Source organism: Gorilla gorilla, chromosome 1, assembly GCF_029281585.2.
Source record: "Gorilla gorilla gorilla isolate KB3781 chromosome 1, NHGRI_mGorGor1-v2.1_pri, whole genome shotgun sequence".
Classification (NCBI taxonomy): Eukaryota; Metazoa; Chordata; class Mammalia; order Primates; family Hominidae; genus Gorilla; species Gorilla gorilla.
Window position 1 is genome coordinate 97,004,451 of NC_073224.2, and position 144,179 is coordinate 97,148,629.

The window sequence follows — 144,179 nt, forward strand, 5'->3', positions numbered from 1 at the left end:
CTGGGGATAAGTAGAGGGAGTGGAGTCTTGGATGAACTAGAGGCATGTTGCACACAGCTGGAGAGGGAGAAACCAAGGAGGGAAAAGAGAAGAGAAAGTGAGTGGGATGGAACAGCCTGCAGGAGTCTGGTAGGAAGGGGTCTTTGGTTTAGGTTGGTCTGCTTTTGAGGCAAAGACACACATTCCCAGAGATTTGAAGGAAGCCTGCATAAAACAGACACAAAACCACACTGCGCTCTCCTGAGGTAGAGAGGGGGAAACTGGAAGCTCATGCAGGCATTCCCTCACTCATCGAACACCTGGTTCCCATCTTGTGCGCACTAATGCATCCAACAAACACTAAAGAGCATCGAGCATGTGTAAGCCTCATGCGGTTAAGAACTCAGGCTGATGGTCCCAGTAATCATGATACTCCTGAGAGTTTCAGTCACAATATGAATCTGTGCCCCATATGGGAAAGAATTCCAGAATAAGTACAACCTGGGTTCTTCTTCCAAAGAACCTGAGAGAAGGGCCCCTCTGAGCAAAGGCACAGCAAGTGATGAATGCTGAAGGAGCAGACGTGCTGTCGGCTGCAGGTCCTGCCAACTGTAGCCTGTTCAGCAGTGCAGAGGGAGATGTGAACCGGTGGCCGGACACAAAAGATCCCAGTACTGGAGGGAAAAGCCTGGGTCCTTCTCATCTTGTACACTCTGTCAGTAGTCACTGTTATCACGGTCGATATGAAGATGACGGACACAGAGCTATTTGGTGGATGGATGCTTATTTAAATAAAGCCTTACTTCTTAGCCAAATCTAAAAGAACAAACCTGGAATTGAAAGAAATCCCAATGTGTTCAACCTTCCAGGTTTAGAGAAGGGCCACGTTTCAATGTTATTGCTTGTATCTAGATTGTGTATTCACATACAAAACAAGGACCGGTGTCTAATCATATCTTACACTGAAGATGTCCAGTGAATGGGTCAGATCACAGTCTAAGCAAGCGCAAGACCTCAAATACCTGAGAGCGCCACCAGAGGGCAGCCACAAGGCTCCCTCCCAGATGGAGGCTTCTTTCCTGCCCTCTCCCTTAAGGAGCAGCTCCAGGTTGCCTCTCCACTCTCCCCAGCTAGAGTTCTTTTCTCTCTCTTTACCCTGTAAGTAATCTGACCCCATAGAACCCAGGTCCTTAAGAGGAGGCACAGACAAGTCACTCTGGCTGAATAAGTGTTTGCATTTAGCTTTGACTTGAATCAAGAAGCAATGTTTCACAGGGCAGAGCCTTGAGACTGTGAGGAGGCTACTGGCGGGGAGTCCCGTGGCTAGTGTGGCCAGTGCCTGTGGCAGGCCAGGAGGGCCATGGAAAAGGGGAAGTAGGGAAGCAGCTCTCTGGTCTCCCCAGGAACCTCTCCTCAGTGTCTGCAGGGTCTGTCTCTGGAGAACGGTGGAAGTCCCCATTCTTTCTTGGAGATGGCCCCAGCCCACCAGTGTCCTGCAGAGCAGAAGCAGGTTCCTGCTGTGACAACTGAGGACTGGAAATGGGGCTTTGGGACTCCATGGGCTGACATCAGGGAAACCAGTGAATCTGGGCTGAAGGGCAGGGCCTCCTTTGAAATCTCTACTTATGTTATTTTTTGAGATTTTATTTTTCTTCAATTTTCTTAGTAATTGGTCATTTGGAAAAATCCCAGCTAATTCTTTTCTAAACAAAGGGAAAAGGATGTTTTCAGCTGTGCAAATAGAGCTGGGTGGAGAGAAGAGGTGCTCTAGGCAGAGAGAAAAGTGCCTGAGAGGCCAGGCCAGTAGTGTGTGTGTGTGTGTGTGTGTGTGTGTGTGTGTGTCTGTGTGTAGGATACGACTTCTCATGTATCTGTCTTTTTAATTTCCAATTCATTGCAGGCCTATACTTTTGTAGAGACAATAGAATAAAACCACTAGAAAAATGAAATTAAGAAGACATATAAAATACAAGCCCTGATTTTTATGATTGTATTAAACAAACATAAAATTACTTTGTCAGATTGCTCTAAAAGTTTCTAAATTCTTGCTTCAATTTTTCTACTTAACTTGTCATGGACTAGTAAAAATCATTTCACAGGCTGGCACGAAGCTGTGGACCACGCGTTGAGTATCACTGGTGTGGGGCAGGGAGGGGGAAAGATAGGAAAACTCAAGAAGGAGGTGGACTATGGGGACATCTGGAAGGGCTGGTTCCTCCCAAGTCTCCATCATCAGTTTTCCTTCATGAGCTGTCTTGTCTATGTTTTCACTTTTTACAAGGGGGCATTATTTTATAGAGGGAGTGGCAAGGCCTTGGGTTCTGCTGGTACACCCTGAGTGACCAGTGAGAACGTTGAGCTTCTAGATTACCTGGCTTGTTCTTCTCAGTCCTCCCAGGGAGTTCTCTGATTATTGACAAATGGGAGGGGCCCTGGGGTATTCTGGACATGGACTGGACATCTATGAGAGAGATGAAGAGGAGGATGAGGAAGAGAAAGATGAGGATGCGGAGGGGTTGGATGTACTTCGATGAAGTTTGTATCTTGTAGGTAGACCAGTGCTTTTTAAACTTTAAACTTTAATGGGTATACACATTGCCTGGAAACGTTATTGAGATGCAGGTTCTGATGCGGCAGGTCTGGAGTTGAGTTTGAGCGTCTGTGTTTCTAACATGCTCCAAGGTGATGTCAACACAGCTGGTCCAGGGGAGATGCTAGATGCCTGCAGCTGCATGGTGCCAGGAGATCCCTGGTAACACTAATGTCTCCTTCGTCAGCCAGGTGGGTGCGGTCTGATGCACTCCAGCATCTGTAAGCTGAACCTTACGTTCTCTGCTTCCAGAGCAGGGACCTATGAAGCTGGAGCCAGGGCCTCATAGGAACAAGTATAACCAATCCTTTATTGACCACCCTTAGTCATCAAGGAGTATGAACTCTTTGAACAAACCAAATCAAACTATCAGGTACTGCAAATCATTGATATTGATGAACAATATGAAACCAATTGATAGACCTCTATTAACAAAAAACTAGATGCTACAATCATATATCTGTTTAAACAAGTAAGAGGTAACTAAGTTTTCTGATGTACTCCACAAACAAGGGCTTTGGGCAAGCCTCAGTTCTGTCTTTGGTAAACTGGAAGAAATTTGAACAGGAATGGGGCTGTGTGGAAAGGCAGAGCTCTCAGTGCCTGTGGGGCTCTGGCTCTGGTGTCAAGGATTCTATGACATTGTCTGGGCCAGGCGCTTTTCTGGCTGACCTTGGTCTTGCTGAACCTCTGAGATGCTCCTCAGCCCTGCGGTCACTCATGGGCTCGCCAGCAGCTTGGAAGCTGGAAATGCATTCAGAGCTGCCCTGGGCTTAGCCCTCTGGGATGTGGAGTGATGCTCTTTCTTTTCTTTTTTTAGTTTGAGAGGTGGGGCATATCCATTATATAAAACCCTTAATTAAAAAAATTTTTTACTATCGTATCATTTTTTCCTAAGAAGAACAAATTATTCATTTAGTATTTCAAACACATGTAAGAAGGAAATGACAGGTTTCTTCCACCCACATGGGGGCTTTCACTGATAAGCTCACGGACAGTCCTGGCAGTACCATGGGCTGTTATTGTCATTGGACCATACTGTATTTAGCACTCACTAGAAATAGCATGCAGGCGATAGTTTCAACAGCTATAGCACTACAGGTAAATGTTAAAAAAAAATATATATATATATAAAACAGAAACAAAACCAATCTATAAACTTCAGGTTCACCTGGACTGTAACTTCTCTTGTGACTTTCACAGGAAAGGACAACAGCAACAACAACCAGACCTCTAGGGTGTTTAAAAAACTCAAATGATGCTGCATAGCCAGGCTCTGCTCAAAGATGCCAGTGCCATCTTGAACACACCACCATACAGTGTAACCACCTTCAATCACTGGAATTGTGTCTTATGTAACCAACTAGCATGCGGCATTGCAATTTTACAATGATCATGTGGACAGTGAACAGTGGTCAATGTTGTCTTAAAAAAACACCCCCCTCGAAGACCACACAATCCTGAAAATCTCCCCACAGCACCTCTCAGATGGTAGTCGTCAATATCCCAAGAACCAACCTTTAAGAACAAAATAGAAAGAGATTCAAAATGTTTTCCTATTCCTCTGAGAGAACAATGTTTTGGGGTAAACCTGGTTCCTGCTGGCATAACCACTTGACAACAGTGACGCTTTCATTCATTTCTTTTCCCTCTCCACCAGCTGGCATTTGGACTGAGAAAGGGGCCAGCAATGAGAAATAACAGACAGTAAGGCAAAATTACAATGTGAGAAAATATACTTGGCTTTCTTTTTTTCTTTCTTTCTCTTTTTTTTTTTTTTTTTGAGACGGAGTCTCGCTCTGTCGCCCAGGCTGGAGTGCAGTGGTGTGATCTCGGCTCACTGAAAGCTCCGCCTCCCGGGTTCACGCCATTTTCCTGCCTCAGCCTCTGAGTAGCTGGGACTACAGGTGCCCGTCACCAAGCCCGGCTAATTTTTGTATTTTTAGTAGAGACAGGGTTTCACAGTGTTAGCCAGGATGGTCTCGATCTCCTGACCTTGTGATCCGCCCTCCTAGGCCTCCCAAAGTGCTGGGATTACAGGCGTGAGCCACCGCGCCCAGCCTTTTTTTTTTTTTTTTTCTTTTTAAAATAAGTGCATGCAAATACATCTGGAAGCATTTCTGACTTGCCAAGTGCTCTGAAAGGGCAGCAGATGCTCTTTCTTTTCAGGGTCAAGGTAACCATATTCAAAGGGACTGAGGACCATAATAGAAGCACACGGGCACACACACACATACAAAGTCACGCATGAGTCACTTAATGACAGGGACGCATTCTGAGAAATGCGTTGTCAGGAAATTTCATCACTGTACAAACATCATAGTGTGTACTTACACGAAGCCAGATGGTATAGCCTATTACACACCTAGGTTACATGGTATAGCCTATTCTTTTCATTTCTTTTCTTTTTTTTTTTCATTTTCTTTTTTTGGTATAGCCTATCGCTCCTAGGCTACAAACCTTAATATAGTAGGCAGCTATGGCACAATGGTATTTTTGTAGTCAACATATCTAAACACAGAAAAGGTAAAATGCAGTAAAAAACAATATAAAGATGAAAAAATATACTTGTATAGGACATTTACTATGAATGGAGCTTGCAGGGCTGGGGTTGCTCTGGGTGAGTCAGTGAGTGAGTGGTGAGTGAATGTGAAGGCCTAGGACATTATTGTACACTACTGCAGGCTTTATCAACACTGTATGCTTAGACTACACTAAATTCATGAAAGTATTTTCTTCAGGTCGGGCGCAGTGGCTCATGGCTGTAATCATAGTACTTTTGGGAGGCTGAGGAGGGCGGATCAGTTGAGGTCTGGGGTTCGAGACCAGCCTGGCCAACATGGCGAAACCCCATCTCTACTAAATATACAAAAATTAGCCAGGTGTGGTGATGCATGCCTGTAATCCCAGCTACTCGGGAGGCTGAGGCAGGAGAATCGCTTGAACCCAGGAGGCAAAGGTTGCAGTGACCTGAGATCGTACCATTGCACTCCAGCCTGGATGACAGAGTGAGACTCTGTCTCAAAAAAAAAAAAAAAAAAAAAATTCTTCAGTGATAAATGAAACTTAGCTCAGCGTAACATTTTTACTTTATACACTTTTTAGGTTCTTAAAACTTTTTGACTTCTGTAATAAACCTTAGCTTGAAACAAACACATTGTATATACAAAATATTTTTATATAAGCTTTTTTCTATTTTTAAAATTATTATTTTTTTTTTACTTTTTAAACTTTTTTGTTAAAAACTAAGACATAAATAAACACACACATTAGCCTAGGTCTACACAGGGTCAGGATCATCAATATCACTGTCTTCCACCACCTCATCTTGTCCCACTGGAAAGTCTTCAGAGGCAATAACACACATGGAGCTGTCATCTCCTATCATAACAAGGGCTCCTTCTGGATACTTCCTGAAGGACCTGCTTGAGGCTGTTTTATAGTTAACTTAAAAAAAATAAGTAGAAGGAATATATTCCAAAATAACAATAAAAAGTTACAGTAAATACAGGGCTGGGTGCGGTGGCTCACACCTGTAATCCCACCACTTTGGGAGGCCGAGGCGGGTGGATCACTTGAGGTCAGGAGTTCGAGACCAGTCTGGCCAACATGGTGAAACCCCATCTCTACTAATAAATACAAAAATTAGCCGGGCGTGGTGGTGCACGCCTGTAGTCCCAGCTACTCAGGACACTGAAGCAAGAGAATCGCTTGAACTCGGGAGGCAGAGGTTACAGTGAGCCGAGATTGTGCCATTGCACTCCAGACTGGGCGACAGAGCAAAACTCCGTCTCAAAAAGAAAAAGTTATAGTAAAGACATAAACCAGTAACATAGTTGTTTATTATCATTATCAAGTATAGTGTACTGTACATAATTGTATGTGCTATATTTGTATATGACTAGCAGCGCTGTAGCTTGTTTGTACCAGCATGACCACAAACGCGTGAGAAATGTGTCGTGTTATGATGTTCAGGCAACTATGATATCACTAGGCAGTAGGAATTTTTAAACTCCATTACAGTCTTATGGGACCACTGTTGTGTATGCAGTCTATCACTGACTGAAATGTTGTTATGCGGCACGTGACTATTTCATATATATATATATATATTGGGGGGAACTAACATGCTTGTATGGAAAGAAAACATCTGTGGCTTATGTGTCCAGTGTCACTGATTGAACCTAAGTGTGTGTGTTGGTGGGAGCATCTCCCTTCCCATTCCATTGGTTGGTCTTCTGCTAAGAAGAGAACCCAGGGTTCAGGTGCTCCTGACCAGGACAAGGGCTCAGGGGGCTCTGTGATGCTGGGCTTGGGAACTGAAGGACCCACAGAAAGAGTTGAGGAGCCCACTGTCTTCCTGAGGAGCACTGGAGACTGGGGGTGGGCGTGTGTTGATAGGAGAACACCATCACTAGCAGAGAACCTCCTCACAGTCGCCAAGGGGTTCTTGGAGAGTCCTGCTTCTCATATTCACCTCCTTGGATGAAACCTCACTGGGCTGCAGGCATCTCACCTCTGCACAGATGATAGAACTGTCCTGTGGAAGAGTTGGCTCAGGATGAGGAAGCAAATGTAAGACAGAGGGTGAGAAAGGAGCAGGGATCCAAACTCACCTTTCTCCCCACGGTGAACTCAGCAGACCTGGCTGTGGGGAAAGAATGAGCTCAGGTCAGGTCTCTGTGCTCCACAGCAAGTATATCTCCTTCCCATCCCTCCTGGCTTGCTATCTTCCTCTGGAAAGCCAGGGAAGCCAGCCAGGGGAGATTCCTTTCACTCCTCCTCAATCTGGAATTGGGAGACCTGGGTTCTAGTTCCAGCTGGACTACACACCAGCTGTGTGACCTCAGGTCCTGGGGGAACTGCCCTTCAATTAAGAGACTCCTTGACTGTTCATTTCCCCTACTGCCATTTATGGGAAGAAGCAGAAACCCTATGCCAATTCAAACCCATTTTTGCAGATTAGGAATTGAATTAGCAGAGCAGATAAGACATTAAAACGACAGCAACAACAAAACTCCCTGTTTTGAACATCTATTACATGTAGACAATTTTTAAGGTTTGTTTCTAGAACCTAGGTTCCATTCCTAACAACTTATAGTAGCTCTGCAAAGCAGGCATTGTCTCCCCTTTATAGATTAGGCCCAGAGAGGACATTTGACTTGCCAAGTCCACAGTGAATGAGTACATAGAGTCAGGTTTCAAACTCAGTTCTGAGACTCAGAAACCCACATTCTTCTCATGATACCACATGGCCTGTTTCTCTGTTAAAGGACCAGCCTTTCCCCCATCTCTGCCAACTGACTCTGATAGCTGTGGCTGGAGCTCATGGTCTTCTTGACTCCATCTTATAGTGGAGACTGTCCTGTTTAGACTTAGACTCTGGAGCAAAGGAAGATTACATCATTTTTTCTCTCTTTTCTTTGTCCTTCACATTGTTCAGGAAAGGGCAAAAAACTCCCTGCACTTACCATGGTAACAGTGTGGAGGAGATGATGTTGAGAATGGTGAATATAGTGGTCATAGTGGTGTTTGTGGTGAGTGTGGTAGTGGAGGAGATAGGTGGTGGTGGTCATGGTAGCATTGATGATGGTGTGAAGGTGAAGGTGGTAGTGAAGGAGGAGATGGTGGTGACAATAATGGAGATAAATATGATGGTCTTGGTGACAGTGATGGTGGTCACAGTAATGATAAAAGTGGTAATGACAGTGGTAGTGATACTCTCATTGTAGGTCCAAAACTTCTGTTTGCAAAGGTACCAAGTTTGGCCTGAGATCACTCACCTTCACTCCTCTTTGAGGTTCTATGCACCACAGAGTAGACAACACCTTCATCTTTCCCTTTCTGGTGATGCACTGGAAGAAGGAATGAGGCTTAAATAGGATCCACCTGACTCTCCCACCTCATGTCATAAGTGTCCTGAAGACATGGAGAGAAGCCCATCAGGGGCTCTGTTATGGTGATAAGTGGCAATGAGGGTTGGTCACTAGTGTGGGGATAGCCATCATGGCAAGAGGAGTCAGGCCCCCTTAGCATTTTTTTTTGCAGCTTCCCTAGCCCTGACACTGTTTAAACCAGAGGTTGACAGAATTTTTCTGTAAAAAAGGTGTACATATTTTTGGCTTTGCGAGCTGTATAATCTCTGTCACAACTATTCAACTCTGTAATATGAAAACTCTCAAACAAAATAAACAAATGAGCATGTCTGTGTTACAGTAAAACTTTATCTACAAAAACAGGCAGTGTGCTGGGTTTGGCTCATGGGCCAAAAGTTTGCCAGCCCTTGGTCCAAACCTTCCCTGCCCCATCTCCTGCAGCCCTGGCTCCCTTCCCACCCCCTTCTCCCACCACCAGCTCCACAGCACTCCCTCTTCATGCCCTTTCTAGAAGCTGTTTGCTTTCCTTCCCCAGATGACTCCAATTCCTGAGATACATGGCTCAGGGGAGCTCCCTTCTTACTTCCCTTAAGAAGCTCTTTTTGGCCCACATGGGCACACCACTGTCCTGCTGGAAATCCTTACCGTCGGCATATAGTGGGCACTGCTCTCCACCTGGAGCTGTGGGTGGTATCTGGGATGGAAGGGGCCCTAGGAGATACAAGGGCATGATTCACTGGGTGTCCCTTAGAGGGAAGGTGGGACAGGGGACAGGAAAGCTGTGAGCAAGAATGACAAGGAGGCCGCTGGAGGTTTGAGGCTGGTTTGGTTAGGAGGGCTAATTCACAGGTCTGGACATGGTTGATTTTTATGGGATGTTTCCTTTGAAAAATACCCTAGATGGCTCCATAGGAATCACAAACTAGGAGGAAGTAAGGTCAGTAAGAATGGATCACATTTTTGCATGGAGAGGGCCTAGGCTTACCAGTTAAGCTGCTTTTCAGAAGGAAGAAAAGCTAATAACTTTGACCATACACTATATGCCAGACACTGGGCCAGGCAATCCAAATAAAATATGATCTTCCTAGTAAAGCACCTAACCAGTGACCAGCACATAGTTGGATTTCAAAAACACCTCTCTTCCTAATTCTTTGGTGTCTAATGTTTTTCACAACCATCTTGCAAAGGTTGATACTTTTATCTCCATTTCACAGATGAGGTGACTGGAGCTGGGAGAGGCGACTTCTATAAGGTCACAGTAAGTAGTGGAGACAGAATCTTAATCCAGGTTTGCATGCCTTTTCTCCACTAGCATGCTGCCTCTGGAACAGCAGGTGCTTCCAGAACTTTAAAGGTAACTCTTGGGATAGGAATTGGGTCACATGTAGATTTTAGAACACTTGGTTCATGCCTGGTGCCCAAGAAATACTCATTACTCTAACAGCTAGAAAGCATCAGAATCACTGGGTAGGATATGTGGAAATGGCTCCTTCTGTAAAATCAAGAGGGGATTTATGGAGACTTAGACAGATCCCCAGTGATTAAGCATTCTCCAATGCTCATTCGTCAGGGCTGAGAAATGAGCCTCAATTTCTGAGTCTCCATTCAATGAAGAGTTCCATGAGTTTGACAGAACTTTGTTTTATGGGATGTGTGACAACTGGTAGTAAAAGGAACACTTTTAAACAAGCACAGCAGAACCTGTACATGCAGGTGAGTGCTACTTTGAAGTGGACCCCTTGCATGACCATATCCTTGTTCCAGTAGCACCATCATTGGTCAAATGTTCTAAAAATTGACTTTGGACATTACATCTGTAGACTGTCTTTGGTGGTGGCATATTTCCGTTTGCTGAAGAACAGCTATGCTATTTGGAAATGGTTGTGAGTCTCCCAGAGCTGGGTGTGGAGAATAAGGCTATTGATCTGGCTGTTTTTCCTGCATAGCTATGGAATTGGTCCTGAAAGTGACTTTCTGAGCAATATTCTAAAGAATATTTTGTGCGCCTGAGATTCTGAGATATTAAGATCACCACCAGCAGTCCTGTTTGCATGAGAGACAGGTTCCTTAGTAAAATGAAGCCCACCTGCTCCAAGGTTGGCAGTGGGTGTGGTGGTGATGGTCTATAATCTCTACATCAAGAGGATGCTCTTTTGTTCCCTGTGAAAGGTATCTTGTTCTTGAGGATCTTTCACTAGTGACCACTCTTTCACCATCTCGTCTGGGGCTGGCGAGGGAGGCAGTTGTGCTACATTACTCTGCCATTACTCTGCATTTAATGCTTTGACTCAGAGGTGAGTGGACAGAAACAGAAACACCTGTATTACCGAGGCCAGGCTGGGCCCTTTGGAGGAGGCATTATTAGACACAATGACAGCATAACTCACAGATCTTTGGTTTGTGGTTCCCTACTCCAGCTGCCTCCCGAATAGCTCTGGGCATCCTCTCCTTTCCCCCACTATGAAAGAATACCTTAAAGCAAGTCTAGCCTGTATTGAATCCAGACTCAAGACTAGTGAGAAGGGTGGGGATAGGAAGTTGTATGGACAAAGACTACAAATTCAAAAGGGGAGAGGAAGTTGAAGTCTGGTCCAAGCTTTAACTAGGCACCTGGTGAGGCAGGGTGTTGGGACTAGGGGTGGGAAGAGACCTTTTCAGGTACCCTGGTGGATGCAGGAAGGAATGCTTTGAACATATGACTGGGTGGTCTTCCTTAATTATCAGGCTGGTCCAGCTCCTAGAAAACTCATCCCAAATTTCTCAACAGAGGGAGCTGCAAACTTAAATAAGTACATCTAGCTTTGGAGGTCTATGAGAACAATCACATTTGTCCTACACAAGCAGAAAATAAAAACATTGCCCCTGCAGAGGAGGAAGTGGGGTTGATTTGAACCTCTGTAGGTGGATCTGAAGCACTAGGACTCATAGCTTTGGCACTGGTAGCCATTCCTTATATGTGTGTGGCCTGAGGCGAGCAAAGGTTAGAGTTGGAATAAATGCGTGGCCCCCCAGACTAATTGCTTTGAGAGCCAACATTCATTCTTAATTATCACGACTGTGACAGGAAGAAGAAGAAAGTCTGGAATATCAAAATAAATAGATAACTTGAAATGTCGTTTATGTGATTGTTTTCCTCTACGTCAGAATTTTAACCAACCTTTTTATTTTCAGTGATTTTGATTAGAAGCATTAGAAAATGCACAGAGGAGAAAGGGCACCCTGGGAACCTGCTGGGGTGATCTTCTCAGATTAGAATGAGAATTTACTGAGCACCCACTATGTGCCAGTCTAATACATGAGGTATTAGATAAATGTTATCTCATTAACTTAAACCCTTACAACATCCCCGGAAAGGAAGCTGATTTAGTGAGTCTTACAGTGAACTGGCTCAAGGCTATGGAACTAATGGTAGTGTTGGGAACAGGCCATTGCTCAGTCTTGTCTATCATATTTCCTTTCTGATAGTTAATATCCTTTGCACACTCTGCTACAGTACTGTACAAGATGAATGTGTGTGAGTGAGCCTGTGCATACACACTGTAGTTCTGTCTTCTTTCTCCTCTGCTAAGCAGATCAGAGCTCTGCTGAGCTCAATGAGAGAGAGAGGTGGAGGCCTTTTTTTTTTGTCATATTCCTAGCCACAGATTGTCTTCCAAATGTAAAGGATACTGACATACCTCACGTTTGGCTTGTAATAATTCCTTGGTTTATGTTCTAGTCATGCCTGAGTGTGCAGTTGTGTGTTTGTGTGCATCTCTGGATGACTGTGAGCATGTGAGCAAGTGCATGTGTGTATATGTTTCAGAAGTATTAACTGTCCTTCCATGTGCCCCTTTGTGTGACACAGGAAGAGAAGCCCCCCCTGCCACTCCACACCCAGAAGAGAGTGGCTGGTCCTGTCAGACTCTGGCTTTCCAAAAGCTGGGCAGGGCCTGGCACAGGGATTCAGCAGCTAAGAAAGCCAAGAAGAGTTACTGACCAGCTTTTCTCCAGGATCTCAAATAAACCAGAAGTGCAGCAGCAATAACCATCAGGCCAAGCAGGCTCGCAGGCAGCCAAGGAACCAGCCAGTTGCTGCTGGCGGGAGTGGACAAGACTTGAGAACCTGGGAGCAGGGAGAAGAAGGTGGCCATGAGCACTGAAGATAAAATTCGGAAATGCATTCTAGCCTGGCACAGAACAGGCAGAATGACTGATATTAGGGGAACCATCTGGCCTGGGGGAGCCTCATAGATGGGCATGAAGGATGGCTCAGGGGATGGCAGCAAGGATGATGGTGACACCACGAGTGACCACGTGACTGCTCCCCCCATGAGGCTCCCCAGTCTCCATGGACTTCAATATTTCTCTGCCAGGCTCAGTGGACAGATGGACTAATTAGGGTCCATGCTCAGTCATGCAGTGGCTGCCATGGGTCCAGCACTGTGCCAGGCATGATGGGAGGTACACAGAGGGTGAGATCTGACCCCTGCCAGCTTGCTGGGGCTCAAAGCTCTGTTGGAGAACAAAACACACCCTTCAGAGACAGCTTCTTGGGCTCACTCCTCTCTCTGGAGACACTGTTCTCAGCCTCGCAGGAGTAGTTCCCAGCATCCTGTTCTGACTTCACTGGGAAGAGGAGGGAGGTGGTTCCACCACAGGGAGCTGAGTGGTTCTCCACAATCTTCTCATCAAGGTAGAAGTAATACAGGATCGGAGGGGAGCCCCTCTGTGCCTCACAGAGGAGCTGCACCATGTCCCCCACAGCAGGGTCAGCAGGCCCGTGGTGCAGAGTGAGCACAGGACGGGACACAGGAGCTGGGACACACATGGGGCGGGAGGCTCAGCCTGACCACCCAGGACCCTGGCTCCCTCCTCTCCTGGGGACCCTTCCCCCAACTCCTTTAGCCCCAGGGGATCCCAATGCCTGATGTCCAGGGCCCTGGGGGCATCTCCACTCTCTCGCGCACTTACCCTGCACTCTGACCTCCAGCTGGGGGCTCTGCTTCTGGACCTGGCCACCCTCGGGGGCCACCTCACACCAGTAAAGCCCAGAGTCTCCCTCCTTGGCTCCCGGGATGCAGAATTCTGGGTGAGGGCCCCTGTCCTGCAAGGTGTGGCCGTCCTTGTGGAAGGAGAAAAGGAGCCTCAAGGCTGACCTCTGGGGGTGCAGCTTTGTCTGACATCTCAGGGTCACCAGGCTACCCTCTCGGGGCTCAGGAGAGGGGATGGCACTCAGCACAGGAGGTGGGAACAGCTCTGAGGAGATGCAGGCCCAGGACTCAGGAGGGGAGTCCTGGATGATGAAGCCCCAGGAGGCTGAGGCCTGAGCTTCTACTCCTCTCAGGCTGCAGCCCGGGAACCCCGATGGGAGGCAGTTTCATCCCCAGGACCTGTCCTCTTACCCTCACCCACAAACTCTGAAATGACTCCCACACAGCCAGGCCCTTCTGGAATCTTGGAAGTCAGAGGCAGAGGGGGCCTTCGAAGTCCTCTAGTCCATAGAGGGGAAGGGTGAGCCTGGACTGGTCCAGGGTCTTCCCAGTGCCCCCTTCCCAAGAATCTCCCCCCTCCTTCCCCTGGCTACATGTGTCCCCCATGGTGGGGAGAGGGGGGTATTGAGACAACATCTTGGGAAACCTCGGGGCCCCACACATTGGCCCAGCATGAGGGGCAGCCAGAGACAGGGGTCCAGCCCAGAGAGCTACTGACCTCTGGAGACGGGACCCTTGAGCAGCACCTCCTGCCCCACAAACTCCCAAGCTGGTGACTCACCTTGGACTTGAACCATAGCTGTCTCTGAAGTTTGTGTGAATGTCTGTGGAATATACATCACCTGCCCAGAGCAGCTGTACTGGCCACGGCTCTGCACTGTTGCTGCTCCCATGGACAGAGTCTGGTTTTCCTTAGAGAAATGAAGGAATTTTCCATCTCTGTAGAACTTCACCTGAGACAGTGGTGTATTCTTCCATCCCTGACATCGCAGAGTCAGGGCATCTCCTTCAAACACAGGGTTTGGCCAGGCTTGGAGGTACAGCCAGACTGCGAGACAGAGGAACAGGGCAGCCCTGGAGCTGCAGGTCCCATCAGTCACTTCTCTCCCTCTGTCCCACAGCCTAAGGCCTCCTGCTGGGGATGGAGGCACTTGGATGGCACTGGTACGGTGTCACTGTCTCCAGTCCTTCATGCCGACCAGAGAAGGGCAGGACCTGGACTTCCTTTACTCCTCCTTCCTTTCCTTCTTCTCTCCTTCCTCTTCCCTCTTTCTCTTTATTCTTTTCCCTTCCCCTCCCCTTCTTTCCTCTCCCTGTGTCTTCTCTCTGGCTTTCCTCCCACCCACCCTCCTTGTCTTCTTTTATATTGCACTTTCCTGTCTGCCTTGCCAAGCTTGGCTTAATTGCATTCATTCTGTTCATTGTCTTGCCTCATTCCTCCTGACTCAATTCCCTCCAGCCTAGATTGGCTTCTCCTCCTGTGGCTACCTAATGTGACACTTTCTGCAGCCTTCACTTCTGATAATAGCAGCATCTGTGTCCACCAGAAAGCAGCTGGTGGGGCATGTTGGAGGTGCCACAGCCTGAGTTCTCTCCCTCCTGTCTTCCTCACTGGGCTTCCTCAGGCCCAGCCTCCATCTCTACCCTCAGCAGGGCGTTTCATCTTCCACCACTCTTATGGAAGGGATCTGTTCTCTCTGTCTCTATTCCTAAAATGTATTCTGTGCACTGATGTGAGCAGGAGAAGAGCTCCCAGGGATCCACCATCACCTGCAGGGCAGGCTGAGCCTGTCCCCAGTCTGTATCATCTCTTTGATAAGCCAGACACCCCCATTCCCAGACAGCCTTCTGAGCAGGCCTGATGGACTGAGACTAATGAGGAGTAACAGTTAGGGAGCCCCAGCACATCCTGCTCTTGCCTGGATCTTCTGGATCCTTAGGACCCACTCTCCTCACCCTGGAAGTAATGATGCTCACCGCATTACTGAACAGCAAGCCTTGCTTCTACTACTGCTTTTTCTAACAGCACTAAGTATTGGTTTGAATTATCTCCCCCTGGAATCACATAATATGTCCTTGGAGGTCAAGATTTCATAGATCAGAATTTTTTCCTGTTTGACAGAAAACTCCATGGAGGTCAGTGTCACAGAATGGGCTGGAGGGAAGGGGATCTGAGGAAGGAAGGAAGACTGATCAGCAGAAAAAGGTGCCTGCTTCTCTGAACATAAAAGGAAGGAAGGGAGTCCCAGTCTTGTTGAGTTGAGAATATAAGAGCTCCAGAACCACATGAAGAGAAGACAGAGGTCACAGACACTTTTAAGGGTATAGGATAGAGGCCTAGAGTCCCACTGCTGAGGCTTGTGTCACCCTAGGACTACCCTTGGCCTTAGACTAGTGGAGTTCCAAGTTCCTCCTTTTCCTAGGAACTGGCCAAGACTCCTGAGGAAGGGGCCTAGTCTGGTGCTGCTCTGCAGATATTTCTGGGGGACCCCATGGCACTGTCCTATTCCCATCCAGTAAGTTTTGGCCCATAGACATACTTTGAATTAGAAGAGACATGGACACAACTCACCAGTTTTCCCAACACAGGGAACTGCAAGAGAACAAAGTAACACAATTAGGTTAAGTAGCAAAAAGAGCTTTCTGACAAGGAGGCCTGTCACTTCAGCAATGGGGACTTACACCCATTCAACCAACCACCTGGCCACCAAACCTCCTAGCCACCCATCCACACAACCATCCAACCATCCAACCACATAACCACTCAACCACCAAACAACCCAGCCATCAGCCATCCAACCACCCAACCATCCAACCATCCAACCCTCCAACCACCCAACCACCCAACCACCCGGCCACTTGACTACTCAATGTTTGTGCTGGATCTACTCCCTAGAACTCTTTGCCCTATCACAGTTCAAATGTTGCCTTCTCAAACAGGTCTTCCCTGGGACTCCAATCAAAAGAATTTTCCCCAATCACTAAAACAATGCACCATTGTATTATCTTCAAAACACTTATCACTATTTGAATTTATCTTATTCATTAAATTGCCTACATGTTATCACCTGTCTCTCTGGTTAGAATATAAGCTCCATAGTAGCAGGGACTCTGCTTATTTTACTCATTGCTATATTTTCTATGCCCAGGACCTGTGCCTGGAACATAGTCTGTGTTCAGTAAGCATCTGCTGAATAAATGCATGAATGTTTTCCTTTGCATCCCATTGTATGAGGTGGGAAGCAAAAAGTAGAAAACATAGGACTAGATTCTTGTACGAATGTGCCTGAGGGTCCTACCTCCAACATCTACAGGAGAACCCATATAGCAAGGGCAGGACCTGATTCTTGTGGTCCCATCTCTCCACAGAGCTCTGGCAAAAAGGGTATGGAAGTGACCAGACTGAGGAGGCCAAGTCCCCTGAGAGAGTAATCATTAAAGGATGTGAGACATTATCAGGCAGCACGGATGAATGAGAGAACTACAAACAAACCGGCTGCATCCCACATCATGCTTGCATCTTGGATGTGCTGCATTCATGTTTTTAAATGAGTGAATGTGTGAGAACAGGTGACCTGGGAAGAGGGGCCAACTCACAAAATGATGACAGATATGGTTAGATAGGTTTGAATAGCCCAAACAATGGAAGACCCGAAATTGAAGGTCATAGCTGGATATGAAGCAGTGAAGAATCTTCTGGACTTTGGGGCAAGGTGTGAAACAATGAATGAATGTAGGGCTGAGTGCAGTCAGTCCAGCCAATCCTCATACATTTACTTGTGTCCTGCATTGCTGGCATGTCCTAGGTATTTTTCATAACACCAAAAGAAATGCAAGAATGGCCTTGGGAAGGGTGGGTGAAAACCCTCTAAGAGCAGATGTTTGGCTCTGTCACATGGTATCATCTTTGCTTTCTACACTACTTTGGACACAGGTGGAATCTTTCAGCTCAATTCTCTATTCAGCTCAGGGTCAACTCAGTCATATGCTCTCAAGAGTGTGCAGAACAATGAGTCTCTTCTTTATCATCCCTCCATCTCCACCCCTAACCCCCATCTATGAGCTCGGTGTAGTGGAAAGCATGCAGGATTTGGAATCAGATGACCTGGACTTGAGTCATGAATTTGCCTCTTTCTGTATGACCTTGAACAAGTTGTCTAATTTCCAAGAGCCTTCAATATCTCATTCTGTCATATCACATAATAGAAATGATAATAGTCCTTTTTTTCTTACAGTGTAGTTGTGAAGGTTATGTTGACCCACTGCCTGGGAAAGTGGTTACTACATTAACTGAAAGCAGAAAGAAGGCCTGACCTCAGAGTGACAGAGACCTTACTCTGTAGTTATGTCTTCCTTCCCTTCCCCACCTCACTGGAAAACAATTGTGCAGCTACAAAGTGCTAAACAAACAGGGTTGAGACTACTGAAGCCAAAAACAAGAGAGAAGGCACTCAGGAAGCATAGATGCACTTAAAATGAGCTCCTGTCCCCAAATCCCAATGACTTGCTCCCCGTGGTACTGCAAGATCTTGGAGGTGGGATTACAAAATTGGTTTCTGCAATCAAAACAGCAGCCGACTGGGAACATTCACAGTGGGTGACACTTGCTTACAGCAGTTCCTGCAGTGAGGGCCCAGGGACCTCCATTTGCTATAGGCTGAAGATGAGGTGACAGTATCATGAAGTGGCCAAGAGCTACGGTCAAACCAAGTTGCATAATAGAGTTCCGAAAAATGAAGGCAGGAGCCCCTGCCAACTCTAGGAGCAGGATAATTTCCTCTTAAAGTTTCTGAGGGATCGGGAGATATTTATCTGGGAAAGATGCAACAGAGGAAAGACACAAAATACTTGGTGGGCTAAGCTTAAAAGAAGGGGAAGACTTGTTCTGAGTTACTTTATAGGACAAAAATGGAAACTAGAGGGATCATGGAGGCAGATTTCGGCTCAACATGAAGAACTCTCTCACCACTGAGCTCTAGCACTGTGGAACAGGCTGCAGTGCCAAACTGCAGCAGTCACATTGCTGGGAGGGCTGTATGGGACCCCATGACACCTCCTATGGACGCTGTGTGAGTATGCGGGGAGCAGCCTCCAGTGGTAGGAGGGAAGTTGGCTAATGTTCAGCTCAGAAGAAAATTAAGCCTAATTTCCCAAACTTTAAATACATATTTCACATTCAGCCAGGTCCCAGCATGCTCAATGTCAGGATTCCTTTCCTCCTGGAGCCCTGACAGCCAATAATAGTAATAGCCACCAATTTATTATGACCACACCCTGCTCTTGAGAGAGGAAATAGCAGCTCTACACTTATGGTAAGATAAATGTTCCTACACACCCAGCCCCAGTGCCTGTGTTTTAGGCTGTTTTCCCAGGGTCCCTGAGCATCAAGTGGGACCAAATTTGCTGGTGCTGGATTCTCCATTACACTGTGCACCAGTCAGCCGGTCACTGATTCCCTTCCTCTCCTCATTTGCTGTCTGTCATCCTCGTCCTGGGTTCCAAGCTGGAACACTCTCAGACTGTATCTAGACAAGTCCAAGGGCTGTTCCTTTTACAAGGTAGTGCCGGTAGTGCCATTTGCCCCTGGGAGTCTTTTGCCTGGAGTGTATCCCCAGGCATGCTCTCCCAAGCATGCCCAGGTGCACACACCTGTCTTGAGCTCCAGCCACAAACCCACTGGAATGCTGGAGAAGGAACACTGAGTGGAAGAGGCATTTTCCTCACAGGGTCAAATTCTCACAAACTCTGTCCAGGAAGAGGTTATATTTAGGAACAGTTTTGCTTTTCTAGTTCAATGAATACAAATAGCAAACAAGCTATTGGGACCAAGAATTAAACAAAAAGTAGGTCCACTTGGAAACTGTAAAGTGAAACAAAATATATGCCAAATTATTTCTTTTAGGTATAAGGGGGGTGACACTGGCTGAGACTGAGCTGGGTCTGGGGGAGCCCAGTGACCCTCCGCGTGCAATCCTCTACCCTTAGACCAGCTCTCTCAGTTACAAGTAGCCTGCATGAGAAGAAATGGAGAGAAGAGAGAGAGACATGGATCAGATAATGGAGTTGATTCTTCAAACCAGCCCCATGGATCTGAAACAGCTCCCAACAGAGAGAAGATGTAGGCGGAAGAGAGACAGTCAATTTGAAAAGGGCTTTGGTTACTCAGAGCACAGGCCTTTCAACCAGGTGAGAGGTCTGGCCATTGTTACCTGGTTCTAAGAAAACGCTGAGGCTCCATAAAAATATGTCACCCTGTAAAATTCCACCTCCCATTGCTGAGCAAAATGCCTGGGACTGTTTCCCCTCATTTCCCTGACTCCTTCCCTGTTGCCCCCAGCAGCCTCCTTCCCTCCTGCAACCTCAATTTCCTTTTGAGACAGCTCTGATTAGTATTTTAACCTGATGTCACAAGGTAGAAATGTCATTGGGAAGTTAGGGGACTTTGTAATGTGATTTTCTGCCTCCCTAATTTATCTCTGACATATCAAACGGCTGCACTGCCAAGGACCCAGGACTATGGGGTAGGAAACACTGAGGAGTTTCTCCTACCCCAGTGCCCATCTCTCCCAAGCATGCCCAGGTGCACACACCTGTCTTGAGCTCCAGCCACAAACCCACTGGAATTGGGAAAGGTAAGATGAGGAACTTGGTGTCTCAGGGATGGCTTATGGTCCTTAGTGCTCCAAGAGGGGATGCCCATGCTCGTTGACTTACCAAAGAGCAGCACAGCCGTCCAGAGCAGCATGGGGCCTGTTCTGGCACAGCGGAGGGAACACAGGTCAGAAACAGGTCAGGGCGAAGCCGGCAGAGAGCAACCAGGCCTCAGGACCGAAGGTGGGTGGGTGGCCTGAGCTGGGTGGTGCTATAGCTTGATAGCCAAAATAGGAAGTGGAAAAGAAACTTACAAAGCTCTAATTGGTATTTCCTCTTTGGTTGAAGAAGTATTACATGAATAAATTTTCCTGAACACTAAGTATGAAGGAGTCGGTAAATCACTAATAAATCCCTGACATTTTCTGCAGCTTCAACAAGCCTATGCCAGGGAACTAGGATGGAACATGGTTATGGGACACCTCCATTAGAAAGGTCCAGAGACTGCCCGAATTTGCTTGGCTTCAGCGTCATTCAGCCTGGGAGACAGCGCAGCACTGTAAAACTAAGATCATCTACCCCTTGACCACCGAGTGACCTCCCAGCTTCCAAGGAGCTCCTGTCTCCAGAGGTAAATGTGTGTGGATGCTGCAATGCGATGGAGAAGTGGAGCCCTGAGGATGCTTCACAGGATCTTCAGTTCAGGAGGGAATCAGACATCGATGAGTCTGGAGTAGAACACAGATGGAGCTTTGGCATCTGAGGCTTTTAAGACTGTCAGTATGATTTTGAGAACTATTCCTTAAAAGACACCATTAAGAGAGGGAATAGGTGAGCTGTGGTGTGATGAGATAGTTTAAATACATGTAGCTGACAAAGGGCCCACATAAGAAATATAAGAATTTCTGCAAGTCAGTAAGAAAAAGACAGACAACATACTAGAAAAATGGGCAAAAATAATTGGATAGGTACTTCACAGAAGCAGATATCCACGTGTCAAATCAACATAGCAAAAGGAGCTAGACATCATAAATCACCGTGGAAATGCAAATTTAAACCCTAATAAGGTACCACTACACCTTCCATAAGAATAAGGGAGTGATATCAGCTGAGACTGAGCTGGGTCTGGGGGAGCCCGTGACCCTCCCCATGCAATCCTCTACTGAGTATTGGTGAGGTTGTGAAGAAACTAGAACTCTTGTACACCACTAGTGGGAATATAAATTGGTACAGTCACTAGAAAATGGCTTGGCAGAATCTACTAAAACTAAACACAGGGATCCCTGATGGCTCAGCATTTTCACTCCTGGGTAAATGTCAAACAGAAATGTATACATATAAGCCTGAAAAAACATATACAAGAGTGCTCATAGCAGCATCATTTGTAATAGATAAAAACTGGAAATTATTCAATGTTCCCTCAACAGAAAAAGAGGTCACACATTCCCATCTCCTCTGTGGACAGAACATGAGAGTTCACGGTGAAACAGAGTCAGGCAAAATACTAGGAAGCATTTTCATTTTCTTTTTTCTTTTTTTCTTTCTTTTATTGAGAAGGAGTCTTGCAGTGTTGCCCAGGCTGGAGTGTAATCTTGGCTCACTGCAACCTCCGCCTCTCAGGTTCAAGTGATTTTCCTGCCTCAGCCTCCCATGTAGCTGGGGTTATAGGCATGCGCCACCATGCCTGGCTAAGCATTTTCTGACAGTAAAGTTCTTCCTGGAAATCTTTAAGTGAGAAGTTCTACATAGTCTGATGGAATTTGATGTGCTTATTGCTGAGGCCAGGAATGGACAGAGAGAATTTTCTAAGTTTTCTTGCCCTAGATTTTCTGACTCAGTGGAAGTGGGAAACTAATTTGACACTGCCAGGCATTTTTTTCGGTGACTCAGTTGTTTAGGAAAGAGGGAAAAGTAGTGAGGAAGTAAAGTAGGAAGTAGAAATCTTGTCCACTCACCTAAAGATGGCAACATTCATATATTTTCCTCTATCGTTCTCTTTCCAACAGATCTCCTGAGTTGTCTTCAACTTCGTTCAGCTGCAGGTCCTGTGGGTGTGTGGAGTCCCTGCAGGGCAGCAGCTGGGGCAGGAGACAGAGGGGATAACCGCAAGTGGTCTAGCTTGCAAACATTTGTGGTTTGCACACAGAACGGATGAAGCCTCTGCCCTGGCAACTTCTACCGGGTTCTAGCGGCATGAGAGTGTGAACTGCATCTGACTTTTCGCACTTCCCCTGCAGAGTGAGATGCTGTTGCACCTTCAAAGGTGTTGGTGAGCTGAGCCTGAGCTGAGCTGGCTGCATGTTGTTCCCTTGGGGATGAAGGTGACCCTCAGGGAACAGCAACAGGGCTGCTGCCCAGGTTTGGAATCTTCCAGGACTCAGGCTGACCTTGAACTGAGAATGGGATGGGTTAGTGGAGATATTAAAACCCATGATACTAACACTAATACTCTAAGGGAATTCAGGGGCTAAAAGGAGGTGGGATGAAAATAGAGTGTGGGTCCTCATCCAGAAGAGGCTCCAGGCCCAGGTGCTCTCATCACTCAGAGTCAGTTGTCAGGGCGGCAGTAGTCAGGGACAATGGCCTTTGGGGAATAGGATAAGTCGTTCCAGTTCCGGAGGCGAGAGGGGAGAGCAGGAGAGCTTGGGGTAGGGGACAGCTCTGCATGGTAGGCCCTAGAGCCAAATATCTGAGCTTGAATCCTCACTCTGGATACGAATCTGGTGAGAGACCTTGGGTAAGTTTTTTAACCAGTCTGTGTCTCAGGGTCCTTATCTCTAAAGTGGATACATAATTATACCTGCATCATAGGGTTGCTATGAAGGTTAAACAAGATTAAAAACATAAGATGAGCTCAGACAGCAAGATCTAATAGAACTTTCAATGATGATGAAATGTTTTCTGGGCTATCCAGTTCAGAGGCCACAGAGAGCTATTAAGCACTTGAAATTGACTCATGAGACAGAGAAACTGAAGTTTTAATTGTTTTTACTTTAGTTGAAATTTAAAAAATTTAAGCAGCTACATGTGACAAGTGTCTGCCTTCTTGGATATTGCAGGCTTAGACCAATGCCTAGCAAGTAGGAAGTGTTCGGTGAAGGTGAGCTATTGTAAGAAGTGTGGGTCAGGAAGACGTAAAGACCAGACCCTTCCTCCCAACCTTGGTGTTTTTGGTGAGTCCCAGAAAGATGAAGTAATTTGTACAAAGGCACTCAGCCGGAAAGCCTGTTGGAGTTGGAGTCTCATCCACAGCTGGAACTACAGGCCTAATGAGAAACCTAAGACCATTTCTGAGTTACATCTGAAAGACAGAACACATTGGAGAAACATATCAAAAGCCTAGAACTTAGGACAGGAGTGGAAATGACCAGGAGTAGGGTGAAAATGGAGCCAGCCTGGGCATGAAGCTCTGGGTCCGGCCTACAGAGGGCAGAAAACGCTATGGAGCATCTGGTCACCACCTTCATTCCCTCTCTCCATTCTAACCCCTTCCTTCCGGAAAGCTTCTGGAGAGAGCATGGCAGCACCAATGGAAAAAAGCTTCATTTGTGTCAGATCTGAGCGACCTCTTGTGGCCACATGAACCACACTTGCCCTAAGGAGGGAATCTTTATTCATACTGAACTCTTATTCTCTGTCTACCCACCCATCCATCCATCCATCCATCCATCCATCCATCCATCCAGGTATTTGTATTTCTTTTTAGCCCTTGCTGTATGTCCAGTCCACCCCTGCCTCCATGAGTTCAGGAATTGATGGGCATATACTGGGGTATAGTCTTTGTGGTTCCTAAAGCATTTTCCCCCATGTCTCCATTATTCTATTTATCACACTGTGTTATATTTATTTTAGTGTCTCTCTACACTTTTAGCATATGACCTCTTCAAAGGCATCATCTTTCCGTCTCCAGGCCTAGCACCTAAGTATAATTGTTAGGCATTTTGGAGTCAGAAAGATATAGGTTATAGTCCTGGCTATGCAGCTTACTAGGCAAGGAACCTGGGGCAGTGACTTAATCTCACTAAGCTTCAGGTTTTAAATTTGTAACACAGTAATAATGACATCCAATTTCTAGTATTGTGGAGAGAATTACACTTTTGCACACACGGTATCTTGTACATTTGACCCTCCACCTGAAATTGGATTCTTTTCTGACTTCTGAGGAGCCTTATACCACCAATGCTATACTACCCTTTTCTCTCTCATGAATTCAGTCCCCCCATCTCAACTGAATTTTTTCCACAGATGCTTCTGAAAGATGCTAAGATCTTAAAAACTCTTCTAACCAAACCAAACCAAGCCAGCAAGCTCACCTTGATTCCACACCCCCTGGGAGACCCAATTCACAGCCACTCTAGTTGAGAAAGCGGTCTATGGTAGATCTTACCAGTTGGTATTCCGAGACACATTGGTGTATCTCAAATGGCTATAGGTGTTATAAAATATTGATTTCCTTGGCCCTCAGATCATCTGTGTGGGGCCACACTTCCAGCTGGGAGCAGCCTTGTGCAACTGGCCAATGTCCACTGAGCTATAATTTTCTATATGTTCCACAAAGCAAAAGGGTTTGGCAAGCACTGGTGTGTGTTAGCTTACTCCTCACTCGTCTTCAACCTATTCCAATTTGGCTTTACATGTGATTCCTTCACATCTCTGGTCTATCCAATGGACAGGTTTTGTCCTCATTTTTTTTGGGTGCATGCTAATGTCATTACTGTGGGTTACTCCCTCCATTTTAAACCACTGTGAAGCAGCTCTCTCCTGGTTTTCCTACCATCTCTCCCAGTAACACCTTCCCGGGTTCCTCTACAGGCTCAGCCTCCCTCCTCTAGTGGCTATGAAGAAGTTCTTCATCCCCTGGCCCCATGCTCTTTTCTCTTTTCACTTTCCCTTTTAGTGAGAGTGTTTCTCTCACTGGGAGGATGCTCATCTGTGCCATGGTTTAAATTGCTACCTCTAATCCAATGGATCCCAAATGTATCTTTCTAGTCCAAGCCATAAGCCTGAGTTTCAGATATAAGTATCCGACTGCTTACCTGAGAGCTCCATGTGGAGGTCTCAGAAGCTCCTTTTACTCAACCTGTCAAGGCTGAACCCAGCCTCCACCTCCCAACCTGGTCCTTTTCTGTTTCCTACATTATCCAACAGCACCACTAACCCTGATTGCGAGTCAGAAACGGCTTGTCATGACTCTGATTTTCCCCAAAGTGCAATATAAAGCAGCAACAATGTTGCCATTCACATGACCCTTTAAGATAATAGAAATTGTGTATTTGTGGGCACACATATGTGCTTTATGTTTTTCTTGTTTATTATCTCCCGACTGCCTGCCCTCACTGCCAGTCTGGCTAAATCTTGGTCATGTCTTAGATTTAAAAGTTTATATAACCCTTCCTGCAGAAACATTTTCCTGACCACTGTCCCCCACCCAGGCTGAGTTAGGTGCATATACATCCCCTGTCTGAGGATTTAGCACTTTCCCCTGGCACTGTAATTGCCTCTCGTGTGCATTTCACCAAGAGACTGCAAGCTTTCTGAGTGCAAGGGCCTTTTCTGTCTTGCTCTTTGCTGTACCCTCAGTGCCTGGAAGCAGATGTTCGACACATATGTGTGGGATGGAGACTGCAATAAGGCAGAAGCCCCCTTCTCCCTGATCCTGCTCATGTACAGTGACAGTCAGTGTGTTGGCTGCTAACTGCCTTCTCACCTGCCCTCCTTCAGGTCCTCTTACCCTCTCTTATTCATGAATAAGTAGATTTTAGGGTAAGGTTACTTTACTAAAGGTGGTTGGTTGACTCTGAATTAGCTCAGTATCCAAATAACTCAGCACCTATTACTTTCCTTCGTGGCAGTAGGAGAATGTCAATTTCTTTAGAGGGACATCAATTTAATCCACGCTATTCCTTTGAATCAGAACTCCACACTCCCCTCTATTTCCTTACTTTTAATTTCATACATACCCACTGCATTCCTCCTCCTCGTATGTGCCATCATAGGCAGCATGTTAAATTTTCAGTGTGCTTCAGATAAAACATCCTTGAGTGGAAATCTGTGGTTACCAAAAACAGCTTTAGAAATTAGGGAATGGCTCCACAGAAAGAACTGAAAATGGCTGGAGGCTCATTCTTGGCTGGAGATTGAGGAAGAAACGCATATATAATTAAAGTGATAAACTGGATTTTTTTTGGTTCTCTGTTTACCACTGTCAAACATAATCTATTTCATGCATTTATATAGAATGCATAAAATAGGTCAGATTTAATTTTCTTCAGTTTGCTTGTTTTCTCCTCCAGTTCCTTGGGTAGATTCGGAACCCAGATGGAAATGGGAAGACTATAAAACTTGTGTCTTTAGAGGAGATAGTGGTAAAGGATTTAGTGCACTGGACCCTGGGAGTTGGACACTCATGGGTGAGTGAAAGAGGCACCTAGGAATGAGCATGGTGTGTGAGTCAGACAGGCTTGAGTTAGAATCCTGACTTTGCTGAATGAGGCTGCATGGCTTGGATTCCCTACTCATTCCTCTTCTCAAAGTATTCCTTCCTGCACTCATTCCCTCCATTCTTTCCCACCATCAATTTCTCTCTCCACTGGATTTTTTCATCTGTATATGGACACGCACAATAACATACAAAGCAAACCAAACCTCTCCTTTGCCTCACTCATCTTTTTCAGCTTCCTCCCCATCTTTCTCCTCCCTTCCGTTTGGGCCAGAAGACTCACCCATACTCACTCTTTCCTCTTCTGCAATCCCTACTCACTCCCTAATAGTGGGTGATCTGGCCTTAGCTCCCACCACTTCACTGAACTGCTTTTGCTAAAGACACAAAGGCTCCTGTGTTGCTGGCTCCAACAGGGGATTCTCTGCCCTCTGCTGACTTGGCCACTCTGCATTTGAACTGTTGACATTTCACGTTCCACTCTGAAATGCTTTTCTGTCTTGGCATGCATCACGTCCCCCTCTCCTGATTCTCCTGCCTCACTGGCCACTCCCTAGTCTGTTTGCTGGATCATCCTCTTTCTCCTGACACTAAATGCAGGGATGCTTAGAGTTTGCTATTTACACTGTCTCCCTATTCTCATGGCTTGAAATCATATGCTGGCGACACCCAAATTTATATCTCCTGATCTGGCTCAACCTCTCCCGAGGATCTTGGACCTGAATATGCAATTGCCCAGCTCTACTCCTCCACTTGGGTGGGTCACAATCATCTCGAACTTGACATGTCCAAAATAAAACTGTCCCTCTCCTCCTTGCTGGGAACGAATGAAGAGATGCACAAACAATTCTGGTCATGGTTCCTGCTCTCATCCCCACCAGTCTTCTCAGCCAGTAAACAGCACCACCAGTTACTGAAATCCAAACCTCAGAGTCATACTTCACACCTAACCGATTCCCAAGTTCTACTGATTCCTCTTCAAAATATATCTCAAATTCACCTTATTCTCTCCATCTTTTCTGCCTCCATTACCATGGAGTTCCCCAATGTCCTTTGCCTACATTACTGTAAAGGCCTGTTAACTCTTTTCCTGGCCTCTGCTCCTACCCTCCTTTTTTCCGTCTTGCACAGAGCAGACACAAGTAACCCAATCAGTGTAAACAGATCAACGTAAATACTCCTCTGGCTAAAGCCACCCCCACCCCCATGTCTCTCCATTCCACTAAGAATAAACCATCCCCTCTTTTATAGCGCCCTGCATGCCCAGCCCTGTCTCTCTGGCCTGCCCTGAGGCTATGCCCCCTCTTACTATGCTCTGGCTGATGTTTCAGCTCTGTCAACACAGGGAGCACCCTTCTTAGGTGCTCTTCTCTCATTCTCTCTCTCTCTCTCCCTTTTTTTTAAGACGGAGTCTCACTATGTTGCCCAGGCTGGAGTGCAGTGGCGCGATCTGGGCTCACTGCAACTTCCTCTTCCTGGGTTCAAGCTCCTTCCTCAGCCTCCCGAGTAGTTGGGGTTACAGGCGCCTGCCACCATGCCCAGCTAATTTTTGTATTTTTTGTAGAGACAGGGTTTCACCATGTTGGCCAAGTTGGTCTTGAACTCCTGACCTCAAGTGATCCACCTTCCTTGGCCCCCCAAAGTGCTGGGATTACAGGCGTGACTCACTGCACCTGGCCCACTCTTCCCTTTGTCTCAGAGGCTCTTCCCCTATCCACTACCTCTCTTCCTGCCCTTTCTAAATAAATCAACAAATAAGATAATAAATAAATAAATATTATTAAATATTCAAAAGCAAAAGGCATATGAAAGAACATATGAAACATTCGGGTACTCATCACCCAGCAGTTTTTAATTTGAAAATGTTGCCATATTTGCTTCAAGTTTTTGTTTTTCTTAAAGAAATAAAATAGCGCAGTATCAGCTGAAGTCCCACATATACTCCTCCCCAATTCTATTCTTTCTCCCTTCACATAAGTAACCCCTGAACCTGGTATTCATCCCTCCCAAATGTGTTTTCATACTTTCATGACATACACCTGCACTGATCAACAATATATGGTACTGTCTGGAATAGTCACAATTTTATGTAAATGGTATTTCACTGTGGAGAACTCTGCAACTCACCCTTTTCCTCAGCCTTGTTTGTGAGATGGATTCACACTAACATGTGTGGCTCTCATCATCTCCACGGTGGAATAGTATTTCATTGAATATACAAGTCTGATTTTGTCTACTCTTCTAATGATGGATAATGGTGCCATTTTCGATTTTTGGCCATTATAAACAACGCTGCAAAGAATATTTGCACATGTCTCCTTGGGCACATGCTTGAGAGTTTCTCTAGGGTAAAATGTTAAAAACAGAATTTCTGAATAATAGAGTATGTGTCTCTTCAACTTTACTAGATAGTGCCAGATTGCTCTTCAAAGTGGTTGAGCAAATTTCCACTCCCACGGCAGTGTGGGTAAATTTACGGAGCTCCACACTCTCACTGACCTAGCTGGTGGTGGGGAGGGGGACAGAGCAGGCACCCAGCAGTTTGCTGAGATCTAGGGCAGCAGCGGCAGGAGGGGGACTCTGCTCTTCTCTCTCCCAGTTGTTGTGTCCAATGGTCAAGTGGTTGGTGGTCAGGATCCCAGAGGCACATTTAGAGCAGTGTCTGGCACCTGAGTCACTGGGAGATGGGGTCTTAATCCTCCTCTCCCCTAATTCTTTTCTAAAATTTTAAAGCAATACAAAACAAAAGCTTCCCTATCTTGAACTAAAATGAAAAAGGACCCAATGTGCTGCAACAAACGTCTATATGCTTAACATCCTAAATATACATGGCTAACATTTTCACATATACATTTGCTTCAGATGTTTTCCTTTTAGGAAATAAAGCACATTTCAGTTAAACTTGAAGTTCTCCTTCCTGGTCTTTTCTCTCCTTTCTTGGAGGCAGCTAAGATTCTGAGTTTGGTAGGTGTCCAGACCATTTATTTGTGTAACATATGTATGTATCAACACACAATTTATAGTATTGTTTGTTTTTATTCATATAAATAGTATTTTGTACCTGCAAGTTTCTTTCCTACCCACCCAACACTGTTTCCAAAATACATCTGTGTTGATACTGGTATCTCTAGTTGAGTGTTTGTCCATTCTCCTAGCAATATATTTTCAGGTTGTTTTCAGTTTTTGGCTATTTCAACAAAGCTGTATATACACTCCATGGAGGCAGACATTTTGCTTTTTGTTAACACTCAATTTTTAGACCCTAGAATTGTGCCTGGCATATAGTAGGTGCTCAATACAACACGCATTGCGTTAGTGAATAAGTGAGGAGCCTCATACATGTCGCTAACTTACTCAAATGTAGAATTTGTCTGCAAATATATATATATACATATATATATGTATATATATAGTGAAGTGGCTGGATTTTGGGGTGAACTAATCAACGTATCACTCTCCAAGGTTACTATACTGATTTACATATCCTCAGCAGTTTAGGAGTTCCTGTTTCCCCTTAGCCTTGCTAACTTTAGTATTTTTTGATTTGGTGTGTGTGAATGTGTCCGTGTGTGTGGATGTGTGTGTGTGTGTGTGGGAGGAGGGTGGTGTATGTGTGTCCAATCCTGCTGTATATAAAATCATGTCTTATTGTTGTTATTTTAATTTGTAGTGTCCTGGTTTCTTTCTGATTTGCCTCACCTGGGGATCCCATTGACTTCCTTTGTGGCCTCCGGGTTATTAAAGGAGCAGAGGTGGGTTGGGGTGGGTTGAGGGTCCTCTCAAGAGTGTGGCCTGACTCCTGCATGGGCCTGGAACCCTCCATGTCTTCCCAGCCTTCCTTTGTCCCTGAAGGAATTTGAGCACGGTGCCAGGGCAGATCTGGGACCACAGGATTGCAGAACAGAATGTGGAGACCCAGGCTTGTCCCCTCTGCCCAGTCCCATCTTGGGCTCTGCAGTCCCCTGTGAGGGACAGGAGACGACTCCCTGGTGCCCTTGCTGGTCTGTGATTTTCTACGTCTTCAGGTGAACAGTGCTGACCAGGAGATGCCTGAGTTGCCAGACTCAGCTGCCTTGACTTTTCCAGGACCTGGGGTGTTCCTCTGTGGGGAGCTGTCTTTGCAGTCCCCAGCCCTCCCCTCCTCAGCACACACCATGCCCTCTGTTTACAGAAAAAACATACCACCTGATCTGTGTGGCTTTTTAGTACTTGACAAATTGATCACTATTTGGAGAAGAGAAGACAGGTTTGAGGGTAAGTGGACAGACGTAGTGACAGAGAAGGGGAGGGAGTAGGGATGTAACTGAGGCAAAAATTTTGAAGGCTCAGGACACCCCCTGACCTGGGACAATAGGGAGAAATGCTGGACTGAGTTGCAGCACCTGGGGTCGCTGCCTCTGTGGACCTGTGAATTGGGTCGACTGAGATATGGCAACATTCCAAGATTTAAAATGTGAATGCAGTGAATCAGGCAGAGCAGTGGGTGTGCAGGAGGCTGTGCCAGCTGCCGTCTGAAAGACATATATTTCTAGCAGGCAGGGATGACACTCACTTGAGATCCTTTCCCATTTGAAAAGCATTAAAAAATCATAACCTGCAGGCCCAGAGGGTGAGCACTCTGACTTAACAACCCTTTTACTTTCTTTTGCAAAGCATTAAAGTCATTAACTTCCAGCAAGCAGGAAAAGCAGGTTCTTACTTAACTCTTATCTTCTGAAAAGCCTTAAAAATCAGCAGCTGTGAGACCCTGTCTCTCTTTGGCAGTGTTAAATCATAATGCACCATATTGTGGCTAAGTAACGGAGCCATTCTGTCAGAGTGTAATTTAAGGAAAATTGGACCTAGTGACATGTCCTCTACTCAGAAAACTGTGGTGACTCCACACTGTTGATCAGATATGATCCAAACCTTTTGGCATGAGTTTTTGCTGCCCTTTCACTATCTTCACCTAACCATGCATTTCCTGCTACCCACTGGATGAGGTTTGTACTTCATCTATGCCAGTTGACTCCCCATATTTTTCCCTCCCCTCACTGATACCTATTTGTCCTATTCATCCCTCTGTCTAAGGCTCCCCATATGGACTCTGCACCCAATACATAACATTGGTATTTTTAATAACATCCAGCATTTGTGTATCCCTTTAGGCTATCCAACCTCACTCTCCACATCTCTTTGAAGGTTCAACTTTTTGAATTTCACTCCTCTTATCTCTTTAATCACTATCCCATTGCTTAAGTATTTATGCATTGCATATTGGCTAATTGTATCCAACTTTGCATTTACACTTAGGAGGGTACATATGTCATGTACTCCTCCACTAGATTATCCATTCCCTAGATTTATTATTTTCTTCCCATTTATTCACCTATGTGCAGATACCCAGGTAAGTGACAGCACATCAGTTAGTCAGTCATCATCTGTTTATTGAGTATTGAATATTGATGTGCCAGACATTGTACTGTGCTAGAGGTATGCACATGGTCCGTAGACTGTAGCAGCATACAGAGAAACATCAAATGACTAAATGAATTACTATTGGTGAGCAAAGGGCCTCAAAGTAGGACAGATACTTTGGGAATACATGGGGGCCTGTTGGAAACCTTTTCCTGAAAAAGTGATGTTTAAACTATGACCAGTAGGGGTCAGTAGGAGTTAGGAGCTAGGCAAAGAGCTGGTGAGCAAAGCATCCCACCTGCCCAGGCTGTCACGTGGAGAGAGCACAAAAAGTGTGCAGGAAAAGTAGTGTGGAGTAGTGTGCAGTAAAAGATCAACTCAGCACGCCTGGATTGCCCAAACCCTGCACATTCCAAGGGTCGTTGAGACTGCCCTTGATTAGCTTCTGAGACCTCTGAACTCTTGAAATATCCTGCATGGTAAGAGTGTCTTTGTATACCTGAGACCATGAGCCAGGCCAGATCATTTCTGCTAACAATGTGATTTATGGTGAGCACCTGTTTGTATATGCCTAGGCTGCTTTGGGCCATGTTGTTTCAGTCTGACCTGTGTTGGGGCTGGAGACTGAGTTATGTGAATGCTGCATGTCTACGTGACTGACCCCCTGCTACCTCAACAAAACAAAACAAAACTAAACTAAACTAAATAAACTAAACTAAACTAAACTAAAAACAAATGCTGGACATCAAGGCTCAGGTGAACATCCTTGGTTGGCCATATTTTGTATGTGCTGTCATACATTGTTGCTGGAAGAATTAAGCACTGTCCATGTGACTTTACTAGGAAAGGACAGCTGGAGGCTTGTGCCTAGTTTCCTCTGAACTCTGCTGTATGTACCTTTCTTTCTTTCTTTCTTTTTTTTTTTTGAGACGGAGTCTCGCTCTGTCGCCCAGGCAGGAGGGCAGTAGTGCAGTGGTGTGATCTTGGCTCACTGCAACCTCCACCTCAGGGGTTCAAGAGATTCTCCTGCCTCAGCCTCCCGAGTAGCTGGGACTATAGGCAGGTGCCACCACCCTGGCTAATGTTTTTATATTTTTAGTAGAGATGGGGTTTCACCGTGTTAGCCAGGATGGTCTCAATCTCCTGACCTCGTGATCCACCTGCCTCAGCCTCCCAAAGTGCTGGGATTACAGGCGTGAGCCACTGTACCCAGCCCGTACCTTTCTTTTTTGTTTATTTTAACCCACTTCCTTTCATTGTAATATACTATAATCGAGAGTATATCAAGACAGGGTAATATTTTGAGAGGAAAGAAAAGAGTATAATAGCTTTTTTGAGTTCTGTGAGTCCTTCTAGCAAAACATCCAACCTGAGAGTGGTTCTGCAGACCACCAACACAGGCAGAGAGAAGAGAACAAAGCCTGTGGGAGAGAGGAGTATATAAGGTGAGGAAGGAGATGAAGAAAATGATTGGATTCCTTAGGTCCTTACAGGTCGTGGTCAAGAATGGCATGGTTCTGCCTGTAGGCTTGATACCAGTGTGGCTACTTTAATTCTATTCCATGGCTCTAGGCTGCACCCAGCCCCAGCTAGATCTCAGGAAGTGTACCTATGGAAAACATGCAAATCAGTGAATTTCACTGGGGTGGGGGAGCCCAAGGGCACACAAAATCTAGTGAAGAAGATAAGTGGTGTCACCTGTGGGATGGTGCATGGATTAATATTTCCCATGGGGTCCCTTTGAGTTTGGAGTAGAGTCGCTAACGCTCAATGTATATTATTAAAGAAGATTCATTGGTGTGTTTACTGTAAAAGTGAGGACTGGCCAGGTGCGGTGGCTCACGCCTGTAATCCCAGCACTTTGGGAGGCCGAGGCAGGCGGATCATGAGGTCAGGAGATCGAGATCATCCTGGCTAACATGGTGAAACCCCATCTCTACTAAAAATACAAAAAATTAGCTGGGCGTGGTGGTGGGTGCCTGTAGTCCCAGCTACTTGGGAGGCTGAGCCAGGAGAATCACTTGAACCCAGGAGGCGGATGTTGCAGTGAGCCAAGATTGTGCCACTGCACTCCAGCCTGGGCGACAGGGTGAGACTTCATCTCAAAAAAGAAAAATAAAAACAATAATAATTTAAAAAGTGAGGACTGAGCTCTGATTTTTTTTTATCTTGCCCAAATTCCTATCTAAGGGGCCTGGGGAGTCATGACCTTCAAACCACAAATTCTCATCAGATGGGTTATATTTAACCCTATATATTGTGACTTACTTTCCAGTGTGACTCTGGCATAACATGATGTGACAAAGAAGAAGGTCAAACTATTTTACCCCAAAAGCATGTTTCTTTGCTATATTTTGAAATGGTCTTGCAAAGCTGTCCTTTGTGGGGGGATGTGTGCATCTGTAAAGAATCTCTATTAACACAGCTAGATCTTTTTCTTCCAGGCCCCCCAATCCTGAAGAGATTAAGTAAGAATCTAGTACGTTTTAAAGGCCTGAATAGGAACCATTTGTCATCTATTATCTCTAAGAGCAGCCATTATAATATTTCAAAAGAACCTTAGTATCCACAATCTTTTATCTTTTCTTTTTTTTTTTTCTGAGACGGAGTCTCACCCTGTTGCCCAGGCTGCAGTGCAATGGTGCCATCTCTGTTCACTGCAACCTTCACCTCCCATGTTCAAACAATTCTCCTGCCTCAGCCTTCCGAGTAGTTGGGATAACAGGCGCATGCCACCACGCCCAGCTAATTTTTGTATTTTTAGTAGAGATGGGGTTTCGCCATGTTGGCCAGGCTGGTCTTCAACTCCTGACCTCGTGATCCGCCCACCTTGGCCTCCCAAAGTGCTGGATTATAGGCGTGAGCCACTGTGCCCGGTCCACAGTCTTTTATCTTAACCTGAACATTTCCTTTCCATTGATCCCAGGTCTTTAGACAAACTCAACCAATTGTCAATCAGAAAATGTTTAAATTTACCTGTAGCCTGGAAGCCCCCTCCCCACCTGCTTTGAGTTGTCCCACCTTTCTGAACCAAATCAATGTATTTCTTAAATGCATTTGATGATTGATGTCTTGTGCCTCCCTAAAATGTATAAAACCAAGCTGTACCCTGACCACCTTGGGCACATGTTCTCAGGATCTCCTGAGGGCTGTGTCACAGGCCATGGTCACTCATATTTGACTCAGAGTAAATCTCTTAAAATATTTTAGAGTTTGACTCTTTTTGTTGACAAAAGCTAGCAGGGAAATAATCCCAGAACTGTTTGCCATACTGAATGCCACACATTGAAAACATCACTAATTTATTTCATGATTATATATCTGTGGTGACAGAGTAAGTCAGTGGAAAAATAGGGTGAAAGAGTTGTCAAAGCAATTTAAGCAATTTATTAGCACAAGAAACTCTGTTATCAAGGTTGCAAATAAGTCATCAATTTCAGGCATGGACATGCACCAAAGTGTTTCTTAAATTTCTGCTTGCTTGGACAAGCTGACTTCTCAAGAGCATGCCTCGAATCCATAATAGCCAGAGAAAAATTTTAAAGTAATGGAAAAAGTGCTTACGTAATTTATTTCTAAGTCAACAGGGGATTATATTTTTGATGGTGTTGGAGGCTTGAGGCAGAAGCCTGTTAGAGATGATGACTGTGCTGGCAGCCTGCACGCTCCCAAGTCAGAGTTATGCCACTGAACATTGAGCAGCAGTGCTGGGGAAGCTGTGTGATTGGAGAGCTCCACCGATGGCCCTGTGAGTCCAGATGACTCCATTCTGGGGAATACGAGATGCTGTTATATATTTTCTAATTACAACAAAGTCTATTCTCTCTCCTCCCAAGAGTGAAGGCAACCGGCGGTTTACAGCTAGACAGCCCAAAGTTTGAATCCTGCTCAACTCGGTGACTGTGGGCAGATCACCTAGCTCTCTGGGTCAGTTTATCCATCTGTGCACTGGTTATTGTAATGCTTTGTTCACAGGGTATTTTCTGTTTTGTTTTGTTTTTTCTTTTCTTTTTTTTTTGAGGATGGAATGAGATAACGTCTGTAAAGCATTTGGCACAGTGCCTGGCACGCATTAAGGGCTCAAGCAACAAGAAAACAGAAAGGGTATTAGGGTTTTCAGTAAATCATCAGACATAAAAAGACATTTTTGAGGGCTTGATACCAGGCACACAGGCCTTAAGACTGTCATGCCAGATAAGAATATCTGTTTGCTTTGAATTAGATAATAGTGGATGTGAGAGAACCACCCTGACAAATCAGTGTCAATATTTTGCTCTTAAATACTCGGGCCACATTTTTAATTTATTTTTATTTTTTATCATCCAGCCCAAAATGTCACTGGGCCACATTTTAAGGAGAAGAACATAATTCAGGTGCTATTGACGTGAGTGTCAGATGCAGCGTTGTTCTTTGGCTTCCTAAGAGAATAAAAAGGGTGGTCACTGGAAGCCATGTTGATGAGACGGCCCATGAGGCCAAGCTCTAATCATGAAGGCAGATGCCTTTGTGGGCTGAAGCCAGGAAAAGTCTTGGCAAGTGGGATGCCTGGCCAAAGAAACATGAGCTCTGAAGTTACAACTTGAGTTTGTATCTCAGCTCCATCAACAGTGTGTGGCTTTGGGCATGTTATTTATCTCTCTACATCTCAGTACCTTCATCTATAAAAAGGGGGAAATACATGACTTGCAGAGTTGTAAGGATAAAATAATATAACACAATGTATGTAAAACACCTGCTACATAGTAAGCACTTTGTAAATGATGGCAATTATGATCCTATAAGTAAGAAAAGTACGGTCATGACAAAATGTAAAATGCATTTGTGGTAATTGACATTGTTTTGTGACAAAGCAATCCTCTGACACCAAATTCTCAGAAAGAATGGCAGGATACAGACAGCAGAACATTTGATTTGAAGCTTGGCACACGGATGCAGTTCATTCTGGGAAATGGTTTATGGTTTAGATCAAATCTCTGCTCCAGGTAACGTGCTCACCATTGCCCTGGGAAGACTAGGTCTTGGGGATAATGGGGGGCAGGTGGGACCTCCTCAGCCAAGATGATGATGAGCAGTGATGAGCCTCCTGTGGACAGGAGCCCCACGTGTTATGAATGGGTCAGGATGTAAGGGTGATGACCAAGTATGGCTCCAAGGGAGGTGTGTGCCAGCCTCAGTGTATGCAGTGTGTGGCCTATTTCCCCACTCCAGTCCTCTCTGCAGCAGGACACCTATGTTGGGATACATGGCTTATGAGGCAGTCATGGAATCCAGAACCCAGAGAGCAAAAGGGCCCCAGTCAGGGAAGGATGAGGAGGAATCTTCTCAGAGAAGGTGCTTGTTAAGGTTAAGGTTTAAGGCTGGTGCTCCTTCTGACTTGCTTCCAGTTGTTTCTGCAACTGGATAATTTTCTGAAAGGGGAACCCAAGAGGTGACTACCGCAGAGCCCCAATGATATGAAGGAATGTTTTCCAGATAGAGAAGCCTCCGTTCACCAGAGAACTCTGATCACGTGCCAGAGAATAAACATGAATTAAACGTAAAAAAAATGGGGGTGGGAGGAGATGTTACTGCAGCTGTGCCCATCAGCAGCTCATTGAGAATCGAAGTCTCCTGAATATGGAAAGTTAGCGGTGTCTATCACTGTCTTGGGAAACCAGCCAGGAAAAAGGCTGACGGACCAGGGATGGCTACCAGACATTGCTTGAAAAGGTAAGAGGTTTGAGTTGGTCCTTTCTGTCCCATTAAGATGTGTGCATCCACAGGAGACATTACCAAGTATGTTCCCACCACCACTCCCAGAGGAAATGAAAGCCAATGACTGCATCCAGTGCTTGTTGGTCTCATGCAGTTCTCAGTTGAGGCTGATTTTGCTCCCCCAGGGAACATTTGGCAATGTCTAGAGACATTTTTGTTGTCACAACTGGGGGGAGGAGGGGTATCCTACTGGCATCTAGGGAATAGAGGCCGGGCAAGCTGCTAAAGATCCAACAATGCACAGACAGCCCCAACAACAAAGAATCACCCACTTTCAAATGTCAATAGTTGAGATATCCTGGTTTGAGGAGAATGTTCTTTTTAGATGGTGGCACGGATCATCTATCTCAGCGTAGAAAGGGAAGGGACATGGCTCGTCTGTTACCCCTTATTGGTAGCCATAGACATAAGAGGGCTTGGTGAGAAGACAAAAACAATTGGGAGTGGAAATGAGCCCAAAAGAAGCCACAGGCTAACCCACCAGGTAGATGGAAGGATAAGGGCAGAGTTTTTCATTTCAAGCCAACTCTTATTATTTAAAAAGCAGTTTCCTTAAGCACTTAATTATATGTGTATTTCCCTAAGGAACTCTTGAGGCAGAGGAGACTTGCTTAAATTATGGGGATGGAGGCAGTACACAGGGCTTTAAATGGGGTTAGAAAAATTTTGTTTCCCTTGCAGGAGCCTTGGGAGGAAGGGAAGGGCATATTCCTCTTCCACAGTGCAGAGATGTGGGGAGGATGGAGTGACACAGGAACAGAGGCAGAAAGGGCAAGGATTGGTTGTATGGCCTAGTAGGTGAGGATCAGAGTGGAGACACGAACTTGGGGAAGCTTCATGCCTCATACCTCTCTCTCTCTCTCCATCCTGGTAAGCCCTCAGACTTGAGGGGAGAGGTTCAGGAAGTGGCCCATTCACACCCTTCATGCCCTACTCCCTTCACAGGGAAATACACACACACCCCTTTGGAAGATGTTCTGGTTTGCATCAGAAACAGAATGGGGCCATACTGTTGGGGGAGGGGTGGATGGGGGAGAGCAGGGTAGACAGAACTTTTGGTGACAGGAAGGTAAGGGTTTCAGTGCATCCTCTATTTGCATTCTCATTCCTCTGTTGCAGCTGGAATGTCTGGAATGTGTGGGTTTCTTCTCTTTGGGAGACATCCTCACCTGAGTAGGCTAGGTGGAGACTCAGCTTGAAGGAACTGATCACTCAGATTTGACAAATAAAGTTAAACTGGGGAGAGGGCATCTTATGGCCTTAGATTGGCAAGACTTCAGCTGATATCTCTTGTTTAAGGTTGAGTTGGACAGGGATGAACTGGGTGGTTAGTGGTGGAAGGGGGAAAGCAGCAGAAAGGAGGACCAGTTGGCTAGGCCTGTCTCTGGTCTACAATACAAAAGATGAGATCTACAGGGGAGCCCTTGACTCCCCACTCTTCTATGTCTCCACTGGAACTGGAATGCATGTCTACAATAGCATCCATTGTCTGTGGTGGACTCTATCTGTGCCCATCTTCTCCAGCAGGCTGAGCTCCTGAGAGCAGGAATTATGTCTCATTCCACTGTGTGGCCTCCAGATCTAACAGAACTCATACAGGTACGTACAGGAACTCACACATTTTATGGTGAATTTCTATCTTATTCAGCCTGCTATTGCAGAAAAGACCACAGGCAGACCTACAGTAAAGAATCCATTGGGCGGATATATGCCATTCTTCCCATTTCTCATAAGTCAAAAGTGTAGTGGTGCTGGCAAAACAGGGCCCAACAAGGGGGCAGAATGGGGTCCAATAGGGGATAACTGGAGATAACATCTGAGAAACATGGCCAAGATTTAGAGCCCTGGAACTCTTCATTTAATTGTTAAATATCTGCTCTGCGTAACTGCCTAGATTGGCTCTGTTCTCACGTCCTTTGGCCTGAGGTTGTGGGGCAGCAGAATGAGCCAGAGAGCCAAGATGAGCTGAGCAGCACCTGAGGCTGGTAAGAGGTGACCAGCCCTGTGGAGGTGGAGATGGTGGTTATCTGTGAGTGCGACATCCAGGCTGTCTCTACCCCCAGATAAACAAGGGTGACACGTGTGCAGCAGGTGGGCCTACACGGAGGGGCCTCCTGGCCTGTGAGCATCAGAGACCTGGGAATGCCAGGAGGCCAGGCTACTCCGGACCTGAATCCTTTTCATTGACTAGCTCCCCCAGAAAACACATCAAATATTGTCAGGGAACAGATACATAGCATTTCAGCATCTTCAAGGGATTGAAGACGTGTGTTGCTGTTCTGGCCCATCCTTCCACTTTCTAGAAGTGTTGAAGATGGGCCTCTCTGAGCTTTGCCCACCTCATTCAAAGAACAGAGATGGCCCATCTGTCTTTCCTGTATCACAGGGCTACAGTGAGGCTGAAGTAAGTTAATGTGTGGGAATGCTTTATAAAGTACCATGCAACGTGCCCTGGTTCGTAAAACTCATTTATTCAACAAAGCAGTACAAGCCTCCCCTTCAATCAGGACCTGCCTGCAGGGGTGGGCTACTTCAGTGTCTTCAGCCAATGGGAGCTAGAGGGTTTAATACTTTAGTCCACTTCCCTTCATCTCTGGCCCCATCCACAACATGGGGAAGGGGAGTGAGGGCCTGGTAGAAGGGTACTAAGGCCCCTTATTTCGTTCGCTGGTAGAACTGGAAGACTGCTTTCTCCTGCTCATAGGTCTCGATGGAGCCGGGTCGTAGTCGTCGGATTTCAGCAATGGCATCTCCTGCAGCCAAGCCCCGCTCCTTCACCAGGTAACAGGCCAGCATGGTGCCAGTGCGGCCAAAGCCCAGAGCACAGTGCACTCCCACAGCCTACGAAGAGGGGGCTCGATGGGTGCCACTCAACTCCCCCACCCACAACTGTTTCCTGCCCCTCACTTGGTTCTCCCCACAGCTCCTTCTTCGGTGCCAGGTCCAGGGCTCTGCAGCAAAGTCAGGGAGGGCTGTCCCTGCACTAGGTGGCTAGGAGGCCTCTGCACTGGCTGGTTCAAGAGCTGTCCACCTCTACACAGCCCTCCACCTGTGGTGTTCAATACAGAAGACAGTAGCCACGGCTACTGTGGCTACTGTGTACTTGAAATGTGGCTAGTCCAAATTGAGATGTAGTGTGAAAAACGCAACAGGGTATGAAGAGGTAGTAGAAAAAAGAATGAAAATATCTCATTAAGATCACCAAAGTTAATTTTATCTGCTTCCCTGCTTTTTAAGAATGCCGTTGCTAGAAAAATTAACATTACATGGAGCCACTTAGGTTCCATTATATTTGGACAGCTTTACTCTAGAAAATGGTAAACAGCCTCCACCTGACTTCAACCCCCACCTCTCCCAGGTGTCTGTCCACACCCTTCTCCTTCACAACTCACAGTATTAGCTGGTTTACACTGCCTCTCCTCAAGCCCAGTTCGCACTGCTTCGCTCTCTCTTTAGTTCCTTCCGTTTAGTGCTTCCCTCCCCCGCACTGGCTTCCCATTCTCCCGGCCCTACTGTCTGCCTCCCCAAGCCCAGTTAAGTTATCCCAGGCCCGGTCTCCCCAGCTCCGCCCGTGTCCCCCGCTGACCTTCCAGGCCCCTCCCTCCCTGCGCTGACCCCGCCCGCTGACCTCTCCCCGTGCGTTGGCCTCGTCCACGATCTGCACGAAGCGGTCGATCTGGTCGGGGGCCGGCGGGCAGAAGTCGGGGATGCGCAGGCGGTGCAGGGTGAGGCCGGGGCAGCTGTCGCTGTGAGGGGGCCCGCGCTCCGTCAGGGACACCAAGTGCCGCACGCCCAGGTCCAACAGGAACTGGTAGTGGGCGGGGAGCCGCGGCAGCGCCAGCCCCGCCAGCCGGCCCGGAAGCACCCAGGAGAAGTTGGGGGGCTGCACGCCCATCGCTGGGAGAGGGCACAGGACAGCGGGTCATGGGGGCCGAGGCTGGCCAGCCCCGCTCCGCCCATGCGTCCCCTCGCCCGCTCCGGGCCAAGTAACTCACCACCTACCTGGCCTCGGCGCCTCCCGGGCCACGTGGTCTGCGGGGTGCCGCCCTCGGGGACGCTCTGCCCAGCCGCCGGGATTGGCCCAGAGCCTGGGGCGGGGCTGGAACGCGGAACCCAATTCCGCGACCGAGGGAAGCGCCGCGATCCCGCCCCGTCCGAGCAGGTCACGCGGTGATTGGCTGGATCATCATAATGGGCGGGGGGTTACTTCCGCGGGGTTCAACCCACTCAGCTAAGAAGGAAGACCTGGAGCGAGTTAGGAATTGTTTGCTGCGGATGGAACAACCCGGGGTCGGGCTCTGCTGCACCCTGGCGGCATGTTGCAGTCATTGCGTCACTGGCGCCTGCCCCTGCCTCCTCGCGGGCCGGCCTAGTTCTACCTGCTTCACGCTGGATGCCCTGGGGTTTAAGAGATGACAAATCGGCTTTCTCCCAGGACGAGGAGTCTCCTCTCTAATGACTGACTGGTCGTTATCAGCGACTTTTTGAACTGTTCCAGTAAGAGGGAATTACTGCTGCAAGGAGGCTATTCTCATTTTTTCATTGCTGGAACTATTAAAAACTTACCCAGGGTAATAATTATAGTAATAATAATAACCAGCACCAACTTCTCCTGTCAATCCAGTTGCTCCTCAGGACTTATTGAGCATTTATTATGTGCTAGATAGTCTTCTAAGCACTTAACACATACTGACTCATTTAATTGCCACAGTACTCTTATAAGATAGGTGATCTAATGAATCCCATTTTATGGATGAAAAAACAGAGGCACTGGAGAGGTTAATAAACTTGACCAAAGGATGATGACTAGTGCCTCCAAAATCTTTAATAATATCGCCATTTCCTAAAGTTAAATGGAACATTGTTTTCTCTTCACATAACCCCCTCATGTCCCCAAATATCTGGGTTAAACGCTTGTAGGTTTTCTTAATTTTTATTAGTATCTCATATTTCTTCATTTTTCAAGGTTTCCTAGTTCTCTGGGTCACTGTCCCCTGGGCAGGCTAGAGTTGATTAGTGTTGTTCTTACTAGGTGGGGGCCCCTAGATCTGAACACCGTTTCCACTGTCATCTGACCAGTCCATATCCTCATTTGAATAATGTGCTTCTAGCAATGCAGACTAACTGTAATTATGAAAATAGTTAACCCTTATTGAATTTGTTTATGTACCAGGCCCTGTGCCAAGCGCTTTCTGGAAGAACCACATGTGAAAGGTATTTTTATATCTTTTTTTGTACATGAATCATTGGAAGCTTAAAGAAGTTGGTTAACTTGGCCAAGGACACAGTGATCCAAGCCCAGGGCACTTGGCCATGAGGATGTATTATATTTCCTTCCCTTTGCACCTACCTATGACACACGTCTGACCATTTAAGCCTTTGGCTTCAGCAAGATGGAAAGCAATTTGTCTTCTCCTAAAGATCAAAGCCTGCTCTGACCCTGTGGGAAATACACTTACCATTTACCCAGACACTTACTTTCCCCAGGTTCCAGGAGCTGCCAAATCTCCCCTTTTTCTCCTTCCAGACAATCACAGCCCTAGTTAAGCCCTTCCTGTTTGCACTCTCATTTCCTACATAAATTCCTATCAATGTTACCAGCCCTCCCCAGTGTATTCCTTTCTCTCTTTCCTAGCCATGGCCTCTCAGCCACCAGTCACCTCTTCCCCCCACCCCCTGACCTCCCGCTTCTCTTCTCAATTCAACTGCTCTTCAGGATTTCTGGTTGCACTACCTCTGGAGACAAGACTCTAGCATTTGTTCTTGTAAGTTAATCTTTTCTTAGTCCCTTTGCCTTGTTCTCCTTCCTTTGCTTCCCCTACTCATCAGGGAACTTTCCACTTCACTCCCTACCCTCCTATGTGCTCCTTCTTTGCCTCCTTGATATCCAGCTCGAAGCCCATATTCTCCAGAAGGAGAAAATTTTTTTGGGAGACCGAGATCTTCCTCTTCCCTGAGTCCCCTACCAACGATTCTCTCCCTCTTGTGGGTTTCTGCAGGGCTAGCAGTGCATCCATCAAACCATTAGGGCCTCCATGTGGAGAGGCCAGTTGGCTCCCTTTTTAGGAAGCTCTGCCCTTCCCTTCCAGCAGACCCAGAGTGGAAAGGGCCCAGGGTCCTTGCCTTAAGCTTTGCCAAGGGTGCCATATGTCAAGGATGCCATATGATGTTTTGTCTTGGGCCCAAGGGGCCTCAAACTGTAAGGAAAAACCCTCTCTGATGGTTTCCTGGCTCAGACTTCTGCAATTAACAGGACTTCTGCAACTAACCACCTTCTTGTCTGCCCACATACATGATACTGACCTTCTTTTATTCTCTCCTCTGTACAGAGTTACCTGACCCTCAGGAAGATTTAGGCTTTTTTTTTTTTTTTCTCCCATCTCACCTTGTATAAATATGTCTTCCCAGTATAGTAATGTCATTGGATTGAGGATACTTGTTTGCAGAGGAGGCAAGAATGCGTTGTTCCGTTTTTGAATTCCACACATCTAATATGGAGCCTGAGCCACAGGGCTCAAAATGTTAAGTAAACAAATGAATGGGAAATTAATAAGAAGAATGCATTGGCAAGACTGTGAAGGTACATTTCTAGGAGTGAATGTGAGTCTGTCGGACCATGTGGCAATGTGTATTTGTAATTCTTTTTAAATGCACAAGTTTGAGGACTGTGTTGAGTATTGGGTAGTATCTCTTTGAAGTGTATTTTTTACTTGACTGTGCTTTTAAATAAAGAATGGCTGTGTCATTCTGATCTTGGCTATGTCTAATTACTATTTTTGTGAAATGGGACAAATAAAGCTTGTTCTTTATAGAGCACTGCTCTTGTAGTGTGCATGTGTGTGATGGCTTGTGTATTTGAGTGCTTTGGAGGGGCCGTGTTCCTGGAGAACAATCTATTGACACTAATGGTGGGCTGAGTAGTAAGCTTAAGAAATTTCCCTGACTTCAAGGAATTTACAACATCCTTGCAGGGGATTTAGACTCTGATGTAATTATTCTCAGGACATATAATAAAGTACTAAATTGCTCATCAAAGACAATCAGATAATACATATTAAAAAGCTAATTGTGCAGTAAAAACAAGTGCAAAAGAAGTCAGTGGGGGAAAGATAAGCTTGAGTTGGAACTACCAGAAATGTCTTATGAAGAGAGGGATTTTTCTTTCCATTTTGTCTACTGTCCAATGAAAAGCTCAGCAGACCCAGCAATCCCATTACTGGGTATATACCCAAAGGAATATAAGTCATTCTTTTATAAAGATACATGCACCGTATGCTTATTGCAGCACATTCGCAATAGCAAAGACATGGAATCAACCTAAATGTCCATCAGTGATAAAGAAAATGTGGTACATATACACCATGGAATATGATACAGCCATAAAAAGCAATGAGATCATTCCCTTGCAGGGACATGGATGAAACTGGAAGCCATTATTCTCAGCAAACTAACACAGGAACAGAAAACCAAACACTGCATATTCTTACTTATAAGTGGGAGCTGAATGATGAGAACACATGGACACATGGGGATGGGGAACAACAAATGCTGGGGCCTGTCTGGGGTGGGGACTTGGGGAGGGAGAACATCAGGAAGAATAGCTAATGGATGCTGGGCTTAAAACCTAGGTGATGGGATGATCTGTGCAGCAAACCACCATGGCACACTTTTACGTATGTAACAAACCTGCACATTCTTCACATGTACCCCTGAACTTAAAAGTAAAAAATAAGGCTTAACAGAACATTTTTTAGGGCATCTCAGCTTCCCTTTTTCCAGCTGATAAGAATGTTTTGACTTAGTTCTTGTTCATATTGAGGTCCCAGTCCCCCGTTTGGCTTGATGCTAGTGGCAATTAGGGGTGCAATTGGAGTCAGAGAATTTCTTCCTCCAGGTAGGTCCCTGTGTTCCACCAATGCAAAGGATTGCTTGGGTTCAGGTTCCTGTGGCCCTTGGACTACAGTCAGAATTCTCAGTGTCCTCAGTGTTCTGATTTTTTAATGTCTAAACACACTTCACACCTAAGATCTGATGATCTGGAAACTGAACCTAAGAAGAAATGGTATGGCAGCTAGCTTCCAAGATGGTACCCAATGAGCCATTTCATGCCTGTGTAGTGCTTTTCCACATTGAGAGGGCTGATTTTTGCAACCAGTAAGATATTGTGTAACTGGTGGTGTGTGACTTCCTAGGCTGCATCATGAAATACTTAATTTTTGCCTTGTTCTCTCTTGGAAAGAAGGCCTGCCATGGGAAGCTTTGGGAAGAAGCCAGCTGCCATGTTGTGAGAACTCTCAAGCAGCTGTGTGGAGAGATCCATGTGGTGAGGAACTGAAGCCTCCTACCCACCATCAAGTCAGTGGCTCACTACTGTTGCAGTGAATTCTCCAGCCCATGAAGACTTTAGATGATTTACCCAACATCTTGATTATAGCCTCATGGATTCCCTGAGCCAGAACAACCCAGCTAAGCCTCTCCTGAATTCCTTACCTACAGAAACTGTGAGATAATAAATATTTATTCTTTTAAGCCATCAAATTTTGGGTAATTTATTATGCAGTAATATGTAACTAATATAGATAAAAATATTCAGTTTGAAGGAAAGAAGAAAAATAACTTACAATAAACTCAAGAAATAAAATAAAATTAAAACAAAGGTTAATTCAAAAAGAAAGAATTATACTGTAAGCAGTTGTGGTCTAAGTGTGTGTATGCAGCAATGTTGTGATAGATCAATGCAAATTTTCCATATTTGGAGAACCATGCTGTCTGTGGGGGAACCAACCAGAGTAGTCTGGGCATGAGTTTTGTGTGTGTATGGTGTTGGAGGTATAGGTTGCTGTGGTATTTGTATGGTTAGAGATGATATACAAATTATTTAATGATTGGTCATGGCACAAGAAACAAGCAATTAAAATGGAACCTCTACCAGAACCATTACCTGCAAACAAACAGTGAAGCTACCCTGGTGTCAGTTGGATGTGTGTCAGCTTTGGGTGTAGAGGCGCTGAAATGGTCTGGGGTGTGGCCAGATTACCTTGGACATTTTAATATAGGTCTTTCCACAAGATGGCACTGATAGCTTTTCCTTGTTTCTCTTTTTTTGTCTTGTTGAAAAATTTGTGATTCGTATACTGTTGCAGAACGTACCATAACTGAAATCTCCCAATTTACTAGTTGATTTCTTGTACTTTTGACAAGTCAATTGCCTTTATGGCATTTAAAATTATGGTGTTTTTTTCTTTTTTTTTAGATCATCCCAGGAGCACATTAAAAGTTTAAGTTGGGGTGTTGGGAATGCTGCCTCACATCAGATGCTATCATCATGGGAGCTGGAGATGGGGAGGGAGGTGGGGACTAGGCTTTGGTTTTTGAAAAGCCATTCAACAAAGGCAGGTGAGAGTGGAATCAAGAGGGAGCATTCAGTTAGGGAAGAGGCACTTCTGTGATCAAAACCATGTTGGTGGACTCTCTCACTTCTTCTGTTTATGCTGCCTCGAGCCTCAGCTGAGCCATAGCCTGGCTGGCACTTTGATATCAGCCTGAGGAGACCCTGAGCTTAGGTTCAGCTAACCTGTGGCCAACTTCCGACCTACAGAACTGACATCATAAATGGTGTTTCTTTAGCCATTAAGTTTGTGGCAATTTGTTATGCAGCAATAGAAAACCAATACAGTTGCCTTTATTTACTTTATTTTCTTATCTTTAATGTGCTCATCACAGCACTAAACCTTTGGAGTTTCTAAACTGGTATATTGCTTTTTTTCTTTCCCCTTTGTTTTAAGTTTTTCGGTCTCTAAAACTATAGGCCGCATAGGTTCATTTTTCCAGTGCAGATGCAACAAATATGATGAACCAATGGAACTCACAAACTGTCACCATCTGGTTTCCTTTTGGCACCTTCTAAACTCCTGGCTGCTCCCCCCACCGCCTTTAGACCAGTGCTTCTCAAGGTGTGATCCACAGTTGATGTCACATGGGAGCCTGTGATAAATGCAGAATCTCAGGCCCCCCGACCTGTGAGATCCTCAGGTGGCTCATAAGCACACCTATGACTAAGAAGCCCTGGTGTAAGACTTGTTTGTCCTGCAGCTCTGTTTTTCCTTTGGTCATCGGTAGCACCCAGAAAGTGGTCTGGTGACAGACGTAGTGAGTTGATCTCCAGGTGTCTCTTCTTTGGAGCTGAGAAGTTTTAGCTGAGCAGGGATATGGGTGGAGGAGCTGATCAGCAGAGGGAGAGGCCTCAAAGGGGCCTAACTGGCCTGGGTGAAAACTTGAGGTCAATTAGAACCACCTAAGAATCCTGGATCAGAACAACACATTGGCTTTATCTACGGGTTAGAAAGATGTCCAAGAAAAACAGGCTTAATGTACATGTACCTTTCCTGTTTTTTGTTCCAAGGAAGGGCTTGGTTTCCAGATTTCCTTTCTAGAGGAATGCTTGAAACATTGCTTCCTACTCTACCTACCTTTACGTTAGTTTCCAGGCAAGGCAAAAAGTGCCCCAGTCATTATCCTCCAGTTTAAATGTCTCTAGCCTCCCTGTAGCTTAGGGGAAAGAAGGCACCATGGACAACCTTTTTTCACACAAGCCCCTCCTTTCTCCTCTGTAGCAGACCTTCTTCCCACCCAAATCCCATCCCCCCAAAACCTCCTTAGGACCCATCATCTCTGTGGATCCCTGGACTGGCCTCCTGTATTCCGGCCTCTACACATTTCCCCTCTGTGAACCTGCAGAGACTTTCACAGAGCACAGATGTTACTTTTCTAGTTCTTCAATAACTCCTTATTGTCTTCAAGAACAAACCCCCAAGATTTATAGACTGGTATATCAAGCCCTCCAGGATGAGGCCTCTTGCTTTTTCCTTCAGCCTCACCTTACCTCATTCCCCTGCAGCAGTGTTTGTCTCGTCACAATGAACAATGTGTAGTCAGTCAGAGAAGCAGAGCTCTCCTATGTGCCTGTGCCCATGCTGTGCCTTTTTCCTGCCCTGCTCTTACCTTTGGCCTGCAGCAACATCTCAACTTCCTTAAGTTTCACTTTGGGAACAGAGACCACTTTCTCTAGGAAGCTTTCCCTGCTCCAATTCATGTTTTGTGTCCCTCTTCTGAGCTTCTGCAGCATGTGTATTAGAATATTTATGACATTGTATATTAAACACATATTAAAGCTTTTATTGCTATATTATAATATGTTTATTGTAAAAGCATTAAAACACATACACATGCAAAATGTTAAAAATCCTCACCTATTACCTATTTATATTAGTTGGTGTTCAATTAGGAAAGGAGAAGCCATTCTATGCTCTCCTAGTATGAAAGGAAGCAATACGAGAAATTCAGGGTTTACATACCTGGCAGGTGGGCTGAGTAGCAAAGGTACCAGATGATCTGAGCTGGTAACATCTAAATGAGATTCTCTTTAAGATCTTGCCTGGAAGCAATTCCACTGTAAGTCTCAGGAACTTCTGGGAAATTCCCACCAATGATCTCAGACTCCAGCACTCATGTGGGGGGATCCCAAGAAATTCACCTGGATGCTGTTTTCAGCCTCTCATCTGCCTCTGCACTTACCTGTCTCTGGCAAACGATGGTCTCTCTTTTGTTTCCAAATCTTACACAGGTGCCTCTCATTGGCACTCAAGATCTATGGGAAGGATTTTGGAAATGTTGCTCCCAGGATCTCCTCTCTGGTGCAGAGAGCTTAGTCATGAGTGGCATTCATATGAAGTTTTCAAGGAACAAGTCACCTAAAGATAACCACGTTTTGGTGTACCACCTTTCACATGTATTTGTGTGTGTGTATAATGCACATATAAAACTCTCTTTTTAGTGTGCTCTATGTCTATATACATGTCTCCCCTCTGGCTCCTTCAAGGTTTAATGAGCTCTCTTCTCTACTTTGTAGAGTAGGATTCCCAGCACTGGTTTGATGACACCCTGGAGTGTCTTCATTTATCTCAGGGGGTGACTTGAAATTCACAAAACAAGATTAATTTAAATTCATTTTCATTTAAAAAAGTAAACAGACATTATATAGTAATTACAGGTACAAGTGTGTGTGTTGAAATCAAACTAATAAATGCTTGCCTTACAGAGAAATTAAGAGGATGGGGGTGGGGTTGGAAGGGACTACAAAGGTGGTTTAGTCTGAATCTTTCCTAAAACATTTCTCCCCACCAATGACTTCCAGGTTGGTGTTTCCCCAAAGTAATCATGTTTCTCAAATTGGAAGTCTGGGCTGTTGGGAATGAAAGCTCCCAGTATGTGGGTCTATCTTCTGTGTATACTATGAGCCTGACATACAGTACACCCTCAGGAAACACATTTGGATTGACTGTGTGTAAGGGTGGGACATGGTGATGGTGACTAGGGAGGGCGCATGGCACATGAGAGTTCAAGCTTTGTGGGGTTGGAGGCCATGACATATCAACACAGATAGTGGCCTGGGTAGAAATCCCATTTGGATTCTAGGATAATATAGTCTCCCCAACAATCAAGGAGACAATCTAGGCTGAGATATCATTGATAATTGCCTTTCTATTAACAATTTGTGCAAAGCATCAGAAAGTCAGGTAGGTCAACTAACATCGAAGCCTGTGAGTATCAGTGACTTCCTACTGAGGATACAGTCCCAAGGCCACAGATGTAGGAAAAAATTCTGAATTCTGCTTGAGCCCAGTGTCTTTGAAGCAATAGAGTTGGTGGTGGGTTCAAATCCTGGCTCTGCCATTTGAAACTATTTAACCCCTAATAAACTGCTTTACACCTCAGTGCCCTTCTCTATAAAGTAGAAATAAATCATAATGCCTACCTCAGAGAATTGTGACGATTAAATGAGTTAATCCTATAAAGTGCTTTGAACAATGCTTGGCACAGTGAGGGATCAATAAACACTGGCTATTGTTATCATCAGCATCACAATAGGCTGCACATACTTATCAGGACCAATTGGTAGCAGGAGTTTCAAATAGAGAATGCATTACTGGCCCCATCTGGTCCCAAAAAACAGGTTCAGGAACCCCTCCTGTCCCCTATGTTGGGGTAGGAACATCATTTGCTAGAACTGGAAACTTAGGCAGAGGGGAAGTTGTATTACAAGCAAGCAAATAGATAAAACAGAACAGAACAAAATAAAAAAACCACCACATGCAAATTGAGTTCTCAGTGAATCCCCTTGTTACACTTTGATGGGATATTCTGCTTCATGGGAAAAAAATAGTGCAAACATACCTGGATTCTTAGACTCACAATTGGTAGCAAGGGAAGAATGTGTCTTTTAGCGCAGTTTTATGGTCTATCAATCCTTGAAAGGAAGAGATCATTAATCATTAGTCAGTTTCAAAATGTGCTCATCATTATCCACTACTGTTGATGAAAAACCTCAACCTCTTCTGGAGAAAATGACTGTTAGGAAAAGAACCTTTGAGGCCATTAAAACACAGCCATGATTCTCTTTATTTTAGTGAAAAACTAAATATACCTATATCCTCAGATGGGAAAGACAAATCAAGTCTAGCATCTAATCTTAGCAAAATTCAAATACTGGGTTTGAAATGCCAGTAATTCTATTTAATTCTTTTTCTCTTGTGCAAATACGGAGGAATCTACATTGTGTGATTATTCAGATGTTCAAACAGTTATTTAGGATGAGAAAATTTGCAAATTCACATGGAATTTATTTCTGGAATAGCTATGACCATAACAGAGACAAGGTTGATGAGTCAGTCATTTATTTGAAAATTATGATACCCTAAATCCCTTTGGTCAGAAAACATATTTGATTCACAAGAATATGGAAAAATGGTGAAAAAATGTTTTTAATGGTTAGCTTTGCTCTATAGTCTTTTGGCTTTCCAAAACTATAATAGTTTCAGCCTTTCTGGTCCTTGTGTTTCTAAAACTTTCTACCTCTTTAATTCAATTAAACAAACATGCCAATTAAGTCCAAGTGAACAAGATATTGGGCTATATACTTGACTAAAGATGCAGATAAAAGCATGAAACTTACATTTTGGTTTTGGAGCAGATTGTTATAGCAATGACCTGAATGGATTACACCTCCTAGTATGCACACCCTTATACATTCCTCTCCTACATTTGTACTGGACTCAGCTTTGTACTTGCTTTGGCTAACATGATATAAACAAATGTGGGCCAGACGCGGTGGCTCATGCCTGTAATTTCAGCACTTTGGGAGGCCAAGGCGGATGGATCACTTGAGATCAGGAGTTTGAGACTAGCCTGACCAACATGGTGAAACCCCATCTCTACTAAAAATACAAAATTAGCCGGGCGTGATGGCACATACCTGTAATCCCAGCTACTTGGGAGGTTGAGGCAGGAGAATTGCTTGAAACCGGGAGGCGGAGGTTGCAGTGAGCCAAGACTGTACCACTGCTCTCCAGCCTGGGCAACAAGAGTGAAACTCCATCTCAAAAAATAAAATAAAATAAAATAAAATAAAATAAAATAAAATAAAATAAAACAAATGTGATAGAAGCAGAGGTATGATAAGCACTTGCATGTTGGGTCTTGTCATCTTGGAACCCTAAGACCTTTATGCTATAAAGAAGCCCTGAATTATATACCGTATGGTAGGAGAGGCCAGTTGAGCCCAGTCCCCAAGCTCGATGCAGCTGCATGAATGATCCTAGGTAAGACCAGTAGAAGAGTGACCCAGCTAACTCACAGAATCATGAGAAATAGAAATTGCTGTTAAGCCACTAAATTTTGGGGTCATTTACTTCATAGGAATGGAAAACTGATCTATATCTATATATCTATCTCTCTCTCTCTCTATGTGTGTGTGTATATATATATATGGTCATTTACTTCATAGGAATGGAAAACTGATCATATATACATATATATATATATATATATATATTTTTTTTTTGAGATGGAGTCTTGCTGTGGCCCAGGCTGAGATAGTGGCGCGATCCCAGCTCACTGCAACCTCCGCTCTCCAGATTCAAGTGATTATCCGATTATCCTGCCTCAGCCTCCTGAGTAGCTGGGATTACAGGCGTCTGCCACCATGACTGGCTAATTTTTGTATTTTTATTAGAGACAGGGTTTTGTCATGTTGGCCAGGCTGGTCTCAAACTCCTGATCTCAGGTGATCCGCCTGCCTCGGCCTCCCAAAGTTCTGGGATTACAGTCGTGAGCCACCACGCCCTGCCAGATATAAAAATTTATACCCAGAAATGGTATGTTGCTGTAACAAAAAGCTAAACTATGCGGCATTGGCTTTGGGGTTGAGTGGCTGGAAGAGGCAGTAGGTGCAGCGAGTAGATTATTAGTGGAGCCTGAGGACCTAAGAGGAAACTGCTACTGGAGGCTGATAAAGGGCAAATCACATTATATAGTAGTAGAATAACTGGCTACACTGTCATCTCCAGAAACTTGGAAGATAAAAAATGTACTTAATGAACTTGTAGATTTGGTTTAAGGAAGTTTCCATTTAGAATGCTGAAGGGGCCAATTAGCTTTTTAAAGGTGATAGATAATAGGGTATAGGAAGAGAGAGACGAACCAAAAAAAAAAAAATGAATTGCTCCATTTGCAAGCAGAATTTAAAGCAAATATAGAGTGCCCAGGATATGCTAGGTGAGAAATAAAACTGTCTCACATTTCCAGTCTCTCCTACTGCCAAAAGATTCTCAAAGTTAGAAATGTTCTCAGGGCACAAATTAAATCAAGGGTGTGGCTACAAGACTTTCTTAAGACCACAGAATGATTTAAAATAGTGACTATTAGATTCTCTCAGCTAGGCAAAATGGCTTTTAAGAATTTTAAGGGCATTTTTTCCACGGCACATTGACATACTGAACCAAAGTAGAGGCCTATCTCAAGAATAGTTGTGGGTATAGCTTTTGTCTAGTCAAGTGGACTATCACCTGGCATATAGAAAGCCCACATAGAAAGGTATTGGATTAGTTTAGACTAACTGATGTACAGGAAGTTCAAAATAAATAGAAACAGGAGGTAAGCTGAGAAAATCACTCAGCTGCACACACAGGCTATTTTTATTGAAAACATAGGTCATCTTGGAGAAAGCAGAGGCAACCACTTCCAGAGAGTAGAAGTAGGTAAACCAGGCTGTATTCAAGAACCATTTTCTATACCTAGAGTAGAAGGTCCTGCAATATACTTATGTGAAGGGGTGGGTTGCCCCTCCACACCTGTGGGTGTTTCTCGTAAGGTGGAACGAGAGACTTGGAAAAGAAAAAGACACAGAGACCAAGTATAGAGAAAGAAATAAGGGGACCCAGGGAACCAGCATTCAGCATATGGAGGATCCCGCCAGCCTCTGAGTTCCCTTAGTATTTATTGATCATTCGTGGGTGTTTCTCCGAGAGGGGGATGTGTCATGGTCACAAGACAATAGTGGGGAGAGGGTCAGCAGACAAACACGTGAACAAAGGTCTTTGTATCATAGACAAGGTAAAGGATTAAGTGCTGTGTTTTTACATATGCATACACATAAACATCTCAATGCTTTACAAAGCAGTATTGCTGCCTGCATGTCCCACCTCCAGCCCTAAGGCGGTTTTTTCCTATCTCAGTAGATGGAGCATACAATCGGGTTTTATACCGAGACATTCCATTGCCCAGGGACAGGCAGGAGACAGATGCCTTCCTCTTGTCTCAACTGCAAGAGGCATGCCTTCCTCTCATACTAATCCTCCTCAGCACAGACCCTTTACGGGTGTCGGGCTGGGGGACGGTCAGGTCTTTCCCTTCCCATGAGGCCATATTTCAGACTTTCACATGGGGAGAAACCTTGGACAATACCTGGCTTTCCTAGGCAGAGGTCCCTGCGGCCTTCTGCAGTGTTTGTGTCCCTGGGTACTTGAGATTAGGGAGTGGTGATGACTCTTAAGGAGCATGCTGCCTTCAAGCATTTGTTTAACAAAGCACATCTTGCACCGCCCTTAATCCATTTAACCCTGAGTTGACACAGCACATGTTTCAGAGAGCAGGGGGTTGGGGGTAAGGTCATAGATTAACAGAATCTCAAGGCAGAAGAATTTTTCTTAATACAGAACAAAATGGAGTCTCCTATGTCTACTTCTTTCTACACAGACACAGTAACAATCTGATCTCTCCTGCTTTTCCCCACACTTATGACTGGATTTCAGAATTGCTATGGATCAGAAGGCTCTGTGGCTTTCTGTTCCTCCCCCTTTTAAATGGGAGTATCCATTGAGTGTACCATTCTCACAATTGTGTGATGAGTATGCATGGAGACAATAACTTTTTTTTTTTTTTAATTCATGGGTTCCTGAATGATGAGAAGCCACACCTGTGGAGCTGCATGAGGAACTGCACCCAAGTAGCCTCAGCCACACCTGGACCTGAGATAGATAAGGAGTCTGGACTTGTAATTTGATGCCATGATTGGATGAGATCTTTGGTGGTTTTGGGATGAGTGATGCATTTTGCAATGGGAGGGATGTCAGTCATCGGGATCAGAGAGCCAGCTGTGGTACATTGTTACAATAATGATCCTCAGTGAATTGTGCCTCATGGTATTCATGTCCCTAGCCCCCTCCCATAATGATTTGGGGTTTGGCCAAAGGCTTGGGACGTAAGCTTGTAAAATGCTAGCGCTTTGAGGCTTGTTATCTTGGAAGCTGCCCTGAGATCACCATGTTGTAAAAAAGCTTGTTATGAAAGACCATGTGTAGAGAGAGGCCCTGTGGCCTCAAGCTCTACCTATCCCCAGGTAACCTACCAGCTAAATGCAGCTTTGTGAGTAGGCTCATGTAAGACCAATGGAAGAATGGCCCAAATGACTCACAGAATCATGATATATAATAAATAGTTGTTGTAAGCAACTAACTTTATATTGGTTTATTATGCAATGGCAGACAACTGATACAGGTGTTCATTGTCAAGCATCCAGTTACATGTAGAAAATAGTAGAATGGAGGATACTATACATTTGGGTTATCTGATTTCTAAAAGTCATTGACACTTTTGGCAACTTGTGTAACAGATGAAGAGCCTATTCCAGAATAAACAGAATGTGTTACAGGGTTTTATAGCTACATGTAAAGATGCCGAGCAATAGATGACGTCCTTGATGAATGTGTGGCAGAATGAAATGTGAATGGGCTACAAAACAGGAAGATCTGGTGCGAATTCTTGTTCTACAATTTAATTTTAAGTAAGTTACCTAACTTCTCAGAGTCTTTTCATTTTTACCTGTGAAATGGGGCTTACACTGTCTATTTGATGGGGTTACTATCAGGATTGACTGAGATAACGTGTAAAAAATGCTGTGCAATGCCTGGCACATAGTAGGTGTTTGCTACATGTTGATCCCTTTTACTTGTGTTATTTCTCTTCACCATGTAATATTTTATTGAGGAGTCTACTAGGAATTTCCTCTTGAGGATCTATGAAACAGCAACTCCAGAATCAGGAAAACTTGGGGAACTGGGACTACGTTTGCATGGTCTGTAAACCAACTCTAAGGAGGGGCTGGAATTTCTGAATTGATTAGTCTTCAAGTTTCTCTCACATGTGCTTTCATGGGACTATCCAACACATTGTGAAGTGTCTTAGTTTTTGGAACACTCTTCCTCTCTCATATGTCCAAACACTTTGTCCTCACTCCCACTTCCTTAAGGTCCTGCTGAAGAATCTTTATATCTTAGAGATTGCTGTTAAAATATGAATTTTAGGGTCAGTCATGTGTCTGTGGCATAACACAAAGAATAGAATGGAAGGAAAAAGCATTCCCTTTTGTGAGGAAATGATGATCTTACTTCCAGGTCCTGGGTGTGGCCCACCCACCCAAAGGCAATGTTTAGTCACTCAGATGGGATGATCTGAAAAGACTGAGCAGAGGACCTGGCTGGGCACTGCACTCAGGACACTCCTGGAACAAAGTGCCAGAAAACTTTCCAGCCAGCTGGAAGGGCACCCACTTGCCAATGGTGTGTCTACTTCAGTCCAGTACCTGTTTGAACTATGCTGGCCTCTAGGAAAGTTTGTGATAGCAAGAAATGATCAGTATGTACATTGGGGAAAGCGTTAATTAACCTGAAACATAAAGTGCAAGTAAAAGAAGGAAAGCTGGAGATCTTCCAGGACAGAGAAGGAGAAAATTCTCTTAGGTGATTATTTCTTACAGAAGGGAATTTGAGAAAGGAATTCATCCACTATAGAGGTCCTCGAAATCTACATAACCCACAGAAGCCTGGCTGGGACACTTTGTCAACCTATTCCTTCACATATATTTCTAATCTACTTGCTGATTTTCAGGCTGGTCTTGGAATGTAAGTCTTTGGTTTCCTTCTGTTGGATTTCTTTTTGACTTTCCGTTTCTTAATGACTTGAACAAATCAGGCACTGTGCTAGGTATTTTATATATATTTTTCTTTCTTTTTTTTTGTTTTTTTGAGACAGAGTCTCGCTCTGTCGCCCAGGTTGGAGTGCAGTGGTGCAGTCTCGGCTCATTGCAAGCTCCGCGTCCCTGGTTCACGCCATTCTCCTGCCTCAGCCTCCCGAGTAGCTGGGACTACAGGCGCCCGCCACCACGCCCAGCTAATTTTTTGTATTTTTAGTAGAGACGGGGTTTCACCGTGTTAGCCAGGATGGTCTCGATCTCCTGACCTCGTGATCCACCTGCCTCAGCCTCCCAAAGTGCTGGGATTACAGGCGTGGGCCACAACGCCCAGCCGTATTTTATATGTATTTTTCTATTTAATCCTTATGACTACTCTACATTGGAAATATTATTTCCTTCACTTTGTAATGGTTTTGACTTGGAGATTTAAAAGCAGATTTGCCTGACTTTAAGAATTTTGTTCACTCACTGCACTGCAGTGGTAAGGGCCAGGGTAGCTTCAGGGACTTAACTCCAGAACAACTTCACCTGTCTTTGGGATAACAAGTCTATTTGCTGATTGCATCCTGATATTACTTCTCATGTACTGCTGTTGATTACAAAGACTTCTTACCACCCAAACTACTCAAGTTCTGCTCTAATTGAGAGCTAATTTGTTTACTCTTATTAATTTTGTCTGGTTAAACTTTCCTGCCCCTTGTTTCTTTTTAAAAGGACAATATTGCTGTATGAAATCATAGAGTCATTATTTTGGCAGACTTTTCATTTAAACGTTTTCCATAAATTATAGTTCTCATTTTTTTCCTTAATATTTCCTGAGGAACAGGTTGGATTTTGGTATAATATTCCATTATTAATCATGTTATACCCTTTATGATGTGCTGGAAAAATCTTTCAGGAATAACTTTAAGATTGCTTATATATTTAATTGATCTTTCTTTGGTCTCTGGGCATTAAAAACTAGTAATGAATTCGTGTATCATCAGGGCTTATAAAGAAACAGCGCACACGAATCGAGTAACTAAGCAGATTTTAATGAAAGGAACTATATACAGGCCAGGTGCAGTGGCTCACGCTTAAAATCCCAGCACTTTGGGAGGCCGAGACGGGCAGATCACTTGAGGTCAGGGGTTCGAGACCAACCTGGTCAACATGGTGAAACTCCGTCTCTACTAAAAGTATTAATACAAAAATTAGCCACGTATGGTGGTGTGTGCCTGTAATCCCAGCTCCTCGGGAGGCTAAGGCATGAGAATCAGTTGAACCTGGGAGGCGGGAGGTTGCAGTGAGTCGATATCGCGCCACTGCACTCCAGCCTGGGCGACAGAGATAGACTCCTTCTAAAAAGAAAAAAATAAAATAATAAAAAAGGAAAGAAAAAGAAAAAAGGAACTAGATACAAAGGTACAGGCAGAGTTGAAGAAAACCTACGAGAAGTGGGTATAGTTCCTTAGGCTAGCAATAATAGCAGGGAGCCACTGCAATTCATGGGTGAAAAATCAAAGGAAGTGAGGGGTTACTGGGATTTGGAGAGTGGGGCCATATGAAGAGATCTGCTTGACATCAGCATTTGGGTGAGGAATGCAGCCAACCCATGGTGGCCCAGTAGGGAGGAAGCTGGGGGTTAAATTCTCTAACTTCCTATTCTCCCAGTCTCTAATCTCCTGTGGGTGCCTCCCGTTGGCTGAACTCCTTTAGAAGGGCTAGGTAGAGGGAGCCCATTGATGCAGCCCATTCAAGTCAGCCTCCTGAGGCACAGAGCAGGGTAAAAGGTGGAGAGAGGGTGGGGAGGGTGAAGGAGAAGATACGTAATGCAGCTGGGCTGTAAGATCTGGTAACTGATGTAGAGTCTGAACTTTATACCACAAAAAGTGTTCCTGAGAATGGTTTCCTGACAGATCAGATAATTCCAGTCTTTAAAAAATGAAACTGTGTTCTGCCTCTGCTTCCTCCAACTCTTATTTTTAATTTGTATCTTAATAATTTGAAACAACTTGTGCATGATCTAGCTGCATATACCCTTATTATAAAAAGTACAAAAATAACTACTGTCTATGCTAGTGATGTAATTTTATTGTCACTAACAAGAAATGGCCTCTTTATCTTACTGGAAAATAGAGTGGCTTGAATTCAACTTTTCTATATTCAAAATCATCATTTTTGGCAGATAGTATTTGTAATTTAATTGGCTTACATCTAAAGATTATATATAGCTGGCCGACTCTTTCAGCTACTTAAGGGTACGTTTTGCAACTATTTTTCTCTGGTGGGTTCAGTAGAAAATGACGCTGCTTAAAAGTAGATATTCCTTGGGCATGTTATTGACATTTGTTTGTTTATTTCTGAGGCTTGGGAGATTAGTAAAATCTATTTCATTTTTTTTTCAGATACAAGTCGTAGCATCCATGCCTACTCAGTAAATGTTGAATTAAAGAGTGAGGGAATGAACTTTGTAGCTTTGATTTTATCTTTCTTTCCCCCAAATGTTTTGAGAAAACAGTGTGTGAAAGTCTGGAGGAAAATTTTGCCCTTACTGACAGGTCCGCCACTGAAAACCCCCACATGGAGGCAAGGTGGCCAGCCATTTGGCTCTTGGTTAGGAGCCTTCATTTTTCGACTTCCTTTTTTTATTTTTATTTTAAAAATTTTTCTTTTTTTTTTACATATTTCTTTTTTTTTATTATACTTTAAGCTTTAGGGTACATGTGCACATTGTGCAGGTTAGTTACATATGTATACATGTGCCATGCTGGTGCACTGCACCCACTAACTCGTCATCTAGCATTAGGTATATCTCCCAATGCTATCCCTCCCCGCTCCCCCCGCCCCACAACAGTCCCCAGAGTGTGATATTCCCCTTCCTGTGTCCACGTGATCTCATTGTTCAATTCCCACCTATGAGTGAGAATATGCAGTGTTTGGTTTTTTGTTCTTGTGATAGTTTACTGAGAATGATGATTTCCAATTTCATCCATGTCCCTACAAAGGACATGAACTCATCATTTTTTATGGCTGCATAGTATTCCATGCTGTATATGTGCCACATTTTCTTAATCCAGTCTATCATTGTTGGACATTTGGGTTGGTTCCAAGTCTTTGCTATTGTGAATAACGCCGCAATAAACATACGTGTGCATGTGTCTTTATAGCAGCATGATTTATAGTCCTTTGGGTATATACCCAGTAATGGGATGGCTGGGTCAAATGGTATTTCTAGTTCTAGATCCCTGAGGAATCGCCACACTGACTTCCACAATGGTTGAACTAGTTTACAGTCCCACCAACAGCGTACAAGTATTCCTATTTCTCCACATCCTCTCCAGCACCTGTTGTTTCCTGACTTTTTAATGATTGCCATTCTAACAGGTGTGAGATGGTATCTCATTGTGGTTTTGATTTGCATTTCTCTGATGGCCAGTGATGATGAGCATTTTTTCATGTGTTTTTTGGCTGCATAGATGTCTTCTTTTGAGAAGTGTCTGTTCATGTCCTTTGCCCACTTTTTGATGGGGTTGTTTGTTTTTTTCTTGTAAATTTGTTTGAGTTCATTGTAGATTCTGGATATTAGCCCTTTGTCAGATGAGTAGGTTGCGAAAATTTTCTCGCATTTTGTAGGTTGCCTGTTCACTCTGATGGTAGTTTCTTTTGCTGTGCAGAAGCTCTTTAGTTTAATTAGATCCCATTTGTCAATTTTGTCTTTTGTTGCCATTGCTTTTGGTGTTTTGGACATGAAGTCCTTGCCCATGCCTATGTCCTGAATGGCAATGCCTAGGTTTTCTTCTGGGGTTTTTATGGTTTTAGGTCTAACGTTTAAGTCTTTAATCCATCTTGAATTGATTTTTGTATAAGGTGTAAGGAAGGGATCCAGTTTCAGCTTTCTACATATGGCTAGCCAGTTTTCCCAGCACCGTTTATTAAATAGGGAATCCTTTCCCCATTGCTTGTTTTTCTCAGGTTTGTCAAAGATCAGATAGTTGTAGATAAGCGGAGTTATTTCTGAGGGCTCTGTTCTGTTTCATTGATCTATATCTCTGTTTTGGTACCAGTACCATGCTGTTTTGGTTACTGTAGCCTTGTAGTAATGACTACTGGGTACATAACGAAATGAAGGCAGAAATAAAGATGTTCTTTGAAACCAACGAGAACAAAGACACAACATACCAGAATCTCTGGGACGCATTCAAAGCAGTGTGTAGAGGGAAATTTATAGCACTAAATGCCCACAAGAGAAAGCAGGAAAGATGCAAAATTGACACCCTAACATCACAATTAAAAGAACTAGAAAAGCAAGAGCAAACACATTCAAAAGCTGGCAGAAGGCAAGAAATAACTAAGATCAGAGCAGAACTGAAGGAAATAGAGACACAAAAAACCCTTCAAAAAATTAATGAATCCAGGAGCTGGTTTTTTGAAAGGATCAACAAAATTGATAAACTGCTAGCAAGACTAATAAAGAAAAAAAGAGAGAAGAATCAAATAGATGCAATAAAAAATGATAAAGGGGATATCACCACCGATCCCACAGAAATACAAACTACCGTCAGAGAATACTACAAACATCTCTACGCAAATAAACTAGAAAATCTAGAAGAAATGGATAAATTCCTCGACACATACACTCTCCCAAGACTAAACCAGGAAGAAGTTGAATCTCTGAATAGACCAATAACAGGATCTGAAATTGTGGCAATAATCAATAGCTTACCAACCAAAAAGAGTCCAGGACCAGATGGATTCACAGTCGAATTCTACCAGAGGTACAAGGAGGAACTGGTACCATTCCTTCTGAAACTATTCCAATCAATAGAAAAAGAGGGAATCCTCCCTAACTCATTTTATAAGGCCAGCATCATTGTGATACCAAAGCCTGGCAGAGACACAACCAAAAAAAGAGAATTTTAGACCAATATCCTTGATGAACATTGATGCACAAATCCTCAATAAAATACTGGCAAACCAAATCCAGCAGCACATCAAAAAGCTTATCCACCATGATCAAGTGGGCTTCATTCCTGGGATGCAAGGCTGGTTCAATATACACAAATCAATAAATGTAATCCAGCATATAAACAGAACCAAAGACAAAAACCACATGATTATCTCAATAGATGCAGAAAAAGCCTTTGACAAAATTCAAAAACCCTTCATGCTAAAAACTCTCAATAAATTAGGTATTGATGGGACGTATTTCAAAATAATAAGAGCTATCTATGACAAACTCACAGCCAATATCATACTGAATGGGCAAAAACTGGAAGCATTCCCTTTGAAAACTGGCACAAGACAGGGATGCCCTCTCTCACCACTCCTATTCAACATAGTGTTGGAAGTTCTGGCCAGGGCAATTAGGCAGGAGAAGGAAATAAAGGGTATTCAATTAGGAAAAGAGGAAGTCAAATTGTCCCTGTTTGCAGATGACATGATTGTATATCTAGAAAACCCCATTGTCTCAGCCCAAAATCTCCTTAAGCTGATAAGCAACTTCAGCAAAGTCTCAGGATACAAAATCAATGTACAAAAATCACAAGCATTCTTATACACCAACAACAGACAAACAGAGAGCCAAATCATGAGTGAACTCCCATTCACAATTGCTTCAGAGAGAATAAAATACCTAGGAATCCAACTTACAAGGGATGTGAAGGACCTCTTCAAGGAGAACTACAAACCACTGCTCAAGGAGATAAAAGAGGATACAAACAAATGGAAGAACATTCCATGCTCATGGGTAGGAAGAATCAATATCGTGAAAATGGCCATACTGCCCAAGGTAATTTACAGATTCAATGCCATCCCCATCAAGCTACCAATGCCTTTCTTCACAGAATTGGAAAAAACTACTTTAAAGTTCATATGGAACCAAAAAAGAGCCTGCATTGCCAAGTCAATCCTAAGCCAAAAGAACAAAGCTGGAGGCCTCACACTACCTGACTTATTTTTTAAATTTTTAATGACCAAAACAAAACATCTAAAACCACAGCTTTTGGAAGAGCCACTTGTTCTTGCCCATCTTTTACCTCTCTTTGATTTTGACTTTGGCCTTCTTTTGGGCCTTGTGTTTAAGAGCAGGGTCTCTGAAGACATCCTTGTTGATGACAGTTTTGTCCAAGGGGGTATCCACAGAGTGCCTTGTGGGCATGAGGTGATTGTAGTTATAAACTTTCACAAAAGACTTGGTCTTTGACCTCTGGGTGCTCTTCTTGCCCATGGCAGCTGTCACCTTGCAAGGATAACAGTCAATTCCAGCCACCAGAGAACAGCTGACGGGGCATTCTAAGGTGCCATCATCGATGTTCTTCACAATGATGGTTTTGCATCCAGAGTAGCATCCGGTGTAGTGTCTGGCCTGGACCAACACTACTTTCCCAGGTTTTATGAACTTGCCCGTCTTGACAGCAACCACCCGGGCCTACCTTCGTCTTATTTAAGGGAAGTGAATCTACCTCCTACTTGGTTGATTTTTAAGGCATATGGACTATCTTTTTTTAGCAACACAGATTTTATGCAGTTCATAGTCTTGTCAAATGTTACAGTTTGGACATCTCTTTTGCCCAATTCCTACCAAAAGCTTAATTAGAAGACTTAGCAGTTCTAGTTGACAGCTGAATATATAGTTTTTTTTTTCTTTTTAGAGACAAGGTCTTGCTCCGTCACCAGGTTGGAGTGCAGTGACATGATCGTAGCTCACTGTAACCTTGAATTTGTGGGCTCAAGTAATGCTCCCTACACCTCAGCCTCCATTAAGGATATATTGTTCTTTCATTATCCTAGGTAACTGTTGCTCAATAGAACTTTCTGCACTGATGGAAATGTTCTGTAATTGTGTGTCCATCATTAATAGTCACTAGCCATGTGTGGCTATTGAGCATTTGAAATGTGGCTGTTAAAACAAAATAATGGTACTGAAAATGTTTTATTTAATTTTAATGAAGTTTAAATAGCCACTCACGCCAGTGGCTTCCATATTGAACAGCACAACTCTGTAATTCTAAATTTTATCCCTGAATCAAGCTGAAGTATTTCTTCTTTGGCTTTCCAAAGAATAGCATTTATTGAATAGCAAATTTCTATTTTTTCCTTAATCATGGTTTTAAAACATATTCTCACTTTCTTGGATCTCACTCCCACATCAAAAGATGGAGACTAAAATACCCTTCCCTTGGATATAGGTTGGTCTTTGTGGCTTGATTCTAGCAAATAGGATGTGTTAGAAGTGATACTATGTGATTTTTGAGGCTAGCTCATAAAAGGTGCTAAAGTTGGCTTGGTTGTCTCCCTCTCAGCACTTGAGCTTCCATGTAGGAGTTCTAGCTGCTCTAACACTGCCATGCTGGAGTCACATGGAGGGACCTCGAGAGGTATCTGAAGAGGACCAACTGTTCTAGCCTCCAGCTGTTTGCATCTTCCTAGCTTAGGCTCCAGGTTACTTCGGACCCAGTCACTTTGTGACTACATTTCTGTAAGAGACTGTAAGTGAGAATTGCTTAGCTTAGCCCCTCTATCCCCAGTAAGATAATAATATACAATGCTGTCACTTTAAGCCACTATTTTGGTGTTGTGCAGCGATGGATAACTGGAACACTCTTGTAAAAGAATACTGCAGGAAATAGTTCTATGAAACTTTCTGGCATATTCATTGTTGGGATTTTTGAGTACAAAGTTTACTACATCAATTTCTTTTGAATTTAGTAACAGGAAAATCTATATTTTCTTGAGCAATCAATAGACTTTTACTTTAATACATTTTTGCTTTGGTTGCTATGAAGCTCAAAGCTAAATTTATGTCCCACTTCGTAAGTAAATAGGACCATCAATAATTTATTTCTGTGTGTTTGCTTTTTATTTGGCCTTATCTTACTGTTTTTTAAAAATTTACCTTTTTCCTTTTTAAAGACCTTAATACAGTATATATTTTGTCAAGCCATTTCCAAAAGTGAATGCAAATAATATTGGGCTTTTGCTGAACCAGTGTGAGCTGTAAGATCATCCAGTAGATTAGCAATGATGGCTGAGAGAGCTCTGGAATTTTATAACTCTTCAATGACCTTATTTTATAGGAAGACAATAAGGCTCTGAAAACTGAAGTGACTGCTGAAGTATACACAGCTAGTGAGCAGCAAAATCTCAGCCCAGGAGAAGCTGTGTCTTACTCCTCATTCACCCATATAGCACCCATTGGTCAGATACTGATTCTTTATTAACTGTCAGCTCTGGGTCTGGTTGCTTGAGGATGGGTTGGTGGTAGAAAGATAAATAAGAGTCAGCAGAGGAATTGAATCTCCAGATTATGCCTGGTGGGACATAGTACATGTGTTTGAATATAAAGTAATATATAACATAAAAGAAGCACAGGTGAAGCTTTTTGAATGTTCAGAGGAATGAGAGATCACTTCCAATTGGGCAATCACAAAAGCTTCAGGAAAAAGTGATGTTGAGTTAGGCCTGGAAGGATGGACATGCTTCACACGTGCAGGTATTAGGAGAGATGATGGGGTGAAGCAAGAGAAGATTAGCTGCCGTGAGTTGAATACTGGGAATTTTAGGCCCTGTGGCATTTGGTGGGGATGATATTTTGAGCAGGGGGATTGTGCCACATCTCAAATTACACCAGGCAAGTAGTTGCTTACTATTCTGTTTATGGGATCAACGCTGCCAAGGGCATGCGACCTGCAAATGTGGATGGGAAGGATGAGAGAGAGAGAGAGAAAGAGAGAGAGAGAGATAGATAGAGAGAGAGAATGTTAACTAAAGCTTCTACATAGCTGACTGCTCAGAAAACCCAACACATGGAGTTATGTTCTGAAGTAATTGCCTAAAACCTTTATCAACAAACAGTTTTTAGACTTTGGTATGGAGGAGAAAATTCTGGAAGAGAATCTACAACATTTCACAACACTGCAAACAGGGGGCATTTCAGGACATCCCTGAGGAACACAGCAGCATGCTCAGCTTCCACTTAGATGGCCTTGCATTTCTTACAGCCTCCTTGTGACCACAGGAGCCTGGTGATCCATGGAGCAGTAAGCCCAGCAAAGCCTAAGAGTGGGGCTCTGGAGGGACAGGTCTGTTGTTCTTTGTAGAGATTGATGGATTTGTTACAATTAGTAATAGGTGGCTTTCCTGAAATTCTGCAATTATCTCTTGAAATAGGGAAACCTCTGATCACATGGGTAGGATATTGCTAAAGAGGTGAAAACTTACTTGGGCCATTTAAACAGGTTCCTGCCAGTTTCCTATAAATGAAAGTTTAAATAATCCTCCTTTCTCAGTTAGGAAGAAAATCAATATCTGATTACAGCAGAATTCAATGCCATTCTGCCTGATTCTTCTATGCTTAGAAAACCCACAGAAGGCAGGAGCTCAGACGGATGAACCATGGTGTCCCGACTCAATGCAACTTCTCTTCTGTTTTCCATAGAGTGTTTCCAACAGTGTAAATCAACAATAATCATAGTTGCTATGTTAGTGTTGTACAATGCTGTACAGGCGATAACTTACTTTCACAAACATGTCTTATCTAATCTTCATAAAAATTCAATGAGGTGAATATTGCTCTTCTACTTTTACAGAGGAGAAAACAGAGGCACAGGTAACTAAAGCAAATTATCCTAGATCTTTGGATGAGCATGTATTAGTGATTAGGGTTTATGTCTGGTCTTAGGAGTAGAAGTTCATTTGTGCTCTTGAGCAAGGTCCAAAGATGAGAGGCAGGATTGGGAACTGTAGGTGTAAGGGTGAGTTCAGAGCTGCGTTGGGCAAACATCTGATCATCTAGGGATAGGGTGTCCCCACACAGGGACAATCTTTTACCAGTCTTCTCTCTGCTTGGGAAGGTAATCAGTGGCAGAGACCCTCACATCTGGGAGTGACTAAAGTTATATGTTCAAATCTTTCATTTTTTTTCAAATGAGGAAGCTGAGGTTGAGTGAAGTTAGGTGGCTTGCAAAGACTCACACAACTAACTGGTGATGAAAATGGGATCATTACCCAGTTTTCTACTCTTACACTGGAATTTCTGCCACTGCACCTAGATGCTCTTCCTGCTTTACTCTCTCTTTCGATTAGATAGAAGTGTGTTTACAACATAAAGTGATTGGGCATTTGTTAGGTAAGTGGCATAAAAGTAACAGTTGCTACTATTCATTGAACACCTATGATGTGCTACAGTGTGCTAGATACTTATCATGCATAATTTTTCATCTTCACAAGAACTCTGCAAAGTCTCTCTCTCTCTCAATGTGTATATATATACATTGTATAATATATACATTGTATACATATATACAATGTGTATATACATATACTGTATACATATATACATTGTATACATATACATACATTGTATACATATATACATTGTATACATATATACAATATAAACATACATATACATATGTATGTATATATACATATATACATTGTATACATATATATACAATATATACATACATATACATATATGTATATATACATATAATATATACATACATATACATATATATGTATATATACATATATAAAATATATACATACATATACATATGTATACATATATACATTGTATACATATATACAATATATACAATGTATTATATATTGTATATGTATATGTACAATGTGTGTGTATATATATATATATAGAGAGAGAGAGACAGAGTCTCACTGGAGTGCAGTGGCGTGATCTTGGCTCACTGTAACCTCCATCTCCTGGGTTCAAGCTATTCTCCTGCCTCAGCCTCCCAAGTAGCTGAGATTACAGGTGCCCCCCACCATGCCCAGCTAATTTTTTTTTTTTGTACTTTTAGTAGAGATGGGGTTTCACCATGTTGGCCAGGCTGGTTTCGAATTCCTGACGTCAAGTGATCTGCCCGCCTTGGCTTCCCAAAGTGCTGGGATTATAGGTGTGAGCCACCACGACTGGCCCTGCAAAGTCTGTATTTTTATCTCTGTGAGGATACTGGGACCAGTGATTAGGAGGGACTCGCCAAGACAATTTTGAGCCCGTGCTCTTTTTGTTGTGCAGCGTGGCCTCTGCAATAATTTATCTTTTGTCCTAGAAAACAGAAATATTTGAATTTTTTATGTGGCCAAATATCACTTGTTGGAAATCATTAAAATTCAAATTGTCTGCATTTATTCCTAGAACTACACCTGATTAAAAAGGGAGATAAGGGAGATGAATCAGTTATCGCCTTTAAACAGAGTCTTTAGAAGTCTTGATTAATAAGTACGTTTCAACATGAAGGAAAACCAACATTTTTTTTACAACTATAATTCAAGTTGTATGCTTAAGTAATTTTTTTTTTTTAAAGAGAGATGTTTTGTTTTTAACCCTTATTCCTCCAACATGCCGGCGCAGAGTTCTAGAGGCACTTTTGTATTAATTAGTTCTTTCCTTCAAATTCAAATACCTTTAGAATAGCTAAGGATATTTATCATTTAAATTCAGAGCTTGATACACTTGCTTCCTCTTAGCATCTGTGATATGCTGTCCAAATTGAAAAAAAAAAAAGCATTCTTTTTTTCTTTGTTTCACTTGGAAGGCTTTAGGAAATGGGAAAGTCTGAGCACCGTGCCTCCCAGGAAGGATTTGGATCACCTATGGGCAATATGAATTTTTTTGGGTTTGGGAACCAGAAGGGAAAGGGTGCCAGGAGGTGGAAAAATGGTACTGACAGGGATGTGGCTGTTCCTGGCCAGTGAGCCCTGAAATCCTGATGTGACATAGGTGGCTAATTACTGCACTGTGTAGAGGTGTCATGATGCGTCTTTCAGCATGATTCCAGACACAGCACCTCTGTCATTTGACTCCACTCTTTTAACATGGATCCCCGGCTTCCACCTGCACAACCTCGCATGGTCACATCTCCCACAGAAATGAAGGAAGAGCCTTCTTCCCTGAAACAGCAGGGACTTTCGTGAAGTTCATCATGATGGTGCTTTTTAATTGGCTGTCTTGGCCTTTTACTTGTTTTCTGACCCTTGGACTTGCATTGCTCCCTGGTGCCTGTGGGTTTCCTGGTTTCTAACTGCTGGCTTGATTTTTAACCTACACACTTAACCTGGACTCCTGATATACATGTGATTTCTGACTTCTCATTTGGCTCGGAGCCTTTTTGACTTTTCCCGTTCCCAGTCCTGCCTGTAATTCTTAGACTTGTTGTATTTTTCTACCTGGCTTCCCACCTTGGCTCTGGGACTCTTTGTCAACACCAGTCTTGATCCAATAGAGAGACTCGATCTCATTGGGCAACCAGGTAAACAAGAGGACTGGTGAAGGGGTTGAGAAACTCACATCTTCATCTAGCATTTGGCACAATTCTCATGGCCTTTCTGATCATGGAGTTGACTTTATGTAACAAGAGTTCAAAGAAGGCTTGAACAGAAAAAAAATTTGTAAACAAGAGACAGTAATTGTTATTCTTTCCAGTTGTTGAGTTAGCTACACCTCTGTAAATTGTGACATAGAGTTCCAAATTTATATTGAATTCCTGCGGTGTCCTAAAATTGGGGTCAGTCTACCTTTCCGAAGAAGACCAGACACATTTCTGTGACACAGGATCTTTTATATAGGATTCATGGGTAATAATTTCTGCTTCTCCTTCCTTATTCCGAAAGTGAACAAAAGTCAGTTTTTCACACAGGTAAAGTTACTAAAATTGTGGTAGGTAAAGTTACTAAAGTTGTAGTAACTTTACCTGTGTGAAATCCTAACTTACCTCAATAGGATATTATTAAAGGAAGGAGAATTTCCACATTCAAGATAACTAATCCAAATCAAGATCTTCATTTGGGAAAACCAGACTCAATAATATCAGATCCTGGCATAGTTCTGGCATGTTGTCTTGCAGGTATGTTGAGAGTATACAACTATGGGTAACCTCTTGGGCAAAGGAGCTCAAGATTAATTTCTTGTCATTTTCCACAAATGTATCAATGCATCTACAAAGTAAAATGGGATGGATTCTCAAATGTCAGTTCTTTTGAACCATTGATCTTAAGAATTCAGGTTGAGTTTATTTCTAGAATTTTAACTGATCATGACAGACAAATCTATGAGTCATTGTCATCCCTTAGAAGCTCATGATGATTTTAAGGGCGTGTTGTAACCACTTCTTTAACCAAAATCAGGCAATTTCAGGTGTGGCCCATAAGTAGTTAATTCCACAACGTTGCATTTTTTATGCTCCACTTGCAGCTGATTTGTGAGCTGTAGAGTTTGGCGGGGTTGGGAGTGTTGACCTCAGGAAGGATTTGCGACAGTGCTTGGCAATCACGTGACACACCAGCTATTCCTTCCCATCATTAACTTGGCATTAACTGGACAAGCAACAGGGCACCATTCCAGGTGTGTGTTGAAATTCTCTGGTGTCCTTTGAAATCCTAAGCAACAATTTCCTCCCATTGTGCAACTCAAGAACTCTGATAAACAGTGTGTTTGGCATTCTGTTCCTGGAAATGTCTCTTACAGAGGCCACCTATGGGTGTTCCAGAGTTGACTGAGGGACAGTCAGTGTTGGATGATGCCACAGAGGCTACCAGCTAAGTCTGTGTGGCAACAAAACACATCCTGTATAAGCAGAGACAGAGATGAGCAGGGGGAAATCCAAGCAGGATGTAGAAACAAATTAAAGGATGTATCACTCAGGCAACCAAGGTCATGGAGAGCAGAATAGAGCACCAAGAAAAGAGTTCCTGATAAACCAATGCACTAATTGGAAGTGTTTGTGGTGATGTGAAGAAGGCCTCTGGAGGCCTCCAGGGTGAGTTAAGGCAAGCAATCAACATGTCAAGGTAATTTGTTAGCAGTACTGGCTTTGGGTTAAGGTGTATAAACCTGCCTGTTGTGATGTATGAAGCCTGCTAACCGGAGGAAACTTGGCCATAGAAGGACAGCAGCAAAGTGGCGCCTGGTTGGAACTGACAAGAGGAACCACCTGTACCTGTATCTGTACTTGTATCATCTGCCCCATGAAGGCAGGCCCTAATTACAAACCACTTATCTAGATGGAGGGGTGGGCATGGCCTCTCTATATGACCATAGGATATTTCCAAGTTTCCCTGATCTTGCTGAGTAGTTCTTATGAAAGGATGCTCTCAAAGAGCTGCAAGAGAAATAAAGGCTTTAATGAACGTGCATTTCTACAGGCCAAGCAGACCTAATTTGCCCTCTGAATTCACACCAGCTGTGCACACCCCTCACCGACTCATTCAGACCATACTGGTTGTGCACACTTTTCACGATCTCATTGACCCTGCATGACTCTGCTTTACACTTGAATGATCCCAGGAACCCAGACTGACTGTGCACAGCCTCACCTTCCCATTGAGCCCCCACAGGTTATACATCACACACCGCATTGTCACTCTCACAGTTGGCTCTGTACATTTCTCACTCTTCTGCTAAGCTCACACCCTTCACCATCTTAGTGATTTCATATCCACTTTGCACTGAGCTCAGCTGAGATCACATGGCCCACTGCATTGACTTCACACAGAGTATACAATGCTATGACATCACCCACTCTTTGGCCACTCAATATCTGTTTTTCTATTCTTCCTAGAAATAAACCCTGGTTTTACTTTATGCACAGCTAAGAGACAACATTTCCTAGCCTCCCTTGCATTCTTATAACATTTTGTTATATGATTAAGTTCTAGCTAGTGAGATTTGAACAGATGGGTTTGGGTGGGATTTCTGAGGGTGTTCCTTGAAGTGAGACAAAATTCTGGGGTCTAATCTTCTGACCTTAGTCTTTCCATTTTCCCTCCCCTACCGGCCCCTTTAGTTTTGAAAAGTTAGGTTGGTGAGATTTCATCATTCATCTTGTGACTTTGAGAATGGAAGCCACTTAATAAGAATGGTTGGTCCATAAGTTGGAGGGGATCTGAGATCTTGATAACTTTATGGGGCAAAAAAACCACTTCCTGGGCCTTCTATCTTGACTTCTTTCATGGAAGAAGATGAGCCCCCCTAGTTCTGCTTAAGCCACTGTATTTGGATCTCTGACACTACAGGTGAATGCAATTCTGTTTTCTTTTGTTTTTTGCTTTTTTTGTTTGAGATGGAGTTTCACCCTTGTTGCCCAGGCTGGAGTGCAATGGCATGATCTCGGCTCACTGCAACCTCCGTCTCCCGGGTTCAAGCGATTCTCCTGCCTCAGCCTCCCGAGTAGCTGGGATTACAGGCATGCGCCACCACATGCGACTAATTTTGTATTTTTAGTAGAGACAGGCTTTCTCCATGTGGGTCAGGCTGGTCTTGAACTCCTGACCTCAGGTGATCCACCTGCCTCGGCCTCCCAAAGTGCTGGGATTACAGGCATAAGCCACCGCGCCTGGCCAGGTGAATGCAATTCTTACTGGTGCAACCCCTCACCATTCCACTGAGCTCACACTGACTATGCATGTGCTTGTCATCCCCTCAGTCTATGTGTACTCTGTATATTGTCATTTGACTGGGATGGTGCATATGTGGAACAGCTGTCTTTTACTTTTTTAAATGCTAAGAATAGCCTCTGAACTTTTCTTTTGACTTAGTCATATAAAGTAAGATGGATCAGACTCTCTGAGGTACATAAATCACATTCTGTAAATGTTAATGGGGAGAGACTAACCCAGTACAACACAAGTTGTACACAGGAATCAATACTCAGGTGATGCAGAGAGATGTTAGGATCAATGGTTCTTCCTTCCCTGAGTCAGCACCAAATCATGTCATGATGATTACTTGTGCATCATGGAGGCTGGGATAGGGTCTTCAATGGCAAACGTTGCCATTCCTTAGTGTAAATCTGAGTCTCACCCACTACACTTCCCAAAAGACTATACTTGAAAAAAATTTGCACATTAATATATTTTCCTTACCTTGCAATTTTCCCTCTAAAAATCAAAAGAATAAAACTCAAGGTAGGGAGATAGCAACTGGAAAGCAGGAAGTAGAAAGATGGGCTCACACGAGGGCTGCCCAGTACAGGAATATGGTGTAAATGGTGCCCCCTGAGGGTGCAAAGTAGTGTTCCAGCTTATTCCCACCTCCACCTCATCTTCCATCCCAGCTGTTGTCAGAGGCTTTGGACATGGCCATGGTGACTCTGGGTTCAGTGCCTCCTTATCCTTTTAGCCCATTCCCTGGTGTTAGCATGGTGGAACAGAGGGAGGGGTCCTATCGAAGGACAAGTTTTCAGGTAAATGGTTACCACAGCAAGGACTATTCAGGATGCAAAAAACAAGCTTGAGAAGAGTGTGCTTTAGATAGGCAGCTGATACCTGGGCATTAAAATCACCTTTTCTTGTTTCATCACAACTAAGAGGCATGACTTAAAACCTTTAAGAGTAGATTTAGTATAAAAATGAAATGATATTATGTGAAACAAAGCATTCTTCGGTTCCTGGACTCTGCACTTCTAGGCCTCTGCCCTTCTTAACTAGTTGAGGTACCAGAGGAACCATAGGATGTAACTCAATGACCCCCTTTATAAGACTTTTGATGACTGGCTGTGACTGGCAGGTGGGGGCCTGTGACTCTTTGGCAGCCTCAAGGCAGTTCGTCATACTTGGGGCTCAGAGGAAGTCACATAGGTGAGTCACAGTCACCCCCTATTCTGCTCTTTATGGATTCTGCTTGGATTGGCATTCACACAGCTATCATTTCTCCGATAAATAACCTGTGCTAATTTTTCAGTGATGGACTTCACATCTCCTTAACCTCTGTAGTCCTACTTTCTGCCCACTTTGCCTATTGCAGCCTTTGTGTATTATTTTTATCATTTTTATTTTCATGTCGTACTCTATAATAAAGAAGCACTTGCTTCAGTCTTCATTCTTCCCAGTCTGTCCCATATTGTCACCTGTGGGTAAGAACAAGTCACTTAGCCCCTTGAGCTTCAGTTTCCTCATCTGTAAAATGAAGGTAAAGCATGGCCTGAGGACAAGTAGCTCAAGTAAGTCACCAGCTGATAAGTGATTAAATCCAGGTCTGCATCCAGGTCACCTGTTCCCCTCTCCAGTCTTTCCTATGACACCAATAACTCACAGCTTGTTGTGAAATCAGATTAGATAATGTGCTGAAAGGCATTTATGCTCTGAAAAGTGACATAAAGATCTTTGCAATTATTGCTAGGGATTTATGCTCCTTAACAATCCTAGTGACAGAGTGAGGCCTCTGCTCTTAGAGAAAATTACTTTCACTGTTCTGTTTCTCCCACAAACCTCAGGGGAATGCCTTTCATCTTTGTAAAGAGTAACTAAGACTTAAGAGACTTTAAACTACAATTGAAGAAGCTGCTGTTGGCCTTTCCCGGTGTTGGAATCTTCTCCGATCTCACTGTGAGCTGGAGTTTGTTCTCCTTTGCCACCAGGAACCACAGTAATAATGGCATCCCCTTTAGATATTCTTTCTCTCTCTCCCCCCATGTCAAGAGTCACAAGGCTTCCATACTCCTATTTTATATCTATGTGACTCAGAGCCAAGCTCAGATATTGTTGATTTCTGATGAATGAAAGTCCCCCAGGGAGGAAGATCCTGAAGAAAGAATAGTTTGGGCCAGGCGCAGTGGCTCACGCCTGTAATCCCAGCACTTTGGGAGGCTGAGGCAGGCGGATTACTTGAGGTCAGGAGTTTGAGACCAGCCTTGCCAACATGGCAAAACCCCGTCTCTACTAAAATACAAAAATTAGCCAAATGTGGTAGCAGGCACCTGTAATCCCAGCTACTTAGGAGGCTGAGGCAGGAGAATGGCTTGAACCCAGGAGGCGAAGGTTGCGGTGAGCTGAGATCGTGCCACTGCACCCCAGCCTGGGTGACAGAGCGAGAGTTCGTCTCAAAAAAAAATAATAATTTGAAGAGACAGAGGCAAAGATGATCTTAGAAACAGTACTCTTTCAGTGGGGACTTCATGAAGAACTAGTTTATGAAAGGAGATAATGTAGATACTAGCAGGAGAGGCATTGTGTTGTCACAGAGGAATTAACACTATCCATGTGGTGGGGCCTTCAGTCCTAGTGTCCTGGGCTGGTGGGTGCTGATGAAGTATTTCCCAAACCCCAGATGTGGCACTGGGGTCCAGAGCAAGGTCCCCATGGTGCCTCCTGGGGATGCCCCTCCTATTTGTCTCAGGTCCTAGCACTATACCAGTGCTGTCTACACGGAGGCGCTGGCTCTGTCTGCTCTCTTTCTATCCAGGAACACTTCAGGGGATCTAAGCAAGTTCTTGAGAGGAATGAGCTTCATTAAGAGGGTTTGACCAGTAGAAATAAGAAAATTGTAGGATTTTTAAAACCAAAGAAGTCCTCAGAAACCTTATAATTGAAAGCTCTTGTTTTATAGAAGACAACAGAGGCTCAGAGAGGTTAAGTGACTTGTTGAGGCTTTTGCAGCAAAACAGTACCTGTGTGAGGATGATAATGCAGGTTTCTTGATTTCTAATTAAATGCTCTTTCCTACTGAATCTTTTTGTAATCAGGAGGAAGACAGGCTTTTGATGATTATAAGAGGGTTAGGGCAAATTCAAGAATTACCTGATTTATTAACTGGCAGTAGTAGCCATTTTAAAAGAAAATGGCTCTGAGATAGTTTTCAAAAATGATTGGGGTCACAAAAATGCACATATAAATTGTAATGTCCCTGTCTACCTCTCCCAGTGCTCTTCATTTCTTTTCCTGTTTATGATCTCACCTTCTTAATAAACTGAAGAGCACAAGGAAATACCCATAAGAACCTCCCTTGCATGATGACTTTTCTTCTTCTTTTATTTTGGTTCATAGACATGGGTTCTAACGAAACCTCAGAAAGGAAGAGAATAGTAAGGCACATTTTCTTTATCTTAATCTCTGCTAACTGATTTCCTTTGTGGCCGGGGAATATGGGCCTGGGCTTATTTCCAAGGCTATGTGTAACCAAGAACTAGAAATGGAAATCTTAGCATGTGTTCAACAGTTTTCTTCTTTTATTTTTAAGTATAATCTATTTAAAAGTATAATTCAAATAAATTCAACTAGCATACGAAATTATAATATTAATGCACATTTTCACCCAGTAGTGTATTGAAGGTGACCCATATGGGCTCACAAGAATGAATTGTTATTCAGTAATTATTAGGAGCCTGTTAAATCATCTGTGGGTTGAAATTAGACATAGTGGTATAGAGCATTTACACCATGGAAATCAGTAAGTGCTATAAATCAGGGCCTTTTCTGTTTTTTAAATCAGTGAGCCAGCTTGCCAGCACAATACATTTGACGTAGAGAATTTCCACTGCTCAGAAGTAATCACTGTTAATTTTCGATGTAAACTTCTAGAAAAATGATTATTTACATACTAGTGCATATGCATGTATTATTTTAATTCATTTATAGAAAAGAATCGTTTTAGAAAGTGTCTTGAGAACTTTCCATGTCAACACATGTGGATCTAATTCACTATTTAAAATTACTGTATAGTAAGTTATTATATGTTATGCCATAATTTATTTAACCAATTTCTTAATGATGAATGTCCTTCTTTGAGTTTCTACAAAAGTAGGCCCTGAGACATGGGCTTGGGTACAGACAGTTTATTTTAATTTATTTTATTATTTATTTATTTATTTATTTTGAGATGGAGTTTCACTCTTGTTGCCCAGGCTGGAGTGCAATGGTGCGATCTTGGCTCACTGCAACCTCTGCCTCCCAGGTTCAAGCAATTCTCCTGTTTCAGCCTCCTGAGTAGCTGGGATTACAGGTGCAAACCACCACTCCCAGCTAATTTTTGTATTTTTAGTAGAGATGGGGTTTCATCATATTGGTCAGGCTGGTCTCGAACTCCTGACCTCAGGTGATCCGCCCGCCTCCACCTCGGAAAGTGCTGAGATTACAGGCATGAGCCACTGTGCCCCGCCAGACAGTTTATTTGGCCTGAGAACCCAGGAAGCACAAGTGAGACACTGAGTAAAGTGAGACAGGGAATTTTGCTTCTCTAAATCAGGGTCCAAAAAAGGTCCTCACATTTCATAGGTTTATATGTCTCCTAAATCACCTTTAATTTACTCCCCATTTGTCACTTATTTTCCTTGAAATTTATGGAGGAAACTGGGTCATTTTACTGATTGGATCTCCATGACATCATTTAACATGCTCCCATAAATTATCGTTGAATCTCAAGGTAAAATTTTTCCCAGTTCAATAAATGTAATAAAATAATGATGTTGATTGTTAAGCTCCATTTATTTTTATTCACACTATTTTTATAATAGATTTTATGTTTTAGAACAGTTTTAGATTTACACAAAAATTGAGAACTTAGTACAGAGATTTCCCACATACCCCCTCAGCCCCTCCTTCTGACAATTTCACCTCTCCTTAACATTTTACTTTAGTATGGTACATTTGTTACAGTGAGTGAATCAAAACTGATACAATGTTATGAATTAAAGTCTGTAGTTTATTAAGATTTCCTTAGTTTTTACTTAATATCCCTTTTCTGTTCCAGAATGACATTCAGCATACCACATTACATGTAGTTGTCAAGTTTCCTTAAGTCTCTCTTGGCTGTGACTGTTTCTCAGGCTTTCCCGGATGATCTTGGCCGTTTTTTTTTTTTTTTTTGAGACAGAGTCTCACTCTGTCACCCAGGCTGGAGTGCAGTGGCACAATCTCAGCTCACTGCAACTTCTGCCTCCCGGATTCAAGCGATTCTTTTGCTTCAGCCTCCCGAAGAGCTGGGACTATAGGCTCAGGCCACCATGCCCAGCTAATTTTTAGTAGAGATGGGGTTTCACCATATTGGCCAGGCTGGTCTCAAACTCCTGACCTCGAGAGCTGTGCGCCTCGGCCTCCCAAAGTGTTGGGATTACAGGCGTGAGCCACGGCGCCCAACCAATCTTGGTGGTTTTAAAGAATACCGGTCAGGTAGGTTGTAGGACGTCCTCCTATTGGGATTTACCTTATGTTTTTCTTACGATTAGACTTGGGTAAGGGTTTCTAGTTGGAAGATACAGAGGTAAAGTGCCATTTTCATCACATGACATCAAAAGGACAACCTATCAGCATGGTTTGTGACTGTTGATGTTGACCCTGACCACCTGGTTTAGATGATATTTGTCAGGTCTCTCTACTCTAAAGTTCCTCTTCCCGCCCCTCTTTTCCTTACTTCTGCACTCCTTGGAAGAATGTCCATGTGTGCAGCTCACACCTAAGGAGTGGGAGTTTGCCCTCCTTGCTAACTGACCCTCCTTGGAGATTAAGTGTGTACATAAATTATTTGGAGCTCTGTACTGGATATTTGTCTCTTCTCTCCATTTGTTTATTCAATCATATATTTATATCAATACTGACCATGGATATTTATCTTATATATTGGATTATAATTAAATAGTACTTTATTTCATCGCTTAGTTTTGGTCAGTGGGAGATCTTTTTGTTGGCTTATCCCTTTGATAAACCCTATCAATGCAGATTTTTGTTTTGTTTTTTTGAATATTTCCTCTATTTCTGGGCTCCGTTGGTTTTAAGGTATAGAAACTTACTCTATTTATCTCATGTGATTGAGGGGGGAATATTAACTTTTATGGTAGGAAGTACATATTTACTTCACTTTTGTGACGGCTATCATTGCTTGACTTTTTAAAATCACAGAAGTCAACAACATCCCACCCTCCCTTTTAGAAATGTTTCTTCATTAACAATTGTTAATTGAGGCATCTAGTTTTTACTTGGGCTTATTTTTCTAACCAAGGCTAAATTTAAAAAAAAGCATGACTTATACTTTTATGTTTCCATACTATTTCAGTGACGATGTAGCACTCTGATGGTCTTGGCTTTGTGTGTGTGTGTGTATGTGTGTCTGTGTACGCAGGCAGTTAGGTCTCAGTTCCCACTCCACACAAGGTCTTGTCTCTTGCCCCTGAAGCCAAGACCTTGGCAAGTAAGATAACCCCATGCTCTTATTATCTTTCACTGTGGCTTTCCTGCTCACTTTTGTGTTGTTTCTTGGGGCTTTCCTTTGCCGTTTTGTAGATTAACTACGCATTTAAAATTATGTTTGTTATTTTTTACCAGTACTTGTAAACCTTCTATAGTTTGAATTTTTCCAGTCTATTATATTGACAGAAATGAAAGTCCTGTTCTTTGCTTCTTTTTTAAAAATCCAATTTTTTATTTTGAGAAATAAAAAAATAAAAACTACAAAATATTATTTCAAATACATTTGATCCTACACCCAGAACTGGAAACTCTTTGATTTATTCCATGAATATTTATGTGCCATATACTGTTCTAGAAACTTGGGAAAAATCAGCAAAGAAAACAAAAATCTCTCTTTCCATAAAGCTTATATTCTAGCATAGGAAAAACACAATGAATAATAAACGTAATATAAAATTATATTATGTGGTCTGTAAAAGGGGATAAATGCTCTGGAGAAATAAAAACAAAACAACTAGAGCAGGATTTGGGAATGAAGAGTGTGAAAAGAAGACTGACTTTTTTTTCCTTTTAAAATAAGGTGATCCCCAACAGTAGACAAGCAGAGAGCCAAATCATGAGTGAACTCCCATTCACAATTGCTACAAAGAGAATAAAATATCTAGGAATACAACTTATAACAGATGTGAAGAACCTCTTCAAGGAGAACAACAAACCACTGCTCAAGGAAATAAGAGAGGACACAAACAAATGGAAAAGCTTTCCATGCTCATGGATAGGAAGAATCAATATTGTGAAAATGGCCATACTGCCCAAAGTAATTTATAGATTCGATGCTATTTCCATCAAGCTACCAGTGACTTTCTTCGCAGAATTAGAAAAAAACTACTTTAAATTTCATATGGAACCAAAAAAGAGCCCGTATAGCCAAGACAGTCCTATGCAAAAAGAACAAAGCTGGAGGCATCATGCTACCTGACTTCAAATTATACTACAAGGCTACAGTAACCAAAACAGCATGGTACTGGCACCAAAACAGAGATATAGACAAAGGGAAAGAGAACAGAGACCTCAGAAATAACACCACACGTCTACAACTATCTGATCTTTGACAAATCTGACAAAAACAAGCAATGGGTAAAGGATTCCCTATTTAATAAATAGTACTGGGAAAACTGGCTAGCCATATGCAGAAAACTGAAACTGGATCCCTTCCTTATACCTTTTACAAAAAATAATTCAAGATGGATTGAAGACTTAAATGTAAAGCTCAAAACCATAAAAATGCCAGAAGAAAACCTAGGTAATACCATTCAGGACATCGGGATGGGCAAAGACTTCATGACTAAAACACCGAAAGCAATTGCAACAAAAGCCAAAATTGACAAATGGGATCTAATCAAACTAAAGACCTTCTGCACAACAAAATAAACTATCATCAGAGTAAATAGGCAACCTACAGAATGGGAGAAAATTTTTGCAAGCTACCCATCTGACAAAGGTCTAATATCCAGAATCTACAAAGAAGTTAAACAAATTTACAAGAAAAAATTGAACAACCCCATCAAAAAGTGGGTGAAGGATATGAACAGACACTTCTCAAAAGAAGTCATTTATGCCACCAACAAACATATGAATAAAAGCTCATCATTGCTGGTCATTAGAGAAATGCACATCAAAACCACAATGAGATACCATCTCATGCCAGTTAGAATGGCGATTATTAAAAAGTCAGGAAACAATAGATGCTGGAGAGGATGTGGAGAAATAGAAACACTTTTACACTGTTGGTGGGACTGTAAATTAGTTCAACCATTGTGGAAGACAGTGTGGTGATTCCTCAAGGATCTAGAACCAGAAATACCATTTGACCCAGCAACCCCATTACTGGGTATATACCTGTAGGATTATAAATCATTCTACTATAAAGACACGTGCACATGTATGTTTACTGTAGCACTATTTACAATAGCAAAGGCTTGGAGCCAACCCAAATGCTCATCAATGATAGACTGGATAAAGAAAATGTAACTCATATACACCATGGAATACTATACAGTCCTAAAAAAGAATGAGTTCATGTCCTTTGCAGGGACATGGATGAAGCTGGAAGTCATCATTCTCATCAAACTAACACAGGAAAAAAACCCAAACACTGCATGTTCTCACTCATAAGTGGGAACTGAACAATGAGAACACATGGACACAGCAAGGGGAATATCACACACTGGGGCCTGTCAGGGGGTGGGGGGCAAGGGGAGGGAGAGCATTAGGACAAATACCTAATGCATGTGGGGCTTAAAACCTAGATGATGGGTTGACAGGTGCAGCAAACCACCATGGCACATGTATACCTATGTAACAAACCTGCACGTTCTGCACATGTATCCCAGAACTTAAAGTAAAATTAAAAAAAATAAGGTGGTCCTTGTAGGCCCCACTGAAACAATGACATTTGGGTAAAACTTGATGGAGATGAGGGAGTTGACCAGGTAGATTTCTTGGGGAAGAACATTCCAGGCAGGGGGAACAGCTAGTGCAAAGGCCTTAAGGTGGGAGTGTGCCTGATGGGTTTGAGGAAAAGCAAGAAAATCTGTGTCACTAGAGCAGATTAAGGGGAAAATCCAGAGAAATGGGGCACAAGATGACAATAGAGGAAAGTCATGGAGGGAATTGAAGGCCACTGTAGAAGACCTTGGCTGAGTGACATGGAAGTCATTGAAGGTAATTATTTTTTCCCCTAAGAATAATACAAAGAACTTTCTGTTTTATGAAGCATTTAAGGATAAGTTGCCAATGTGATACCCTATTACCTGTGCTAAGGTTTGAATGTATGTGTCCCCCCCACATTCATATGTTGGAATCTAAGACGCCGTGTGATAGTATTAAGGGGTTGGGCTTTTAGGAGGTGATTAAGTCATAAGGGCTCCATCCTCAGGAATGAGATTACTGACCTTATAAAAGGGGTCAAGAGAATTAGCTAGGCCTGTTCCCTCTTCCATTTCTGCTGCCATGTGAGGACACCGTGTTTGGGGCACCATCTTGGAGGTAGAGACTGGGCCCTCACCAGATACTAAACCTTCTGCCACCTTGATCTTGTACTTCCTTCCCAGCCTCTAGAGCTGAGAGAAATACATTTCTATTATTTATAAATTACCTAGTTTGTGTATTTCCATTCCAACAGGAATGGATACCCAGACTGCTCATGGCACTGCGTGTCTAAGACACCCTTAAACACTTTAATGTATAATTTCTACAAGCAAGGATATTTTCCTTTACAAGTACATAACAACAATCAAAATAAAAAAATCAGCACCAATATATTAGTACCATCTTATCCCCAGACCCTCTGCAAATTCATTAATTCTTCCAAATATGTCCTTTTTAAAGCAAAAGTACCCAATATGGATCACACATTGCATTTAGTTATCATGTCTCTTTAGACCCCTTCATTCTGAAAGAGTTCTTCAAATTGTCTTAATGTTCATGACATTGACACTTCTGCGGATTACAGGCCAATTGCTTTGGAGAATGTTCCTCTTTTGGGGTTTGTTGGGTGCTCCCTTGTGATTAGAATCAGGTCAGTTATTTTTTGGCAGTAATATCACAGAATAGTTGCATTTTTCTCCTCATTACATCTAGTCAGTGGTACACAATTTGAATCTGTCCCATTATTATAAATGAATGCATGTCTGGATGCTTGCTGCTTGCAGAATCCAATTAACAAGAGTGAGGTCTGGAAGAAGGAAAGTGGTTTTATTAACCAAAACTAGTACTGGGGAGGTGGCTAGATTCCCAACCAAAGCAACCACTTTGAACTTCTGGGGAGAAGGCAAGGTTTCAAAAAGAAGGGACTTAACAGGGGAGACATGCAGGAGTTGTGCTGAGCTCAGGTCTGTGTGTCTTGTTTCGATGGCTATGTTGGATTTCAGTCCACCTGGAGCGTGAGCTGGCATCATCTCAACAATGGCCATGTTGCTGACTAGTTGCCTTGAGTTAATCGCTGGAATTCTGCAGCTGGATTTCCAGGCTTTGTCTGTCTCAAGATTAGCCCCTGGAACTTCTAAGTAAGCATATAATTAGATACAAGCATACAGTTAGATAAATGTGCATGGTGTAAGAGTGTATGGTGAGAAAGGGAGCAACCTGGTGTTTTAAAGAAAGTACAGTTCAAAGCTGTGTGTTAAGATTAAGGAGAAGAAAAACAAGGTTTCTGCTGTAAGCTTCAAGGTTGCATCTTGCAACCTTGAAAAAAAAGTTTTTAAAATGCACTTTGAAGTTAAGCTGCCTGGTTATGTTATTGACAATACTAAATTTGATCACTTACTTAACTAATGTGGTATCTGCTAGGTTTCACCACTATAAAGTTACACATTTCCGCTTTGTAATTAACAAGGAATTTGTGGGGAGATCCCTTAAGACTATGCAAATCTTTTCATCATCAAACTTTCACTGACTAGTTTTATTCATTTCCAATTACAGGTGACCTTGAACAACGTGGGAGTTAGGTCCCCACCCCATACCCCTACAGTCAAAAATTTGCATGTAACTTTTGACTTCCCAGAAACTTAACTATTGACAGCCTACTATTGACCAGAAGGCTTTCAATAATGTAAATAATTGCTTAACATGTATTTTGTATGTTATATGTATTATATACTGTATCCCTACAATAAAGTAAGTTAGAGAAAAGAAAATGTTATTAAGAAATTAATAAAGAGGGCCGGGCACGGTGGCTGATGCCTGTAATCCCAGCACTTTGGGAGCCTGAGGCGGGTGGATCACGAGGTCAAGAGATCGAGACCATCCTGGCTAACATGGTGAAACCCCATCTCTACTAAAAATACAAAAATTAGCCAGGGCGTGGTGGTGGGCACCTGTAGTCCCAGCTACTCCAGAGGCTGAGGCAGGAGAATGGCGTGAACCAGGGAGGTGGAGGTTGCAGTGAGCTGAGATCGTGCCATTGCACTTCAGCCTGGGTGACAGAGCAAGATTCTGTCTCAAAAAAAAAAAAAAAAAAAAAAAAAAAAAGAAAAAAAAAGACAATAATAAAGAGAAAATATATTTACTATTTATTAAGAGTAGGTGGATCATTGTAAAGGTCTTCATCCTCACCATCTTCATGTTGAATAGACTGAGGAAGGGGAGGAAGGGGAGGGATTGGTCTTGTCTCAGGGGTGACAGAGGTGGAAGAAAATCTGTTTATAATTGTACCTACACAGTACAACCCCCTGCTGTTCAAGGGTCAACTGTAGTTGATATGTCTGTACATGGATATTACTTATAGCAGTGATGAGTTGCAGTCTACATCAGTTTTATTTTCCTCCCCTCTCTAAAAAATGTAATTTCTGAGAAATCTTGTTCATGTGAATAAGTAGATGGGATCAGAACAATTATGCTAGTTCCTTTGCTTAATTCTTTGAAATCCTTCCAAGTTATATGCCCCAAATCACAAATTCTCTATCATAAAAGTTACATATAATGTTCTATCAGGGACAGATTCTCTACATTTGCTGAAAACAAAGAAATAAAAAGCCACCTGACTTGCAAAAAGATGTTTTCCAAGTTTTGATTTTTTGGAATTATGTTAATAACAGTTTATCAAGACTTAGCAAATGACCCTTAAACTTATTAAAATTTATTAAATGACCCTTGATTTTTATCTACTGCCTTTTAGAGGTAACTGTTTGAAGGTTTAGCAAAATTTAGATATCAATTTTAATATACCTTTGCTAATATAATATTTTGATAATATACATTTATTATGTACCTTTTTGGGGAGGAGTGAAAAACCTTAGATCTAGGGATTTAACTCAATTTTTGGAAATTATCTACTATTTAACTTAATGATGGTGGGCTACTAATTATGCCAGGACAACAGACAAACCTCGACTGCCTTGGGAAAACTGAGACATATGTTTACCTTATTTAATGAGCAAAGCCACTATTCATTGTCAAACCAGTCAGCCAAATCAACTTCTTTTCTGTCAGAAAAAGTCTGACTCTGACTTCATATTCAATCCAAATAAACATGCTATTATGCATCCCCATGACAACCATCTTATTTCTGAATGCAGCAACTAGCTGGAGATCAGATGATCCCACTTCCTCACATATCAATTTAAAAAGATGCAAGTTTAACTCCCTTGATTTTATAATATTTACAATTTAAATGGCAACATCCAATACTCCCTAAAAGTCAAAACTCTACTTTTTGCAACCAAAGCTTGTTTATCAATAAAATCATGTTCTCAAGCTAAAATAAGTTTTAAAGCCTGGGCAAAAGACATAAAACTTCATTTTTGCACAGTCATTGTAACAATTAGAACCAATTACAGAATTCGTGGGGCCCAGTGCGAAATGAAAATGTAAAGTGTTTTGTTAAAAAAATTAAGTATTTCAAGATGGTGACAACTGAGTATTAAAGTGAGCGTGGGATCTTTTAAACACAGGGACCGTCTAAGAGCAGGGCTGGGTGTGTAACTGTACTGCTCTCACAGCCACAAAGCTGGCCTGGGCAACTATTTTGTTTATAGAGACCTTTAGTCCCATTTCTAGTGTAAGCCAAATAAATGTGAATAAAGGTTTTCAAAATTTAAAAATAATATCATGAAGTACTTTTTGCATGCAGTTTCTTCTCTATAATATGAACACAATTAACTGGGAATGTTTGGAAACATCTGTGGATTTTCCTATTGGTAAGGCATACCTTGTCTACCACAATTTTTATTATAACCTGGTGAGCAATTTCTCAGTGCCACAGTTTCCTCGTCTGTAAAATGGAGATAATGTTGTTCTTATTCCGAGTTGGAAGGCTTATTTGGGTTAATATGAGAATGCATGTAGAACAATGTCTGGCATGTTGTTAGTGCTATAGAACTGTTTGCTGTTGTCATTATTATCATCATTACAATTATTATTTAGTTATTTCATTCATTATTTAAACTACAATAATGTCAGAAAAGGGAATGTATATAAGGGCAGTGTAAAATTGCAATTGGCATGTAAACTCTTTTTCCTTATCAACAGTGTACTAGGTATTATAATAGTTTCCATATTTATGTAAAATTTTGTTTTTCAGTAGGAAAATAGTGAAACTAGTTAGCAATGCTAATCTTTATGAGGCTGTCTAAGCCAACCCCAATAATTGAATTTAAGTGTTAATAATAATTTTTCTAGTGCCCTTAGCTTTCCTCACAAAGAATTGATTGATTTAATTTTAGAATATGAATGTTCTATAAATAAATTACTGTATATTACATTAGAGATATTTCTCATAGTATTGTCTGACAATGTTTTGTGTGAAGAACACAAAGTAGAATGGTGATTATTGGAAAGAATAACATGTTCTATGTAAGATTCGCTGTGTTTAGTATTGGTGTTTTGCTTTCAATTCTACTTTGGTAGTCCTTGGAACTTTGATTGAAAAACTGTCCTTGCGTTTTTATTAGAAGTTGACTCTTTTTTTTTTTGCCCTGAGAAAAATTTAATAATTGAATCATTCAATTGGTAAATAAAACCACCATTTTCCATAATGATTCTAATAACTAGTATATATTTTATACAAAATAAGTCAATTGTTTTCTCCACCATTATTGAGGTATAATTGACAAATACAAAATGAATATATTTAAGGTATACAAGGTGATTTTTTTTATTATACTTTAAGTTCTAGGGTACATGTGCACAATGTGCAGGTTTGTTACATATGTATACATGTGCCATGTTGGTGTGCTGCACCCATTAGCTCGTCATTTACATTAGGTATATCTCCTAATACTATCTCTCCCCCCTCCCCCCTCCCCATGACAGGCCCTGGTGTGTGATGTTCTTCACCCTGTGTCCAAGTGTTCTCATTGTTCAATTCCCAACTATGAGTGAGAACATGTGGTGCTTGGTTTTCTGTCCTTGAGGTAGTTTGCTCAGAATGATGGTTTCCAGCTTCATCCATGTCTCTACAAAGGACATGAACTCATCCTTCTTTATGGCTGCATAGTATTCCATGGTGTATATGTGCCACATTTTCTTAATCCAGTCTATCATTGTTGGACATTTGGGTTGGTTCCAAGTCTGCTATTGTGAATAGTGCTGCAATAAACATACGTGTGCATCTGTCTTTATAGCAGCATGATTTATAGTCCTTTGGGTATATACCCAGTAATGGGATGGCTGGGTCAAATGGTATTTCTAGTTCTAGATCCTTGAGGAAACGCCACACTGTCTTCCACAATGGTTGAACTAGTTTACAGTCCCACCAACAGTGTAAAAGTGTTCCTATTTCTCCACATCCTCCCCAGCACCTGTTGTTTCCTGACTTTTTAATGATTGCCATTCTAACTGGTGTGAGACGATATCTTATTGTGGTTTTGATTTGCATTTCTCTGACGGCCAGTGATGATGAGCATTTTTTCATGTGTCTGTTGGCTTCATAAATGCCTTCTTTTGAGAAGTGTCTGTTCATATCCTTTGCCCACTTTTTGATGGGGTTGTTTGATTTTTTATTGTAAATTTGTTTAAGTTCTTTGTAGATTCTGGATATTAGCCCTTTGTCAGATGGGTAGATTATAAAAATTTTCTCCTATTCTGTAGGTTGCCTGTTCACTCTGATGGTAGTTTCTTTTGCTGTGCAGAAGCTCTTTAGTTTGATTAGATCTCATTTGTCAATTTTGGCTTTTGTTGCCATTGCTTTTGGTGTTTTAGTCATGAAGTCCTTGCCCATGCCTATGTCCTGAATAGTATTGCCTAGGTTTTCTCCTAGGGTTTTCATGGTTTTAGGTCAAACATTTAAGTCTTTAATCCATCTTGAATTAATTTTTGTATAAGATGTAAGAAAGGGATACAGTTTCAGCTTTCTACATATGGCTAGCCAGTTTTCCCAGCACCATTTATTAAATAGGGAATCTTTTCCCCATTTCTTGTTTTTGTCAGGTTTGTCAAAGATCAGATGGTTGTAGATGTGTGGTATTACTTCTGAGGGCTCTGTTCTGTTCCATTGGTCTATATCTCTGTTTTGGTGCCAGTATCATGCTGTTTTGGTTACTGTAGCCTTGTAGTATAGTTTGAAGTCAGGTAGCATGATGCCTCCAGCTTTGTTCTTTTTGCTTAGGATTGTCTTGGCAATGTGGGCTCTTTTTTGGTTCCATGTGAACTTTAAAGTAGTTTTTTCCAATTCTGTGAAGAAAATCATTTGTAGCTTGATGGGGATGGCATTGAATCTATAAATTACTTTGGGCAGTATGGCCATTTTCACAATATTGATTCTTCCTCTCCATGAGCATGGAATGTTCTTCCATTTGTTTGTGTTCTCTTTTATTGCGTTGAGCAGTGGTTTGTTGTTCTCCTTGAAGAGGTCCTTCACATCCCATGTAAGTTGGATTCCTAGGTATTTTATTCTCTTTGAAGCAATTGTGAATGGGAGTTCACTCATGATTCGGCTCTCTGTTTGTCTGTTATTGATGTGTAGGAATGCTTGTGATTTTTGCACATTGATTTTGTATCCTGAGACTTTGCTGAAGTTGCTTATCAGCTTAAGGAGATTTTGGGCTGAGACGATGGTGTTTTCTAAATATACAATCATGTCTTCTGCAGACAGGGACAATTTGACTTCCTCTTTTCCTAATTGAATACCCTTTATTTCTTTCTCCTGCCTGATTGCCCTGGCTACAACTTCCAACACTATGTTGAATATGAGTGGTGAGAGAGGGCATCCCTATCTTATGCCCGTTTTCAAAGGGAATGCTTCCAGTTTTTGCCCATTCAGTATGATATTGGCTGTGGGTTTGTCATAAATAGCTCTCACTGTTTTGAAATAAGTCCCATCAATACCTAGTTTATTGAGAGTTTTTAGCATGAAGGGCTGTTGAATTTTGTTGAAGGCCTTTTCTGCATCTATTGAGATAATCATGTGGTTTTTGTCTTTGGTTCTGTTTATATGATGGATTATATTTATTGATTTGTGTATGTTGAACCAGTCTTGCGTCCCAGGGATGAAGCCAACTTGATCATGGTAGATAAGCTTTTTGATGTACTGCTGGATTTGGTTTGCCAGTATTTTATTGAGGATTTGTGCATCAATGTTCATCAAGGATATTGGTGTAAAATTCCCTTTTTTTTGTTGTGTCTCTGCCAGGCTTTGGTATCAGGATGATGCTGGCCTCATAAAATGAGTTAGGGAGGATTCCCTCTTTTTCTTTGATTGGAATAGTTTCAGAAGGAATGGTACCAGCTCCTCTTTGTAGCTCTGGTAGAATTCGGCTGTGAATCCATCTGGTCCTGGACTTTTTTTGGTTGGTAGGCTTTAATTATTGCCTCAATTTCAGAGCCTGTTATTGGTCTATTCAGGTGTTCAACTTCTTCCTGGTTTAGTCTTGGGAGGGTGTATGTGTCGAGGAATTTATCCATTTCTTCTAGATTTTCTAGTTTATTTGCGTAGAGGTGTTCATAGTATTCTCTGATGGTATTTTGTATTTCTGTGGGATTGGTGGTGATATCCCCTTTATCATTTTTTTATTGTGTCTATTTTATTCTTCTATCTTTTCTTCTGTGTTAGTCTTGCTAGTGGTCTATCAATTTTGTTGATCTTTTTTCAAAAAACCAGCTCCTGGATTCATTGGTTTTTTGAAGGGTTTTTTGTGTCTCTTTCTCCTTTAGTTCTGCTCTGATCTTAGTTATTTCTTGCCTTCTGCTAGCTTTTGAATGTGTTTGCTCTTGCCTCTCTAGTTCTTTTAATTGTGATGTTAGAGTGCCAATTTTAGATCTTTCCTGCTTTCTCTTGTGGGCATTTAGTGCTATAAATTTCCCTCTACACACTGCTTTGAATGTGTCCCAGAGATTCTGGTACGTTGTGTCTCTGTTCTCATTGATTTCAAAGAACATCTTTATTTCTGCCTTCATTTCGTTGTGTACCCAGTAGTCATTCAGGAGCAGGTTGTTCAGTTTCCATGTAGTTGAGCAGTTTTGAGTGAGTTTCTTAATCCTGAATTCTAGTTTGATAGCACTGTGATCTGAGAGACAGTTTGTTATAATTTCTGTTCTTTTACATTTGCTGAGGAGTGCTTTATTTCCAACTATGTGGTCAAGTTTTGGAATAAGTGTGATGTGGTGCTGAGAAGAATGTATATTCTGTTGATTTGGGGTGGAGAGTTCTGTAGATGTCTATTAGGTCAGCTTGGTGTAGAGCTGAGTTCAATTCCTGGATATCCCTGTTAACTTTCTGTCTTGTTGACCTGTCTAATGTTGACAGTGGGGTGTTAAAGTCTTCCATTATTATTGTGTGGGAATCTAAGTCTCTTTGTAGGTCTCTAAGGTCTTGCTTTATGAATCTGGGTGCTCCTGTATTGGGTGCATATATATTTAGGATAGTTAGCTCTTCTTGTTGAATTGATCCTTTTACCGTTATGTAATGGCCTTCTTTGTCTGTTTTGATCTTTGTTGGTTTAAAGTCTGTTTTATCAGAGACTAGCATTGCAACCCCTGCTTTTTTTGGTTTTCCATTTGCTTGGTAGATCTTCCTCCATCCCTTTATTTTGAACCTATATGTTTCTCTGCACGCCAGATGGGTCTCCTGAATACAGCACACTGATCAGTCTTGACTGTTTATCCAATTTGCCAGTTTGTGTCTTTTAATTTGATCATTTAGCCCATTTACATTTAACGTTAGTATTGTTATGTGTGAATTTGATCCTGTCATTATGACGTTAGCTGGTTATTTTGCTTGTTGGTTGATGCAGTTTCTTCCTAGCATCGATGGTCTTTACAATTTGGCATGTATTTTGCAGTGGCTGGTACTGGCTGTTCCTTTCCATGTTTAGTGCTTCCTTCAGGAGCTCTTGTAAGGCAGGCCTGGTGGTGACAAAATCTCTCAGTATTTGCTTGTCTTATAAAGGATTTTATTTCTCCTTCACTTATGAAGCTTAGTTTGGGTGGATATGAAATTCTGGGTTGAAAATTCTTTTCTTTAAGAATGTTGAATTTTGGCCCCCACTCTCTTTTGGATTGTAGCGTTTCTGCTGAGAGATCCACTGTTAGTCTGATATGCTTCCCTTTGTGGGTAACCTGACCTTTCTCTCTGGCTTCCCTTAACATTTTTTCCTTCATTTCAACTTTGATGAATCTGACAATTATGTGTCTTGGAGTTGCTCTTCTCGAGGAGTATCTTTGTGGTGTTCTCTGTATTTCCTGAATCTGAATGTTGGCCTGCCCTACTAGGTTGGGGAAATTCTCCTGGATAATATCCTGAAGAGTGTTTTCCAACTTGGTTCCATTCTCCTTGTCACTTTCAGGTACACCAATCAGACATAGATTTGGTCTTTTCACATAGTCCCATATTTCTTGGAGGCTTTGCTTGTTTCTTTTTACTCTTTTTTCTCTAAACTTCCCTTCTCGCTTCATTTCATTCATTTCATCTTCAATCACTGATACCCTTTCTTCCACTTGATCAAATCGGCTACTGTAGCTTGTGCATGCATCATGTAGTTCTCGTGCCATGGTTTTCCGCTCCATCAGGTCATTTAAGGTCTTCTCTATGCTGTTTATTCTAGTTAGCCTTCCATCTAATCTTTTTTCAAGGTTTTTAGCTTCTTTGTGATGGGTTCAAACATGCTCCTTTAGCTCGGAGAAGTTTGTTATTACCGATCATCTGAAGCCCTCTTCTCTCAACTCATCAAAGTCATTGTCTATCCAGCTTTGTTCCATTGCTGTCAAGGAGCTGCATTGTTTTGGAGAAGAGGCGCTCTGACTTTTAGAATTTTCAGCTTTTCTGCTCTGGTTTTTCCCTGTCTTTGTGGTTTTATCTACCTTTGGTCTTTGATGATGGTGATGTACAGATGGGGTTTTGGTGTCAATGTCATTTCTGTTTGTTAGTTTTCCTTCTAACAGTCAGGACCCTCAGCTGCAGGTCTGTTGGAGTTTGCTGGAGGTCCACTCCAGACCCTGTTTGCCTGGGTATCACCAGAAGAGGCTGCAGAACAGCAAATATTGCAGAACGGCAAATGTTGCTGCCTGATCCTTCCTCTGGAAGCTTCATCTCAGAGGGGCACCAGGCCATATGTGGGATGCCAGTCTACCCCTACTGGGAGGTGCCTCCCAGTTAGGCTACTTGGGAATCAGGGACCCACTTGAGGAGTCAGTCTGTCCGTTCTCAGATCTCAAACTCCATGCTGGGAGAACCACTACTCTCTTCAAAGCTGTCAGACAGGGACGTTTAAGTCTTAGAAGTTTCTGCTGCCTTTTGTTCAGCTATGCCCTGCCCCCAGAGGTGCAGTCTACAGAAGCAGGCAGGCCTCCTTGAGCTGAGGTGGGCTCCACCCAGTTCAAGCTTCCCAGCTGCTTTGTTTACCTACTCAAGCCTCAGCAATGGTGGACGCCCCTCCCCCAGCCTCGCTGCCACCTTGCAGTTTGATCTCAGACTGCTGTGCTGGCAGTGAGCAAGGCTCTGTGGGCGTGGGACCCTCCGAACCAGGCACGGGATATAATCTCCTGGTGTGCCGTTTGCTAAGACCGTTGGAAAAGTGCAATATTAGGTTGAGAGTGTCCCGATTTTCCAGGTACCATCTGTCAAAGCTTCCCTTGGCTAGGAAAGGGAATTCCCCGATCCCTTCCACTTCCCTGGTGAGGCAGTGTCCTGCCCTGCTTTGGCTCATGCTCTGTGGGCTGCACCCACTGTCCAACAAGCCCCAGTGAGATGAATCCAGTACCTCAGTTGGAAACGCAGAAATCACCCATCTTCTGCGTCACTCACGCTGGGAGCTGTAGACTGGAGCTGTTCCTATTTGACCATCTTGGAACCTCCCTACCAGAACTTGACTCTTTTATAAAAACCCCAAACTGCTGCTTTTTATTGTGTCTAAGAGAATCCTCATGTCTGTTTTCTTCAACACCTTGATTTTTTCTTAGGTACAGATTGGCACATTTTAAAACATTTAAATCTTTTATAATGCCAACTCCTCTGACTAGAAAGTGACAGTGCAATTCAAATTTGAAATCAAATTTGTGTGAAATGTATCTGTATTAGAAAACAAAATACCACGAACCGTGGCTGAAAACAATGGAAATTAATTTTCTCACTGGCTAGAAATCTGAAATCAAGATGTGAGCAGGGCCATGCCTTCTCTGAAGGCTGTAGGGAAATCCTTCCTTGTGTTATCCTAGCTTTTGGTGGCTTGCTGGCAATATTCGGCATTCCAGCAGCCTCACTCCAATTGCTACCTTTGTTGTCACGTGGTGTTCTCTCTGTGTCCCTGTGTCTTCCCATGGCCATCTTCCTATGAGAACACCAGTCATATTGGATTGGGGCCCACTCTACTTCAGTGTGACCTCATCTTAACTAATTACATCAGTAACAATTCTATATCCAGATAAGCTCACATTCTGAGGTACTGGAGGTTAGAATTTTAATATCTATTTTTAAAGGACCATAGTTCAATCCATCAAAACTCTTAATTCATTTTTTTTTATGGAGCTCACTCTTGTTGCCCAGGCTGGAATGCGATGGTGTGATCTCAGCTCACTGCAACCTCCTCCTCCCAGGTTCAAATGATTCTCCAGCCTCAGCCTCCTGAGTAGCTGGGATTACAGGGGCCCACCATCATGCCTGGCTAATTTTTAAATTTTTAGTAGAGACAGGGTTTCACCATGTTGGCCTGGCTGGTCTCGAACTCCTGACCTCAGGTGATCCACCTGCCTCAGCTTCCCAAAGTGCTGGGATTACAGGTGTGAGCCACCACATCTGGCTGCAAAAAGTTGTATACCAAAAAATAAATTTTACTACAGAATGTTAGTAACATTAAATTATTCAAATATTGGAAATACATCACAATATTTTTCATTATACTAAATATACAAAAGAATTTTGTTGATGAATACTTAATTTTATATTTTCAAAGAATATATCTTAGTAATTAGATTTGCACTTCCAAAGACTATTATGAAAACTACTAAGTTACAAATTATGGAAAGAATCTTGTGCATAGATTACTAAAATCAAGGCTAAAATTTTAGGAAGCAAGACTTACCATAAAAAGCATGACATTTCTTCAGAAAATGTGTGTGAACACATATATCTAATTCTGGAGTTTGGATTTTGGGTATAAGTAAATCGGAATTATGTATTAATATCAGAAATTGTTCCACTAACTTTATTAGACATTGTGTTTAAGCTTTATCCATTTGAAGAGAAAGGCATATACTCTGAAGTGTAAGTCATCTGAAAGCTACCATTGGTTGTGTTTTTTTTTTTAGTAGAGTGGGAGAAGGGTCATCAAGAAACAGGAGCAAGAAAAGAACAGCTTCTGAGAAGGATTAGGAACAGATGTGTGCTCAGATGGCTCAGTTCCAGAAACAAGTTACACAGAATCCAAGGATCTAGAAATGGATTTCCAAATGGATTTGGAAATTCTTTGTGTATCCAAATATCACATGAGTGTCTTTGCTTAGCTAAACCTATGTCACATGTGGAGCCTTAGCAGCAAAAGTTCTGGGCAACGTAGTTTTTAACTTTCTAGGTATGACAGATTAGGAAGGTAAGCTAGAAGAGAATGTGAGTCTTGAGTGAACCAAATTAGTTTACAGAATTTGCCACCTTGGCAAATTACTTGGACTTCCAGGGGAATTACCAACAGAGTTGCCCTGTGCGTCATGCTGCACAGACTCAACACTAATTCTGTGGTGTGTATCTGATACTGAACACTGTGCTTTATAAATTTCCTGGAATTGGAGTAGCTTGACCATGGGTATATAGGCTAAGCCCTCCTTCCTGAGAAGGATGTAAGATGACTCTTGAATTCTATAGCCAGAGGTGATGAAATGACCCTGATATGGTTTGGCTTTGTGTCCCCACCCAAATCTCATCTCGAATTGTAATCTTCACATGTTGGGGGAGTGACCTGGTTGGGGGTGATCGAATCATGGGGGCAGATTTCCCCCTTGTTGTTCTTGTGATAGAACTCTCATGAGATCTTGTTGTTTAATAAGTATGTGACCCTCTCCCTTTGCTCTTTTGCTCTCTCCTGCCACCATGTAAGATGTGCCTTGCTTCCCCGTCACCTTCCAACTTGATTGTGTTTCCTGAGGCCTCCCCAGCCTTGTGGAACTATGAGCCAATTAAACCCCTTTTCTTTATAAATTACCCAGTCTCAGCTAGTTCTTTATAGCAGTGTGAAAATGAACTAATACAGACCTTACTGGTGAGTATAAGACTAAATCATAAAACTAGTAAAGAATGATGCCTGCAAATGACATTTGATTCCAGACAACTCTTTCTATGAGGGCTTTATCAGATTTCATGACACTTCTCAGGTTAGTTATTTTTATTTTCTTATGTCTATTTCATTGGAACTTATTGCAGAAACCAAAACCAAAAACAAAATTTAAAATGAAAAAGTCTATGAATTTACTTGGAGGAGCAACAGTAAATAAGTGGAGTGGAATGAACGAGACACAGTGATTCTGTAGCTAATTGAGTGAGAAGCCCAGGAGACTGAGTAGGTCTTTGAAGAAGAGAGAGAACAGCTCAATCCAGAGTCTGCAAGGGGAATGTCAGGATTGTTGGTGTCTTAGGTCATCAATTATAAAGAAGAGCATTGGGCAGGATGGTTGCAAAGCAGGCTTTCATCTGCTATTTATTAGTGAGCATTCCTGAGCATTCCCTCATCATCACTGTTCTGGCAGATCTTCTGATGCCTACTATAATGGATGTATTTCGGGTGTCTTTTTGGACCTTTTCTTCTGATAACAGATCCCCTAATCAACATCCAAGGATGGTTTCTGGCAGCCATGTTTCTATGATGTACTCTTAAATCCTGACGACAGCTGATTAGATCAATGGTGATCTCCTGACCTAATCTGGACTGGGTGGATTATTCCTCTATTTATAATTTTGAATTAAAACTGAGAGGTTCTCCTTCAGTTTCAGCAGGATTGAAAGATGGAGAGAGAATTTCTTATATTCCTAGTTCTAGTTCCTCATAAGAAATATCCTTTCAGTAAACCTTTTCAGATTTATGTAATCTGCTGCTCAAATTTCTACGGAACACTCCTACACAATATTTCTACCATGGCATTCTACCACTAAGAGACTTACATTAGCAGGTTTTAGGTGAAACAGCTGTTTGTTGAGGATTTCCAGGAATCCCACCTTTTTTTCTGTAGATAGTTTCAGGTCAGAAGCTGGCATATGTTTTCCACCGTATCTTAAAGGCAGAAAACCCCTTGTAAATGATCTCATAAGATTTGAAGTCTCTTTGGGAAAATTTCTCAATGCCAGCATGTCTGCTGTAACATAGCATGTTATGAAGTAACCTCCTATTCTCCAAAGTTATGTAAAAGATAACAGGTATTATGGGTAAAATATGGTTTGGAACTTATCATTCAAAATTGATGCAATGATGTAACTGAAGCAATTTCAAAAATAGTAATTATCTTAATAAAACTATTATCATGAATAAGTTAAGACATAATACACCAAATATTGAACTTTACCTTAAAAAAAACAGGTAAATCTCACCTGATAGAAAGGCATATAAAGAAAGATTGAGTGATGGAAACACAAGGCCAGATGCATCATGATCAGAGGGTACAGCACGGTACTTACTTCTAAGATGGAGCTCATGGCCAGATGGTCGGAGACGAAGAATATTCGGTTCTGCATTTCTCCAGCTGGCTGTGTTCCCCAGTGTTAGTGTATTTTGTGATCATTGCTGGTGCTTGGTTGTGGAAAATAGCAACTGGCTGAGAAAAACAAAGATGCAATGTCTGTGTTACACTGCTGTCATCCCCCCACCTACAAGTCATAACTGACTTGTTTCACATTACACAGAAACAAGTGCTATGGCTGAATAGAGTATAGTGATGACCAACAGGAGGTAGTAGGGGGTCTTATCTTGAAACTACATTTGAGTAGTAAGCATATTTTATTTATTTATTTTTTACTTAAATGGAGTCATCCCCTCCAGAACTGACTCTGGCTCTGTTAATTATATAAGAACATGAAGTAGAAGAAAGAAATGCTGCTCTAGAGAGTTCCCAGATGCCCTTCACCAAACTTTCCCTAATATTAACATCCGACCTTACCATGGTACATTTGTCAAAACTGAAAAAACAGCATTGGTACATTACTATGAACCAAACTCCAGTCTTTTTCCAGTTTTTACACTCATGTCCTTTTCCTGTTTTAGGATTCAATCCAGGATACCACATTACATTTAGTCATCCTGTGTCTTCTGGTATGTGACAGTTTCTCAGTCTTTCCTTGTTTTTTCATAAGCTGATAATTTTGAGGAGTGCTAGTCAGATATTTTGCAGAAAGTCAATTTGGGTTTCTCTGATGTTTGTCTTCTTATTAGACTGGAGTTGTGTTTTTTTTTTCGGGATGAATTATCTGTTGTTTTAAATACCCATGAATATAATAAATATATAGATATTTATGTATGCTGTATAATCTTGTTTTGAATTTTAAAAGCCAACTATGAGATACCATCTAAATGACTTTTTATAACTTATCTTTTAAATTTAATATCGTTTTTGAGATATATCCTTTTGGAATTTTTTTTTGCTATGATGTGATACATGCGTTCCTGAAAATTCTCATATTCTGCATAATCGTGCACTAAAAATAACAGAGCTTGTGGGATAATTAGACCCATAGATAATTAGGTCTATAGATAACTAGGGACAGACCACTCAAAACCTATTCACTAACACACCAGAGGGCCAACATGAACAGTAACAATCCCACTGAAATTATTAGCATTACGAAGACTTCTCAAATATGTTCACCAACCTCACAACTAGTCACACTTTTGCAGCCTTCAGCCCAAGGCTCCCACAACCTCTTTTGGAGTGTATGTCTTTTGAGGGATATCACTTCTAATAGAGGCTGGCTTCACCAAAATTTAAAATCTGATAATGAGTGTAGCTTTAGTCATCAATAAAACAAAATTTTAACACAGAGAGAAATGTCATGGCAACTCTTTCATCAGCACTTGCAGCATCACAATATAGCTTAATGCCGTGTAATGCATAATAATTTCTGAAGCCACTAAACTATCTACTGTATGCACTAACAGTACTAGGTAGAATTTTCAGCCTTTATATTAAAATATTTACATATTACTAAGGATTTTTCTTTAACTGTGAGAAAGTGTGAACTTTATTTCTTTACTACATTACCTGTTAGGGAAGATGGCATATGAATAAATATAACTTGTATGTTATACTGGCACTATTCTTTTATTTATGTAAATTTTTATTTTCATATTTTAATTATGCATGGACTAATTTGCATCCAAACCCTTGTATTTGTTGCAGGGCAGGATATATACATATCTTTTCTATTCTTTTTAACTGTGGTACACTATTCCTTCATATGAATATGCATTTCCCAACTGAACAACATTTGAATTCCTTCTATTTGTTTTCCAAGTAACAAGCAGTGCTGCAAAGAATTTCCTTGTATATGTCTCTGAGGGAATTTTTATAGGTTATATTCCTAGAAGTTGAATTACTAGATCATAGGGTATGAATATATTTAATGGAACATTTACATTAATTTGGGGACCATTAACACTATTATGCTGTTGGGTCACTCAATGGATGTGGTCTAGGTCTCCATTTATTCACTTTTATGTCATTTAGGAATATAATACAATATTTTATAAAAGTGTTGCACATTTCTGTAAGACCTACTTCCAGGTGCTCTATGAGTTTTATTGATAACACAACTGGGATCTCTTATATGTTTTATTTTCTAGTTGGTTTCTGCTATAAGAAATGAGTATCTTAGTGTATTTTATGATTACCTTATACCAACACAAATGGTGAACTACTATTGATTCTAATAGTTTATGTGTAGATTTTGTAGGATTTTTAATATAGACCATCATATTTGTAAATTATTGTACACTTATTTTCTGATCATCAGACCACTTTTTTTCCTCATATTGCTGCATTGGATTGGACAATGCAGTTGATTGATAGTAGGCATCTTGCCATACACTTAACTCTAAAGAGAAGTTTCTAAAATTTAATTTTAAGTATGATATTTGCTGTAGGTTTTTAGTAGAAATTCTTTTTACTCTTAATTTAGTAAGAATGGAGAAATGATAAATTTAAAACATTTGGCATCTGTTGGAATGGTCTTATGATGCTGCTCTTAAGTCTGTCAAAGAAATACAAATTACATTGGTAGCTTTTTCTTATCTGAAACTACCCCTGCATTTCTGAGGAAAATCCTTGAGCTGTAAGTGCTAATTATTTTACCTTTTCCAAGATGACCCTCTGTAGTTGGCCACACAGAAAAGGTGCTGGACTACTGTAAATCACAATGGAAACTGTTGTGGGAAGTCAGGGAACCTGAACAGAGGGACTGGCTGAAGCCATGGCAGAAGAACATAAATTGTGAAGATTTCATGGACACTTATTAGTTCCCCAAATTAATACTTTTATAATTTCTTACACCTGTCTGTACTGCAATCTCTGAACATAAATTATGAAGATTTCATGGACACTTATCACTTCCCTAATCAATACTCTTGTGATTTCCTATGCCTGTCTTTACTTTAATTTCTTAATCCCATCATCTTTGTAAGCTGAGGATGAATGTTGCCTCAGGACCCTGTGATGATTGTGTTAACTGCAGAAATTGTTTAAACAATATGAAATCTGGGCATCTTGAAAAAAGAACACGATAACGGTGATGTTCAGGGAACAAGGGAGACAACCATTAGGGCTGGCTGCCTGAGAGCCGGGTGGAACAGAGCCATATTTCTCTTCTTTCGAAAGCAAATAGGAGAAATATCACTGAATTCTTTTTCTCAGCAAGGAGCATTCCTGAGAAAGAGAACGCATTCCCAAGGGGAGGTCTCTAAAATGGCCACTTTGGGAACGCCTGTCTTTTACAGTTGTAGATAAGGGATGAAATAAGGCCCAGTCTCCCGTGGCGCTCCCAGGCTTATTAGGATGAGGAAATTCCCACCTAATAAATTTTGGTCAGACTGGTTGTCTGCTCTCAAACCCTGTCTCCTGATAAGATGCTATCAATGACAATGCATGCCCAAAACTTCATTAGCGATTTTAATTTCACCCCGGTCCTGAGATCTCACCCTGCCTCCATTTGCCTTGTGATATTTTACTACCTTGTGAAGCATGTGATCTCTGTGACCCACACCCTATTCGTACACTCCCTCCCCTTTTGAAAATCACTAATAAAAACTTGCTGGTTTTGTGGCTTGTGGGGCATCACGGAACCTGCTGACATGTGATGTCTCCCCTGGACATCCAGCTTTAAACTTTCTCTCTTTTGTACTCTTTCCCTTTATTTCTCAGACCAGCCAACACTTAGGGAAAATAGAAAAGGACCCACGTTGAATATCGGGGGCTGGTTTCCCCCGATAGGAAACGACTCAGGCAACCAATCTTTGTTAATCACAAGGGTTAGACACTTAGCCCTCAGTCATGTCAGGGGATGGCTGTTGACTCTTGCTATGAATGTTTTTGTGCTTCATCCTTTCTAAGCTTGCCAAGTCATTTAGCTGCAACTGCAAGGTGTGGATCTCAGCCTCCCAGCCACACCAGGGAAGGGCAGATGCCCCCTCAAACTACGAATGCTAGGTTGTCACACTGTATTGCTATGGTTTCATGGACTATGGTCACACCAGGGAAGAAGCCAGTACTTCTCTAGTCTTGCAGCCTCATAGCTCAAGGATAGGGGTCCCTCTCCTACAGCCTGATGTTCTGTGCTACCAGATCCCTGAGCATGGCCCTAGAATGTGATGGTTTATGAGGGCCTCTCACAGCTCTTACTGTGAGTGTCCCCAGTAACTGCTGCTCCAGTCGGCATGTGAGTGTTGCCTAGATATTTTCTCTTGTTTGCTTAACAACTCTACTTAGTTATAACGTTTTAAATTTTTTACACATAGATTTGACTTGCTTATACATTATGTACGATTTTTGCATCTATGTTTATAAATGAGAATGGCTTCTCATTTTCTTTTTTTTGTACCATTTTTGTTTGGGTTTTGTGGTAACTTGTTACTGGATTCTTAAAATAAGTCAGGTAGCTTTATCTTCTTTGCTCATTTTTAATTCTCTATCTTTTTCTTGATAATTTTCTAACACCTGTTGATTCTCCTTCCTTTGTAGGATACATATACATGCTATCTGGAGATTTTTCCAATTTTTTGCTTTATCCTAATTATCAAAGTCCTTGCCATTGTTTAGACATGGATCTTTTTAATACACCCTGCTTGGTATGCTGTGGCTCTTTTGATCTGATCACTTACTTTTGTTAACTACTCTAAGATGTTTTTGTATTATTTCTTTGATTATTTTCCTACCTCCAGTCTCAATGTTTTCTTTCTCTGAAATCCTTTTTTTTGAGTATCATAGTTTTGATTCCCAAGATTTTTGTCTTATTTATTTTTTGTCTATACTTTGTATACTCTGAATATATTGATTATACTTCTCAACAAAAAACTTCTCTATTGGCTTTTATATTCTGTTTCCTATCAGTATATTTGTTGAGTGAACTGCCACCTTTTCATGGTATTAATTCTCTCAGCATATCTATGGATGCCATTCCTGTTTTCTGTAGCCCATCTCTAGGGATTATGAGGAATGAGCCAGAAGTGCTGGCAGGGTGTACCACTAATTTGTCTTTTGGATGTGGGAGCATAGGGTTCTCTCCTGGGTGTCTTCGGACTCCTTTGGCAAGGTCCCACCTGTCAGGCCAAAGGACTCTGATTGCTTCAGACTAAGAGCAAATGCCTCTGCTGCTTAATGCTTGGCCAAGAGGCATGGTAGCAGTGACCCCTTAATCAATCTCTCCAATACTTTGTGCCACTTGTTTCCATTGTCCTTTCTTTCTAGCATTCCCCAGAAACACCTCAAATTTTTATAGTGGACCTTCTTCTGTACATGTTCTGGGTTATGATTTCTTCTATTAATATAATTCATCTGCTTTCTGAGTTCCAGAGATTCTTCTATTTATTTCTGTTGAATGAAACTTTTTTTTCTGGCACTACATTAATTTATATTAAAAAATGCTTTTTTTCTTATTCATAGGAATTGAAGTGGGAAGATGATATTAGTGTTAGTGCTCAGTCCACCATTAATGAAATTTGTCTTCCTTGCTTTTTCTGCCATTCCTTCAGTTATTCCTTCATCTATCCTCCCCACAGCACTACTGAGCACCAACACTGTGCCAGGCTTTGCAATAGGCTGGCTTTCAAGAAAGAAATGCTATTATTCATAAATAAAAGAGTCTGAATTTCCTCTCATTTTATCTAATAGAGATGATGATGCCGTATTTGCATCAATCTATGTGTACAGTTATTCTTGACCTTAGATTATCTTTCTTAGTTGCCTAGCAAAGGTTAGAGTTGTAATGTTTGACCACCAAATAAGTAAAACCAACTAGTCTATGTACCAATAATCAAACCTTTTTGGCCTCATTCCCATAGTGTTTGACATAGAAGTACTAGCTACATAACTTTGAGCACTGCTCTTTATAGCTCCATATTTTATCAGTTTTTGATTCCTATTAATTTTCTTACTGACATACCTTTTACATCTCTCCTCTTCTCTGCATTCCTACTGCTTCTGTGCTAGTTTTGAGTCCCATTATCTTTTTTGTTTGTTTGTTTCTTTGAGACAGAGTCTCTGTCTGTCACCTAGGCTGGAGTGCATTGGCATGATCTCGGCTCACTGCAACCTCTGCCTTCCAGGTTCAAGTGTTCAATCACATTATCTTTAACATAATTTGTCTTGTTAACTGGCTTAATGCCTGATCTCTAGAAAATGTTCCTAAGATAAGTCTTGGTTTAATTAATGAATTAAGACCCACAGAGTGGTCTCCCAATTTATAATCTGTCTCACACCAATATATTATTCATATTGCTGCCAATAAAAATTCTAAAACACAGATATGACTCTACTCTTTCCTTGTTCAGGAAACCTTCGAAGTCTCTCACTTGCTTAATGTGAAAGACCATAGGCCCAAATTTTCTATAGATTATTTTAGTAATAACTTTATAGAAATATTGGCAACAGAGACAAACAGCAATACTTTACAAGTACAAATGTAACTATTTTGCTGATAAAGCAGAACAACCGTTCTAATAGTGATTAGGAAGTAGTAAATACCAAGTAGAAGGTACACTAATAAATTAACTAGGATAGAGTGTGAATAAAAGAATGACTTGGTACAATCTGTGGATTAGGGATATCTTAGAATTTTGTCTTGCAAATTAATACAATTTTGGACTGGAAAGATACTAATTTACTAACGTGGACAATCATGGTTATAGAGATTCAAATAAGCTTTTCAGAGTTCGTGAAACTCTGAAACAATAGAAGATGAAATTTGGTGGTAACCATTGCTCATATTATTCTCTTAGTTTTGAACCTCCCACTTCAATTTTTGTGGCTCAGCTTAAATGCTTCCCCTTGCATAAAACCTGTGCTTCTCTGGAAGGATTCAGGTGGCAAGGATACCAGTGTATGTATTACTTCAGGGCAAGTGATGATTGGTTTGGACACACAATGTCCTGGATTCAGGGTGTTATTAGGAAGGCATTTCTGTTTGTCAAAAGTTAGTCAAATGTAAGTATCATAATACCTGCTGAAATGTGTACAGTAAGTAAAAACGGAGTTTATTGGTTAATGAACCACAGAAGATGTGAGGTGAAGCTGGCATCAGGTGAGACTGGATTCAGAGACTCAAACAATGTTATTGAGGCATGGTCTATCTCTCAGCTCTACTCGTGAGTCAAGGATGGTGTATTAGTTGGTTTTCACACTGCTGTAAAGAACTACCTGAGTATGGGTAATTTATAAACAAAAGAAATTTTAAATGAACTTACAGTTCCACATGTTTGGGGAGGACTCATGAAACTTACAATCATGATGGAAGGTGAAGGGGAAGCAGGCATTTTCTTCACAAGGCAGCAGGAGAGAGACAGTGTGAGTGGGGGACTGCCAAGCACTTTTATTTAAATCATCAGACCTCGTGAGAACTCATTATCATGAGCACAGCATGGGCAAAACTACCTCCATGATCCAATCTTCTCCCACCATGTCCCTCCCTCAACTCATGGGGATTACAATTTGAGATGACATTTGGGTGGGAACACAGAACCAAACCATATCATTCCACCTCTGGCTCCTCCAAAATATCATGTTCTTTTCACATTTCAAAACCAATCATGCCTTCCCAACAGTCACCCAAACTTAACTCATTTCAGCATTAACTCAAAAGTCCAAGTCTAAAGTTCCATCTGAGAAAAGGCAAGTCACTTCTGCCTATTAGCCTATTAAAATAAAAAACAAGTTAGTTACTTCCAAGATACAGTGGGGGTATAGGCATTGGGTAAATGGTCCTGTTTGAAATGGGAGAAATTGGCCAAAACAAAGGGGCCACAGGCCCCATGTAAATCCAAAATCTGGCAGGACACTCATGAAATCTTAAAGCTCCAAAATAATCTCCTTTGATTCTTTGTCTCACATCCAGGGCATGCTGATGCAAGTGGTAGGCTTCCATGGCCTTGGGTAGCTCCATACTTGTGGCTTTTCAGGGTACAGCCCCTGTGGCTGCTTTCACAGGCTGGTGTTGAACACTTGCAAGCTTTTCTAAGCACAAGGTGCCAACTGTCAGTGGTTCTACCGTTCTGGGGTCTGGAGGACAGTGGCCCTCTTCTCACAGATCCACTAGGCAGTGCCCCAGTGGGGACTCTGTGTGGAGACTCCAACCCCACATTTCCCGGCTGCATTGCCCTAGTAGAGGTTTTCTGTGAGGGCTCCATGCCTGCAGAAGACTTCTGCCTGAACATCCAGGTGTTTCCATACATCTTCTGAAATCTAGACAGAAGCTCCCAAAGCTCAACTCTTGTCTTCTGTGCATCTGTACCCTCAACACCACTTGGAAGCCACCAAGGCTTGGAGCTTGTGCCCTCTGAAGCAATGGCCTGAGCTATATACATTGCCCCCTTTTAGCCATGGCTGGAGCCGCAGCAGCTGGCACACAGCGTGCCATGTTCCTGGGCTGCACAGAGCAGCGGGGCCCTGGGTCTGGCCCATGATACCATTTTTTCCTCCTAGGCTTTTGGACCTCTGATGGGAGGGGCTGCCATGAAGATCTTCTGAAATGACCTGAAGACATTTTCCTCATTGTTTTGGCTATCAACATTCATCTCCTCATTACTTATGCAAATTTCTGCAGCCAGCTTGAATTTTTCCCCAGAAAATGGGTTTTTCTTTTCTACCATATGGTCAGGCTGCACATTTTCCAAACTTTTATGCTCCCTTTCCCTTTTAAACATAAGTTCCAATTTCGGATCATCTCTTTGTGAACACATATCATTATATGTTTTCAGAAAAAGCCAGGTCACTTCTTGAATGCTTTGGTGCTTAGAAATTTCTTAAGCACCAAAGCATTCAAGAAATCATGTCTCTTAAGTAAAAAGTTCCACAGATCTCTAGGGCGTGGGCAAAATGCCACCATTGTCTTTGCTAAAGCATAGAAAGAGTGACCTTTACTCCCATCCCAATAAGTTCCTCATCTCCATCTAAGGACACCTCTGCATGAACTTCATTTTCCATATCACTATCAGCATTTTGGTCAAAACCATTCAACAAAACTCAGGAAGTTCCAAGCTTTTCCACATCTTCCTGTCTTCTCCTGAGCCCTCCAAACTCTTCCAGCCTCTGCCCATAGTCAGTTCCAAAGTTGCTTCCACATTTTTAGGAATCTTTATAGCAGTATCCCACTATCCTGGTACCAATTTTCTGTATTAGTTTGTTTTCACACTGCTATAAAGAGCTACCTGAAACCAGGTAATTTATAAACAAAAGAGGTTCAATTGACTCACAGTTCTGCGTGGCTCGGGAGGCCTCAGGAAACTTACAATTATGGCAGAAGGCAAAGGGGAAGCAGGTACCTTCTTCACAAGGTGGCAGGAGAGATAGAGGGTGGGGAGGAACTGCCAAACACTTTTAAACCATCAGATCTTGTGAGAACCCACTCACTAAAATGAGAACAGCATGGGGGAAACCGCTCCTATGATCCACCCACCTCCCACCAGGTCCCTCCCTTGACATGTGGGGATTGCAATTCAAGATGAGATTTGGGTGAGGACACAGAGCCAAACCATATCAGATAGAGAGTGGTGGGACAGAGGACCGCTTCTTTTAGGCATAAAGCCTTGAAATTATTTCACTTTTAAACTAGGAGCAAGAATTCAGGAGGAAGTTGGCTGGGCATGATGGCTCATGCCTGTAATCCCAGCACTTTGGGAGGCTGAGGTGGGCAGATCATGAGGTCAGGAGATTGAGACCATTCTGGCTAACATGGTGAAACCCCGTCTCTACTAAAAATACAAAAAATTAGCTGGGTGTGGTGGCATGTGCCTATAATCCCAGCTACTCAGGAGGCTGAGGCAGGAGAATCACTTGAACCCAGGAGGCAGAGGTTGCAGTGAGCTGAGATTATGTCACTGCACTCTAGCCTGGGTGACAGAGCGAGATTCCATCTCACAAAAAAAAAAAAAAAAAAAAAAAAAGAAAAGAAAATAAAGAATTCAGGAGGAAGTTATAAACTGTGTTGAATGTTGCCAAGAAGCTGGGTAAAATAGGAACAGAAAATTCATTATTAGATTTAATGAGAGAGGTGTTTGTTTATGTTGGCTTCACTAGAGTGGTGAAGGCCAATGTCTGATTTCCATGGATTGAGGAGGGAACAGGAGATGGAAAATAGAGGTTGTCAACACACGTAAACTTTTCCTTCCTTCCTCCCTCTCTCCCTCCCATCCTTCCTTTTTTCTCTTTTCTTTCTTCTTTCTCTAAAAGATTAAATATATTATAGTATGATTTTGTGGAAATGATCAAGTAAAGATGAATAAATTAATAATACAGAAGATAGAGAGGATACCTATAGGAGCAAAATTCCTTGCATGGTCGACAGAGTCTGGGATCCACTGAAGAACTGCAAGGGTTGGCCTTAGATGTAACACAGGGAGAGCTCATCCTTTTTAATAGAGGAAGACAGAAAGGCTGGCACATTGGGTTGTAGGAGGATATATAAGGATATCAGTTAGGTGTTAAGAACAGAAAGACTGAGTTAAAAGTGATTTAACAAAAGAGGAGAGTATTTCTCCTTTAAGTAAATTTTCAGGTAGGCAGCCTAGAGCTGATGCAGTGGCTCCATACCCAATTATCCAGGCTCCATCTATCTTGTTGCCATGCCAACCTCAACATGCAGCTTACACTTGCTGGCCTGAAAGTGAACTATTCCATCTCCTGCTATCATGACTGAATACTAGTCAAAAGGAAAAAGGGGGAAGTGGGAAGGGAAAGCACATACCTTTCTTAAAGAGCACAACCTAGAGATTGTCCCTATTCTGTTCATATCTTGTTGGCCTTAATTTAATCACATCATCACTGCAAGCTACAGTGTGGGCTGGGAAATTTGGTGTTTGAGGGGATGACCAAGCGCCCAACTGAAAATGTTATTCTTCTCTTATGAGAAGTAGAGAATGGATGTTAGGGAATGGCTAGAAGCCTCTGCTACAAAGGATACGGTGGTTCTTTTCTGATTGCTTCTAACTTCTCAATGAAAGGTGAGTTCATCAGCTGAATGAAAGAATAAATGAGATTTTGGGGACTTGAGGAGCAAGGAGAAGGAGTATAATAGTCATTTTGAAGAGTGAGTTAAGTAGGGAACTGTAGTAAGATTGACAGACGTGTGGAGGGATTACTTGAATCTTGTGAATAGAGGAAAGAGTAGAATCAGATTATCCTGACTCCTGCCTGAAGCTTTACATATTCAGAGAAAAATGTTGGAAGAAACTTTGATATAATGCTATGTCTGTGATCAGGCACACATTTCACTGGATTTTTACTGTCAGGGCCATCATTTAGTGCCACGATGTCTAGAGAGTTCTTAATAAGTGTACTCAATTGGCTGAGAAAATGTGTCCATGCAAAAAACCAAACACCGCATGTTCTCACTCATAGACGGGAATTGAACAATGAGAATACTTGGACACAGGAAGGGGAACATCACATTCTGGGGACTGTTGTGGGGTGGGGGGAGGGGGGAGGGATAGCATTAGAAGATATACCTAATGCTAAATGATGAGTTAATGGGTGCAGCACACCAGCATGGCACATGTACACATATGCAACTAACCTGCACATTGTGCACATGTACCCTAAAACTTAAAGTATAATAATAATAAAAAAATGTGTCCATGGCTCAGGGAGGAGCATGTTTGTTTTCCTCATTTCCCAGTCTGTAAATAAGCAAATTCTGAAAGGGGTTAGTGATAATGTCCATCTCCAGAAGCTGTCAGATTTCCTTTGTCAAACTCTATGATTTGGGCTGAAGTAGGTGTTGGAGAGGCAGCTACCACGTGCACCCAGATGGCCACTCGTTTAATATGTTACCATTTCCCATTATTTTCGCAGGATAGATAGCCAAAGTGGAGCCCTGAGAGATTTCTTCATTTTTCCTGTCATAAAGAATTGGTAATTCAGTAGTCATAGGAGTTTGTAATAAATAACTCACATTGATTTCTCTGTTCTGGAATAATTTGGCTTCCCCTCTTCCCGAAGCTCTGACACCTGCCCCAACAAGCATTGTTGGAAAATTATTTACATAGTGGCGCAAACTCCCTTACTGCTTTGGATATAAATCCAGGCAGGAGGAGGTAGCTCTAAGGCAAGAGATCTAGGACTTCTAGCCCCAGAACTTTCAGCCGAATACATCTTTTCCAAAGGAGTGAATTCAGGTCCTTGTATCACTGGCAGCAGGGCGTGACCATGGAGAAGCTGTTGTGTTTCTTGGTCTTGACCAGCCTCTCTCATGCTTTTGGCCAGACAGGTAAGGGCCACCCCAGGCTATGGGAGAGATTTGATCTGAGGTATGGGGGTGGGGTCTAAGACTGTATGAACAGTCTCAAAAAAAAAAAAAAAAAGACTGTATGAACAGAACAGTGGAGCATCCTTCATGGTGTGTGTGTGTGTGTGTGTGTGTGTGTGTGTGTGTGTGTGTGCTGGGTAACTGGAGAAGGGGTCAGTCTGTTTCTCAATCTTAAATTCTATACGTAAGTGAGGGGATAGATCTGTGTGATCTGAGAAACCTCTCACATTTGCTTGTTTTTCTGGCTCACAGACATGTCGAGGAAGGCTTTTGTGTTTCCCAAAGAGTCGGATACTTCCTATGTATCCCTCAAAGCACCGTTAACGAAGCCTCTCAAAGCCTTCACTGTGTGCCTCCACTTCTACACGGAACTGTCCTCGACCCGTGGGTACAGTATTTTCTCGTATGCCACCAAGAGACAAGACAATGAGATTCTCATATTTTGGTCTAAGGGTATAGGATACAGTTTTACAGTGGGTGGGTCTGAAATATTATTCGAGGTTCCTGAAGTCACAGTAGCTCCAGTACACATTTGTACAAGCTGGGAGTCCGCCTCAGGGATCGTGGAGTTCTGGGTAGATGGGAAGCCCAGGGTGAGGAAGAGTCTGAAGAAGGGATACACTGTGGGGGCAGAAGCAAGCATCATCTTGGGGCAGGAGCAGGATTCCTTCGGTGGGAACTTTGAAGAAAGCCAGTCCCTGGTGGGAGACATTGGAAATGTGAACATGTGGGACTTTGTGCTGTCACCAGATGAGATTAACACCATCTATCTTGGCGGGCCCTTCAGTCCTAATGTCCTGAACTGGCGGGCACTGAAGTATGAAGTGCGAGGCGAAGTGTTCACCAAACCCCAGCTGTGGCCCTGAGGCCCAGCTGTGGGTCCTGAAGGTACCTCCCGGTTTTTTACACCGCATGGGCCCCACGTCTCTGTCTCTGGTACCTCCCGCTTTTTTACACTGCATGGTTCCCACGTCTCTGTCTCTGGGCCTTTGTTCCCCTATATGCATTGCAGGCCTGCTCCACCCTCCTCAGCGCCTGAGAATGGAGGTAAAGTGGTCTGGGAGCTCGTTAACTATGCTGGGAAACTGTCCAAAAGAATCAGAATTTGAGGTGTTTTGTTTTCATTTTTATTTCCTTTTAAGTCGGACAGATCTTGGAGATAATTTCTTACCTCACATAGATGAGAAAACTAACACCCAGAAAGGAGAAATGATGTTATAAAAAACTCACAAGGCAAGAGCTGAGAAGGAAGCGCTGATCTTCTATTTAATTCCCCACCCATGACCCCCAGAAAGCAGGAAGGCATTGCCCACATTCACAGGGCTCTTCAGTCTCAGAATCAGGACACTGGCCAGGTGTCTGGTTTGGGTCCAGAGTGCTCATCATCATGCCATAGAACTGCTGGGCCCAGGTCTTCTGAAATGGGAGGCCCAGCAATACCACGCAGTCCCTCCACTTTCTCAAAGCACACTGGAAAGGCCATTAGAATTGCCCCAGCAGAGCAGATCTGCTTTTTTTCCAGAGCAAAATGAAGCACTAGGTATAAATATGTTGTTACTGCCAAGAACTTCAATGACTGGTTTTTGTTTGCTAGCAGTGCTTTCTTAATTTTATGGCTCTTCTGGGAAAATCCTCCCCTTTTCCACACGAACCTTGTGGGGCTGTGAATTCTTTCTTCATCCCCACATTCCCAATATACCCAGGCCACAAGAGTGGACGTGAACCACAGGGTGTCCTGTCAGAGGAGCCCGTCTCCCATCTCCCCAGCTCCCTATCTGGAGGATAGTTGGATAGTTACGTGTTCCTAGCAGGACCAACTACAGTCTTCCCAAGGATTGAGTTATGGACTTTGGGAGTGAGACATCTTCTTGCTGCTGGATTTCCAAGCTGAGAGGACGTGAACCTGGGACCACCAGTAGCCATCTTGTTTGCCACATGGAGAGAGACTGTGAGGACAGAAGCCAAACTGGAAGTGGAGGAGCCAAGGGATTGACAAACAACAGAGCCTTGACCATGTGGAGTCTCTGAATCAGCCTTGTCCGGAACCAGATCTACACCTGGACTGTCCAGGTCTATAAGCCAATAAAGCCCCTGTTTACTTGAGTGAGACCAAGCTGTTTTCTGATGGTTGCTTTAGAAGTTGTGACTAACTTCTCTAATGACCTTTGAAATCAAGTCCCTGTAAGTTTACACTGCCCATTACACAACATATCCATGGCACTTTAACCTGTCCAAGAGTCCCCTGAAGGGATTCCCTCTGACAAGCACAGTCCCTCTTTTGAGATAGCTGGCCATTCATGTAGGGCCAGTTGTGGGGGTTTTAGTACTCTCATTCTATCATTATTCCAATTTGAGGAGCAAAAACTAAAGATCATTGAGATCCATGGATCTGCTGCCAGGTTCAGTGACTGGAATGCACTTGCCCCAGCTGGTTCAGGTTCTTTGTAGAAACAGACCCCTCAAAGATGACAGCAGCTGGCTTCCTCCAGAAGTGTCCTTCAACACTGTCTTTCAGTACTAAGTGACCAGTAGAAGTTACTCCATAAAGACCATAGCCAGGAATGAATTATGGGGCTTCCTGCATATCAAATGGTTACCTAGGGAAGGCATATGGTAAACTAGTTAAGCACAGAGGTTCTGGAATCAGACTTCCTAGGTCCAAATCCTGGCTTTACAACCTACTAGCTATGTGACCTTAGGTGATATAACCTCTTTACGCCTCAGTTTTCTTACCTACAAAGCAGGAGAAATAATAGTAATTAGCTCAAAGGGTTGCTATAAGAATCAAAGAAAATCATGCAAGCAAAGCACTTACTACAGTGCCTGGCACATAGTAAGCTCTTATAACAGTTTTCTGGTGTTATTCTTATTAAGCTATTTTGTATTATATCCATAAATGTAGATTCATAAAATACATAAAAATACAACTTGGTAGAATTTGTCTTGGTTGGCAGCAGTTGAAGCTTCTCATTTGCTAAGAATTAAGTTTAGAATGTTAGAAGGGTGAACAAGTCTTTGAAGCCATTATTTATGAATATTGACTTCTCTAATTGACTTTTGATAACCATTTGTAAGCATAGAAGCTAAGGATACATTCTCAGACAAAAATGAGAGTGCAAATATTCTCTGTTGTCCAATTAGGGCAGATCCATCCATCCTCACATTCAGCTAAGCAGAAGAGAGGATTGACACTCTTTCCTAGTTAAATAATCCAGATACGTCTTAATTATAGAAGGCCATCCCAACTCCCCAGGGATGTAGGTTGAGCTAATATTTTCTTCAGAATTCAGTTGCTTGCATCTTACTATACATAGTCTGGTAGACAGCCTCTGGCCTTAATAATTTGAGCCAGGAAAATTTTAACAGCTGGTATTTGCATTCAGAGAACCTTAAAAAATCTTAACAAAGCATTCGTAGGATGTTTAGATTTAAGCAATTTAGCCTACTGGTGGGTACATCAATGTAAACTTGTTGGAAAATGTATTTCCAGGTAACTGGTGAATTGTCATACCATATAGAGCTATTAGATGTAATCCAATTAAATGTTAGATGACATCTGCCAAAGAAGATGATTCTGATTTGGGCATGTTGGTTCTAAGCAATGCTTTTTTTTTTTTTTTGCAGTAAGTGGAGAGTAAGATCAAACATCCACCGTGGCCAATTCTAGCTGATGCTTATAAAACCATGTTGTCAGGACTGGTTTTCTGTTAGAGTAGGGACCATGGATCCAATTTTTCCAGAAGTAGAATCAGGCCTCAAGGAATGAGTTAAAAAGACATAGGGACAAATGGTCTATAAAACCTATAATAGAAAGGAAGTGAAAGTGGGGTGGTGGCCCAGTGCCTGAAGAGATACTGTAGTGCATTTACAGGCCAGATAAGAGAAAGTAGACCAATAGTATGAAACAGAGATGATGGAGGCTGCTACTTGATAGAACACTTTCTTTTTGGAACTGAAAATAGCCATGTTGGTATAAGGGTTAGGGCCAGGCCTGACCCTAATGTAAGCGCCTTAGCATGGGATGCGATATGGAGACGTGCAGATCAGAAACCTAAAATCTCCCTGTGTCAGAAAAAAATGTTAGCTCACTGGCCAGGCAACAAGCCTGGCACACTTTCCAAAAAGAGGTGGTCATGGAGAGAGCATTGTTAAGAATGGGCTGCATGTAAGGCCAGGTGAGTGGATGAGAAGCCACCTCTGTGATGAGACTTGGTCTATCCAGGCCCTGGAGGAGAGAGAGACTACAGGCTGCCTCAAAAGTGAGGCTGGGACCTGATGGAAATGGATTTGGAGTCCCAGCTGACAAAGTAAGTAGAATGTTAAATCTGTGATATTCTCCCCCATGCTTTCACTATCCTCAAGTTTGATGTGCCCCAGGCAAGCAAAGATTGACAAAGGAAGCAAATGACTCTAGATGAATTAAGCACCACCACCACGTAGATCAAATTTCCAAAGTATACATTTCTGATCACTAGAATCCCAGGGAAAAGAGAAGCACTGCTTTGATTTCTAGGTAGCTTATCCTAGGACAACTGCCCACTAGTCTCAGATGGGTTGTCGTACTTGCCTGGATTCCTTCTCTTCAGCTCCCTGTCTCTATTTCAATTATGCATCTTTTCATTTCCTCTGCACTAGAAGGTAGGTTAAGCGGGCTTGTTAGCCTTTTCCTTCTGAAAATGCAGACTCCTAGCTCAAATTTCCTGGATCGCCTGGCCCAGTGATCACTTATAGTCTGCTGATTACAGGCATCATTTTCCTCTGGGGTGTTTGAGTATAGATTCATTGACCCCGGTCTTCCTAGAGTAGATTCTCTGGGGTTAGTGCTCAGGAATACGCAAGATCACAAGCTCTTTTGTACCATGTGCTTTTAGAGCTATCACTGTAGTGTTTTCCTGACAGCTCAGATTTCTTATCTCAGGGACATGCCTGGCTCCCACTAAGCTTGCAGGCAGGTGGTCACCTTTTTTTTTTTTTTTTCCGAGACGGAGTCTCGCTCTTTCGCGCAGGCCAGGCTGCAGTGGCGCTATCTCAGCTCACTGCAAGCTCCGCCTCCCGGGTTCAGGCCATTCTCCTGCCTCAGCCTCCTGCGTAGTTGGGGACTACAGGCGCCCGCCACCGCGCCCGGCTAATTTTTTTTTGTATTTATAGTAGAGATGGGATTTCACCGTGTTAGCCAGGATGGTTTCGTTTTCCTGACCTCGTGATCTGCCCGCCTCGGCCTCCCAAAGTGCTGGGATTACAGGCGTGAGCCACCAGGCCCGGCCAGGTGGTCACGTTTAAAGAAGCATCTAGTGCATCTGTATGTACCCAGGTCTTCCCCTTAGCCTACTTCTGGTGCATTCTTTCAGGCCTCATTCAGTGTGGACCCGTCTGTCCTATGCCCTTCATACACACAGATAAGTGATCTCCCAACGTCTCATCACTGCCCCCAGGATGGTAATTGCTTAATCACACAGGGAAGATCACACACAGTCTTAAAACCAAACAAAAACAAAAACAAAAACTTCTTACACTTACTGAGCTCTTACCATGTGCCAGGTACTGTTGTGAGTCTTTTACATATATTTACTTGTTTAATGACAATCCTATGATTTATGTAATATTTTATAGTCCTCACTTTACGGATGAGAAAACTGAGGTTTGGAGAGGTTAATTAACTTGCTCAGAGCTAGGATTTGAACCTAGGCAGTGTGGCTACTCAGTTCTATGCTTCTAACCACTGTATTCTACTGCCATATGCAACAGAAGCTTACACCCTACACTTACACCCCTAGTGCAAGACGGAGGGTGTGGGGATGTGTGTGTTTTTTCTTATGGGGAAGCCATTCCAGGATGCCGTATATTCAGTGTTAGCTACCATTGCAGGTCCACTGGCAATCACCCTACTTTCTATTTTGTTCTTATGTGCTTAGGAGAATGGCTTGCACATAGAAATCCTATTCAGCCTTAGCATGAATACAATTGTGCCATATTGTCAAAGTTCTTCTCTGACCTCCATCTCTTCTACAGTCATGCACACCCTTAGATGTAACTTTACATCGTAGTGGCATTCACCAAAGACATAGAATCATACAAGGGACTCTCTAGGCCAGCAATTCTCAACTTCGATTATGAATATTGGAACCACCTGGAGAGTTTTCAAAACTCCAGTTGCTTAGGCCATAACCAGATAATTATGTTGATTATCTGGTGGTGAGACTCAGGCATCATTATTTTTAAACCTCCTTAGTGATTACAATGTACAGCCATGTCTCCAACAGCCACTCTTCTAGGTGCCACTCTTCTAGGGTGAGTGATAGTTTAGAAAAGATTGCAGAGTCACAGCTGTGGTCCCCTGACCGTTCATGTGGTTATTTCTGATGGATATGCCCTTGTTTCTTAATTTTCTTATGTTATAGTAGTTTGTTTGAGTCAGGGGAGCATACCAAACTCCATTTCAGCACTGGAGTTTTAAGTCATAGCTCTAGGATTAAATAAAGCGACAGCCCTGTATTTAGTGTGTTCTTATTTATTCAGTAAAGCCTCACTGTGATGACAAATATTGTATTTGTTTTAGAGTGTTTTCCTTTTTCCCCAATTAATACTTTGTATCTCTGTAGTGTGGAGAAACCAAAGTGCCAAGATATTTGAAAAGCTGAAATCCTTCAGTATTTTTATCAGAGCATCACAGATGTAGGAGGAAGAGAGAAGAGGCTTCCCAAACAAACATATCTGAGGGAAGGGTAAAGGTTGCATTGCAAGCTTATTACACTTCTCTGCTGATAAAGTTCACTGAATGCTCTGTGATACGCTGCAAGCAGTTATAGAGCTGCACTGGCAGGTTGCTGGAGCCAGGGGTGGGTTGTAAAATGGTTTGTGGGAAGGTCTTTCATTCTGTCTCTCACGCTTTTCTTTCTTTTGCTTTAGCTCTTGCTCTCTCCATCTCTATTTCTCTCTGCCTCTCCGTCTCTTTTTCAATTTTAGGCCTTCTTTACAGCATATCCATTTTGGAGGTAGTTCTATAATGTAGTGGGCTCCATGAAATCAATAAAATTCCCAGTGTTCACCTATTGCATTGGTAGCTGCATTCTTTTAACTTACCTAAGGAGCCCAGACAGACACTAACAAGAAGGCAATTTGGCATTGGAAAAACATCTTCTTCCTTCTTTGTACCAATCTTTTCACCTATATGATTTATTTTTGTTTAAATTATACATGTACCTTTTATTGGGCAAATGGTTAGAATGAGAGAACAAAGGCTTTTGGAGCAATTACTTTAAGCCAGTCATATAATTAAAAAAATAGATGCAAAAAGTTTGTAAAAGGATATTAAAAATTTTAAAAGTATACATCATTAAAAAACAAACCAGTCCAGAAATGTACCACCATTTGTAATAGTCCTTTTTCTCTTGCGTGTTTCGAATATGCTGCCCACATGTTAGCTGGTTCTCCTAGTCAATGGAGAAACAGCCTCTATTATCAATTTCTCATAGGATATCAATGGGAAAACTCATGATAAGATCATGATGAATAAGCTCCAGATTCTTTTTACATGAAATGATGTCTTATATGGGAATTAATATATTGTGAAATACTTTGGTACCTAAATGTATACATAGCTTAGGATGTCCAACTGATATTGTTCTGTTTTAGGCATTCTGGGCATAAAGCCAAATAACCACAGTGAGACTGGGTGTCCTATTCATAAAATGGGATCTTCATTCCCTCTTCCCTTGCTTCTTAATTACACATGCACACACACACACACTCACATAAACACACACAATTCATTTTAGAAGCAATACAATCCCATTATGAAAAGTTAGTGAGGAAAAAAATCCTCCATTATTCCATTATTATAATAAGAACATATTGTCTGGAAGCATTCCTTACACTTTTTTTCTAAAATAGTCACTTCTTTTAAAAATAATGTATATACAAGTCTGTTATTTTTTCTTTTATCAAAAGCATTTTTATTTACATGTTATAGTATAAAATTCACCACTAACATTTAAATGGCTATCTATTCTATTTGGTGGATGTAGACATATACAGTTTACTTAAACATGCCCCATTTTTCTCTTTGCTATCCTAAGTAATTTTAAGTAGTTGTCTTTGTGAAAAAAGTTCCCCCTCCCAATATTTTGCATCATTTCCCTAGAATGGATTCTCAAAATGTGACTGTCCTAATTCACCAGGTGATGCCACACAGAGTTGTTGGAGCAGCAGCAGGCATCACGCATTCTCTAATAAATAACCCATATTGATCTCTCATTTTGTGATTTATCTTGCTCTCTTTGCTCTTAGAGCTTTGATTCATGGCTCCAAGGGGGCAATTTTGGAAAATCATTTACCAGCTGAGACATCCTGACTGCTGCACATATGAGGTCGAGGTGGGGCAGACTTGAAACAGAGGGATCTCAGATGTGCAAACCCAGAATCTTAGCCACTGATACTTTTTTTCAAGAGAATGATCCAAATTCCAGGCACGCCGATAGCAGGGAGGGAACACGGAGTTTCCTCGTCTCTAAACATGGAGTTTTCCATGTTTCCTGGTTTTCATCAGCCTCCCAGTGCTTTCTCTCAGACAGGGAGGCATTGCTTCCGCTGATGGCTGAGATCTTGTCCTGTAAATATGACTGTGCAAAGCCAAGTTAGGGAAAAGGGCCAGCATGGGTGAGAGGTTGTGGTCTGGGACAGAGTTCAGGCTGTGGTTTCTAAGTCCAATCTCTGGGTACGTTGCGAGGAATACATCTTTGTGGCCTGACAAGCTTAACTGATCACTTTTTCTCTCTCTGCTTTCTATCCTACAGATGTGAACAAAAAGGGTTTTGTGTTTTCCCAGAGTCAGACAATTCCTTTGTGATCCTGACTGCAGAGCTAAAGAAGGCACTCAAGGCCTTTATTGTGTGTCTCCATGTCTATATGCACCTGACCTGGGAACATAGCCTTTTTTTCTTATGCCATGAGGACTAGATAATGAATCCTCCTGTCTAAGGAAAAGACCGGAGGCTACAGCACATCCGTGGGTGGAAGTGGGATAGTTTTCAAGTCTCCTAAGTGTTCTCCTGCACTGTGTACCTCCATGTAAACTGGAGTCCGCCTCAGGGATCATGGTGTTCTGGGTGGATGGGAAGCCCATGATGAGGAGGAGTCTGAAGAACGGATACACTGTGGGGACAGAGGCAGGCATCATCCTGGGGCAGGAGTAGGATTCCTTCACTGAGAGCTTTGACACAAACCAGTCCTTGGTGGGAAATATTGAAGATGTGAACATGTGGGAATTTGTGAGATTAGATATTAGGTTAGATTAGACAGCCAGATGAGATTAATGCCATCTATGTTGGTGCGGCCTTCAGTCCTAATGTCCCAGACTGGTGGATGCTGACATATGAAGTGCACGGGAAAGAGTTCACCAAGCCCTAGTGGTGGCCCTGAGGCCCGACTGCAGGTCCCAAAGATTCCTCCTGGGATTACACCTGACATTTCCCTGACTTTGGCTCTGAGGTCTTTTTGTCCTGCATACATGGCTGTCTCACCCCAAGGGTCCTGTATTTATTTCCCTTCTTTCTTCACCCTGCTTTCATCAGCACAAGGGCCAGTGCAGAGCAGAGAGTCCCACTCATGGCTTAGAATCACCAGGCTACGTCCCAGGCCAATTAAATCTGATTTCCTGGAGGTGAGACCCAAGCATCCATGTTTTAAAAGCTCTTCAAGTGATTCCAATGTTCTGCCAAAGCTGACAGCTGTTGCCTTTATGTCTGTCTAAGAGCAAATGAGCCAGACTTTCTCTCCTAAAAAAGACAGCACGTGTCCAAGTATAGTTCTGCCAATATTTTCATTTGCCTTTATCCATATACCTACCATAGTTTATTGTGCTTTATTGTATTAACTAAGGAATACAGGAGTATTTTCCAGCATTCTGCCCTCATCATTAGAATGTGGTCGTTATAAATTAGAATTATCTTTAACTTTTTAAATCCTTTCTGTTTGAAGATTCAAGAAATCTAAGACATGTTTTGTAGTTGTTGTTTAATTTGTTCTATTTTCTTTCTTAAGGTTGGCCAATTTTCATTAGGTGAAATTTCTATTGGTTTTTGTTTTCTTATTTATCATCCCTCAGGTCACTTTTTTCTATGTCCTGCATCCTTATATTTTAAGCTTTTATTTTTTCAAATCTCTCTTCCATATTACTGATTTATTTTCTGCTTTGCATATTGGGATCCTTGCTTTTTCTAATGCCATTGAAAATTCTGTGATGCTTTTTGAGTTTCCTTAAATTCTTTCTTAGATTTAGTATTTTTTTTCCAACTATTTTTCATTAATTCTCTTTTCTTCAATTTACTTAAAAGTTTAATGCAGTTACTGTCTAAAGTTTTCTAAATTTTCCTGTGATTAATTTTTAAATTTTTTTGACATAAATCTTTGGCATGCTTTAGATAATTTTCTTTTATATTTTAGTACTTTCCAGTCTCACTATTTATTCAAATACAGTGTGAGGGGTGCATTGTGTTTGTCTCCTTTCTCCCTACCTGGCCACACTTAGGCTCCCTAGGAATCTTTGCAAGTTGGCTGATGGACTTAGGTAACACTAAGAATTTCCAGTCAGGTTCGGCCTCTTTCAACTCCCCTTTGAAATGATCCCCAGAAATGGTTTGGATGTTTGTCACTTCAAAATCTCATGTTGAAATATGGTTCCCAATGTTGAAGGTGGGGCCTGGTGGGAGATGTTTGGATAATGGGGGAAGATCCCTCATGAGTGATTTAGTGCCATCCCCTAAGTGATGAGTGAGTTCGCTCAGTTTGGTCATATAAGATCTGGTTGTTTAAAAGACCCTGTGATCTCTCTCTTCCCTCTCTGGTCCCTGTTCTCACCATGTGACACAGTAACACCCCTTCGCCTTCCACCATGATTGTAAGCTTTCTCAGGCCCTTGCTAGAAGCAGATGCCAGCACTATGCTTCCTGTACAGCCTGAAGACTGAAGCCAATTAAGCCCCTTGTCTTTATAAATTACCCAGCCTCAGGTATTCCTTTATGGCAATGCAAAACAGACTAACACACTCCACACCTCCACCAATTTCATTGTCACAGACTCTCCCACGTGCACTTTTTCGTATTTGTGTCTTTATGTCTCTCTTAAAAGGATGACTCAGAATGCTGGGGAAGACACAGTTAACAATACCAGCAGCACCAGACAAGATCAGGTCTTGAGTTCTTTTGGAGAGGGCGACAGTCTGGGAAGCTTTCCTTTCCTCTGTCTGGCTCCTCTCCTTGAGACTAGTGGCATGTCCCATGTCTGATATCCATCGGTTTCCAGCAAAGAGGTCCAAGGTCACCTACGCATGACATCTATCTCTGGGGCTCTGGGACTTTTCCCTCTTCACTAGGTATGAAGCAAGTGGAGATTCTCATTGCAGTTCTGTCCTGAAGCGTAGATCTTCAGGGGAAAATGTTTTAGGAAGGCCACGTTCACTTGAGATCTGAGCTGGGTCCTTCAAATCAAGCATTGCTAGCCACAAGGCTGATGTTGTGATTTTTATTCAAGTATTTATTTCTCAGTCTATTCTAAACAGGCAAAGAGGTGATACTGTTTCCTCGAAACTCTAAGAGTACCATGAAGAGAGAGGGAAGCTCCTCTATGGAGAGATTCTCACCTGCAAACAGCCAGGGTGGAGCCTGGGCAGGACTTCAGACTTGTAAGAGGAATAACAGTGTAGCGGGCAGTCTCTCACAGATAGCACAAAGAGTCTTTCCTCATCAGGGATGGGTTTACTTTTAGAATCAGGGCAGACTTGTCCTGGAGCTCCAACTCTAAAAGCTGTGAAGTTCTGCAGGAGCTGGGGCAGGCTCATTTCAAAAAAAACTGAGTCCTGATACATGGAATCTTTGGCCTTTGTATTGTTGATGCCTGGGTCTGAAAGTCAGAAATAGATCCTGTTCCTCTCTAGGCTTTACTCATGTTTGGGGTCAAAGAGGGACTTTGAAGGCATAATCTGTACATTTATATGCCTCATCTGCAGTTTCTTAAAGCCTGCCTTTCCTCTCCACCCCTGTTACTCAACCGAACTTGGGTCTGCCCATTTGGTGCAGCAAAGCCAAATGCTGACAACAGGATTTGCAGTGAGAGAAAGTGAAGTCTTTATTGCAGGATGCCAAACAAGGAGAATCTGAGACCCAAACATCCTGATGACTTACATGGAAGGGTTTTTAAAGGCAGGGAGGCAGAGATTACAGGCAAAGTCATAAATCAACACATGGAGGCCATACAGTGGTTTGGCCTATAAAGGGGGGCATCTCAAGTTGGGAGGGCCAAAGATCATAGGTGGATTCAAAAATTTTCTGATATGTGATTGGTTAAGATTTGTCTAAAAACTTGGAATCAGCAGAAATATTGAGCTCTGGCCTATGGGCATGACCTTCTTCAGGCCTCTCAGGAAGAAATTTAGAACAAAGAACAGCAGTCAGTGTTCAGTCCTCAGTTCCCCACTATCTGAGGTCATCTGAGGAAGACAGCATTTTCCATCCACTGGCACAGAGATCTCAGATAATGGCATTAGGTCGGGGGTCGGGTTTCTGAAAAACAACTCAGGAACATATATTAGGATGTTATTTTTAGTTTCTGTAGGGGAACCAAACATCCTATGATTCTAATTTCCTTGGCTATTGCTTTAAGCTACTATTACCTTCTTGCTTATCAAGTGGCTTATTTATTCTCCGGGCTAGCTAGGTACCTGGAATTTCCCTTGAAGGAGCTCAAGATTTTCCTTTATTTCCGTGCATGGGTGAGGGATGTGGGCTGGCAGGCTTCTAAGTGGGGTCCCTGCTCCATCTCACCCTCAAGGGTTAAGATAGCCAGACTAACTGAGTTCAGGTCCTGGTTTCATCTTATAATGGCTGGGTGACCTTAGGTAAATGACTTAAATGCTGTATTCTTCAGGTTTCCTCGTCTTTTAAATGGGGGATAGTATAGGGCTCATTTCACTGCACAAACTAGTGCTTAATGCATGTTATCTATGCTTTATGACTAATATTATTGTTAGTGATCATGATTTCAATTACCCAGGCTCTGGGTCAGAGCCTCAGTATGGTGAAGGGATCCATCAATGGGTAGATAATGAAGAAGGGACACCTGATTGTATGGGGAGAATGTGTCAGCTTGAACTGAAAAAAAAATCGTAGAAATTATCACAAAGTTAAAGCATAAGGGGAGAATTTGAAAGCCCTGTATCTAGAATGTTGTAGCTACAGGAAACAGGTTGATTCAGACACTGACAGAAGAGTCAGTGAGAGGGTAAGGAAGCTTCAGAAATTTGGCATGTACTCAGAAAACTCTCATTCAGATTTTTAGGAGGACATGAGAAACGCATGGAGGATCAAAATCCACTTAAAAGGTCTTATTCTACCTCAAAAGAACAGGAAATGGAAAAGGAAAGGAAGATACTGTGATCCGACCACATTGGCCCTACAGGGGGTAAGAGGAGCAGGATCTGGCCGGGTGTGGTGGCTCATGCCTGTAATCCCAGCACTTTGGGAGGCCGAAGCAGGCAGATCACTTGAGGCCAGGAGTTCGAGACCAGCCTGGGCAACATGGCGAAACCCCATCTCTACCAAAAAAATAAAAAAAAATTTGCCAGGCATGGTGGTGCACACCTATAATCCCAGCTCCTCAGGAGGCTGAGGCATGAGAATCGCTTGAATCTAGGAGGTGGAGGTTGCAGGGAGCCGAGTTTGCGCCACTGCACTCCAGTCTGGGTGACAGAGTGAGACTCTATCTCAAAAAATAAATAAACAAATAAATAAATAAAGAGGAACAGGATCTGTAGGGACAACTGGCTGTAGCTTTCAAAACCCAGCAACGGGGTTCCCTTCAAAAGAACAGAGGAGCCGTGGAGAGAAAGGAGGTGGGGCACTAGATGGAGCACATCAGATCACGCCTTTGAGGAAAAGAAGAGGAAGGAAAGGTTTCTGTATCATTGAATAACCCAAGTTGCTTTGGGCCTGGAAACTCTCAATCTGAGGAACGGTGGTGGCTGGGGAGGAGCTGAGTCCAGGACACAATCGTTGCTGCTGGACTCCTGAGAGTAAAGGCTGGAAGCACCAACCATGCAGTATTAATTAAGCTGGAGTCTACAGGCCCTTTGCTGGGAAGCTGAGTTCAAAGAAGAAGGTTTTTCATTCAGGCTTCCCCATTTCTATTAAATAAGGAGAATGATCTTTTCAAATGTAAGTAAGATCAAGTCTCTTCCTGATGAAAAACCTGCAAAAGTTTCCCATTGCCTTTTGTATAAATTGCAAACCCTTCACCTGGCCCTCATGGCCCTGTGTTTTCGGACCTCTGCTCCTTCTGTAACATTGTCACGCTTCTTTCTCACTCTCTGAATTCCAGCCCCTCTGCCGTTTTGTCTGATCATTTCTTCCACATATATATATTGAATGACTATGATGTGACAGGCACTAGCTTTAGATGCTTTGGATAAGCAGTAAAACCAGAAATAGCAACATCCCACGCCCACATCAGACAAAATCACGGTCACCTGGAACTTGTATAGCAGTGAGTTTCAATATGCTTGCTTTGCTTCCGTCTCAAGTCCTTTGCATATGTTCTCTGTGCCCAAAGCACTCTTTCTTCAGAGCCTCATGTGGCTGGCTGGCTTCACATCATTCTGTCTCAGATCAGAATCCTGTTATTGTTTTCTAACCAAATATTACTACCTAAAAAATGTTGTTTCTTTACAGTTTGGCTTCTCCACTAGACTGTAAATTCCCTGAAAGTAGAGACATTGTTCCCTACTGTATTCTTGGTTTCTAGAATGGCATGGGTTCTTAGTATGTTCTCAATAAATATTTGATGAATTAATTAATTCTATGGAAGGAAGCAGCAGCTAAGAAAGGCTTTGGATTCTGCTGAGGATGGAAAAATACTTAAAGAGCAAGGAGTTGTTAGACCATAATTCTGCTCACAGAACAGCCTGTTATAAATGTGAGGTAGCTTGCTCCTTAGGAGGGAATGTCCAGAGACAGAGTCCACATTTATTTCAGCACTATGCTTCTGGGAATAAAGCAGGCAGGAAAATGGAAATTAAAAGATTATTAAGAATACATGGGATAGATAGGGGATCAGGTAGCTTCAGGAGAGGTCTAACAGTTGCAGACCACTACAGATCTGTAAATTTTTCAAAGACATACAAATAATTCAAATGCTGTCTCCACAGTATGAAGCAGTATACGTGTTGGTGAATTTTCCTCAAAGATGTTGAAAATGTTGCAGCACAATCAGCTTCTTGACAGGGAAATTTCTGCTGTGTGTGTGTGTGTGTGTGTGTGTGTGTGTGTGTATGTTTAACACATGTGCTGATTTATTGATGTTTAGGAGGCTAGGACCTCTTTTGTTTTTAAACTGAAGTGTAACATACATAAGAAAAATGCAGAAATCACAAGTATGTAGCTTGGTGAATTTTCCCGAGGCAAACATACCTGTGGAGCCATTACCCAGATCTAGTAATTCTAGTAATGAGAAGAATACAGCCCTAATTCTGTGATATTTCTGCCCAAAATTCATAACTTGAATCTAATCATTAGAAGACATCATATAAGCCCCTCATCCCCTTCCCAGTCACAATTTCTCCAGCCAAAGGTAACCATTACTTTAACTTCTAATTCTATAGATTAGTTGTGGCTGTCTTGGAACTTTATATAAAATATTTTCTATGAATCATTTAAGAGTAAGTTGTTGACATGATGCCCCATCATCTCCAAATACTTTAGTGTGTAATTCAAGCAAACAAAGACCTTCTCCTACATGACCCCAATACAACCATCAAAATCAGGAAATTAACACTGATATATCACTGTTACCTAATTTACATATCCCATTCAACTTTCACCAATTATCCAATCATGTCCTTTATAGCAAAAAGATACAAACCAGGATTATACACTGCATTTAGTTGTCATGTTTCTTCAGTCACCTTTGATTTCTAGAGCATTTCCTAATCCTTTCCAGTCTTTCTTTAACTCTCAAAACTTTAACACCTGAAGGCTGTAGCCAGAATATTCCTTGGTTCAGGTTTGTCTGATGTCTTCTAATGATTAGATTCAGGTTATGAATTTTTGGCAGAAATATCACAGAATTGGGGCTGTTTTCTTCTCATTGCGTTCTATCAAGGGAGACACAATTTTGACTTTTCTCATTACTTGATCATTAGATTAAAGTGATTTTATGTTTTTCTCCATTGAAACTTACTTCTTGTAATTAATAATTTTGTAGTAAGGAGATATTTTAAGACAAGGTAAATATATCATTTCCCATCATACTTTCACTCACTAGTTATAGCATCCATCTATGTTTTTTGAATAGATTAATTATTACTATGATAGTTTATCAAATGGTCACTTTCCATTTCCATCATTCCTTCTACTTTTAAGTGAAAAGTGTTATTTTCTCCTCATTTATTTATTCATTTATTTTTATCGCTATAGATCCTAAATCATTTTTTGTTTCATTCTACTGTCTAGTACCTTCACTTAAAAGAAAATGGTAACTGTAGACATCCATTTCATGTTCCTAATGTGAAGAGGAATGCTTTCAATAAGTTGAGATTAAGTATGATACCTACTCTATGGTTTTTTTATTTTATATTTTATTTTATTTTATTTTTTTAGAGCACCCTTGCATTTTCTTATGGCAAAAGGGAAAGTTTAGGTTTGCAGATAGGCATTTCTAATGGTAGCAACCTCAGGCCTGCTATGTTAGATTTTTTCTGTGCAAACACATACTCCTTTAGAATTATCAACCACCTTGACAGGTCATCTGTACTTTGATGGTCATATGTACTTTATTCCAGCTTGTTCTCCTCTAGGTGAGTTTGGGAGTGGGAACGGAGTATATCTCAGTGTGGAAAGCTTCTAGTGTTGTAATAAGTTCTCAATTATTTTGTTTACTTCATTTCTGCCACTAGATAGCCCTGTCCTTTGGGACTCCCTACCCACCTAACACCTCTGTCCCAAGAATTTCAGTTTTCCAGAGAATGTCCTCCTCTGTTGTGACCGATTCTTATATGGGTGAGGCAAGAGAGGAAGGGAGGAGAAGAGGATGCTCAGTAATTGGCCAGACTCTGTGAACTTCTTCTTATGAGCATTTCACCCCAGCTAGAGTCTCCCTGATGTAACTCAGGCTGGTGCTGGTGCTGGGCTGGGATGCAGTTTTTCTCACCAACCCACTTTGATAGAATGAATAATAATCCTCTCAGGGCAATGTGGGAAAGACAATAAAAGACCCAGTTAGAAAGTGGTTTCCCAGTCCCTTCCCCAGTTGTAGGACCTGTTTTCCTTTTGCCCTAACCTTTTTTTCTATCACATTGGTGTTCTGTCACCTCTGTTCTTCCCAAGTATTTCCCCCTACTTTTTTTTGTTATTGGGATCCCTTTCACTTTTGTGGTTTCTCTAGAGTTCAGCTCAAGGGAAGGAGACCTGAGCCCAGGCTAGCTTGTCATGGTCTACAGAACTGTCAATCTCTCAAGGAAAAACTTAATAGAAGGGTCACGAGAACCATATGAAGGAAAAGGGAGTGTTATTGAAGGACAAGGCATGAATAAATTGGAGGGACATGACATCCTCCTGGATGAGAGACTTCATATTATAAAGTCTCAATAATTCCAAGAATGTCAATCATTCCTAAATTAATGCATACATTTACTATGATTTGAATAAAATTTCCAGCTTATATTAATCAAAGAAAATAAATCTGAAATTGATTTTGAAGAATAAATATGTAATAAATGCCAGGAAATTTTTGAAAAGAAAAATAATAGTAGGGATTTTTTTAATAGATACCAGAACTTAATATCTATAAAGCCACTAGAATCAAATCAATATGGCATTAAAACAGGAATTGACAATAAATCAGTGAAACAAATAAGAATTCAGAGACAGATTCAGGTACATATGTAGTACAGTAATCCATTTCAATGGAGGAAAGAATGGTTCAGACAATAATTAGGGCTGGAACTATTGTCTATCCACTTGAAATAAAGTTACATCTTAATTTTTAACCATCTACAAAACTAAATATTTGATGGGTTAAATCTTTATATATAAAACAACAAAACACCAAAAGTATTAAAACATTTAGGAAAATATTTGTAAAATCTCAAAGTCATGGAGACTTTTCTAAGCAACACAGTTACCCATAGCTACCTAAAAACCTTGCGATGGCAAAGTTAATATAAACAGAAACAAATACCAAATGACAAACTAGAAGAATATTACCTCTGCTCTCTTTCTCTCCGTGCGTGTGTGTGCACATGTGTGTATGTGTGTGTATCAGACAAGGGCTAATATCTTTAATATACTTAAGGTTCTTACAAATAGATGGAAAAAAGAAATGGCAAAGTGTAGATGTGAAAGGACAATCATCACAAATAAAATGCAGATGCCCAGTAAACATTGATTTTACTTGTAATCTAAGAAAAGCAATTTAGAGACAACAATGGTATATTACTTTTTTGTTATTAGATTGGCAAAAAAAGTTTTTACTATCCAGTTATCACTAGTTTAATGGGGAAATAAGCCATTTCATGCATTTGTGCTGAGAGTGTAAATTTGTAGAAGCTTGTTGGAATTTAATTTGACAGTATGTATTAAAATTTTGAAAGGCTCATATTCTTTGGCCCACTAATTCTACTTAAAGAAATTTATCTCACAGCAATAAGATCAAAGTCCTTAAGGTGGTACATAAAAAGATATTCATTACAGCATTCTAACAGCAAACATTTGGAAAACACATGTGTTCATCAACAGGGAAATCCTCGAATATGATTGAATAAATTGTGCTATCACTATACTATGGAATATTGTGCAGCTATTTAAAAATAGTAGACTAGATCTACATGTACCATTCAAGAAAAATGCTCAGGGAAAAAAGCAAATTGCAGATTAGTATGTGCAGCATAATTCAATTTTGCAACACAAGAGCATTTTTATTTGTACGGACATACAGTTGATAGACAAGCAGATAGATAAGAGGTAGATCTGTATAGAGACAAAATAAATTGGAAAGGATTGTGTTTGTGTTACAATAAATAGGCAGAGGGGGAACTCTATTATTACTTTATTATAAACATTTTAAAGTGATTGAATTGTGTCAGTTAGTATTCAATGTAGAAAGGAGAAACTATTTTAAATATTTTAAGTGGGAAATAATTTCATATGGAGAGTTAAGTGTTTTCATTTTTCACTTTTTGAGATAGAGTCTCATTCTGTCATCCAGGTTGGAGTGCAGTGTTGTGATCACAACTCATTGCAGCCTTGAACTCCTGGGCTCAAGAGATCCTCCTGCCTTGGCCTCCCAAAGCACTGGGATTACAGGCATGAACCACTGTGTCCAGCCCAAATTAATAGAAGAACTAAATTAAGTAGGCTCTTGTCTGGCCTCTGAAAATAAAATGTCTCCTAGAAGAATTGAGAAGTGACACACCAATGTCTCCTTTGAAGCCACCACAGAAATTCCAATTTCATGAACATAATCCCATAGCTACCATCCAAGGCAGAGAGTTTGAATCATGAAACAGTAGCAGCTATTTCTCAAGATCTAGGGTCCTGGAGAATGGGCACTGGTACATGGCAACCAGGAAACCTCATGTTCCCATGGCCTTGTTAGCCAGCCAAAACTACCTGACAGAGAGGAGGAAAAGGGCCCCCACCACAATTACATCTTCCACATTTCATGTAAGTTCACTGAATTGACAGACTCTGATTGACGTCCAGAATGTGAACTACAAGGTAGCCTGGGGAATGTAGTGTTTAGCTTATCATCATTCCTGCCGCATGGGTGGGAAGAGAATGAGTGAGTGGAGCGATCCACAGGACCCATCATGGTGATTACAATAAAGTTCACTTCATTGTGTCTTTGAATATTCTGACATAGACATATACCTATGCTACATTTTCATTAAAAAGAAAGTGTATTAATACTCGTATTTTCCCATTTTATAAGGAAAGCCTATGCACACACACATATACTAAAGACATGACAATACTAAAGAGTGTCAAACTAAAGTGTTAACGTGGTTTTCTTGAAAAGGAAGGGATCACAGGTAGTTTAAAGAATCATTGGCATTTCTCTAAAAATGTATCTTGCTTTAAAAAATAATATCTTGCTTTAATATCTTGCTTTAAAAAAATAATAATTTTTTAAGAGAAGTTGTAGGTTCACAACAAAACTGAGCAGAAAATACAGAGTTCCCATATGCCCTGGTCCCTCCGCGTGTACAGCTTCCCCACTATTGACAATCTGCACCGTGGTGGTACCCTTGAACCTGCATTGACACGTCATTATCACCCTAATTTCATAGTTTATGTTAGGGTTTGCTCTTGGTGTTGGGCATTCTATGGGTCTGAACAAATATATAATGACATGTATCCACTATTGTAGTATCATATGGAATAGTTTCACTCCTCTAAAAATCTGCTGTGCTCTGCCTATTCATCCCTTCCTTCTTGCTAACTTCTGGCAACCATGGATTTTCTCACTGTTTCCATAGTTTTGTCTTTTCCAGATTGTCATAGAGTTGTAATTATCTAGTATGTAGCCTTTTCATATTGGCTTCTTTCTTTCAGTAATAGACATTTACGTTTTATTTTCCTTTTTAAAAGTGGAGTAAATATTAAACATTTTTTAAAAACATAGAATAAAGATTCAATTCCTGGATCATATGGCCTTTCAGTTACTGCAATATTCTAACCTGCTTCATGAGCTTCTGTGGGAAACACTATGAAGGCAGTTCCTGTGACTGAACAGGAGCCTCACTGGTTCCAGACTGACGCACTGAAAAGTGGAAATGAGAGAGTGATCAGGACATCCCTGACATAGCTTTGGTTGTCTTACTTGGGGAGAATAGCCTTGGCTCCAATTTACCATGAATCCTACTCAGCCCAATGGGTCAGCAGAAATAATACAAGAAGGGCAATGCAGAAATATTTAATATTCTTGTTTCTCACTATTCATCCTTTCTAATCCGAGAAGGAGAGATCTTAATTGATGGGTCAGATTTGATGACTCTCATAGTTTTTGGTTTACTGAATTAAAAAAGTGCCTTTATTTGCTTTTAGAAAATGATATTAGAGTATAAGAAGAGCTAGAATTTCATTCTCTCTCTTTGCTAGAGTTTCTCTCTGCCTTCCTCTGCCACTGTCTCTCTGTCTCTTCTCTCTCTTTTACCTTCTCTTCCTACTCCCCTTTACATTCCAGGCCAGCATAGCTAGACTCTCTCCATTGGGGATTTGGGCTCAGTCTCAGGAAGATAGCAGAGTCCTTAACCTTGGTTGATTACATGTACTATCAGTTATAAATTTTAGGCACACTCTACAAATATTTATATATTCATTTATTTGTGAATTACATATATGTACTAAAATATAGTCATTTATTAGTAAATGATAGATATGTGCTAAAACAGTCATTTAATTGTGAATTACATATATGTATAAAATATAATTATGTACATTATAAGGCATTGAAAATTAGGAAATAATGTGATAAAAATAAATATAAGGTAGTTCCAGTATTTTCTTCCCAGGATGCAGGCCAACTTTATCAATGTGCAACCTGTGTAATTGTGTACAGAAAGGCACCATACTTGGTTTAATGCTCTGCTGTTGCAATTTTGAAATGATTAAATATTTGGAACAAGTGGCCCTGTATTTTTATTTTACACTGAGACCTATGAATTATGTAGCTGATCTTGCCTGAATGAATTATGTGGGTGGTCCCTTGTCTTTACCACAACCCAGGCAGGGACAAGGTGGTTCCTTGAGAAAGAGAAAAAGATAAAAACATGGAACCACCTTGTCCCTGCCTGGGTTGTGCAAACTCCTTTTTGGAGATCCTGACCTAGAGGAATAATCAATCCAAATCCCTTAGCAGGTCCTTCAAAGCCTTTTATGAGTTTATGCCTATCTGTTTCTCCATTCTTTCCATTTCCTCCATATGTTAAGCCTCAGAAATACAGAGTTATTTGCTGTTCCCAAACGTCATGCAGCCTTGCGCCTCTGCCTTTGTATGATGTGTGTTTCTTAGATTGAATGCATATGCCTGCCTCATACAACTGGAAAATTCCTTACACATCTTGAAAACCAGCTCAAATATGACTGCTGCAGGATTATTTGCTGGATTATAAGTGCTTTGAGAGCAGAGAGCTTTGTGTCTAGTTAGATTAATCTATAAGTGAGGCTACTTCAAAATGCAAACCCTAGAACTTTATAAAGAGTACATGTTCTGTAAATGCTGAATTAAGTAGATACAGAGAGGATAAGGGAGAGCTGTTTTTTAATATTATGTTTTGTTTGTTGTGTTGGGAGGGTACCTAACATAAACCACCATAAGACAAATCAGGACTCTATTGATCCAAGGTAGCAATTTGCTAAGAGGAAAAAGGTGTGGCTGGGCCTCAAGGATGCTGCCAGGGCTTTCTGTCACCTTTGCTTTTCTCCATTTCTCTTCATCCTTTCATGCCTGTTTTTTTTTATGTAGTTGGAAACTGGTCACTGGCAGCTTCCAGGCTCACACCTCACATCTTTACTCCAGAAAGTTGAACTGATCTGGTCTGGTTTAGGTTGGGTCAGGTGTACATCCCTGGGCGGATCATTGATCCCAGTTTCTCTACTGCCTGGGTTGTGGGAGTGTATGCAAGAAGGGAAGGAAGGAGGTGAAATCTCACAGATCCAGGCATATGCAGCTGGATCCGTGGACCATGTTTTTATCTTTTTCACTTTCTCACAGACTAATTCCACAATTTATTTCAAATTTCTCCCATAGTTGAATTGATCAAATATTTATCTAAAGCTCTGTTTAATTTGTATACTTTCAAGAAAACAAAACCACATTTCCAAATTTTGCTATTTTACTGTCATTATTCATTTCTCTCTTAAAATTATGAACATTTATAAATGGCACTCAAATGACAAGGTGGACTTGTTTGAGTGAAGACAGGTTGCAGTGCAAGCTTGAAATCACCAAAAATGAGTAGGATCGTCAGGGAAATTCAGAAAAGCAGTCATCAGAGAAGAGTGTGGCTGGCATGGTTAGGTCTCATGGACTAAATAGAGAAGATGACAGAAATAGCATTTGTCGTTGCTAATTGGCAGTAAACAGCAAATTTAAAGTTAAATGGTTTAGGATATTCTTAGATGCCTATCCAAATACAGATTTTATTATGTTTCAATGTGAATGAGTGGAAAACATTTTTTTTTCAAAATCTGCACACTTAGCTGCACTCTTACTTTTCGAGACTCCATCCTAAATCTTAGGAAGAATATTCACATTTACCCATCTTTCAAAATATAAGTTTTTTCCTGTAAAAATTTGAGGCAATTTTTATAGTCTTGGTTTTGAAATTATTTAACTAAAAGTAACTTACTTAGTTTAGGTTTGGCTATAATTTTTGCACAAATATTTCTTATACTTGAAAAATTTTTGAAAGGGAAAGATTTTTCTCCTCAAATAATTTTTTTTTGTCTTCACCTATTGTAAGTTATTTTCTAAGGTAAATTAATTATGAATAGGGAACTAGTTTTGAAAACGGCTTTTTGTTTGTTTATTTTTACTTACCAGCCATATATATTCATACTGAATTAGTTTGAAAAGGTGTTGGTTAGAGTTTACAAACTAAAGATTGATTACTTAAGTTTACAGAAAAAAGTGTCTTCCAAAAGGTTAAACTTCCAGATGGGTTAAATTGATTGCATTCTTATCTTAATAATTGAGAGGACTACAAATTTTACTTATTTAGCAATTTGTAAGTGCTTGAATACTCACAGTAAACAACTGTAAGGCAAAACTACTGAAGTTTTTATGGCATATAACAAACACACCGCAATGAAGATGATGTTTGAGAACTGATGAAAGAAAACTGATTGTGAAGACTATGGGTCGTTTGAAATTGTTTATTCATGTGGATGTGATACAAATTATAACTTTGATAGTAAAATAAAGAACATTACCATCTTTTTTTGCTTAAAATAAATTTGGTATGATTTTTCAAAAATAGTAAAATAAACTGACCAGTGGATCAGAATCACTTTGACAAAAACTATTTGATTTCTCAGTAAGAAAATATGCTGATCAAAATTTTCACCAAGAGGAAGTTGAAAAGGTGGGCACCTCATTAGCATTATTTTGGTTTCTCACCTGGGTGATTACACTGACATAAAAATAAAACAAAAGCAAACAAACAAATAACTTTTTCTCCATAACACACTAAACCACCACCATCAAAATCTGATTCTATTTATATCTAATGAGGGAGCCTAGACTCTTGAAATATAATACCAGACAGACAACAGCAATTGCCTGGTTGTTGAATCTGATTTGTCAAGTATCAGCTCAGTTCAGTACAGTCCAGACCTTAAAAGCGACATGCTCTATATATCAGCCTCAGCTCTTACCCAAGAGAGATAGGACATGGTTGGGTTACTTAATGCAATTTTGAGTGATTTTAAACCTAAACGGAACACAAAAAAAATCAGTATGTTAGAAATCAGAATGCAACATGTGTACTCATTTTAGGATAAAACACAAAACTAGTAAGACATTTCATGTTTGTGGCAGGTTTGCTTTATGATGTAATAATCCATGGTCTCCTGCAGGATATATTGTTCACTCTTGGCTATTTTCAGGTGGTATATGTGTGTGCATGCACGTGTGTGTGGGTGGACAAGCAAAATGCTCTAGCTTGGATGTTCTGAAGTCAAAGGTGAAAAACAAACAAACAAACAAACAGGTCCAAGGCAAGTTGAGTGTAATGGGACAAAGTGCCCAACGGGAAGTGAGGTTTATGGCCAAGAGAAGGGAAATAGAGTAATAAAAGAAGCTGATTTGGAGAAGCAGGTCACAGGGGCTGATAGTGTAGGGAGGTATCCACCTGTCCCCTCTAATTGTAATTGTGTGCTTATCTGTCACCGTGTGGCTGGGCTATTACCTTCTGAGTTTGGGTTCATGGGTAAGGCTGCACAAAAAGGCAGATCTTGAGTTTCACACAAAGGGTGTAGGCATTCCCAGTGTAGATCATTCTGGGAAGAGGATAATCTTAATTCACAGGACGATGTGGAGCAGGAAGGAGAGGGAACTCATTCCCATCTTAGGTACTTGATTTCTCTGGCCTAGGCTTGGAGAAGGAGGATAGAAATGTTTCAGAGTCTTCCTTGGCTCTTGCCTCGGGGCATCCCTTGAGTTGTGAGAGAAGTGGGCTGAGGTGATGTGAGGAGAAGCCAGAACCTGTGGGTTCCAAGAATACTCATATCCAAGAACCAGATCTAAGTTTCTCTTTGCATTGTTTTTTCTCTTAAGATAATTGAGTGATGTTTTATTTACTATATAATAGGATGGACTTAGCTGTGTTCTGGAGAATTTAGAAAAGATTTTATGTCTATTTTCAGAGTTCACTTAAAAGAGGGAGAGAGAACCTCCCCTCCAAACCATGAGGCCATGATGACAGGCCACAGACTGATACCAGTCCACGGCTTGTGGGCTAGAGACTCCTGCTTTAAGGGATTTGGAGAGATGAGAAGCATCATAGACTGGCTGAACAGCTCAATGTATCATGGAAGAAATACTTGGAGGAATCAACTAAGGAATGAAGTGTTTTTTTTGAGAGAGGAGCTGGGCAATTCTTTCTGTTTTAGATTTTAAAGGATGGGGTCTCGCTCTGTTGTCTAGGCTGTGACTAGTTACAGGCACCATCTTAGTACACATCAGTCTCTAACTCCTGGCTTCAAGCAATCCTCCTGCCTCAGCTTCCAGAGTTGCTGAGACTACAGGTGCATGCTGCATTTTTTAAAAAATTGTTTTTCAGTGAGCAAGTCCTTTATATCTCTTAATTAACTCTTTTCTTCCCTTTTGCTTAGGTAAAAATTAGTCATTTACTGTCTCTTGAGATAGAGGACTGATTAATGAGCCTAGCACAGTGCCTTGCACATAGTGAAAGAAGATATTTATTGAATAAGTGAATTCATGAATCACTGATTCAGTGAAGACGATGCAGTCTCAGTCCTTGTAGCCTACAGGAGGGGAAGATATATGAACAACTATATTCCAATGAGATATATGTTGTAACGGATTAGGGAATACTGAACCACAGGAGTAAAAACTAATAGAGTGATTTATTTTACTTTTGAAATAGAGGAGGGGAAGATTGTGGATGGAACAGGGGTCAAGTATTCGGATGTGGTGAGATTTTGAATGGAACTTGGGGACACGTGTATTTTCTCCTGGTGGGGAATATTTGAGAAAAGTTACAATGCACAGGACACAGCTTCTTAAAATAAATGAGTCAATAATTTGTGATTAACTTATGATTAAAGTCTCTGGGCTCTGAGATGTAATTTTTAGATCAGTTCATTTTGCTCAATTGTGCATAGAGGACAATACAAGGAAAAGGCTCATATAATCACTTACAGCTTTAGAGTTTTCCATACGATGGGTAGAAAAGAGAAAGTCACACATACTTTGCAAATCTTACCTAAAGCTTTATGTAAATCTCAGGGGATCCTGGTTGTCAGAGAAGATATTTTGTTTTTGTGTTTGTGGTTTAGAAGTAGGCAGGGATAGATGGTTGAGACTAGAGAGATAAAAACAAGTAATCTACTATTAAATTCCAGCAAGTTATAGCCTTCCCTTTATAGCAGAGACCATAAAACAGGATTAGAACATGTCTGATAAAATAGAAGCAGGACCAGGAGGACTTCATTTGCCCAAGGACTTTTTGTCCCTGTTTGAGACATTTGGGGAAAAACTTGAGACAGGAGGATAGCTTAGTGTATATCTCAGATGTTTTTCTCCTAGTTGGGCCCCATGGATCTATACATGAGCCATTTGGAGATTCAGGGCTACATAGAAGCCAAATAAACTGTATTTTTGGAGAACTCAGCTATATAGGGAGGACAAGCAATGCGGATTTGGTACTCCATTGAGTGGCAGAGAAAAAAGTTTACTCTGCTTTATGGGGAAGATAGCAAAGCTTCCGTGCCTTGAGAATGGAAGAGAGAACATCAAGCCTTGGCACCTGGTGAGGGCGGCTTTGGAAGCCCTAGAGATGGGATCCCTGGAGTGATCGTCGGCTTCTCACAGTGGGCAGCAGTGACAGCAGTGTGTGGCTGAAGGCACTACCTAAGAGAGGTTTTGTGAACTTCAGAAAAGTGGACAACAGTAAAAGTCCAAGAGAGGGCAGAGCTCATATGAACACACCTAGAAACTCTCAGAAATAACCGAGTATAACTCTGGCCAAGGGGAAGGGCCATGGAGAATTTCAGTCAGTGTGATTCAGCTCTCTTTTCCAGGCAGGTAAAGCCTGGGAAAAGCCAGATGTTACAGAAAAATCAATAGAGACTGAGTCCTCCTGAGCTTTACTTTGAGCAAGTGCATGCACACATACTGAGGCTTGATAATCAGGTTGTCAAAGCAAAGAAGTAGATTGAATGGCATGGGATTTTGGAATACTGGGGGACTTAGGAAATAGCATCTAGATGTAGCCAGAACAGACACTAGTTCATTTATCTTACACAGATTAAGGCTTCTCCTTTTCTTCAGTGAGCTGAAACAGAAGGGGCAAATCATTACACATGGTCTAGCCTGAAAGGCTAGTAGTAGACAGTAATTATGACTGTACAGGTATAATAAACACATTGTTCTCATTATATATTGTGAGTGCAGTCACCTTCAGTGGATCCATTTGCTATTTTTGTAAGGATTTTTGATAAATATATTTTAGGTATTCTTGTATTGAAAGATCTTGACTGAATGGATCTAAATTTTTAGGTTAAAATAGGTGTCCAGAGAGAATAAAACCAGGTAATAAGCTTCATTTACAGGACTTTGTCATTGTGAGGTTTATTATTTCTCTCTCAGTAAGTCACTGTTAGTTTGAATGACTGCGTATTATTTCATCCGTCACATGTGTGCAGCATAAATCACTAAGCCATCCATTTATGTAGTGAATATAAATCTTATTCAATAAACTCAGGTGAGCAAGAAATGTCACATCTCTATTTGGTTTAAATCCAATTAAATAAGCCTCTGAGCTTCTGTCCTATAGAGTTGCTGAAAAATTTTAATTTTGTCACCATTGGGATTCCCTATTCATTGCCTCAAGGTTGTGTAAGGGTTCTAGGAGTCTCACATTAACACTTAAATTTCAGAGGCCCACTGGGTACTGCAGAGATGATCATTGTCCAAGGCCACCTGGATCCTTGATGTCTGTAACTTTGCTGCTTCTGCCAAGTAGGCCACAGATATTTTGGTCCTGGTTGGGAGTCCTAAGGATCTAGAGCAAGCTTGTCCAACCCATGGCCTGTGGGCCACATGCGGCCCAGGACAGCTTTGAATGCAACCCAAAACAAATTCACAAACTTTCTTAGAATGTTATGAAATTTTTTTTGTGATTTTTCTTTTTTTAGCCCATCATCTATCATTAGTGTTAGTGTATTTTATGTGTGGCCCAAGACAATTCTTCTTCTTCCAACGCGGCCCAGGGAAGCCAACGGATTGGACACCCCTGATCTAGAGGTACATTTTGTAGCCATCTTCTCAGGGCTTCTGTTCCTTTCCCAGAGGGCTGGCAGAAAGTGAGCCAGGTCCCTGATGCCCACCAGACCTGCCAGCCTGAGGTGTGCTCTTCATTCCCCCAGGAAGCCTCCATGTGTCTGCCTCCCTTCAGTCCCAGCATAATCTCTGCAAGAGCTCAGGGTTTTGGAGAACAAATATTAAACAGGGGATTATCTCCAACATATTTGGTTGCTTGTGTTACAAACTTCCCCTGAGACAAGGAAGCTCAATGTTACTTGCTTAGAATAAGACATATTCCAATATATTCAGGAATAGCATTAACAAATAACTACTTCAATGAGTATTCTGACTTGTTTATACAATAAACAATGATAACACCTAACTATGTGACAGAGTCTGAACCAGGCACTGAGAACATAATAGCGAACATGACAGGTCCTGGTCACCCTCTTCAAGGACTTTGTCATAGTGGATGATATGCACAAGCCAATAGTCAATGTCAACACAGTTGATAAGTGGGGTAATCACCTAATCTAGAGTTGGGAGGGGCAGAAATCATTCCTAGAGGATATTTCATGTAAGTAGAGAATGGAAGAAGAGCAGCAGTTAGCTGGCCAAATGAGGATGAATGAGAATGAATAGCATGTGCAAACACATGGGGTAAGAGAGATACTGCCATGTTTTAAGCATTGAAAAATCAAAAAGAATTGAGAAGTCAACACTGGGGTGTTGAGAGAAATGAAGCTAGAGGATCAAACATGGCTCCATTTGTCAAGGAGCTTATAATGCGTCCTAAGGTTCTTAAGAGTTAAGAGGGTTGGCTCACTTAACACTCATTCCAATCCCATTTTTTCCTTGCCTTGCTTTTCTTTAGTGACTAGAAGGTTAAAATACTCAACTTTCTCTATACTTCCTTGGAGATAGGAGTGGCTGTGTGAACCAGTGTGGCCAATTGATACCGAGTGGAAGTTTGCAGTTTCTGCTGATTTATTTCCTTACTCTTCTTTCTCAAACGGCAGCAATGGCTAGAAGTCATCGCTAGGGAGGGTAGAACAGAGACAGAACAATTTTGCTTCCCGGATGTCACTGCAGAGCTACTGTACCAGTGCCAAGCTCCCTCCTTGCAGACTGTTTATGGAGTGAGGTGAAAAAAACCCACATTTGGTCAAGCCCCCTGGAGTGGATTTCATGCAGATGATTGCAAATCCTAATATAGGGATCCACTGAAATATTTCAAGTGTGAGAATTGATAGTTTTATTTTAGAATGATTGCTCTAGCTGCTTTGTGAAAACTAGTTTGGAGAGGGACAGGAGGACTGTGAAGACATAAAGCAGAGGTTTGTTGAGATCCAGGTGGGAGATTACATGGTTCTAATCAGTGATGCTGGAGGGATATAAAGATCTGAAAAGTGCTTATGGGGGAAGAGGTTACTGGAAGTTAGCAAGACAAGGCAGTTGAGGGGTTTCTGGCTTGAATCAGTGGGCAGAATGAGTATTTGGTCTACTTGTTTACCCCTTTAAATAATGCTAGAATGAAAAAAGGGTCTTCATATTTTGAATAATTTCCTTAAAATGGTGAATGGAATGAATTTTACCCAAGTTTTCAATTATGACCATAGAAATATGGTGCTCTGGGAATGCCAGAAACTCTAATAAATGACTTTCTTCGATTTCCCAGCCTGAGAATGATCCTGCACTTTGTCTCCAAATTAATGCCTTCATAGGCAGTTTTGGAAAATGATTCACACATTTGCTAACATTTGGATTCAAGGGTGTCTAAGACATTTATGCCCTGAGAATTCAGATACTGACATTCTCACCATAGAGAATAACATCAGGAAGACCGAACTGGCAAAACTCTCACTGTTTCCTGGTCCTCATTAGCCTTCCTGTACCTTGGCTCAGAAGTCAGTTTGTAGCCCCAGGCTACGTCTGAGAGCCAGTCCCTGGTCTGAGACTTTGAAGAGCCTTGTGTGGGCTGGAGAGAGGATTCATGGAGTGGAGAACACCCAGAATTGTGAGGTTAAGAGAAGGAGTGAATCTCCTGTTTCTTATATTGTCTTTTATAAATATACTAGATAATTCAATTTCTTACGTCCAACCTTTTATTTCTTCCACAGACATGGGCAAAAAGGCTCTCGTGTTTCCCAAAGACAGCAAGAATTTCTTTGTGACCAGATAAGCACAATAGAAATCAAGAGTGGTGTTCACTAGTCAGTTGAAGTCCACCCTGACTCTGCCTGTGGGTGCAACCTCTTTTTGTGATGCCTAGACCCAAGCTAGTAAGACTGCCTTATGAGGGAAGAGACTGCTTTATATTGTACTCATTGAGTGGGATGGGAGGCCTTTTCAAGGTCTTTGGGCCATTCTTACTTTGCTGCACATCTGTGGGTGCCGGGGGGTCCACTTCAGGGATTACTGAGCTCTGGGTCGATGGGAAGCCTGTGGTGAAGAGGTATTTGGAAAAGCAATGCTCTGTGGGAACAGAGATAAGCATTATTCTGGGGGCAGGAGCAGATTCCTTGCAGGTGGTCTTTGATAAGAACCAGTCCTTGTGGCAGACATTGGAGAAGTGAATATGTAGTACTATGTGTTGTGACCAGAAGAGAGAAACACAGTGTATCATGGTCGGGGGGAGGGGGGGTGGCCTTCAGTTTTAGTGTCCTGGACTAGATAGTGCTGGTGTTTGAGGTGCACAGTGGAGTGTTCACCAAGCCCCGGCTGCGGTTCTGGGGCTGCGATCCCGCTAAAAAGCAGAGGTCCTGAAAAGTGCTCTTGGAGATAACACCTCACACTGGCTCCATGTCTCAGACCCAGAAGATTTTTTTTTTTTTTTTTTTGCCTTTGTGGCTGAAATGCTGCACCATGGATTCTGGCTTCCCTTTCCTGCTCTGTCTTCATCAATGCATTTTTTTTTTTTTGAGATGGAGTCTTGCTCTGTCGTCCAGTCTGTAGTGCAGTGGCGTGATCTCGGCTCACTGCAAGCTCTGCCTCCAGGGTTCATGCCATTCTCCTGCCTCAGCCTCCCGAGTAGCTGGGACTACAGGTGCCTGCCACCACGCCCGGCTAATTTTTTGTATTTTTTTTTTTTTTGTATTTTTAGTAGAGGCAGGGTTTCACCATGTTGGCCAGGATGGTCTCGATCTCCTGGCTTCGTGATCCGCCCGCCTCGGCCTCCCAAAGTACTGGGATTACAGGCGTGAGCCAACGCGCCCAGCCGTGTTTCTTCTTAAGTGAAAAGTAAGCCATATGTTCTACATTTTTTTTTTTTTTCAGAACGAATTGAAGCTGTGGAATTAGTTTGTTACGTTGAAAAGGATTTTAGACATAACTCAACATGCCATTGGTTGAGTTTTCTATTTCTGCTGTATCAAGTGACCACAAGTTTAGTGGCTTAAAACAGCACCAACAGAAATTATTATCTTACAATTCTGGACGTCGTAAGTGTAAGATGGATGTATCCTCAGGGTTGTATTCTTTCTGGAGGCTTTAGGGGAGAATCTGTTTTCCTGCCTTTTCCAGCAGTTGGAGGCTGCTTGTATTCCTTGGTTTGTGGCCTCTTCCTCCATCCTCAGAGCTAGTGTTACAGCATTTTCTCTGTCTTTGACTTCCTGCCTTTCTTTCATAAAGACCCTTGTCATTACATCAAGCTCACCTATATAATCCACGATAATCTCTGGATCCCTAATTTAATTACAATTGCAAAGTCCCTTTTGTCATATGAGGAAACATACTCACTGTTTTCAAGAATTAGGATATAGCTCTTCAGTCTATTGCATTTATTTTACAGAAGATATAACTGGAATGCTAGAGAAGAAGAATTAAATAAAATCCACAAGGCTCATTTGGGCTCCGGCTAGCCCACATGGTGCTTTTATATGAATAAATGGGTTAACGTTATGCCATGGTGCATGGCTCAGTGAGTGTAGTGTGGGGAGATAGCAGTCCCCACTCATTCCCTTGGCTGCACACTGTGTGCACATCTGCACACCACACACACAGGCTCTGGAGTGGTGAGTTTCGATACTGGAAATAGAATCCTGATCTTATGATTTCCAGTGCTCATTTCTACAATCTTACCCCTGCTTTCCACCCTTTCATAGCTGAGCCTAGGGATGATCTCTGAAAAGCTGGCTAAGGGAATTTAGGACATGTCCTGACTACTCCTAAAGTGATCACGTCATGCCACTTTCAGCGCTGCCTCTGAGTACCTTGCATTCAGCTCACGAGTTATCACTTTTTAAAAATCAATATTTTATTAATCCTCTTCCTGTTCCACCTCATCAGTGTCCATAAACGTCTATGCCCAGGCAGAGCTCCTATCTTTTTATGTGTGAACTGCTTGCACCATACTCTATGGCACTAGGAGTTTTAGTCACATTTAAAAGGGCAAGACATTTTGGCTCTGAGTTTTAGAAATCCTCTGTGGCAATATTACCTTTCTGTACTATTATTATAAAGGGACTTTAATCAGCCCTGACTGAAATGGGAATTCCTCTAGACCAGTGCTGTCCAGTAGAACTTTCTATGGTGATGGCAACATTTTCTTTCTTTCTTTTTTTATTATACTTTAAGTTTTAGGGTACATGTGCACAACGTGCAGGTTAGTTACATATATATGCAAGTGCCATGTTGGTGTGCTGCACCCATGTGTGGTGGGGGGAGCAGGGAGGGATAGCATTAGGAGATATACCTAATGTTAGGTGGCAACATTTTCTATCTGCGTTTTCCAAATAGTCACTAGCCAAATGTGGCTATGAGCACTTGAAACATGGCGAGTATGGCTGAAGAATTGCATTTTAAATCTTATTTAATTTTAGTTAAAAATTAAATTGCCACATGTGGCTAGCAGATATTGTATTGAATAGAGCAAAACTAGACTCCTTCCTTGAGATAAAGGAAAATAAGTGTAGCATGAAAGCGAGCATAATCTCAATTGTAAAACCTTATAATTAGGAGAGCAAGGAAGTAGAGACCTTCACTGGAATAATAAAAAGATAAAATTTGGGTAGGTTTAAAAATTGCCTACTATCATGCTGAGGGCCTACTTTTCTCTTGTTTCTACCAGAGGGCAAGCAAGTTGTTATCAAATTGTTTAAAGTATTCTGGGGAAAATCTTTAGAAGTATGCACTTTATGTATTTATTCCTTGTTTGGGGCAGTATTTTTCTTAGGACCCTACTGTATTTTATTTTTCCCTTTCTTCATTAGAGGTGAGTTTATCTATATTTGCTATTTAGTTTAAAAAAAGTGGGCCGGGCGTGGTGGCTCACGCCTGTAATCCCAGCATTTTGGGAGGCCGAGGAGGGCGGATCACGAGGTCGGGAAATCTAGACCATCATGGCTAAAACACGGTGAAATCCCGTCTCTACTAAAAATACTAAAAATACAAAAAATTAGCCGGGCGTGGTGGCGGGCGCCTGTAGTCCCAGCTACTCGGGAGGATGAGGCAGGAGAATGGCGTGAACCCAGGAGGCGGAGCTTGCAGTGAGCTAAGATAGTGCCACTGCACTCCAGCCTGGGCAACAGAGTGAGCCTCCATCTCAAAAAAAAAAAAAAAAAAACAAACCAAACCGAAACAAAACAAAACAAAACAAAAAAAAAAAAAAGAAAAAGAAAAAGTGTACCAGAACATCTTTTGACTCTGTTCCTGCGCATAAGTAGTAAGGCCATTATATTATTCTTTCTCTGGGGACTGTGTGGCCTAGAGTATCAAAGGTACTCCAGGAAACGTTATGTTTGTTGTGACATTTTATGTATCGCTAGTCAAAATGGCACCCTGGGTAGGTTTTATTTTAAGGATCTGAGGTGATATGAAAACTTCATGCTTCAAGCAGGAGAGAAAATACAGCGTTATGAGAATGTTTGGTATCAGGATGTGGGTCTAAGATATTTCAATAAAAGACATGCAGTCTCTCTGATACAAAGTTAAGTGTGGCTCTCACTGAGAGGCAGGGAGTGTGCGGTGACCAAGACAGATGGCTGTCTTGAGAGGATGGGGAGGCTGATCTCTGAAGCAGGTCCTGGAACTAAGGAAATGGACCCAGGATAAACAGCAAAAAAAGGGTTTTGGAGGAGATTAAAAACCCAATGAGCAGCCCCCTTCCTAAGCTTTTGCAATAGGGCGTGGAGGATCATATACACTTGGTGTCAGCAGGGCAGGATGACCTTTAGCCAGGAGCACCCAGTAGGAATAGAATTAGGCTCAAGTTGCAGGAAGCAACAGAAGAGTTAGAGAAGGAACAGAGAGTGTCAGTAAGGAACAAGAAAGACAAAATCATGGGGATAAATACTGATGTGGAGGATGCCTGTCGCCATTTCTGCTCCATCTACCATAAAAGGCACTGGGGCACTTAAAGCGTTTCTAGAGGTATCAGTACAAGGCGTGAGGGAATATTGACAACGGGAAGTTTTCTCTGACATTTGTAGTACAGAGGAGATAAGCAGCTGCCTACAAAAGATTACGGAGGTGGGAATCCCCATTGTCAATGTGTCCTGAGACACATTTCTGTAGTCCTGCAAACCCAACACAAAAAGACTTTGTAAGTTACAGATAAGTAAAGGGATATGATGCGTCATGAGAAAATATTAAGAATGACAGCAATGAAAACAGAAACACTTCCGTAAAAATTTCAGGAAATCCTTCAGTTTTTTCATCTACTCCCCCACTGATCTAATACGTATTTACTGAGAGCCTCTTATTGAATGAAACCCTATAGCTAAAGACTTGAATGAGACAGTCTTTGCCATTCGATAGCCCTCAGTCTAGCAAGAGAGGACTCATATAAACATATGGCTATGGTTTCATGATATAAATGTTCCGGTACATATATGTATATGTATGACATATAATACACATGTATGTGTGTTA

At 42.0% G+C, this 144,179-nt stretch overlaps 3 protein-coding genes, 1 long non-coding RNA gene and 1 pseudogene across 8 annotated transcripts; 2 read left to right on the forward strand and 3 right to left on the reverse strand.

Moving 5' to 3' along the window:
• Positions 1–5,809: 5,809 nt before the first annotated feature.
• On the reverse strand, positions 5,810–22,066 carry LOC109024908 (Fc receptor-like protein 6). Of its 4 annotated transcripts, none has more exons than XM_063693748.1 (10): positions 21,965–22,066; positions 15,991–16,011; positions 14,200–14,466; positions 13,399–13,683; positions 12,961–13,242; positions 12,425–12,550; positions 9,091–9,156; positions 8,353–8,424; positions 7,186–7,217; positions 6,387–7,109 (listed from the first exon to the last, which is right to left on the reverse strand). In XM_063693748.1, the coding sequence occupies exons 1-10, from the start codon at positions 21,978–21,980 to the stop codon at positions 6,984–6,986; spliced, it is 1,293 nt and encodes a 430-aa protein (XP_063549818.1). In that variant the 5' UTR covers positions 21,981–22,066; the 3' UTR covers positions 6,387–6,983. The 4 variants fall into 4 exon arrangements, with proteins under 4 accessions (XP_063549821.1, XP_063549818.1, XP_030859698.3 ...); XM_031003838.3 differs by lacking the exon at positions 21,965–22,066 and adding an exon at positions 20,133–20,419; XM_063693751.1 differs by lacking the exons at positions 9,091–9,156; positions 21,965–22,066 and adding an exon at positions 20,133–20,419 and having other exon boundaries at positions 5,810–7,109.
• LOC134756545 (uncharacterized) lies at positions 19,226–29,525 on the forward strand. The gene is made up of 3 exons (XR_010129291.1): positions 19,226–19,604; positions 20,441–20,640; positions 22,016–29,525. It is a non-coding gene; the product is annotated as an uncharacterized lncRNA (long non-coding RNA).
• A 10,524-nt stretch (positions 29,526–40,049) lies between these two features.
• Positions 40,050–41,743, reverse strand: DUSP23 (dual specificity phosphatase 23). 2 transcript variants are annotated; one of them, XM_004027070.5, is made up of 3 exons: positions 41,602–41,743; positions 41,228–41,496; positions 40,050–40,440 (listed from the first exon to the last, which is right to left on the reverse strand). In XM_004027070.5, the coding sequence occupies exons 2-3, from the start codon at positions 41,492–41,494 to the stop codon at positions 40,255–40,257; spliced, it is 453 nt and encodes a 150-aa protein (XP_004027119.5). In that variant the 5' UTR covers positions 41,495–41,496; positions 41,602–41,743; the 3' UTR covers positions 40,050–40,254. The 2 variants fall into 2 exon arrangements, with proteins under 2 accessions (XP_004027119.5, XP_018880700.4); XM_019025155.4 differs by having other exon boundaries at positions 41,595–41,662.
• A 21,190-nt stretch (positions 41,744–62,933) lies between these two features.
• Positions 62,934–71,326, reverse strand: LOC101142563 (large ribosomal subunit protein eL27-like; annotated as a pseudogene).
• A 37,135-nt stretch (positions 71,327–108,461) lies between these two features.
• Positions 108,462–110,876, forward strand: CRP (C-reactive protein). The gene is made up of 2 exons (XM_004027069.4): positions 108,462–108,734; positions 109,026–110,876. Exons 1-2 carry the CDS (start codon positions 108,674–108,676, stop codon positions 109,637–109,639), a joined length of 675 nt encoding a protein of 224 aa, XP_004027118.1. The 5' UTR covers positions 108,462–108,673; the 3' UTR covers positions 109,640–110,876.
• The last annotated feature ends 33,303 nt before the right edge of the window (positions 110,877–144,179 follow it).

Coding starts and splice junctions, on each gene's coding strand:
- LOC109024908 (XM_031003838.3), bottom strand. CDS start 20,163: ATGCTGCTCTGGACGGCTGTGCTGCTCTTTG. Junction 16,012..20,132: donor GACGGCTGTGCTGCTCTTTG/GTAAGTCAACGA, acceptor GTTCTCTTGCAG/TTCCCTGTGTTGGGAAAACT. Junction 14,467..15,990: donor TCCCTGTGTTGGGAAAACTG/GTGAGTTGTGTC, acceptor TCTGTCTCGCAG/TCTGGCTGTACCTCCAAGCC.
- DUSP23 (XM_004027070.5), bottom strand. CDS start 41,494: ATGGGCGTGCAGCCCCCCAACTTCTCCTGGGTGCTTCCGGGCCGGCTG. Junction 40,441..41,227: donor AGGCCAACGCACGGGGAGAG/GTCAGCGGGCGG, acceptor CCCTCTTCGTAG/GCTGTGGGAGTGCACTGTGC.
- CRP (XM_004027069.4), top strand. CDS start 108,674: ATGGAGAAGCTGTTGTGTTTCTTGGTCTTGACCAGCCTCTCTCATGCT. Junction 108,735..109,025: donor TCATGCTTTTGGCCAGACAG/GTAAGGGCCACC, acceptor TCTGGCTCACAG/ACATGTCGAGGAAGGCTTTT.